The 143,605-nt window shown below is 47.7% G+C and overlaps 2 protein-coding genes across 3 annotated transcripts in view; both read right to left on the minus strand.

Annotated features, from left to right (window-relative positions):
- Window positions 1-22,006: 22,006 nt before the first annotated feature.
- SLC28A1 (solute carrier family 28 member 1) lies at window positions 22,007-82,800 on the minus strand. Its single transcript, XM_070478303.1, has 17 exons — window positions 81,863-82,800; window positions 80,366-80,454; window positions 77,747-77,841; window positions 72,366-72,549; window positions 64,223-64,364; window positions 63,497-63,610; window positions 61,612-61,689; window positions 47,503-47,583; window positions 45,271-45,351; window positions 42,570-42,695; window positions 31,757-31,887; window positions 30,041-30,209; window positions 29,736-29,933; window positions 26,223-26,304; window positions 25,114-25,212; window positions 24,865-24,976; window positions 22,007-24,591 (listed from the first exon to the last, which is right to left on the minus strand). Exons 1-17 carry the CDS (start codon window positions 82,235-82,237, stop codon window positions 24,519-24,521), a joined length of 2,229 nt encoding a protein of 742 aa, XP_070334404.1. The 5' UTR covers window positions 82,238-82,800; the 3' UTR covers window positions 22,007-24,518.
- Window positions 82,801-91,819: 9,019 nt separating this feature from the next.
- Window positions 91,820-143,605, minus strand: part of ALPK3 (alpha kinase 3) — a 56,763-nt gene continuing 4,977 nt past the window's right edge. The window contains exons 2-14 of one of the 2 annotated variants that reach the window (XM_020911246.2): window positions 143,247-143,285; window positions 139,637-139,758; window positions 127,977-128,094; window positions 126,245-127,484; window positions 106,978-109,057; window positions 106,159-106,306; window positions 105,653-105,780; window positions 105,476-105,511; window positions 101,448-101,728; window positions 100,809-100,897; window positions 99,917-100,140; window positions 98,315-98,363; window positions 91,820-97,715 (exon numbers count right to left, since the gene is read on the minus strand). In XM_020911246.2, coding sequence (XP_020766905.2) covers window positions 97,370-97,715; window positions 98,315-98,363; window positions 99,917-100,140; window positions 100,809-100,897; window positions 101,448-101,728; window positions 105,476-105,511; window positions 105,653-105,780; window positions 106,159-106,306; window positions 106,978-109,057; window positions 126,245-127,484; window positions 127,977-128,094; window positions 139,637-139,758; window positions 143,247-143,285 — 4,900 coding nt within the window. In that variant the 3' untranslated portion in view covers window positions 91,820-97,369. The remainder of the gene's footprint in view (window positions 97,716-98,314; window positions 98,364-99,916; window positions 100,141-100,808; window positions 100,898-101,447; window positions 101,729-105,475; window positions 105,512-105,652; window positions 105,781-106,158; window positions 106,307-106,977; window positions 109,058-126,244; window positions 127,485-127,976; window positions 128,095-139,636; window positions 139,759-143,246; window positions 143,286-143,605) is intronic. The other variant, XM_070478302.1, reaches the window with a different exon arrangement.

Consider the following 143,605-nt stretch of genomic DNA (forward strand, 5'->3'; position numbering starts at 1 on the left):
CGGCCACTGCTAAACACTCCACAAAGGTTAAATGCTGCCGACGCTGTGGAGGAAGGGAGCCCTCCTCTGCTGCTGGAAACACAAATTGGTGACAGCCAGTCTGGAGGACAGTGCGCCGGTCATTTCCGATGTGCCCAGCAGTAAGCGGCAGCCAGGAGTACCTGCAAACAGGGTCTGAGTTTCCCAGACCAGGAGTCCTAACCACTGGACCACAGAGCCAGCAGTCAGGGCTAAGGTCCCTAGTCTTTGCCTGCCTAGTCAAGAACGAATTCAGGTGAGGAGTCAGAAGGTGAAGAGTAAAGTAAAAAGTTTACTGAAAAGAAAAGTATCTGTGTAAAGGGGCAGGGGGGTGCTCAGAGACGGAGTCGTGCCTTTATAAGGGGCCTGTCTCCAGGTCTTTGTCTTCCCTCTGGCCAGTCATCTTGCTTTGTCTTCCCCGCCGCCCCCACCCACCCAGATACTGTGTCTCTGGACCCTCCCTTGGGGTGCACACAAACCTTAGCCAAGATGGATCTCAAAGTGAAGGCTTCTGGGAGGAGCAAGACTCATTATGGCCTGGAATTATCCTCTGACTTTTGACTCCAAGGAGCCTTTCTGCGCATGTGCAGTGTTCTCCCTAATCCTTTACTCAGACAGGGTTTTGCCTCTCTTTGTCCTTGCCAGGATTATTCCCTGGAGGTGTTTACAAGAGACAAAGACTGGTTATTCCCCCGTTTCTGCTGTTACTTCAATTTCTGAGTGCAAACGGGATTGGTTGTATATTTCTCAACTGGAACCTACCTATATTGCCTCAGGAAATGAAAAGAAGAGGCTGGCTGATTGTGAATTTCCAACGTGGAGCTCATCTACCTCCTACCTCACTGGTTCCTTCAACAGTGGAAACGAGAATGAAATTAGAATATTCCCAAACACCACACACAAGAATAAACTCCAAATGAGATAAAGAATTCCAGAAAAACATCTACTTCTGCTTCACTGACTATGCTAAAGCCTTTGACTGTGTAGATCACAATAAACTGTGGAAAATTCTTAACGAGATGGGAATACCAGACCACCTTATCTGCCTCCTGCGAAACCTGTATGTAGGTCAAGAAGCAACTATTAGAATGGGACATGGAACAACAGACTGGTTCAAAATTGGGAAAGGAGTATGTCAAGGCTGTATATTGTCACTCTGCTTATTTAACTTATATGCAGAATATATCATGCAAAATATTGGACTGGGATGAAGCACAAACTGGAACCAAGACTGCTGGGAGAAATATCAATAACCTCAGATAAGCAGATGACACCACCCATTACGGCAGAAAGGAAAGAGGAACTCAAGAGCCTCTTGATGAAAGTGAGAGGAGAGTGAAAAAGCTGGCTTAAAACTCAACTTTCAAAAACCTAAGATCATGGAATCCAGTCCCATCACTTCAAGACAAATAGATGGGGAAACAATGGAAACAGTGAGACTTTATTTTCTTGGGGCTCCAAAATCACTGTGGATTGTGACTGCAGCCATGAAATTAAAAGATGCTTGCTCTTTGGAAGAAAAGCAATTGTATACATCATATTAAATTGTAGGCATCGTATTAAAAAGTAGAGACATTACTATACCTATAAAGGTCCACCTAGTCAAAGCTATGGGTTTTCTAGTAGTCATGTACAGATGTGAGAGCTGGACAATAAAAAAGGCTGAGCACTGAAGAGTTGATGCCTTTAAACTGTGGTGCTGCAGAAGACTCTTTAGAGTCCCTGGGACAGCAAGGAAATCAAACCAGTCAATCCTAAAGGAAATCAACCCTGAATATTCATTGGAAAGACTGATGCTGAAGCTGAAGCTCCAATACTATGGCTACCCAATGCGAAGAGCCAACTCATTGGAAAAGACCCTGATGCTGGGAAAGATTGAAGGCAGGAGGAGAAGGGGGCAACAGAGGACGAGAAGGTTGGTCAGCATCACCAACTCAGTGGACATGAGTTTGAGCAAACTCTGGGAGATGGTGAAGGACAGAGAAGCCGACGTGCTGCAGTCCCTGGGTTGGCAGAGTCAGACATCACTGAGTGACTGAACAACAAAGATAATGATCCCACCTTAGTGTGGCTCAGTGGTAAATAGCCTGCCCGCCAATGCAACAGACTCAGGTTTGGATCCTTGGGTCGGGAGGATTTCCTGGAGAAGGGAATGGCAATCTACTTCAGTATTCTTGCCTGAGAAATCCTATGGACAGAGGAACCTGGAGGCCTACAGTTCATGGCATTGCAAAAGAGTCGGACACAACTTAGTGACAGACTTTCAAGATAAAGATCTAAATATCAGGTTGAACGCTATGAAATTCTTGAGGAAAAAAAATAGGCAGGAGAAGCTGTGACATTCATTGCAGCAAGTTCTTTTGGGATCCCACCTCTTAGAACAATGAAAAATAAACGAAAAATAAGAAATCAGCCCACAAGGTGTGGCCCCTCACCACTTGTCACCAGCCCAGCTGTGCTCCCGAGGGGCAGAGGAGATGGTGTCAGGTGCAGCTGCAGGCACTCTTGCTGCCTGGAGGGGATGGTGGTGGTGGTTTAGTCACCAAGTCGTGTCTGACTCTTGCGACCCCATGAACTGTAGCCCACCAGGCTCCTCTGTCCATGGGATTTCTCAGGCAAGAATACTGGAGTAGATTGCCATTCCCTTCTCCAGGGGATCTTCCTGACCCAGGGGTCGAGCCTGCGTCTCCTGCATTGCAGGTAGATTCATTTACCACCTGAGCCCCCAGGGAAGCCCTGCTACATGGAGGGGGCTTGTTTATAAAGACCTCAACCCAGGCGTTGTTGGGAAGGGCTGGCCAACTCATCCAGGGCAGCCAATCCTCACCCATCAGGGGCTCACAGTTGCAGAAAATGGGCCTTGTTGTGCCGGCCAGGTGCAAGGAACAAGTGTGGGTCTGAGGGTTGGGATAGACATGGGGCTGCAGCTCTGACTTAATTTCTAATCATTGTATCTGGCCCAGGAGTGGGAGAAAATTTTAAGAAGACCTTCTCCTAAGGAGAGGAACCCAGGAGTCAGGGAGAGAAGGGGTGGTAGGTGCAGACAGGCTGCAGGGGAAGCCCCTGAAGACCCGCTGGAAGGAGGGCGCACAGAGTGAAGTCCAGGGTTACTGACCTGCCCAGGAGCAGCTGGCTGTTTGGTGGTCCGTGTCCTGCTCTGAGGTGCTCAGGGCCAGCTCTTCCTGACCTCAGGAAGAGGGCTGGGAGATGCTCTGCAACTGTGCTCTGAACAGCTCCTGCGCGCTGAGCCCTGCCCAGACGGGCCCCTGCCCTGGGAGGGCTCTGCCCTCCTTAGCAGAGGGGCCCCCTGCCTGCCCTGGGAGGGGCGTGTGAACAGGCTCCCGCTCTTTGCAGCTGGCACAGAGCTGCTTAGGATATAGACTAAAATCAGCCAAGGACAGAGGTCAGGGGCAGGGGCAGGAGTCCCTCGGGTGTGGACACGCAGAAGTCCAAGCTTGCTATGCTCCCTGCATGACACGGGGTGTTGAGGCAAGGAATACAACTGTATTCTAAGGACCAGCTGACAAAGTAGGCCAATTAATGTCTCCAAATAACCATCTTGTCAGGGTCTGGATGCCAGGTTCTTTTATAAATAGAGAAGGAGGAGGTGAAGAAACAAACTAAAAAGGCCATTAATCTTGCAGATATCTTGTAGACCAGCAAGCCTCAGGGGATGTGTTAATTTCTCCCTTCCTGCCATCTACAGGCTGACAGGGTTCTGAATCAAGGCACTTGAGCTTAGCAGCCAGGCAGAGGCAGGATTCCCTGTGATTATAGTAACAAAAGTAACAGAGAGCAAGTCAAAGACAGTTCTAACAGTTCTGAAGTCAGAACTGGCTTATTCCTGAACATCCTAAGGTGCAGGGTTTATTCAGGTCCTCCCATTGCCCTTCCCCTCCCCCGGCCCCTGGCACCACTCACCAACTTCCTATCTCTGGATTTGCCTGTTCTGGACGTTTCTTGTAAATGGAACCATATAGTTTGTGATTATTCTGGGCTGGATGTTGGTGTCCTCCCTGCAAACTCACATGTTGAAACCTAACCCCCAAGGTGATGGTGTGAGGAGGAGGGCCTTGAGGAGGTGACGAGGTCATGAGAGCAGAGACCTCATGAATGGAATTAGTGCTCTCATAAAAGAGAACCCCAAGGAGTCCTCTCAGCCCTTCCTCCATGTGAGGATGCAGTGAAGACTCTGGCCCCCACCAAGAATAGAGCTTCACCAGAACCTGACCATCCTGACACCCTGATCTCAGATGTCTGGGCTCCAGAGCTGTAGGAAATGCATTCCTGTTGCTGAAGCTCCCAGCATTCTGTTTTGCCATGGCAGCCCAAGCAGACTAAGACAGTGAGTCCTTCTCACTGAGTATCGTGTGTTCAAGGTGCATCCACATTGTAGCCCCTGTCAGAGCTTCACTCCTTTTCATGGCTGCGTCATATGACGCTGTGCTGGGAAGTGCTGGAGATGGAATGACGGGGGGTCATCAGGAGGTGGATCACAACAGTCTTCGTGAGCCACAGTGAGGAGCTGACGCTGCCTGAAAGGATACCTGGACCTCCTGCCTCTTAACCAGCCAGTCACCTGTGTACCGCTCAGCTGTCGTCCACGGCTTGTCCTGAGTCAAGATGAGATGTAGCAGGACCGCCAGGAAGGTATCCAGGCCAGGCCAGTGTTGAAGATGAACCAGCCCTGTCCGCTGCCACTCACAGGGTGACGGGTGTCCCAGCCCCTGCCCACCATTGGGCGCGGTGGCCTCTCCCCTGCTTCCAGAGCTGGGCCCTGCTTCCCCCGGTCCCTCTGGTCAGGAGGTGTTCTGACAGGCCATTCTAGCAGGACCTCAGGATGGAGGCTTTGGGGGGCCCTGCTCAGGAGCACACAATCGGTAGGCATCTGCTCCTGCACGGAGGGACACAAGGGAGCCACTTGCTTGCTGGTGGGCGTGAGAGCAAGCACCAGGGTTAGGGACTGCAAACCTGCAGTGGTCTGGCCTGTTTCTTTTTTTTTCTAATTCAATTTAAATCTGACTCAAAGTCACTATCCCACTGAACTGGTAGGACATTCAGTCTCGGGCAGCACACTCCACAGTCCTGAGAATCCATCTCTTGCTTCAACAGGGTTTGGATGAGACAAACCCAGGGATGCCCCTTGCTGTTCCTGCACCAGGGGACCCTCCTCTCTTTCTTCCAGTGGCCGTCTTCGGAATCAGCCACTCAGCTATCCTCGGTGCCGTGAAGCGAGTGAGTCCGTGCAGGGACAACCACTGCGCCTGGGCTCTAGGGCCCCCATTTGCCGGAGCAGTTGAGCCCGCATGCTGCGACTAGGGAAGCCGCATGCTAGAGCCCTGCTCCACCACAGCAGAAGCACTGCAATGAGAAGCCAGCGCACCTGTAACTCGAGAGTAGCCCCCGGCAGCTGCGACCAGAGGAAGCCCCCTTTTTTTTTAAATGCTAACTAAACACATTTTTAACCCGTTAGTTGTTACCATGACACATAGTGTGAACGGAAGGTTTATATGGGATTTGGCATTGCTGAGAACTCTCTAACAAACGTGCAATTTGGAGCAATAATAGATTAACTTTGTCATTTCAATTTGTTAAAGAACTTTTTTTCTTATATAGGCCTTTCACAATTAAAAAAATATTTTTCTCTCACTTAACAGTGTTAAGTCAGCTTGAGGGTTGTTCTGTTCCATGTGTCTTTATCCCGGAGCCCTGGCTGGCCAAGAAGCCCATCTCAGACTTGTGCCATTCTCTAGGGAAGCAGGCCGCTGTGATGGCTCAGAGTGTGGCCTTGCGCTCCAACAGGCCTGGGGTGAAAATCCGGCCTCATCAGAGCTACTGCTCACAACACCTCTGTGAGTTAACAGGTCATTTTTGGCTCATTTTACTGGTAAGCAATCCAAGGCTCAGAGGCTCATCACCTTGCCCAAGGTCACACAGGGGTACGGAGACGTGAAGCTAGAACTCAGCCATAGACGTGCCTGGCTCTGGAGCCCACCCTCTCACTTCACCCTGCCCTTCTGCTCCCGCACGGTAGACTCTGGTCTGCCAGCGAAACATGGAGGATGGAGCACATGCATTCAGCTGTTTGTTCTCAAAGCCCTGCTGAAAAGACAGGAGAGAAATAAGATGTTGATGAAATAGGAAGGACAAAGAGAACGGGAGCAGCAACAACGGAGGGAAGAGAAGTTGACGTTTTGGAAGATGAGATGCAGACGAAGGAGGTGGCAGAGCTGAGAAAGCAGGGCCACGAGGACTCAGAGGCCCCTGTTCCGGCAGAAGGTAGGAGTGGAGGTGGGGCCGAAGGCAGGGTTGGAAGTGGGGTCCCCCACCCACTGGCCCGCTCTACGCAGCCCCAAGGATGCCCCAGCCTCTGACACACACACAGGAAACGGCTTTTATTCTGAGCAGAGGTTGAATCGGGGAAACAGGTACAGTGGAGGGGATGTGGCTCTGTATTTTACTATATTTATTTAAAAGATTTTTTTTTAACGTGTACCATGTTTAAAGTCTTCACTGAATTTGTTACAATAGTGCTTCTGTTTTATGCTTTGGCTTTTTGGCCTCGAGTCATGTGGGATCTTAGCCCCTGACCAGGGAACCTGCACCCCCTGCATTGGAATGTGTACTCTTAGCCACTGTACTGCCAGGGAAATCCCAAGGCTCTGTATTTTAAAAGAGGGATTAAGTGAGAGATTAAGTCCTCCCACTTTGTGCCACCCCATTCTCAGAATTCTCTCTGCCCGATGGATACACCTCAGGCAGGACACTGGAACATTCTTCCCTAGAGAAACACAAGGACCCCAGGACAGTGATCTGTAAGTACTGACATATAAGTACTGTTAGGTCTCTGCACTTCCACTGCGGAAGGCATGGGTTTGATCCCTGGTTGGGGAACTAAGATCCTGCAAGCTGCATTAGCACGGCGAAGAAAGGAAAAAAGGAAAAGAAAAGAAATATAAGACTGAACAAAGGATTACCAGATATCTGAAGAAAGCATCCAATATAGAAGACAGAAGTTAAAAAACAAAAAGAAAAAAAGGAGTGGAGAGCTCAGAGACAACACAGATGGACAGAGAAAAATGCCTTAAAATGATTAATATCCTCAGACACATAGGGGATGGTATTACACCCATGAAACAGAAAAAAGATGCTAAAAACAAATAAAACTCTATTATAAGGAAGAAGCATTTGAAAATTAAAATTATGGCAGCAGGAAAAATATGGAAAGAGAAGTTGGAAGATAAGTTTAAGGGACAATTCCAAGAAAGCAAACAAAAATCACAAAGAGACCACAGTAGTAAAGTAGAAGATAAATCCAGAGAGTCCAACAGTCAAATAATAGTTCCAGAAAGAAATAATAGTGGAATCATAACAAAAGGAATCCCTGGAGAAGGGAATGGCTACCCACTCCAGTATTCTTGCTTAGAGAATTCCATGATTCTTCCCAGAGTTCAATGACACAAATTCACAGATTGAATGGCCCACCTTGGAAAGCTACATGCACCCTCAGAGTTCATAGCAGCATTACTTACAATTGACAAGATATGGAAACAACCATATCAATAGATGAATGGATAAAGAAAAGGTGGTATATGTATATATACAATGGAATACTACTCAGCCATAAACAAGAATGTGATTTTTCCAATTGCAGCAAAATGGATGGACTTGGAGGGCATTATGCTGAGTAAAATAAGTCAGACAGAGAATAACAAATATTGTATGATTTCACTTATATGTGGAATCTAAAAAATAAAATATACTAGTGAACAACAACAAAAAAAGCAGACTAACAGATACACAGAACAAACTAGTGGTTACCAGTGGAGAGAGGAAAGGGAAATAAGAGGTAGAAACTATTAGGTATAAAATGAGCTACAAGGGGCTTCCAGTGATAGAGTCTGCCGGCCAGTGCAGGAGACACAAATTCCATCCCTGATCTGGGAAGACCCCACATGCCTTGGAGCAACTAATTCCATGCGCCACAACTACTGAGCCCAAGCCCTGAAGTCCACGCCCTAGAGTCTGTGCCCGACAACAAGAGAAGCCACCACAATGAGAAGTCTGTGCACTGCAATTTAAAAGTAGCCCCCACTCACCACAACTAGAGAAGAGCCCACACGGCAATTAAGACCCAGAATAGCCAAAAATAAAATAAGCTACAAGGATATATTGTACAGTGCAGTAAATATAGCATTTTATAATAACTATAAATGGAGTATAGAGTATAGCCTTTAAAAATTGTGAATCACTATATTATACACTGTAACTTATATAATATTAAAAGTCAATCATATATCAATTAAAAAAAAAAAAGACCCACCTAATTCCCAGCACAAAGAATGCAAAAAGATCCATTATGATGTTAGAATACCAAGGATAAGGAAATTACTCTAAAAGCTTCCAGAAAGGAGAAAGTCATTAATATACAATGATCAAAAATGAGAATAAATGGGATCAGCTTTCTCAGCCAGAACACAGCTGGATAAAGTCTTCAAAACTGTAAGAGAAAACGATTTCCAAACTTAAATCCTATGCCCTGTCAACTAGTAACCTAATGTAATGATAGAATAGAGACATTTTCAGGTATGCAATGCCTCAGAAAATTTTTATCTCCTGTGTTTGCATTCTCCACCAAAATCAGAAAGACAAGAAAATAATTGACCCACACAGGCAGGAGGTATACTCTTTTTCTGGTACTGTTAGACTTGTTAGATCATGTGTATGGAGTACTCTGGTTTGGATGGAATGAAAAGAAGTGAGAAAAGGAAGCAGTAAATCCAGGATTCTCTGGCTTTTCATCAGGAGGGCTGAGGACGATGCCCCTTGATGAAATCCTATTGATAGGGGAAATTGAGCCATTTGAAGGGGCTCCCAGTGAGGAGATTGATCCCTCCTGTAGTGGGATGGTGGATCCCGCCAGGAAAATTTTGTATTCAGGTCTACCCTCCTTTGGAGGCTCTGAAAGTGAAAGTGAAGTCGCTCAGTCGTATCTGACTCTTTGCGACCCCATGGACTGTAGCCTACCAGGCTCCTCCATCCATGGAATTTTCCAGGCAAGAGTACTGGAGTGGGTTGCCGTTTCCTTCTCCAGGGTATCCTCCCAAACCAGGGATCGAGCTTTACTGTCTGAGTCACCGGGGAAGCCGCCCTGCCTTCTCCAGTATCGCATAACCCACCGGTTCTTTCAACTCGCTGTGGGGACCGGCCGAGGAGGGAGCGGCCGATGCACCTACGCCACCTGGTGGAGGAAGGGAGATTGCAGCCTGGAGCCAAAGATTTTTGCAACAGCTTCCCTATTGGGAAAAACGACTACTTTGCTACTTGGTTTGTTCCGGACTAGTCCTCAATTTCATCCTTTTATTTCAAACACTCTGAGACCACGCATCTTTGATTCCTACCCTGGAGCCGCTCCACCCATTCACTGCTGTCTAATAAATCCTCCCAAAGCTAGTCACATCAAACAACCACCATCTGTTACGCACTAGGATTCATTGAATCAGAAATTTGCATGGGGTACCATGAGTAAGGGCTTCCCTGATAGCTCAGTGGGTAAAGAATCTGCCTACAATGCAGGAGACCCCCGTTTGATTCCTGGATAGGGAAGATCTGCTGGAGAAGGGATAGGCTACCCACTCCAGTATTCTGGCCTAGACAATTCCATGGACTGTATAGTCTATGGGGTGGCAAAGAGTCGAACACCACTGAGCAACTTTCACTTTCACTTTCGTCATGAATAAGGGCTTCCCTGGTAGCTCAGCAATAAAAAAACCACCTGCTAGAAGGAAATGGCAGTCCATTCCAGTATTCTTGCCTATAGAATCCCATGAACAGTGGAGCCTGGAGGGCTGAAGTCCATGGGGGTTGGACACGACTAAACACCACAACCACCTTAGAAACGGCTTGTCTCTGTTCCGTGATGTCTGAGGCCTCAGCTGGGAGGACTCAAACGGCTTTCTCTCTCTTGGTCAAGGGAGGACAGAGCCAAAATGTGGCCATCTGTAAACCAGGAAGAGGGTTCTCCCCAGACACCAAATCTGCCAGCTTCTTGATTTTGAACCTCCCAGCCTGCAGGATTGTGAGAAATAAATGTTTGTTGATTAAGCCACCCAGGCTAACACAATAGTGTTACAGCAGTAACCAAAGGCTGACCGACTCAGCCTCAGAAGTCCTACAGCATCGTCTCCCCAGACTCTACTGATCAGAGTGGTCACAAGCCTGCCTGGATGAAAGGAGAGGGGACATGAACTGGCCTCTCAAAGGGAGTTCACAGCCACCGTTTTAAACTACTGAAGAAGTCCAATACTATTAATCAGAACAAGAATAGGGTATTAATGTTTTTACACATGTATTGGTTCATTGGGTAGATTCATGAGGAAGCCAAGTATTATGATGGTTAAGAGTCTGGGGTTAAAATCAAACAGAACTGAGTTCAAAGACTGGCTCAGTCATGGAGCAGTGTGTCTTGGAGCAAGCCACTCCTTTGTGCTGTTTCCTCACGGTAAAATGAGGGTAATAATATCTGCTTCACAGAGTTTTAGGGGTTTTTGTTTTTGTTTTGTTTTTAAGGACTATACAGGATGGCATATGCAAATAATTTGTACCACAATAAGCATTCAGAAAATTAGTCCCTTTTATCTGAGTTTTTTCAAAATTTCCATTAGTTCTATTATCTCATACATTTTTAAGTGTTTGATTTAGTGATTTATGGCTGCACTGGGTCTTCATTGCTGCATGAGGCTTTCTCTAGTTGCAGCAGGCAGGGGCCACTCTCTAGCTGCGGTGGGCCGGCTTCTCATTGTGGTGGCTTCTCTTGTTGTGGAGCATGGGATCTAGGGCGCGTGGGCTCAGTAGTTGTGGCACACAGGCCTAGTTGCCCCTTGGCATATGGGAACTCCCTGGAGCCAGGATCAAACCCATGCCCCCTGCACTGATAGGCAGATTCTTCACCACTGGGCCACCAAGGAAGTCATCTCAGACTTTTTAAAGATTGTAAACACTAGCATTGCTAGTGTTTACAGATATATGGAAAGAATAGCTGCCTTTCTTCAGGGGAAAACACTCCCCATTCTTTGGGGGAATTGTTCAACCCCCTGCCTCCAACCATGCTGTCTGAACAGAAGCTGCCATCTTCTGCCTTCTGGGTCACAGTGATAGATTTGGGAGTAGGGAAAAGTGCCAGACTAGATCAACGAGCACATCCCACCTTCCAGCCCTTAGTGACTGGCCTGGAGGAGGGTACATGACCACACCTCAATCACAGGATCAATCACACTCTTGGAGATTTGCCCACTTTTTATTCCTCCAACAAGCTGTCAGGGAGGGAAGTAAGCTTCCATGTGAATCCATGATTTTCCAACGGCCAGGACCCCAGCCTTATGGAGAAAGCCAGTTCTACAGCAGGAAGCCACCGTGTACACAGGAAGATACAAGCACAATGGAAAGCAGGGGCCGAGAGCACAGAGAGAGTCCTGGACCATCCCTGGGTCCCGCTGCCTGGGGCTGTCCTCCTGCAACTTCCTGGTGAGAGTCCATCCTCTCCTTTTCTCTGGAACTGTTTGTTTTCTGTGGCTTGCAACCAAATGAACTCTGAGTAAAATACTGCTTTGACTTATATATTTTCTATTAAAAGGGTAAATTTTTCATAAACTCCAGTACTTTCACTATTATAAGAAAACCAATAAATGACTAGTCTGGAGAAAACTCTTGAGAGTCCTTTGGGTAGCACGGAGATCCAACCAGTGAATCCTAAAGGAAATCAACCCTGAATATCGATGCTGAAATGGACTGATGCTGAAACGGAAGCTCCAATACTTTGGTTACCTGATACAAAGAGCCAACTCATTGGAAAAGACCCTGATGCTGGGAAAGACTGAGGGCAGGAGGAGAAGGGGAAGCAGAGGATGAGATCATCAGATGGCATCATCGACTCAATGGACATGAGTTTGAACAAACTCTGGGAGATAGTGAAGGACAAGGAAGCCTGGCGTGCTGCTGTCCATGGGGTTGCAAAGTGTTGGACATGACTTAGCGACTGAACAACAACAGTAAATGGCTGTGACACACCTCACAAAGGATAAAACCCACAGGTGTGTTGAGAGTTGCTGACTTGAGCTTCCTGGAATTCATTCTAGCTTAGGTAAATGACATTGATTCACTGAATGATGAGACGTTTCAGCAGACAGGTCATGTCCTTTCCCCTACCAGCCACAAAATTTTCTCACTTGGGGTTCTGTTCTTAGCAAGATGACCCTGGACCCAGCCTCCAGCATTTGGCCACATTCTGGCTCAAAACAGCTGACACTGCAAAACCCAGCCTGCCCCAGATCCCAACAAAGGAGATTAGAGATACTTGTCTCTGGTCACTGTGGAAGAAAAGATCCTTTGAAAGTTGTATGCTTTGATACAGTTCATTTCTCCTCTAATGGAGGCACTGGCTTTGAAAAAAGTAGATTGGTTAGAATATAAACAAGCAATGCCTCTAAAAGTAGAAAATAATCTTACTGAGAAACCAAGTTTCAGGAGATAAAAGCAATCTTTAGTTCACAAAGCAAGTTTCCCATCTCATCCCTAAATAACTTATCTTTTTTTCTTGGAAAGGAAAACAAAAATTTTTCTTGGGAAAGCAAACTTTGTCCTTTGTCAGCTGGCGCTGAATAGCAGAAACAGCCCACGTGTAGTAGGTGGGCTGTTAGTAGTAGCTTCAAAAGCCTTCCCTGGCAGCTCAGATGGTAAAGAATCCACCTGCAAAGCAGGAGACCAAGACTCCATCTTTGGGTGGGGAAGATCTCCTGGAGAAGGGGATGGCTACCCACTCCAGTATTCTTGCCTGGGAAATCCCACGGACAGAGGAGCCGGGCAGGCTGCAGTCCATGGGATCGCAAAGAGTCGGACATACAAGCTCTGTTTATTGCCTATCTTGTGTCTGCTCCATCGCTCAGTTGTGTACAACACGCTGTACCTCCATGGACTGTAACCCAGGAGGCTTCTCTGTCCATGGGATTTCCCAGGCAAGAAGACTGCAGGGGGGGTGCCATCTCCTTCTCCAATTGCCTATCTTCATTTATTTGAAAAATGAGTCCCATCTTGGGAATTCCCTGGTGGACCTGTGCTTAGGACTCGGTTCCTTTAACGCCAGGCCAGGTCTGATCCCTGGTTGGGGAATGAAGATCCTGCAAGCCATAAGGTATAGTTGAAAAGAAAAAAAAATGGAAAAGAAAAATGAGACCCATCTTGAAAAGATATGGAAGGTGACTGTTTGGAGAGAAGTCAAATAGCACATAAACTCATAGGAGAATTTGAAATCTGTTCCAAACAGTCCTTATAAGGTTACCTCTTCCTTGTTCTTTCATTTTTATTTAAAAAAACAAAACAAAACATTTTTGGCTGCACTGGGCAGCCTGTAGGATCTTAGTTCCCTGAACAGGGATTGAACTTTTTCCCCCAGTGAAAGCCTACTGGACCACCAGGGAAGTTCCTCCGGTTTGGTCTCGTTTCCCGTTTGTTCATCAAGAACCCCACAGGGAAAAGGCAAAGCTGCTCTTCCTTCCTGCCTGTCTTGCTCTTCTTGTCCAGTGGCAGGGTGTGTATGACAGAGATCTCAAATAAGCCATGTACAAGATACATATTCTTCTTCAATCACATAAAGTTTGCACTGTAATGGCCATCTTGCTCTTCAAAGACCTCTGGGGCTCAGGCTCCTTCTAACTTGTGGCTGCCCCATCCCTGGATTGTTGCTTTTGTCTCCACGACCTAAGGGGGCTCACCTTCGGATCTGTGTTCCAGCAGGCTTGGAGCAACATTGTGAAATGTTTCAGGGACATGGAGGGTGTGTCCCTTTATCTAAGGCAGTGGTCAGCAAGCTAGAGACTGCAGGGAGGCCATCTTTCCCACACTGGGTCACGTGTTCTTTGGTCAGATTTTGATGACCATTATTTTTAAATTCTTATAAGCCAGGTTCCTGATATTAATTTATGTTGCTGTTGTTCAGTCCCCAAGTATTGCCCAACTCTTTGCGACCCCATGGACTGCAGCACACCAGGCCTCCCTGTCCCTCACCATCTCCCGTAGTTTGCCCAAATATTCATTTATAACCATGCTGATTTCTTTTGTCCTCTCTGCCTTCCTTTTCTCATTGGGATATTTTACTACAGCAGAACCAGCATTCCATTTTGACTTCTTCCTGAATGGCTGTCTTTTCAAGTGTGGAATCAACACCTGGCTAAGCCAGCTTCTCCTTCGCTTCCACTCACAAAGTCTCTGTGGGCAGTTACTCCCATGTTACCATTCCATGTCTTTGTCAGAACCTGGTCCAAAAGAGCAATTCCCCTCCCCCTCTGGAATGGAAATCACTCCCCAGGCAAGTTAGGAACTTGTTGTACCCTGGATGGAGGGTAGGTAGGAATCCTAATAGATGTCCCAGTAGAAAAGGTCCCATCCACTCCATTCCTATCCTAGCTCTGGTCTGCTTTGTGATTTGGGTCAGGACTTCCTTCCATTCTCTCCCTGCATGACAATTCCTCCTGGCGTTTTACTCTCAACACACAAGCTTCCAGCTTTGTGGATTTCTGAAGCAGGCATGTAGCTTCTTAACACTCCTCCATCCTAAGAGGTCTGCCTCTTTCAAACACCCTCCCAAGGCTATATTCACTCTTTTGCCCCAACACATCATCTTGGTTACACCCATGAGATCTTATTTATCACCCCGTATTCTGCTTCAATATTGAACTTGCTCATGACTAATGAACTGTCTGTACATCAGTGAAGAACAACTGTGAATCAAGTCTGGGGCAACTTCTGAAACTATTATGTCCTATGTGAGTAACAACTGAAAGAGCTCAAGGTTCCCAGCTCAGAAAAGAAGACTGGATGGTTGCCATCTTTGAACAGTTGGAGGGCTGTCTTGTGGAGAGAGAGTAGAACATTTCCATAAGACTTCTATAAAATGTGATTTTTTAAAAACCAATGAACAAGTATTACTTTGGTTTTGGCAGGAGGGAAGAACAATAAAGACACACACGATTGGACTTGTTCTGAGTAGCCCAGAATGGCATAACTGGGATCAAAAAGGAACACTTTTTGATGTAGTATCAAAACAAACCTTCAAAGAAGTGGAGCTGTCCAATATGAGACGGGTTGCCTGGAGAAGTAGTGAGATTCTTGTTTGGATGGTGTGGAAGAAGATGACGACGAACACCTGATTTCAAGTGGAATGAGGGGCTGAACAATGTGGTACTCCTAGGCGGCATCCTCTTAACTGAAAAGTAAATGGAACCTTCTTGTTTAGCTCAGGTTAGAGGGGATTTGGGAAAGAGTTCAGCTCTCACTGAATCCAAGGAAAAATTGAGCAACGAGGCTGCAGGAAGGGTGGAAACAAAATCAGCGCCAAGCCAGGCCTGCTGTGATGACTCAGCTCTGAGCTCGCTTTCTTTTTTTTTCTTTTTTTTTTCTTTAGTTTGATCTCTTTCCCCCAAATCTGAGAGACCATTGACATAACCATAGATTTGCTTCTCTTGAGTCCGGTGTTCAGTCCTGATTCAGTCTACAGTGGTCATGGGGGTGGAGTCTTGTGATTCAAATGTAAAATCTCTCTGATGACAGAGACCATCCACGCTGTGGGTATAACAATTCTCAGGAAAGTTGGGAGGGGCAGACAGCCTCAAAATTATATACAGAGTCCTGTCCAAACTCAGGGCTCACCAATTCTGAGTCATTAGTAATTTCAAGCAGATGATGTTCTCCATGTGGTTGTAAAGAGGCCAGGACTAATTCACATTCAGCCTAAGACACACGCTTGAATTAAAGTGAGGGGTCAACAGAGGTGAGAGCAGGATGAATCAATGGAAAGAGTAAATGGGGCCCATTGACTGACTCACAGATCTTGATCGGTTGCCGGCTGGAACAAGCATTGTCTAGGACAGAGCTACCCCTGGGCTGAATTACAAGTTACAAAAAATCTGTGTCCATGCAGGGTTTTTCCCATGCAGTTGTTTATTTGGCTGTGCTGGGTCTTCATTGCTTTGTGGCCTTTTCTCTAGTTGCAGCAAGAGGGGGCTACTCTCTAGTTGCAAGGGTTTCTCATTGTGGTGGCTGCTCTTATTGCAGAGCACGGGGTCTAGGATGAGGGGGCTTCAGTAGCTGCGGTTCCCAGGCTCTGGAGTTCCGGTTTGTATTTGTGGCACATGGGCTTAGCTGCTCTGTGGCATGTGGGATCTTCCCAGACCAGGGATCTCATGTTCCTTGCACTGGTCGGTGGCTTCTTTACCACTGAGCCACCAGGGAAGCCCATCCCATGCAGTTTAAAATTTTTTTAATTTTAAAATAGTTTTAGATTTACAGAAAGGCTGTATAAATAATAGAGTTCCCATGTATCCTATAGATCTCCCCACCCAGTTTCCTCTCCCAGTTACTATGATCTATTATCATAACTAATAGAGAAATATCAATGTTTTTAACTTATACTCCACACTATATTTGGATTTCATGAGTTTTTCCCTAATGTAATTTTTCCATTCCAGAATCCCATGCAAGATACCTGGATCAGTTTCTTAGTGTTTCTGGAACAAATCACCACAAATTTAGTGGCTGAAAACAACAGAAATGTATTCTCTGGAGTTCCAGAGGCTAGCAGTCCTAAGTGTGCAGAGTACCGTCCCTCCAAAGTCTCTAGGGGAGAACCCTTCCTGCCTCTTTCAGCTTCTGGTGGGCCCAGGTGCTCCTTGGCTTGGGGTGGGCTATATCTTGGAGCACGATGCTGATCTCTGTGGCCTTCTTTATATGACCTTCTTTGTGCATCTTTGGGCCTGTGTGCTTCAAACTCCCCTCTCGTTTCTCTTATAAAGACACCCAGTCATTGAATTTAGGGCTCACACGAAATCCAGGATAATCTCATCTTGAGGTCTTTAACCTAATTACATCTGTAAAATCCTACTTCCAATGAAGGTCAGATTCACAGGTAGTGAGGGCTGGCATTTGGACATAGCTTTTGAGGGGGGACAAAATTCAATGTACTGTGATACACATTGAGTCATTGTGTCTCCTTTGGCTTCTTGGGGTTGTGACAGTTTCTCAGAGCTTCCCTGCTTCTAATTGACCCCCCTTTTGAGGATGATTGAGGATCAATATTCTGTAGGCTGTGTCTCAATTTGAGTTTGTCTGATGTTTTTCTCATGGTTAGACTGGGGTTGGACCGTGAAAGCTGGACCATAAAGAAGGCTGAGTGCTGAAGAATTGATACTTTCAAATTGTGGTGCTAGAGAAGACTCTTGAGAGTCCCTTGGACAGCAATGTCAAACCACTCAATCCTAAAGGAAATCAACCCTGAATATTCATTGGAGGGAATGATGGTAAGCTGAAGCTCCAATATTTGGCCACCTGATTCGAAGAGCCGACTCATTGGAAAAGATCCTGATGCTGGGAAAGATTGAAAGCAAAAGCAGAAGGGGGCGACAGAGGATGAGATGGTTGGATGGCATCACCGACTCAATGGACATGAGTTTGGGCAAACTCAGGACGACAGTGAAGGACAGGGAAGCCTGGCATGCTGCAGTTCATGGGGTCACAAAGCATTGGACACAACTTAGCGACTGAGGTTATGAGCTTTTTAGGGAGGAGCACCACAGAGGTGAATTGCCCTTCTCAACACAACATATCAAATGTACGGGTTCTCAACTGAACTTACCACTGAAGAGGTTAACTGTGACCACCTGGCTAAGGCAGTGTTTACCAGGCTTCTCTGCGGTAAAGTTTCTTTCCTGTTTCCCTGCTTCCATACTGTACCCTTTGGAAGAACATCACTAAGCATAGTCCATCCTTAAGAGGTGGGGAGTAACGCTTCACTGCTTGAGTGGGGAGCATTTGCATACATTGTTTGGAATTCTTCTATTGTCCTTACAATTTTACATGCATGCTATCATACGAAAGGCAGGTTTCATGGATACCAACCAGAGTCCCATGGCCCTTTCCCCAGTTCCCCTTAGTGAGTCTGAAATGCAGGACAAATCATCTGAGGAGACAGTGCTCTGAAGAGTTTTCATTAAGAACAGAAAATGCTATAGGACAGTTATTCACAGCATGGACTGTTGTGGTCCACATCTGCTTTGGGGTCTGCAGTAACATACATACAGATGTTGAAAGTGACATTCAGAAGCTGCATAGCAGTTGACAGAGTACTCTTATGTTCATTGAATTAAATAATAAAGATGACTTTATTATTATTATTTTCCCAGTAATTCACTTATATTGTCCTTTATACAAGGACTGGTCCAGGATGAAATGGGGGGGCAGAAAATGGTCTCCAGCACAGAGTGAACCCCACTATGTGGGGCCTCACACAGCCTCTGGTGTTCCAGGCTGCCCCCTTCTCCTTACCCACCCTGCATTTGCCCCTTGATCCCAGATGTGAGTGAGGCCTGGACACCTCCACAGTGGGCAGCTGTCTGGGCCCCACCCCCCAACCTCGTGGCAGTGACCTTCCCTACAGGGCATGCCGTTCTCACTGCCCTCCCCCCACAGGCAGGACAGTCCCTCTGTGGTGCCCCCACGGGCAGCACTCTGCTGCTCTGAGCCTGGCTGTGGTCAACTCCTATCTGCAGTCAGCTCCACGGGCAGCCACAGCCAGCCCCGTCTGGGAAAGGCCTGCTCTCACCACGCTCTGGGCATCCAGGCCTTTCCATGAGCAAAGCCCTTTCAATTCCTTTCACTCGTGGTCAGGCACATGCAGGGAGCAGCAGGAGGGGAGCAGGAGCCTCGAATCCTGAAAGGGCTTCCGATGTCGACCCTTACTGCTTTCTCCAAATGCAGCCATTCATATAGTCATGTGACTAAGAGGAGTCCCTGACCAGGCCATCCCACCAGAGCTGAATTTAAAATGATAAATACAGATGGCCCACAGGCAAGTGAAAAGACGCCCAGTATCACCAATTGTTAAGAGAAATGCAAATCAAAACTACAATGAAGTACCACCATGCACCAGTCAGCATGGCCATCATTAAAAAGCCTACAAACGGCAAATTCTGGAGAGGGTCTGGAGAAAAGGGAACCCTCTTACATTGTTGGTGGGGATATAAATTGGTGCAGCTGCTATGGAAAACAGTATGGCGGTCTCTCAAAAGAACTAAAACAAAAAGCAAAACACTAAAAATAGAGCTACCATATGACCTTGCAATTCTACTCCTGGGTGTATACCCAGACAAAACTATAATGGAAAAGATACACGTACCCACCATGCTCATGAAAGTGTTAGTCACTCAGTCGTGTCCGACTCTTTGCAACCCCATGGACTGTAGCCCACCAGGTTCCTCTGGCCATGGAATTCTCCAGGCAAGAATACTGGAGTGGGTAGCCATTCCCTTTTCCAGAGGATCTTCCCAATCTAGGGATTGAACCTCTATCTCCTGCATTGCAGACGGATTCTTTACTGTCTGAAGTGAAAGAAAGTGGAGTTGCTCAGTTGTGTCCAACTCTTTGTGACCCCATGGGCTGTAGCCTACCAGGCTTCTCCATCCATGGAATTTTCCAGGCAAGGGTACTGGAGTGGGTTGCTATTTCCTTCTCCAGAGGATCTTCCTGACCCAGGAATCAAACCCGGGTTTCCTGCATTGTAGACAGACGCTTTACCCTCTTAGCCACCAGGGAAGCCCTGTCTGAACCACCTATGTAATAGCAGCGCTATTTACAATAGCCAAGACGTGGAAACAACATAAATTTACACCAATAGTTTAGTGGACAAAGAAAATGTGGCTTATATACGTACATATATATATGATAGAATACTGCTCAGCCATAAAAAACAAATAATGCCATTTGCAGCAACGTGGATGGACCTAGAGATTATCATACTCAGCAAAGACAGTCAGAAAGACGAATACCACATGATATCACTTATATATGAAATCTAAAATATGACACAAATGAACTTATCTATGAAACAGAAACAGACTCACAGACACAGAGAACTCTGGTGGTTGCCAAGGGGGAAAAGTAATAGGGAAGGGATGGATTGGGAGTCTGGGATTAGCAGATGTAAACTATATACACACACACATATATATAAAAAACTGAATCACTTTGCTATACATGGGAAACTAACACAATATTTCAAATCAATTATACTTCAATAAAATAAATTTAAAAAAATTATAAATATTTCTTGTATGTGGATTGATATCACACCAAGTATAGAAGAACACAGAATCTGCATATTTCAAGAAACCTAATTTATGTAAAAACACACAAGCATGTTCAAATATTTGATATATCCCTGGTGGTCTAGTGACTAGGATTCAGTGCTTTCAAATATTTGGTATAAATAGAAATGGTTGTTTAAATTATTGACTTGGGCTTTAGTTGGGAAAAAAAAAAAAAGAGTCCTGTTATTATCTTGTAGATAACCTGATACTACAGTGTATTGTGTTAAAATACATAAAAATTTAAGTGGCAATTTGTATAATCCTATTCTGGCATTATTTTCACTTTATAATATACTAAGAGCCTCAAAAATTGCCATTGGCCAGGCCATGATGGGTACCCACCCCACCAGCCCCACTGGAGTCACTTTCCCCTTCCCTCCTCTCAAGGGCTCCTCCCCAGAGGCCATCTCCACCCAGCCTCTGCTGGGGCTTCCCTTCCCAGTGGATCCTCTTCTTGCAGGAATTTTCCAGCTCTTTAGCTCATTAAACAGTCTGGTTCACCACTGTCCCCCTACCTAGCTCACAGTCCAGCCCATAGTAGGTGTTACAGACTGAACTGTGTGTCCCTAGATTCCTATGTTGGAGCCTTAACCCCCAGTGTGACAGTATTTGGAGATGGGGACCTTTGCAAGTAAGCCATGTTAGATGAAGTCATGACAGTGGTGTACCCATGATGGGCGAGATTAGGGCCTTTATTAAAAGAAACCGGGGAGCTGCTGTCTCTCTTTGCTGTATGAGGACACGGCAATAGGGTGGTGTCTATAAATCAGGAAAAGAGACCTCACCAGAAGCCAACCATGCAGGCACCCTAACCTTGGACTTCTAACCTCCAAAACTTTGACAAAATTAATTTCTGTTTTCAGCTATGCAGTCTGCAGTACTGGGAAATCAAGCCAAGTAAGATCTTAGGTACTTGACTGAATAAACAAGCAATATACAAACCTGGAGAGGACAAAGTACTTTCACAGGATTCACTCTTTGCAAGGATCCCTCTCTGCTTCAACTCCCCTTGATTTCCTAGCAAAAGTGTTAGTTGCTCAGCTGTCTCTGACTCTTTTTGACCCCGTGGACTATAGCCTCTGTCCATGGGATTTCCAAGGTAAGAATACTGGAGTGGGTTGCTATTTCCTCCTCCAGGGGATCTTCCTGACCCAGGGATTGAACCCCGGTCTCCTGAGTTGCAGGTAGATTCTTTACCATCTGGTCACCAGGGAAGCCCCAAAGCACACATCTGATGAAGGTGGGATTTGAACTCATGTATATAGAGCACAGTGAACTAGCAGCTTAACCCCTTGGCCTTAACCACTAGGCAACCCTGTCCTCATTGATTTCTAGAGTGTTTCACAAAACCTGAGATGTTTCCAGGCCAGTGACACAAAATCAGTTTGGGTCCTTGGGGTCTGGTAAACGCACCCTGAATCACTTGGTGGTGGGCTTGTCCAGTACTGAGCTCATCCGGATTCTGGAGCCCCTTTTGGATTCACTGCAAGGAATGCTGTGATTGATTAGCAATGCCTGTCATGACTGTGGGTGGGCTAAGTGGAGGCATCCAGGCCAATCCTGACCCAGAAGCTATTGCTTAGGGTGCAATTAGGCACAGGCACTAAAAAGCAGAGACATTACTTTGCCAACAAAGGTCTGTCTAGTCAAAGCTATGGTTTTTCCAGTAGTCATGTATGGATGTGAGAGTTGGACTATAAAGAAAGCTGAGTGCTGAAGAATTGATGTTTTTGAACTATGGTGTTGGAGAAGACTCTTGAGAGTCCCTTGGACTGCAAGGAGATCCAGCCAGTCAATCCTAAAGGAGATCAGTCCTGAATATTTATTGGAAGGACTGACGCTGAAGCTGAAACTCCCATACTTTGACCACCTGATGCAAAGACCCTGATGTTGGGAAAAATTGAAGGCAGGAGGAGAAGGGGATGACAGAGGATGAGTTGGTTGGATGCCATCACCAACTCAATGGACATGAGTTTGAGTAAGCTCCAGGAGTTGGTGATGGACAGGGAAGCCTGGCATGCTGCAGTCCATGGGATTGCAAAGAATAGGACACGACTGAGTGACTGAGACTGAACTGAACTGAATGAGGTGCAGGCAGCTGGTACCAGCACAGGCACCTCCTCTAAGCACTGTATTTTTGCGGTCTCACCCTCAAGGGACTCCCAGCTTCTGCAGGTGCAAGAAGAGGAAGAAGGAGCATGGTGGGTGGAGGAGAGAGTAACAGTCTGCTGCTCGGATGACCAAGGAGTCCCCTGGGTCAGAACAGCCTTGAGCTGGAAGCAGTCCATACAGGTATAGCATGGCATGCATGCTGGTGCCTCTGACAGAAGGTGAATTCCATTCCATAAATACTCATTTAACACCTTTCACAATATGTGCTCAATACATGCTAAGTCAGTTCAGTCATGTCCAACTGTTGGTGATGTCATGGACTGTAGCCTGCCAGGCTCCTCTGTCCATGGGATTCTCCAGGCAACAATACTGGAATGGGTTGCCATACCGTGCTCCAGGGAGATTTTCCCGACCCAGGGATCAAACTTGCGTCTCTTTAAGTCTCTTGCATGGGTAGGCAGGTTCTTTACCACTGGTGCCACCTGGGAAACCACCACTTTTCACAGGCCCAGCATTGTACTGAGCACCATGAGGACCCAGAAACATCTGAGTCCTGTCTTTGAGGGGCCAACAGTCCTCCCGGGAATGTGACTGGCCAGGTGATGTGTACAGGTGGTCCAGGAAAGGAGGTTGGGGAAGGGATGGCACCCAGATACTAAAAGACAGCTGTGATGTCCAGTCAGGAGGGCCTCCTGTGACAGCTCAAGGGGAGCTGGGGCTGCAGGGAGCAAGGAAGAGGCTTGCCCTGGGGCCTGGGAGTGAGGCCACTGACTCTGCTATGCAGAGCTAAGGGCAAGAACACGGGCCCTGCAGAAGGGACCCAGGGCCAGCCCGTGGGGGTCACAAGGAGCAAGACCAGTGCCCAGTAGAGCCCAGATCCTTGACAGAGCAGGGTAACTGCTGACCAGCTGGGCCTCTGCCTCAAGCCCCGGCTGGGGAGCCTTATCCAACAGAGGTGGGTGAGGGGACAGGTGCCCCATGGCCAATGGGGGGACAGGCACCCTGCAGGCCCCAGTAGCCAAAGCTGCTAGGGAAATGAGGACAGAGTGCAAGGAGCATAGGGCAGGACATGCTGGGTGACAGGAACTCCAGAAACCAAAGCTCAGAGGCACAGAAAACACATCAGATGCCTGACCTGCTGGAGCAGAGGGACGGGGCTGGGGAGAAGAGGCAAGCAGAGGGCGGAGGGCAAGTTACGCGACCGAGCTCTTAGCAGCCTAGCGGAGAGACCAGACACCACAGCTGGTGGAACTGGATGGCTGGGGGTCAAGTCCTGCCTCTTCCTCTTCCCAGCTGTGCCACTTCAGGCAAGTGACTTAACCTCTCTGACTCTGGTCCCTCAACTAGGGATGACAACAGTCCCCGCCTCACAGGCTTGTTGTAAGGATTGAGTTACACAGTATGCAGCACAGAGAGCAGCTCACTGACACGCAGCGCGAGGTAAACGTCTACAAAGGTTACAGTTATGGAGAGTAACGCAGTCTGAACATCAGCCAGTGTTTCCCAGATTGCTTCCCACGGGATCCTCAACTAAAAGGTACTTCCATCAGAAGATTCTTACAGCCCCATTTGGAAAACGTCTCCTCTCATATCCACATCAAGCTCTGACAAGTCCACAGTGAGAAAAACAAACAAAACAAAAAAAAACCCCTAACTTTATTTAGCCCAGTGTTTCCCAAACCTAGTGGATCATGGAAACCTCTGCATACCTTGGAGGACAGTGCTACACAGCCCACCAATCTGGAAAGTGCTGTGTGGGAGGGCAGTAGGGGAGTCTATGAAAGTGGAGGAAAGCATCTCCAGGAGAAGCCATGTGGCAGGGGTTAAGCCAGAGCGAGATTTGCGTGCCCAGAGAGAAGGGAAGGAGGCGGCTGAAATGCCAGGGCCGAGGGCCCCGGAGCAGAAGGGGAGCGCAAACAGGGGAGACCCAGGGCACGGGGGACAGAGAAGACAGAGGAGGCAGAGGCGACTCTGAGCATTCACATTTGAGGAGGGAGGAAACGCGAGAGCAGAAAGGGGGTGAAGGGTGGGGGGCACCCATCATTCCACCCAGTCCCTGGTCACCCTTCCCGATTTGTGCCTGAGGTGGTCTAAGCCCTGTGGCTTCCCCCAGGAGAGGGGGCCCTGGAGAGAGAAGGGTGGCGGCAGCTGCTTCCTGGGAGAGAATAACACCCAGAAGACAGAGATGTGCTGTCCCCGCTACGCACATATCGTGTGATTATAGAACCGACAGCAGTTGTCCAGGGCCTCTAGGCTGAACTCCGGGCTGGTGCTGAAAAGAAGCAGAATCTGTAGTCTGCACTCCAGGCCTGGGCTCTGCTGACCACTAAAGGCTGAGCAACTTCAGGGAAGTTGCTCCATGTCTCTGGTCCTAACTTCTTCTAAGTTTGGTCCTCAGGCCCCACTTCCTCTTCCGTTGGTTACATCAGCCACAGCCATAACATTTCTACCCCCTTGCTCTAATACCAAAGGCCTCCCCCACCCCAGTACTCGGGCCTCTGCACCCCATCACTGTCAGCACCCCACCCCTGGCCCAGGCACTCACCTCTGGAAGGCCTGGTGGCAGCACTGGTACACCTCAAAGCTGCTGCTGTTGAGGGTCGTGTTCAGGAGGGACACACAGTCCACCGCAGGGCCCCTGGGCATGTAGAGGATCCCTGTGCGGAGAAAGCAGCTAGTGGGCAGGGTCCAGCCCCTTACTATCCCCGCAACCCCACCCAAGGACTGCCGGAGAGGTTGGGGCCCCAGTGCCTGGCCCTGGACTGAGTCCTGAGCCCACCAGGCCTGCACTCACCGGCCACACAGGCATTCACCAGAGACACACAGGCCCCCGTGCAGAGCGCGCGGAGCACGATCTGGGAGAAGTCGCTCTTCCGCTGGGGAGCCATGGAAGCTGCAGGGGGACGGGAGGGCTCAGGGCCAGGACTCCGCAGGCCCCTCTTCCCTGCTCTCTGCGTCTCTGGCTGCGTCTGCTGACCCCCCTTCCTCTTCTGGGGGGCCAGAGGAGCAGACGCTGTCCTCCTGAGGCTTGTTGAGTCTGAGAGTCCTCCTTGGCCTGACTAGGTAGTGTCCCACACCTCCCCACGTGCCATCAGCGGCAGGTGTAGGGAAAGAACATTGAGTTTGGAGTCAGGCAGACCCGGGATTAAACACAGGTTCAGCCACTTATTAGGCTTCCCTGGTGGCTCAGATGGTAAAGAAATCTCCTGCCTGCAATGCAGGAGACCCGGGTTGTATCCCTGGGTTGGGAAGATCCCCTGGAAAGGGAATGGCAACCCACTCCAGTATTCTTGCCAGGAGAATTCCATGGCAAGAGGAGCCCGACGGGTTGCAGTCCATGGGGTTGCAAAGAGTCGGGCACGACTGCACGACTAACACAGTGACAGGTAACAGCCACTTAATAGCTGAGTGACTCGGGTCACATTTCACCTTTGCACGACTCAGTTTCCTTGTTCAATAAAACGGGATGGTTGCACCACCAGGCAGGGGACTGTGAAGGGTGGAAAGGTTTTTTGTAAAAAGCTGATAGCTCTATAGAGCCTTCATCCCCAGGCCTCACTGGACCTGTCTGTCCACTGGGGAAATAGGAACTGGCAGGTCAAAGCTTCAGCCAGGCAGCCAACACGGTACCTCCAGACCCTCCCTAGGGCCCGGAGCCAGGTTTGCCCTACGAGGCCAAGGTGCTGACCTCCTGGGACAACTGAGCAGCAGAGAAGTCATGAAATTCCAGGGCTGGGAGGAAGTTCCATGACCTCCTTGTTCACACTCTGCCTTAGACCAAGAGGAGAACTGAGGCATACAGATCCCTAGGAAGTTGTAGGTATCTGAGAGCCAGAACTGGAGACCAACCCCCCTCAAGACCCGCCCTTTATAGGAGGCCAGGGAGGCCCCTCTAGGACTCACTCAGGCCTCCCAGCATGATCCCAATGGAGCTGAAGTTGGCGAATCCACAGAGAGCATACGTTGTGAGGATTTCTGCTCTGACCTGAGGAGGCAGAAGATGAGAGGTGATGGGCTTCCCACAGGGATGTGCTCAAACCACCCCAGGCATGCTAAGTCGCTTCAGTCGTGTCCAACTCTTTGTGACCCATGGACTGTGGCCCCTCCAGGCTCCTCTGTTCCAGGCAAGAATACTGGAGTGGGTTGCCATGCCCTCCTCCAGGGGATCTTCCTGACCCAGGGTGGAACCTAAATTCAGCTTCTCCATCAGGAATGTGGGAATAACAGTAGCTGACTGAGGATTGTCATAGAGATCATATCATGTATAGGAAGAACTAGGCATAGAGTAGGTATTTATTTCTTTTTCTATATTAATTTCAGATTTTATTTAATTTTTAACTTTTTGACCAGGCCACACAGCTTGTGTTAGTTCCCCAACCAGGGATTGAACCCGTGCCCCTGCATTGGAAGTATGGAGTCTTAACTGCTGCACCACCAGGGAAGTCCCTAGAGTAGGTATTTAAGCAACATAACTCTCTTTCCCTTTTGCTCTGAACAGTTGTGTAATTTCCTAGAAGTACTAAGAGCCGAAATGGAACAATTTGGGGAAAAAAAAAGATAGGCTTAGACCCATACCTCACACCATATAAAAAATTTAATTCTAGATCATTAAAGCAGATAAATATTAACATTTTAAAACATTAAATATTAGAAAATATAGGATAATAATATTATTGTTACAGAATAGCCTTATTGCTCTCATCCTGGAGAGGAGCAAACTTCTAGGAGTAGAAGTGACTGAAGAAGTTCACACAGCAAAAAGGCAGCTGTGTCACAATTTGAACTCAGTTTGGTCTGACTCCCAAGAGTGCCCCATTTTAACTACTTCATCATACTGTTTCAGGAACCTAAACCTTACCAGGTTTCTGGAATGGAGGTAAGTCTCTAAATTTAGAAATAATATAAGAAATGCAAAGATTTGGTATAAATTTGTATTTTAAAAAATATTCCAGAATGGAATGAATGGAAAGGAAATAAAAAAGACAAGGAAAAATATATGTAGAAAATGTGGGACTTCCCTGGTGGTTAAGATTCCATGCTTCCAATGCAAGCAGTCCAAGTTTGATTCCTGATTGGGGGGCTAAGATCCTACATGATGCGTGGCGTGGCCAAAAAAATTTAAAATAGAAAATGGAAAAGAGTTAATGTCTTTATAACGTACAGAGTTTTTATAAATCAACTTAAAAATATTAGGGTACTTGCATTCTGCTTACTCACCTACAATCACCCTCCAAACAGCAGCCCAAGTAATGCTAAAATGTCAGAAGTCAAATCTTCAGTAACTTCCAACTGCTCTTTGGCCTGGGCCACCCTGTTACAATTTCCACTTGTTCCAAGTGGACTTTTCTCACTTCTCCAAACCAGTGCTTTGGGCAACCTCAGAGCCTTTGCATGTACCTCTTTCTTTGCCTGAAATGCTAATCCCCATTTCTTCTGGCCTCTGCTCCTCCCTCCAAGTCTTGGTCTAAGGATCCATCTCAGGGGGCGGGGCTTTCTTTGGCCGCAATGTGTGGCACGTGGAATCTTCGTTCCCTCTCCGTGGATAGAACCTGAGCCCCCTTCAGTGGAAGCGAAGAGTCTTAATCACTGAACCACCAGGAACTCACTAGGGAGGCCTTCCCTGTCCAGTCAGTCCTGTCTAGTCAAGGATAGACCCCCTCCCTGATTCCTCTTATTGTTTCCATCATAGAACTTACCACAGATTGTGGTTTAAATTTTTTTATTCCTTTGTTTTCTTGTGTCTTTCACTAAATGTAAGTTCCATGTCACCAGGGACCATGTCTGTCTAATCCCCCTTTTTATTCCTGGCACCCAGCAGAGGGCCTGGCACCTCAGAGGTCTCAACAAATACTTGCTAAAGGAATGAAGCTCATTGAAAAAGATCCTGAAGGCACATGTGTATGTGTGTGCTCAATCACTTTAGTCATGTCTGACTCTGAGACCCCATGGACTGTAGCCTGTCAGGCTTCTCTGTCCATGGGATTTCCCAGGCAAGAATACTGAAATGGGTTGCCATTTCCTCCTCCAGGTGATCTTTCCAATCCAGGGATCAAACCTGTGTCTCCTGAATTGCAGGTGGATTCTTTACCGCTGAACCACCAGGGAAGCCCCAAGGTACATATCGCCACTGTCTCTAGAGAAGACAGTGAAACTGGAGCTGAAACTTAGGAGTGAGGGGAAACCTGAGCTTTTTACTCCATATAAACCTTCTTTAAAAAAAAAAAAAGCTAAAGAGCACATTTCTTTATCATTAAAAAAATAATTTAAAAGACAAGAAAAAATATTTTATGTTAAAAATTCCTAGTAACCCAGGAAACACACATTAAAACAATGAGCTATTATTTGCCCATTAAAGCAGCAAGACTTCTTTTTTTTAAAAGAGTCTGCTCTGCCCTGTTCAGTGTGTGGTGAAATCAATGCTCACAGGCACATCTGGGGTAGTTTAGGTTGCTATAACCCTTTGCAAAAGTTACTGGCAGCACCCACACAAGGATTCATGCCATACGATTCAGTCATCCCACATCTGGCAAAGCTCCCGAGGAAACCATCAGAGAAGAGGGAAAAGTTCAGTGCAAAAGCTACTCATTTCAGCATTGGGTATAAGAGCCAAACAGTGGAATTAGATATTATATTGTTATGTTTAGATTTATTATCATATAATTAGATGTAATTGATTATATATTATAATAGCTGTCATTTGAAGATGATGATATGATGGGTATTTTTTTTATTCTTAATCATGTTACATTGGCTGTTATTCTTTTAGAGAGTTTCATTTTAGAAAGCTTTTTATAGTTTTTTTTTTTTAACCCTTAACTGAACAAACCAACCCCTGAGCTGAATCCCATATATTGGAGATTAATGTGGTGAGGTCTTTCTGTTTTACTCTCTTAGCTCCTTATTGGAGTCTCACACCCATTCCTTTGGAGTAGGGGTGGCAGGTATGATACTGGTTTTCCAACAGAAGAGGCAAGATGCAGCGGCTGGCCCAAGGCCACAGGATGGTAGCCCGTCTACAGCTGAAGTTCAGGTATCTTCAAGAGATAGAGAAGTGAAGTGAAGTGAAAGTCACTCACTCATGTCCGAGTCTTTGCGACCTCATGGACTATACAGTTCATGGAATTCTCCAGGCCAGAATACTGGAGTGGGTAACCTTTCCCTTCTCCAGGGGCTCTTCCCAACCCAAGGATAGAACCCAGGTCTTCTGCACTCAGGCAGATTCTTTACCAACTGAGCTATCAGGGAAGACAAGAGATAGAGAGACCTTGAGAAAGATGGCCGTGAAGCCTGAAGCTGTCTTGTTGCCCAGTGCAACGGGATGTGGGAGGTTGAGGACCACCTCCGTGTGTCTCAGCCAGGCCTGCAGGGGGACAGCTGCATCATGCCCTGACGCAGTGAGGGGACGGGGACACTCACGGAGATCCACTGCTTTTTAGAGCCGACCCACTCCTCAGTGCCCGCCAGGCGGCGCTGCTTGTACTCGGAGAGCCCCTGATAGGCCACGAACTCGTTCAGAAACAGCTTCATCCCCAGCAGCTCCGCCACCACCGAGCAATCCTCCCAGGCCACGCCCATCAGGAAGGCCACTGGCCGCAGGATGTAGGAGCAGATGAGCTGAGGTGCAAGGCAAGAGGAGCCGCTGGGACTGGGGTTGACCTGGGCTCTGTGGGTCAGTCACCCTGGCCAGGACCACCCCCTCCGCAGGTCAAGGGGGACTGTACCTGGAAGCTGAGCCCCTGGATGTCCACCATGTTTCCCAGCCAGGAAAGGGCAGCGTTGATGAAGTCCAGCACAGCCAGAAAGGCAATCAGGTTGGCTGCGATGTTAGTCACGACCTTCACGGACAAGGCAGCGCCACTGCTAGCTGCTTCTAAGAGGTTTTGAGCATCTCTGTCAATGGAACAAAGAGATGTCATTATTGGCCTGTCTCCACAAGTTCAGGGCTCCCTGTCCTACAGACTCAAACTTGGACAGAGCATGTCAGAGCCAGGGGTCCTTGATTACACTCAAGACCAGAAAGACGCTGGTCCAAGCATTAGGATAAGACCCAGACTCCTATACACACATCATCTAAGACAAACCATGAGTTGCATGTGACTTAACAAGTACTTAGAAGGAGGCAGATCTGAATAGAGATGTGTTACAAATATACACACCAGGTTTCAGAGATTTAGTACCAGAAAATATGAAATACCTCTAAAATTGAAAAAAAAAGAATTAAAAAAAAAATTTATTTGGCTATCCCAAGTCTTAGTTGTGACACACAGGATCTTTACTGCAGCATTTGGGATTTTTAGTTGCATCATGAGGGGGCTAGTTCCCTTCACACATGCATGCTCAGTCATTCAGTCATGTCCAACTCTTTGCGACCCCATGCACCATAGCCCATCAGGCTCCTCTATCCAAGGAATTCTCCAGTCAAGAATACTAGAGTGGGTTGATATTTCCTTCTCCAGGGGATCTTCCCAACCTAGGGATCGAACCCGTGTCTTCTGCATTGGGAGGCAGATTCATTAGCACTGAGCCACCGGGGAAGCCCTTATTCCCTGACCAGGGATCAAACCCACACCCCCTGCATTGGGAGCATGAAGTCTTAACCACTGGACCACCAGGGAAGTCCCTAAAATATTAATAATTTTTACATCAAATACACAGTAAAATGACAATATTTTGGATATATTGAGTCAAAACATCTCACTAAAATCATCTTATTAAAAAATCACCATTTTACTTTTTAAAGATGATCACTGCTACTGCTGAGTCGCTTCAGTCGTGTCTGACTCTGTGTGACCCCATAGACAGCAGTCCACCAGGCTCCCCCGTCCCTGGGATTCTCCAGGCAAGAACACTGGAGTGGGTTGCCATTGCCTTCTCCAATAAAGATGATCACTAGGAAATGTTAATTATACATGTGACTCATGTAATATTCTTCTAGGGCAATGCTGCCCCAGACCTTCAGGAAGTTATGAGGTTGGGGCCGCCCATTGTATCCAAGTGCACTTGTCCAAAGTGGTGTCTTTCAATATTTTTTTAGGATTAAATGTTACACAAAGGTTGCTAAGACTGTGATGAAGAGACATTAGGAGGTGAGTGATGTCAAGGACAGTGCTCACTATGTCAATGTGATTGATGCTGGGGTCATGTAGGGAGGTGGGGTGGTTTTCATGCCATCCTCAGCACATATATACACACATACACACACACACACACCAGGCACATTCCACTGGTCAGAGACTGGAAAATAAGATTCGAGACCTGGATCTTGCATTTTCTCAAGGTAAGCCATAGGTAGGGCAGTGGCTGAGAGGGGAGATGGGCTGGGCTTGGTGAAAGACAGTGAAGGGCAGAGAACACAGGACCTGCTGCGGCCCTGACTCTGCTCCTGGCCCTGCCCACCCCCCAGCGTCCTTCTGCGCAGGCCCTCTTGCTGAGCTCACCCGTAGGTCAGTTTCACGCCTTCCTTACTTCTGAACTTGGACTCCTCTACCTCTGGGTAGACCAGCTTGGAGAGGGCTAAAGCGCAAGGAGCAGCCATCACGGAGGCCGCAATCAAGGAGGCAGCATCGATCTGCAAGAGGGAGCACAGCCAGGGTTACAGAGAGAAGTCAGAGGAAACACGGAGTCCAGGAAGTGGAGCCCCAGGGAAGCAGGGGAACATGGGACTCCACCCCACTGGTGTGTCACCATCATCGGTCCTGCTGTCACTGATACTGATGATATTAATGCATTTTATGTGTAGAGGGTCACAGTGCACTCACAGCCTGATGGGCAGGACTTCAGGAAGTTAGGCAGGGCGAGTATTGTCATCCCACTTGACAGACAGGGAAACTGAGGCCCCCAAAGGGTTAAATATGACTTTCCCAAAATAAAGGAAGAGAAGGAATTAGACCTATTGTGTCTTTTGGCTCCAAGTTCAAGGTTCTTCCTTCTCTTCTAGGCTGTCTCTCTTTGACCACTGATCTGAGGGCTGCTTCATCACTGGCTGAGGGGCTTATGATGATTTCTGACACAGCTCACAGAGCCCAAGAGTTGGAATTTATCCAAGATGTGACCTAATGTGACCTGAGAGTAAAGGGATGTCTTCCCTCTATAGGATCCCTCCTGTCACTTACTGTGACAGGTAACTCACCACTTCAAAATAATTCATTATCTCTACTCCTGTGGTCAGAGAACTGTTTCTTAGGAAATCTCCTACAACAGCCACCCTTTTGGCCCTGCTTCTTGTCTCCTGAAGCCAGGCTATAGAAGCGATTTGCAGCAAGATGATGGAGCAAACAGAGCCCCTGGGAGTCTTCCTTCCTGAATTGTATCCTTACTGTGGTCTCAAACCCTTTGCTTCCTTCTTCTCTTCACAGAGATGGGACACTTTTTCTCCACTGTGTTATTTACCAAGTGGGAAAGTTAGAATCAACCCAAACACATAATAAGGGATTCCCAGGTGGCTCGGTGGCAGAGAATTCACCTGCCAATCAAAGAGACACAGGAGGCTTGATCCCTGGGTTGGGAAGATCCCCTGGATCTTCAACCCAGGAAATGACAACCCACGCCAGTATTCTTGCCTGAGAAATCTCATGGACAAAGGAGCCTGGAGGGCTACAGTCCGTGGGGTCACGGAAAGTGGGACAGAACTGAGCACCGAGCACGCAAACATATAACAATGAGGGAATAGCTAAGCATTGTCAAGCTGCCATCAAAAACAATGGTTACCAAGGCTTCACAATAACATGGAGAAATGCCCACAAACTTGCATATAGAGCGTAACCACAATGATGGGGGTGAAAACAAACTCCACAACTCTGCATAAAAAGAAGATTGGAAAGAAATACACCAAAATGCCAACCAATTATCTGTCCCTGGCTAGTAGGGCCAGAACAATTTTCTTGTTTTTCAGCTTTTTTGCATATCTCCTAAATGTCCACAATGATATATCTTGCTTTTATAGACAGAAAAATAAAACAGACTTCTCCTTAAAGTTGATAATAAATCAACTGCAGTTCTTAAATTTTAAATAAAGAGTAACAAAAAGACGGGAGGTGAGATTAAGCTACATGCTTAGGTTAACAAAAACAGAAGGCCAAAAAGGCCCATGGGGGACTTCCCTGGTGGTCCAGTGGCTAAGGTCCAGTGGCTTCCCAATGCAGGGGGCTCAGGTTCAATCCCTGGTCGGGGAACTGGATCCCACGTGCTGCAACTAAGAGTTCGAATGCCACAACTAAAGACTGAAGATCCTGCGTGCCACAATGAAAATCAAAGAGCCCGTGTGCTGCAACTAAGAACTGGCACAGTCAAATAAATAAATAAAATAAATAAATAGTTTTAAAAAAGAAGCCCATGAAGTACCAGGAACTGCTGACAGGGAACCAGCCCTGGGAGACCCTCTGAGGCTCTGAAACCCCTGTGATATCCTTCTTCTTCTAAAGCCCCTTGTTTCCTTTCAGTGGTAAGATAGTGTATCGGCTCCAGCACCCACCCCCAAACACCCATCACGGGCACTGGATGTGCCAGCCCTGCTGATCCTGTGGGAATAGCCAGCCTCAGGCAGGTGTCCTCTCTGGACTTTACAGGCTGACCTTTGGGACTTGGCTGGTCTCCTCTTCCTGGGCTGTCCAGCTGTAGCGGGCACAATGCCACCACCGGAATCTTGGGATTTTACCTCCAGCCGCCGGGACCCTCCTGTTTCCTCCAGCTTGGAGGCTGCATCTGGTTTGCCAGTTCGCGTCTCAGTGGGGAGCACACCCTGCAGGTGTCACATTCCTGGACGCTGCCCTTTGAGTGGGTCAGTTGTGGTCACTGCCTCAAACGCCCTAGGCCGTCATTTCCTGCTCATCTTGGAAAGGGCTAAGTCCTGCACCAGCAGAACTCTCTGGGGCACTGGGCCAGCCCACACACTCCTCCTGCCAGCTACTCCTCAGGACCATGACATACCCCACCCCTGCTTCCAGACCCTGGCTCAGGAATGCCTTCTGCCCCAGCATCCCGCGGCCCACTCCTGTCCAAGGCCCTCCCTTCTCTACCCAAAGCTCTCCAATGTGAAGAGGGATAGAGGGTAGGAACCCTCCATTTGAACTTTCAAAAAGATCTTTACTGAGAAAGGCAGTAAATCCAGCCACTACAGAGCATAAGGGCTTCCCTCGTGGCTCAGCAGTAAAGAATCCATCTGCAACACCGGAGGTGGTGCAAGAGACGCAGGTTCAATCCCTGGGTCAGGAAGATCCCCTGGAGGGGGCATGGCAATCCATTCCAGTATTCTTGCCGGGAAAATCTCATGGATAGAGGAACCTGGCAGGCTACAGTCCATGGGGTCATAAAGAGTCGGACACAATTGATCAACAGAGCATGCCCAGAGCATAAAAGAGACCAGTTTCAGAAGGACTGACTTCTGACCCTAACATGTCAGAGAAAGGACAAACACTTCTTCAATACTGTGCAGGTGTTTTCTGCCTATTGTTGCATTTGATTCTTAGACTGCCATGAGGTGGGCAGAATTCTGCCCATTTTACACATGGGGAGACTCAGGATGTGGCTGACTCTTACTTGGCCCCGTTCAGAAGCCCCAGACCCTGTCCCAGGAGCTCTTACTCTTGTACAATTGATCGAGGAACATCAGTGGCCGCCCCCTCAACCCATGATGTGTCCACAGCCTGAGGCACACATCTGGATCTCCTCTCACAGTGGTCCTGAACCAGAGGAGTAGGTAAGGAAACCAGTTTCTGGGGCTAGAGAGAGAGCTCGCAGCTACTTTAGTTTTTTTGGGAAACATGCTAAAAAGGGACATGTGTGTAGAGGTCACAATTAAAGGGTTCATTGAGGTCCCTTGGGACTTCAGACCAAGTCTAGACCAGTGTCATTTGATAGAAATATAATGGAAACCACACCTGTGATTTAAGTTTTCTAGCAAGTGGTCTAGTGGTTAAGAATACACCTGTCAATGCTGGGGACACGGGTTTGATCCCCGGTCATGGCAGATCCCACATGATTCAGGGCACCAAGTCAGAGCACCACAACTATTGAGCCTGTGCTCTAGAGCCCATGATCTGAAACAAGAGAAGCCCCAACATTGCAACAACAAGTAGCCCCGGCTCTCCACAACTAGAGAAAGCCCTTGCTCAGCAATAAAGATCCAGCACAGTCAAAAATAAATATGTTTAAATAAATCTTTTCTTAAAGGTAAAAAGAAATAGATGAAATTAATTTTGATGATGTATTTAATTTAACCCAATATATCTAACACATTATCATTTACCCATGTAGTCAATGTAAAACTTATCAATGAAGTAAAAAAAAAAGTATAAAAACAAAACAAAACAAAAAAACTTATCAATGAAGTAAAGTGGAGTATTAGTCCTACAGTTGTGTCCAACTCTGTGTGACCCCATGGACTGTAGCCCGCCAGGCTCCTCTGTCCATGGGATTCTCCAGGCAAGAATACTGGAGTGGGCTGCCATTCCCTTCTCCAGGGGATCTTCCCAACCCAGGGATCAAACCCAGGTCTCTTGCATTGCAGGCAGATTCTTTACCTTCTGAGCCACAAGGAAAGCCCTAGGAGTTATCAATAGAATATATTAATTGATTTTTTCACACCAAGTCTCACAGCAGACCTCATTTCAGACCTGCTACAGTTCAAGGTTCCACAGCCTTGTGCAGTTCGTGGCTACTGACTATGCTGACAGTGCAGGTCTAGAAATATCCAGCTTTTAGCAATAGGAAGATGCAGGAAGAGGGACCCAGAAGTTGAGCATCAAAGAGAAAGGAAGAGAGAGAGGCGAGATCTCTCTGGAATCCAGGGGCTAAGGGCAGAGCCAAAGACTCCATGAGGAACTTCCCGGAGGAGAGAGTAATAATGCAGGGCTGTGGGAAGAAGCCCCCCGGTTGCTGCAGTGGCAGCCAAGAGCCAGTTGGGGGCAGAAGAGAGCTTCTCTGTGGCCAGACTGGAGGCAGATCCAGAAGTCAGGGGAAGAGAAAGGGATGTGGACTAGGAGCCTTTCAGCAGGCCAGCTAGGGTGCTAGTCTGGGGCTTCCAAACCAGAGGCTGTGGATGGAGACCCGCAGCCACATGCCTGATCCAGGCGGCCTCTGCACCTTCAGTGGAGTTAAAAGGGAGTGGGGCCCCGGGCCTCTTCATTAGGGAGGCCTGCCTGCCTGGGGCTGGGCCTGGACTCTGGCCCAAGCAAGGGAAAGAAAAGAGGCTGAGTTGTAAGACAATTGTGGGAAAGCGATAAGAGTTTTTCCAGTACTTTAGCCTTAAGTAATAGCAGCAACGCTGGTGTGGTAGAAAGAACACCATTCTTTCAACTGTCTGTGGGACCCAGGACAAAGTTAAGACATTTAAAGGCTCTAAGTCTCTAACTGCCCTGGGGGTTCAGTGGTTTAGTCTGCCTGCCAATGCAGAGGACACAAATTTGATTCCAGGTTCAGGAAAATTCCACATGCCATGGGGCAACTGAGCCCATCTGCCTCAACTACTGAAGCCCACAGACCTTAGAGCCTGTGCTCCACGGCAAGAGAAGTCACTGCAATGAGAAGTCTCCACACTGAAATGAAGAGGGGCCCCAATGCTAGCCACAACTAGAGAAAGCTGCTGCCCAACAACAAAGACCCAGCATGGCCAAAAATAAATTATTTTAAAAATTAGAAAGTCTTTAAGTCCTGAAGATAGTAGGGCAGCCCCTCCCCAGTAGCCACCATGAAGAGAGTTTTAGGACCAAAGTCTTTAGATTTCATTTTTGAAATATCAAATTCCTTCCAAAATCAATTCATGGTGAGTTTTAGGGGAGGAGGGGGCATGCACCACCTCTGATGGCCCTTTCCTAGGCTCAGGTGAAACAAGCCGTAAATCAGATGCTTTTTAACATTCTTGCTGAGAGGAGAAGACAAAGCCCCAGAGAGCAAAGGGCCTTCTTGAAAATCACGTGGCAGCAGCCATCCTGCCCAGACAGCTCTGTGAGTATGTGGAGCTGAGCCTCCCAGTGTGGCCCAGGTGTTCTGAGGGAAGGGAGCACAGAGGAGTGGGTTTCCCCATCCCCAAGGACAGAGGTGAGAAAGACATGTGGAATCTGGGACCAAAGAAAGGGACAGCACAGGTCATTCTGTCACCCCTCACCCATCAGGCACAGCATCAGGAGAGCCTGGGTGCTGGGAAGGGTAAGCTGTTGTTCAGTCATTCAGTCGTGTCCTAGTCTTTGCGACCCCATGAACTGCAGCACACTAAGCTTCCCTGTCCTTCACTATCTCCCAGAGTTTTTTCAAACTCATGTCCATCAAGTCAGTGATGCCATCCAACCATCTCATCCTCTGTCATCCTCTTCTCCTCCTGTCTTCAATCTATCCCAGCATCAGGGTCTTTGCCAATGAGTCAGTTCTTTGCATCAGGTGGCCAAAGTATTGGAGTTTCAGCTTCAGCATCAGTCCTTCCAAAGGATATTCAAGACTGATCTTCTTTAGGATGGACTGGTTGGATTTCCTTGCTGTCCAAGGGATTCTCAAGAGTCTTCTCCAACACAACAGCTCAAAAGCATTAATTCTTTGTCACTCAGCCTTCTTTATGGTCCAACTGTCACATCCGTACATGACTACTGGAAAAACCATAGCTGTGACTACACAGACCTTTGTTGGCAAAGTAATGTCTCTGCTATTTAATACACTGTCTAGGTTTGCCATGGCTTTTCTTCCAAGGAGCAAGTGTCTTTTAATTTCATGGCTGCAGTATCCATCCACGGTGATTTTGGAGCCCAAGAAAATAAAATCTGTCGCTGTTTCCACTTTTTCCCTATCTATTTGCCATGAAGTGATGGGACCAGATGCCATGATCTTAGTTTTCAGAATGTTGAGTTTTAAACCAGCTTTTTCACTCTCTTTCACCCTTGTCAAGAGGCTTTTTAATTCCTCTTTGCTTCTGCCATTAGAGTAGTATCATTCTGCCTATCTGAGGTTGTTGATATTTCTCCCTGCAATCTTGATTCCAGCTTGTGAATCATTCAGCCCAGCATTTCATATGACAGACTCTGCATATAACTTAAATAAGCAGGGTTCAGTTCAATTCAGTCGTGTCCAACTCTTTGTGACCCCATGAACCTTAGCACGCCAGGCTTCCCTGTCCATCACCAACTCCCAGAGTCTAGCCAAACCCATGTCCATTGAGTCGGTGATGCCATCCAACCATCTCATCCTCTGTTGCCCTCTTCTCCTCCTGCCCTCAATCTTTCCCAGCATCAGGGTCTTTTCAAATGAGTCAGCTCTTCGCATTAGGTGGCCAAAGTATTGGAGCTGCAGCTTCAACATAGTCATACCAATGAACACCCAGGACTGATCTCCTTTAGGATGGACTGGTTGGATCTCCTTGCAGTCCAAGGGACTCTCAAGAGTCTTCTTCAACACGGTTGGCAATATAAAATACACAGCCTCCTTTCCTGATTTTGAACCAGTCCCTTTTCCATGTCCAGTTCTAACTGTTACTTCTTGTCCAACACAAGGCAGACTGCTCTTCTCCAAATCAGCAACATGGAGGCTCAACTTCACCCTAAGGGCTGAGCAACAATGCACTGCATGGATGAACTTAGCCAGCTCATTCCCTTACTGTAACACATTGATGTTTTTGCTATTACAAATGATGCTAGAATTTCGCATCTTTTGACCATTTGTGAAAATATTTTTGTATCATAATATTGCTAACTGGATCAACGGGAAGGAATTTTTTTTGGGGGGGAAGGAATATTTTTAAACTGACGGATAGGTGTTCTCCAAAAAGGTTAGAACAAATTACACTCCCATAAAGAGTATATGGGCTTCCCTTGGGAAGAGGCTCCAGAAGCCTCCTTGCTCAGCCCCCCGCCCACACCTCGGTCTCTACCAGCCGCTGAGAAGGGAGCGATTCTAGCCTGGGGATCCCAGAGCATAGCCCTGGCTGCTTCCAACCCCTCACTCCCTTTTCTAGCCGCAGGAGCCGCTCGGTGCCGGACGACTCCGAGGGCTGCTGGTCTGGGTAGAGGAGCCCTGCCCTCAGCCTCGCCCGCCGTCGGGCCTGCAGGGGCCGCCGGAGCTCGGCGCCCACCCTTCCCCGAGCCTCTCTGTCGGCGGGCGGGAGCAGCCTCGGCGCGGGAGCCCTCGGGGTTGAGGCGGCGGCAGCTCCGCCGGCTGCCTCCCATCCGCCGGCACAGAGCCGGTAGAGAGCTCCGGACTCCGCTGAGGATATTCCAACCCGCATTCTTCGGGGCCCAGAGCGGACTCTCGATTCTATTTGATTGGTCTACATGTCTATCGCCATATGGGCTTCCCTCATATGGGGTTTCCTCATAGCTCAGTTGATAAAGAATCCGGCCGCAGTACCGGAGACCCTGGTTCGTTCCCTGGGTCGGGAAGATCCCCTGGAGAAGGGATAGGCTACCCACTCCAATATTCTTGTGCTTCCCTTGTGGCTCAGCTGGTAAAGAAGCTGCCCCCAACGCGGGAGACCTGGTTTGATCCCTGGGTTGGGAAGATCTCCTGGAGAAAGGAGGGAAAGGGGACCCACTCCAGTATTCTGGCCTGGAGAATTTCATGGATTATACAGTCCTTGGGGTTGCAAAGAATTCCTCATGACTGAGCAACTTTCACTTTCGCATGTCTATCCATATACCAGTGCCACACTGTTCTGATTACTGTAGCTTTGTGGCCTCTGCAACAGCTGGTAGAAGCTATGATGAGCTTCATGTGTTAGCCTTGCCACAGAGAGTTCATGTAATGCGAGCAAAAGTGAAAACATCTGAGAGCTCCGTGGATCAGCACAGCCCCATCTGACGTCGCTGTAGAGTCCACTGCCTCAAATGGGGACCCCAGGAACAGCTGTTCTCTACACTACATCCAACCCTAGCAGCCCAGCGAGTACCTGAAGGCCTTGGTGGCTGAGGGGGAGATTTGCAGGACTCTGCCAGGGGATGTTTTATTTGAGGGGATGGCTGAGTACTGCCACATTTGGACCAGAGCATAGAAGGGAGCTTGGCACTCCCTGAGGTCAGCATGATGGCAGGAGCAGTGATAAACAAGAAATCGCCACAGGTTGTTCTGGAGGAAATCTAAGTTGGCTGTGGATTTCATCACACCTAAGGTTTGGGCTTCCCTGTGACTCACATGGTAAAGAATCTTCTTGCACTGCAGGAGACACAGGTTTGATCCCTGGGTCAGGAAGATCCCTTGGAGAAGGGAATGGCTACCCACTCCAGGATTCCTGCCTGGAGAGTTCCATGGACAGAGGAACCTGGCAGGCTACAGTCCATGGGCTCACAAAGAGTTGAACCCAACTGAGCAACTAACACTTTCATTTTCAAAGAGTATATGAGGCACTTCCTTGATGGTCCAGTGGTTAAAATTCCACCTTCCAATGCAGGGGATTTGGGTTCCAACCCTGGTTGGGAAACTGAGATCCCACATGCCATGGAGCACCTAAGCTCACACTTCACAACTAGAAAGTCTGTGAGCTGTGATGAAAGATCTGCTTGATTCAGTGAAGATCTGGAGTGCTGCAACTAAGACTCAACACAGTCAAATAAATAAATAAATACAGGGTTTTTTAAAAAAGAATATATGAATACTCCACAACCTTGCTGTTTAAATTTCTTCAACTCTCAGTAAGCTTGAATATCTGTTTATAACTTATGAACTTTTTTTCCTGATCAATCATTAACATTTTAAAAAATTGTGACTTTCACCATTCAGAGGTTTCTCATTTTTATTAGTTAGCTCTGTCAATTTTTTCCTTTACACTTCTGGATTTCATGTCATGCTCAGAATTTTATAAGAAAAAGGCAAGTTGCAAGAAAATGTGAATAGAATTACCTCATCTTTAGTTTTTTTAAGAAAGAAAGAAAGCATATGTGTATTCAGGTATATATTCTTAAATGACTATTTACACAGAAATATCTGGAATGACGGACTTCCCTGGTGGCTCAGCTGTAAAGAATTTGCCTGCCAATGCAGGAGATGTGGGTTTGATCCCTGTGTCAGGAAGAGCCCCTGGAGAATGAAATGGCAACCCATTCCAATATTCTTGCCTGAAAAATCCCATGGACAGAGGAGCCTAGTGGGCTACAGTTCATGGAGCTGCAGAGTCAGACATGACTGAGCAACTAAACGGCACAAGCTGGAATGACATATTTTAAGTCAGTGGTTCTCAAACTGAGCGAGTATCAGAATCACCTGGAAGGCTTGTTCTAACACAGGATGCTGGGCCCGATTCAGTGTTTTTGATTCAGCAGGTCTGGGGAGGGACCTAAGAATTTGTGTTTCTAACAAGTTCCCAAGTGAATCTGGTGCTGGTAGCCCATGGACAACACTTTGAGCACTGCTGTTCTAATCCAGTAAAGGGAATTATCCATGGGAAGTGGCAGAAAGGACATTTGTTTTTTACTTTATTCACTTCTTTAAGAAGCAAGAATTTCTTTGATAGTTAAGCGAAAAAATGAGATTTTTAAAGACTTGCATGTAAAAGAACAGACAAGTATAGTGTTTTATCCAAATACAATTCTTGAGAAGGAAATGGCAACCCACTCCAGTATTCTTGCCTGAGAAATCCCATGGACAGAGGAGCCTGGCGGGCTGCAGTCACAAAGAGCCAGACACAACTGAAGCGACTTAGCACTCACACACACACATGACACATTATTACCAGGCACTTTGTCGGGACACACAAGGTTCACCTCAGGTTGCCATGCAGTAGTGTTGGATGAGTTTAAAGGCCAGATTCATACCATTGGAATTTGACCTAGAAATGCATTGTGCTCAGAAAGCTGCAAAGTAATTTAGGAGTAGAGGAAGGACATGTGCCGAGAGAGAATGTGGTGGAGAGGAGGCAGGGGTGCAAGACAAGTAGGACAAATCTCCAGGGATGACCTAGGTGGAGGACAGTATGTCTGTGTTTTGGAGTCAGACAGATCTGGGCTCAAATCCTGGCTTTGGACATCTCACTTACTCTCCGAGTCTCAATTTCCTCATCTATAAAATCAGGATATTAAACACCTCTCACTTTGCCTAGTATGCAGTTGGTGCTCAGTAAACAGAACACTGGGATGCTTTGGCCATGTGAGGAGCCCAAATGGCCCAGCCCACCCAGCCTGCCTTACTCAGGTGAAGCCTCTACCCCCACCATCACAGCAGCCCTGGTTCAGGATGCAGCCCACGAGAGAAGGCCCCAGATTGCTCTGGCTAGGAGCTGTGTGGGGCTTCCACAAAGGTGGGTTATAGGTTCTTGGTTTTCAGCAAGCAGAAGGGGGCTGTACGTACCCCAAAGGAGATGTAGGCGCCCAGCAGGCTGCCGGCAATGGTAGCGTAGCCTCCAGTCATGACAACGTGGATTTCAGAGAGTGTCATGTCTGCCAAGTAGGGTCTGATGAGTAGAGGAGCCTCGGTCTGCAAACAGGAAAGACGTCAGACAGGCAGAGCCGGCCAGGCCAGCACAGGGGGCATTAGAGATGTCCTCACCCCCTGGGAGTGAGAGGGACAGTGAGGACTGGGGGACCCCAGGGGAAGAGACAGCAGGGAGGGGTGAGGACCAGCATCTGAGCTTGGCCAAACCTCTCGGAACCGTGGCAAAAGCCAGGCTCTGTCAAAGGATCCCCAGTCCTTCCTTCTGACCTGATAATGCTCCCCCGCGTCCAGTGCCTCCCACGTGCAGGCACTCAGCTAAGCAGCTCACACTTGTCACTTCCAACCTCCTGGGAAGGAAATGATCATCCCCATGTTCCAGGAGAGCAGAAGATCAGAGAGGTTCAAAGAATTGCCTCTGTTCATGCAAAGGACCAGAAGCAGATATAACTCCAAGTCTGAACTTCTAATAAAGATGAGGGGGTTGCCAGAAAGAAAGGAACCGGAGCACTAGATGGCGCGTTTACTGCAGAGCACATGGGGAACCCAGAGTCATTCATTTACTCATTCAATAAATAATTCCAGCACACACTGTGTTCCAGACTGTGCTATGGAAGAGGGAGAGGGATGGGGGGGAGGGGGACGAGGGCGGGTAAGCAGTGGACCTCAGTAGGGAGCGGCATGATCTGACTTGTGTTTTTTTTCTTTTTGCTACGTCCCACGGCATGTGGGATCTTAGTTCCCCAACCAGGGATCAAACTTGCACCATGCACCAAATGCATCAAACCTCCATTGGAAGTGCAGTCTTAACCACTGGACCACCAGGGAAGTCCTGACTTGTGTTTTTAAAGGGCCACTCCAATGTGTGTGTGTGAAGGATGGACAGTAGGGGCAGGGGTGGTGGCAGGGAGAGCAGAGAGGAGGCGACTGCAGTGTCCCAGTGAGAGACAAGGGTGGTTTATAGCAAAGGAGAAGAAGGGCAATGGGGCAGGTCTGGGATGTGGTGTGGGGCAGAGCTGGGAGGATTTGCTGATGGACTGGGAGCAGCTGGGAGCAAGAGAAGCAGAGGGAGGAAGGATGACACCTCGATTTTTGTCTGAGAAACCTCATGGAAGATGCCGCCATTTACTGTGAAGGGAGAGATTCGAAAACAAAGGAAATGGCAATCCACTCCAGTAATTCTTGCCAGGAGAATCCCATGCACATGGGGTCGCAAAGAGTCAGACACAACTGAGCGACTCTCTCCCTCACACACACACGCACACACACATACACACGTGTGTGTTGAGGGAGGAACTCAAGTGTTCCGCTTGTTTGGACTTAGCCTAGTGAATTATCTGGGCTTCCCAGGCGGCTCATCGGTAAAGAATCCACCTGTAATGCAGGAGACACAGGTTCAAGCCCTGGGTTGGGAAGATCCCTTGGAGAAGGAAATGGCAACCCATTCCAGTATCCTTGCCTGGAGAATCCCGTGGACAGAGGAGCTTGGTGGGCTACAGTCAATGGTGTTACGGAGTCAGATATGACTTAGCAACTAAGCTCTAATGAATTACCTAAGGATATCCAAGTGGAGGGTCAAGGGAGCAGTGGGATGTATACCAGACTGGAGTTTTGGGAGAAGTATTTAAGCCATGGGTGGGGGCAGGGGGGAGTCCTCTAGGGACACAAGCAGACAAAGAAGAGGGCCCAGGCCCACCAACGTTGAGTTTGAAATGATACTGCTAATTCTTGAAGGCTCCCTACCCCCACCCAAGTTAATTCACCTTCAGAACTCTTCACAATCTAAGATTTGTATTTCTCAACAAAAACCACTGATTATATTTGCAACATCTCATATAAAGTAAATGCTGATACTGAAGTATCTTTTCCTCTTTGACTCATTTTGAACATCTAAGGGACCCTGGACAATTTATCTGAGGGCACATCTGTCTTTTAAAGAAAAAAACACAAACAAACCCTTGAAATCAATACACTTGAATCAAAGCAAAAAAAAAAAAAAAAATTGCAGATATTCTCCGAAGTTTCCTCAACTGCCCATAGTTGCCATACTTTGGCAAGTATGTCTTTTTGGTGACATACATGTTGGGCAGGTGGGCCAGGATTCTGCAATGGTCACCATGTCACACCCTTAGGAGGGCCAGGCCTTCTGAAAGGGACTCAGGACTGATAGTCCCTTCAGAATCAAAGTTATATTGGAAAATATTCTTTCAGAAAGAGACAGGGGAAAAAAAGACAGACTAATGATGTGGAAGGAACCCCAACCAGGAAGAAGACGTGGATTCTAAGTCCTGGCTTATATTGTGGGATCTTGGCAAGGCATCCCCAACCCTGGACCCCAGTTTTCGCAGGTATAAAAGGAGAACTCCAGGCTCCATCTGTAGGATTCATGAGCCTCTAAGTTGAAGACAGCTTTCACCTAGGATAGAAGGTGGTGGGAGGTGCCAGGTAGACATCATCCTCTTTGGCTTGACCCAGGCACAGAGTGTATTCCCCAAAGGAGCATCTCTAGGACCCTGGTGACCCTGGTAGGAGGTTTGATCGGCTCTTCTGATGATGGAAGCAGGGCTCTGGGGATGCAGGGCCCCCACCTTCCTTGGGGACAGGAGGCTGCAATACCCACCTGGCTCACAAAGATGTTCCCAGCCACACTCAGGGTCTCTGTGGCCGTGGTGCCCATGGTGATCTGCATCAGCCAGGAGATCTGGAAGGAAGCAGGGTGTTTTTTGTGAATTGACATCAGCAAGCCCCAGAGGCAGAGATAGTCAAGGTGGAAGTACCATAAAAGCCTTCCTTCTAACCCCGTTAGGACCTCCTCATCTACATTTCCCCAAAGATCCATTCATCTTCTCCTTCCATACCTCCATTGATGAGGGCTTACCGCCCGTGAAAAAAGGATTCCCTGGTCAAGTACAGGGCTTCCCCGGTGGTTCATACAATAAAGAATCTGCCCGCAATGCAGGGGACCCAGGTTCTGTCCCCGGGTCAGGAAGATCCCCTGGAGAAGGGAATGGCAGTCCACTCCAGTGTTCTTGCCTGGAGAATCCCATGGATAGAGGATCCTGGAGGGCTGCAGTCCATGGGGTCACAAAGAGCTAGACACGACTGAGTGACTAAACACACACATTGGTCAAATATATTTCAGAATTGCTGTATACACACATACCTTGGAGATGGCCAACACTTGTCAGCTTAGCAAAGGCTCTGAGAACTCCTGCATGAAACTTGTTTAAATTTGTTTAGTCCAATGTCTAGGTTAACTTCACAAAATTATTTGACCAAGGGACTTCCCTGGTGGTCCAGTAATTAAAGCTCTGCACTTCCACTGCAGGGGATGTGGGTTTGATTCCTGGTCAGGGAACTAAGACCCCACATGCCATGCAGCGTGGCCAAAAATTTTTTAAAAAACAAATTATTTGACTATGGACTTCCTTTACCTAGTAGCATTTACTAATCTGCTGTGAAACTAGAGTTTTTGGAGAAAGGCTTTGGGAAACACTGTATTAAAAAGTTCTTTCTTTAAAAAACAAAAACAAAACAAAAACAAAAAATAAAAATTAAAAATTTTAAAAATTAAAAAAAAAAGTTCTTTCTTGGGAACTCCCTGGTCAAATATAGGGCCATAGAGTCCGGTGGTTAGGACTCTGTTCTCACTGCTGAGGGCCCGGGTTCAATCCCTGGTTGGGGAACTGAGATCCTGCATGCTGTGTGGTATGGCAAAAGAAAAAAAAAAAAGTCCTTTCTTTCAATCAACATGGAATCTGCTTCCTTGGAATTTCTCTCCACTGCAAGTACCTCTCAGGCTACTTTCCCCTAATCTTTCTTCTCTAAGTGTTTAGAATCCTACCCCTAACCTCCTTCACCCTGGCCTTCTCTTTCTGACCCTTCATCCCCACTTCCTTCAGCCATTCTATGGAAGGTGTGATCTCAGGCTCTCTCTCACATTGACAGTTTGTCAGAGCCCCTTGGTTGAACACATTTTCCAGATTTGGGGATAACTGCCACACTCATGGGCTTCTCAGGTGGGCTAGTGGTAAAGAACCCGCCTGCCAATGTAGGAGATGTAAGAAACACAGGTTCGATCCCTGGGTCAGGAAGATTTTCTGGCGGAGGGCATGGCAACCCACTCTAGTATTCTTGCTTGGAGAATCCCATAAATAGAGGAGCCTGGTGGGCTATGATCCAAAGGGTCGCAAAAAGTTGGACACAATTGAAGCAACTTAGCACACATGCCACCCTCATGCCTGCCATGAACTCATAACATAATCACAGGCTCCATTTCTGGCAGCTGCCTAATGTACTGGTTTATTCTGAGCTCAATCAGCTAAAACCCTCAGCATCTCTTGCCAGGTCCAATGCCATCCAATGCTGTCTCCTGCATCCTGGTTTCGTGCGGCAGATTTTATGAACATAAGCACGGGATTTGACATTTATATCAGCTGTGTCTGGCCCAGGTGGCCCACTGCTCTTAAGATCTTTTTGGTATAAATTATTTTTTCCCCCGCATGCGGGCGTGCTGTCATTCCAGTCGTGTCTAACTCCTTACGACCCTATAGACTGTAGCCTTCCAGGCTCCCCTAACACTTCTAACACTTCTAATGCAGCCTCAATTCTATAAACTACCCCCTCCAAAGACCCCATTGGATTGTGGCGCCAAGTTTCCTTAGTAGCATGACAAGAGACCCTGTGATAAGGCGTTTGGTTAGTAGTAGACTCTGACAGGGTGTTGACCCTGGGAGCAGGGGATGCTGGGAGGTCCAGTCTCTCAGAGCAGGGGGTCTGGGAAGAGTTTGGGCTTAGGAAAGCAAGGCATTCTGGGAGAGTGTGGGCCTGGACCAGGACCTTGGGAACTCACCTTCATAATCACCCACTGCATGAGGCCCACATAGTAGAGAACTGACATGGCACAGCTGAAGAAAACAATGATGGGCAAAACCTGCCAGGAAAGAGCACAGATCTCTGGGTTAAAGCAGATAGGCGGCAGGATACCACGCAGGACCCCGGTCGGCCTACTTCCTCCAAGAGCCTGCAACTCAGAGGACCGACAGGGTCAGGGGAGCAGCTCTGAATCCAGTGCGTGGAATTCCATATGGGACCACTCTGGAGGCAGCTGTCCTCTCTGCTCCTCTCTGAACATTAGCCATCTAGGCATCTGTCCCTGTGGTGGAGGGGGAGGACTTAAGTTCACCACTTTTTAAGATAAATATAGATTTATTTATTTGACTGTGCTGAGTCTCAGTTGTGGCATGCAGGGTCTTCAGTCGCGGCATGTGGGATCTAGTGCCCTGACCAGGGATGGAACCCTGGCCCCCTGCATTGGGAGCAGGGAGTCTTAGCCACTGGACCACCAAGGAAGTTCTGAGCCCACCACTTTTTATCACCTGCTGATGGGGAGGAAGGGACCACCTCACAGGTTGTTGTAAAGGTTTAAGGAGCTGGCTCAGGGCCCAGCACTTTGCGCAGGGTCTGTCCTCCACCCCGGGTTCAATCCCTGGCCCATGACGCTGGCCTTAACCTCTTGCTGTGCTTCGGGCTTCAATCAGAGGCCCTCATCTCTCTAGTGTTCTACTTCTGCTTGGTGCCGGTGAGCTCCAAATGACTCATTGTGGACCAGTCACCCGCATTTCCTCCTGTCACCCCATTTCCTATTTCCAGGCTTGCCACTGCTTTTCACTGACTCCAAGTCTCTACAATTCTTCTTTCAAAGCTTCCTCACATCCACTCCTTCCTCCCCGGAGCCATGTGTTCCCCACTCCCAGTGCTTCCTCACTGCAGACTGACTTAGAATAGCAAGGACTGGCAACAATGTGAACATCCTTCAGTGAAGACAAGTGTGATGACCTATGGTGTGGCTGTGCACTCAGGTCAGGAATCCAGAGTGAGGAAGCCGGTTCTGAGCAGTGTGGGATGATTTTGAAGATAGGTTGTGAAAGGGGAAAAGGGAAGGTGTAGAACAGGAAGCATGGTGTGCTACTTTATGAGTGAGAAAGTGGGGGTGGCATTGTGGGTGCTCTTGTAGGCACAGATATCATTAGATGAATATGCAAATGATCAGGAATGGCAGCTACCTTGGGGATGGAAGTGGGTGACTTGGGGATCGGGGTGGGAGGGATACTTGCGTGCATGCTCAGTCTCTTCAGTCATGTCCCGCTCTTTGTGACCCCATGGACTGTAGCCAGCCAGGGTCCTCTGTCCATGGGATTTCCCAGTCAAGAATACTGAAGTGAGTTGCCATTACCTCCTCCAGGGGATCTTCCTGACCCAGGGATCAAATCCGTGTCTCCTGATTCTCCTGCATTGACAGGTGGATTCTTTACTACTGGGTCACTGGGGATGCCTGGGAGGGAGACTTACATTTTACCAAATCCCCATTTGTACAGTTGGAACGTGCTATCTGTTCCAAACAGCTTTAAAATAATAAGTTATACAGAATTAGTAGCCCACCAGGCTCATCTGTCCATGGAATTCTCCAGGCAAGAATACTGGAGTGGGTTGCCATTTTCTTCTCCAAGGGATCTTCCCAGCCCAGGGATCGAACCTGTGTCTCCTGCATTGCATGCAGATTCTTTACCATCTGAGCCACCAGGGAAAGCCAATAATGTGGTAAGCTAAAATGTAAAGTGGGGAAAGTGGAAAATTAAAAGTACTGGTGGTCCAGTGGTTAAGAAACCACCTTCCAGTGCAGAGGATGGGGGTTTGATCCCTGGCTGGGGAACTAAGATCCCACCTATCTTGGGGCAACTAAGCTAGCAAGTTGCAACTACTGAGCCCATGCATTCTGGAACCAAGCTACAACTGGAAAGAAGCCCTAGTGCTGTGATGACGAGCAGGGGTGCCAAGATGAAAGATCCCACGTGCCACAACTAAGACCCAGCACAGCCAAAAATAATAAACAAACAAATATTTTAAAATAATTTTAAAAAATAAAAGCATAGAAATAAGGCTTGGAGGCACACACCCAAATAGTCAAAGTAGTTGCTCCCATGTGCTAGGACTGTGAACATTTTGTTTTCTTCTTTCTGCATTTCTAGTTTCTCACCTGCTTTTCTGGTAAGAGGCAGACCCTTCTCAAGGGAGGGCAGCACAGGCAGAGGAGGGCTTTGGGGGAGGTCCATTTGCACTCACTGGGTTCAAGATACCTAGGGAGCATGCACGTGGAAGGAGGGTTGCAAGGGCCAGGAGCTCAGAGGAGGGTCCAGGCCAGGCCTTGGCTGAATGCATGTTGAGGCCATGGGTCAGATGGAAACTTCCCTGGGTGACAAGAGTAGTGACTGAGGACAGGGCCCTGGTGTCAGCGTTCCTGGAGGGTGAGGGGAGAAGGAGGGGTGCGTGGTGGAGACAGAGAAGAAACAGAGAGGTCCGAGAACTTCCAAGACAGGGTGCGATGGAAATTGAGGGCAGCTTTCCTAGAAGAGACCGTCCAGCAATAAGTGCCAGACGCATGCATCTGAGAACTCTGGAAAAGGTAAGGACTGCGAGGGACGCTTGGCAGCTGGCAATTCCAGGGTCCCTGGTGACCTAGGTGAGAGCAGTGTCAGGGGGATGAGCACAGAGGCCGGGTATCAGTGAGCCCAGGAGTGAGGAGGACACGAGGAGGTAGAGACCACAGGACAAGCAACTCTTTTGAGAAGCTTAGCTATGAGGGAAGGAAGAGGGGCTGAGCAGACTTCCCTGGCAGTCCAGTGGCTAAGGCTCTGCGCCCCCAGCGCAGGAGGTGTGGGGTGAATCCCTGGTCAGGGAACTAGATCCCACATGCCACAACCAAGGGTTCACATGCCACAACTGAAGATGGTGCGTGCAGCATGCTGCAATGAAGAGGGAAGGTTCCATGCGCCTCAACTAAGACCCAGCATGGCCAAATAAATAAATAACTTCTTTTTTTTTTAACAGAGGGCTGTAGAGAGGGGTGAGGGGTGGAGGAAGAATCATTTTCATTTTTCAGAAGAGAGAGTGTTGAGCAATCAAGTTCAAGCTCCAGTTCAAGATGAACTGGGACCACAGTGCAGTCCCTGATGAGAGCAGAAACTCTGCCCAAGCAGCTCTCCTGGAGAAGAGAAACAAGACTGGCCAAGGCAGTTTTCCCTCTCCCTTCCCAAATGAATGCCACGGGTTTTATCTGGACCTGCTCCCCTCACGTCTCTGTCACCAGCTTTGCTGCCCAGGAGATGTCACCTGACAGGAGACCCAGGCATTGAGTGGTGAAGCCCTCTTCCCGCCCCATGACTCCCCTGGCTGCCTGCTGCTGGACACGCCCCCAACACCAGATGTGGTGACGGCATTCTCCTCTCCCCTGGAGTGAGACGCAGGGAGGATCACGTACTGTCTAGGACCGCCTCTCCAGTCCATCATGCGAGGGGCCACTAGGCAGCCTGGCGGGTTTGGATGGCCCAGGCCAGGGAGAAGAGGCCCCCGGGGGCAGTGGGACCTGACTGCAGAACTGGGATTTCTCCAGGCAGTGACCTAGAGACATTTTCTAGCTCTGAGATGGGGATCTTTGGTGGAAAGGCAGCTGTGACCGTATGGGGAGGGATGATGTGTGAAGGAGAAGAGAGGTGATTTCTAAGGTGGGACATTCAATACTAAGTGAGGTCCCTGGGGACTTCCCTGGTGGTCCAGTGGTTAAGAATCTGCCTTCCAATGCAGTGGAATACAGGTTTGATCCCTGGCCAGAGAACTAAGATCCCTCATGCCACGGGGCAACTAAGCCCGTGAGTCACAACTACTGAGCCCATGCTCTAGAACATGTGCTCCCCAACAAGAGAAGCCACTGCAGTGAGAAGCCTGAGCACTGCAACTAGAGAGTAGCCCCCGCTTATTGCAACTAGAGAAAGACAGCACGCAGCAACAAACACCCAGTGCAGCCAAAAATAAGTTAATTAATTAAATAAGGTCCCTGAGTCCAATACGATCTCCCAGTCCAGGAAATAGCCCTGGGCCCTGTAGTATGTGAGATGGCTGAAGACAGGGCAGGCAGCTGGGCCGTGCTGCTGTGTGAAGGAGGAACGTGCCATTAAGCCCCACTGCTTGTGAACTGTGCAGTCCTGCCATGAGCCATGTCCCCAAGGTGTGGTGACTCAAGGATCCTCAAAGCAACTGAAAAGTGAAAGCATTAGTCTCTCAGTTGTGTCTGAGTCTTTGTGACCTCCATGGACCATAGCCTGTCAGGCTCCTCTGTCCATGAGATTCTCCAGCCAAGAATACTGTAGTGGGTTGCCATTCCCTTCGCCAGGGATCTTCCCAACCAAGGGATCGAACCTAGGTCTCCTGCATAACAGGCGGATTCTGAGCCATCTGAGCCATGAGGGAAGCCCCAAAGCAACTAAGTTCAACGTAAATTCACTTCACGGTGGAAACAGTGAGGCCGTGAGGTATTGGTTATCTATCCAAGGTTACACAGCTGCAGAGACAGGTACCTCCTGGCCACTAAGCAGATTGCCAAGGACCTTCCATGATCCTAAGGAACTATTCCCTGGGGCCAGTCCTGGAGCCTCATTTCTCTGTCTTAAGGAGAGGCATTCTCTTTAAGGGAGAGCCAGAGTCTGCAGTAGCCTCGAGTTTGTCCTGATCACTGCTTCATGGGCCCACTAGTACCAGTGCTTACCCTTACTTAAGGGAGAAGGAAATTACAGCACCTCTAAGCCAGTGGTTCTCAAGGTGTGGTCCTTGGACCAGCAGCATCTCCTGAAAATTTGTCAGAAATGCAGATTTTTGAACCCCACCCCAACAGTTTCAGAGTCAGTCAGTCTGGGGTGGCCCCGAGAGTCTGGCCTTTCCAGATGCTGCTGGTCTGGACACCATACTCTAAGAACCACTGCTCTAGAGTCTAGACCAGACCCTCTGAGCAGACGCCACCTCCTTCCCCAGAAACAGGCTTTGAAGGCAGGACTAAACCCACTGGGGACCTGGCCCTGCTGCTTTCTCTCCATGAAGGGAGCTGAGCCAAGGCTTCTGATGACTTCCCAAGGCTGTCTCCACAGCCCTCCTACACCCAGCTCCCAAAGCCTAAGCCTATGGACAGAGCCCAGTCACCAGCCCCAGGCCATGACAAACCACAAAAGCCCAAAGCTTGAAAATTCCTCAGGGGAGACTGCTGGCATGTCCACCTCACCACCAACATTACAGAAAGGCACAAGGGACCTGCTCCAAGGCCAGAAAACCAGGGCAGGCCTCCTGATATCCTGCTCATGCAGACACCACCACCACTACCACACTGCCTTTCCATTCCCTCCTCTGGAAATGGCCCTCACTATGGTTACCAGTGGAGCCTTAATGACTCAATCCAACGGCACCTTTCAGTCCGTGTGTGTGTGTGTCTTAGTCGTGTCCGACTCTTTGAGACCCCATGGACTGTAGCCCGTGAGGCTCCTCTCTCCATAGGATTCTCCAGGCAAGCATACTGGAGTGGGCTGCCATCTCCTTCTCCAGGGATCAAACCCAGAACTCTTGCATTGTAGGCAGATCCTTTACCGTTTGAGCTACCAGGGTAGCCCAGGTCTTAACTTTTTGGGTTAGATTTGGCATTGATGACTACTGGGCACTGCAGAGACTGCATCAGGCAGACACCCCAAAACCCTGGGGAGATGAAGATGTTTTCTTTCTCCCCAGGGGTTCCTCAGGGAGAACATTTCAGCAGCACCACTGAGCTTAGTGAGTGTATGCATGTTCCAGAGGCTGGAGGGACAATAAAGAAAGGATGGAGGGAGTGCTCCTGACTGGCCAGGCCCAGGCAGGGTGCAGGAGCCTGGCGGGGAGAGGTGATCGTGTGGGTGGAAAGTTACTAGAAGGGGGATGGAGCCAAGGAGGAATGACTAATCATGATGCTACTGCCAGGAGGTGGCTGCCACGTCAACCGGGCTGGGGGAGATGGAGGGTTGAAGGAGTCCTGGGCAGACCTGGCTTCCTGGAGAAGTGACAAGCTGAACCCTGGCCCAGCAGGAAGCAGCTTGAAGTCTGAAAATCTGAGTGAGCTTGGAGACTTCCCCAGGCTGACACGGGCCAGTAGCCCTGGACTAGGGCCACATGATTCATGGGAAGGATGGAAAGAAAGCCCTTGAGTCTTCCGCTCAACTCAGCACTAATAAAGCCATCTCCCAGCCGGAGGACAAACCCCACACTCAGCAAGTGTGTGTGTGTGTGTGTGTGTGTGTGTGTGAGAGAGAGAGAGAGAGAGAGAGAGAGAGGGCGATGCAGGAGTGCAAGGTGTGAGTGAGATTCTGTGATTAGGAAATCTGGTTGAGAAAGGGAGTCCTATTGCCATGAAGCATCTATCTGAATTCGTCCCTCCTTCTGGCCTGCCTTCACTAAGGAGGCCGCTGGCTAATACACTGGCCAGGAGTTTGGGTGGAGGACAGGGCATCCTGGGGGCCAGGGAACAGTTAGTGTTTGACTAGCAAGTGCTGAGCCTCATTAATGATAAACCCACCTCTCTTTGTTTTTTCTCTCTTGACTGAACATCCAATCTCAAAGTCTTTAGCAACTGTGAATAGGTTTTAACTTTATCACTATTGTTGTTAAGGATGCTTTTTGTATTTAAAAGGGAGACCTGATGTCACTGACTTTTACTTAGTGTGAGGAAGAAAACAGCACTTAATTAGAAATCCAACAACCCGGTTCTAGCCCTGCCTCCCTCTTAACCCACTAGGTAGTTGTGCCCAGGTCACTGCTCCTCTCTGTGGTGTGGTCTGACCATCTGTGATATAAAGGGGATGCCTGAAATCCCAGCACTCCCTCTTAGCCCAGTGGTCTAGGAACCCCTGGTTCTAAAGTGTAATTCAGGGAGAGATGCAAGTAGCAGGTATGTGCAAATTCTTCTAGAAAAGGAGGAAAGTAACAGTCAAAGTGTTAGTCACTCAGTCGTGTCCGGCTCTTTGCGATCCCATGAACTGTTAGGCTTCTCTGTCCATGGGATTCTCCAGACAAGAATACTGGAGTGGGTTGCCATTCCCTTCCCCAGGGGATCTTCCCAACCCAGGGATCAAACCTAAGTCTCTTGCATTGCCGGTGGATTCCTTACCATCTGAGCCCCCAGGGAAGCCCCAGAAAGGGAGGAAAGATGCACAACTAGCCCTGGCGAGGGGGTGGGCCCACAGCAGGCTGGGAAGGTGACACCTTCAGGGCTGACATGGGAGAGAACAAGGGGGCAGGGGCCCTGGTGGACAGCGCAAGACCTCCTCCCTCACTTCTTTTGGTAACAAAGTTTTACTTTCCTTTGGGAAACCACCCTAACTCCACTCTCAGCCCAGAGGCTCCAGGTTTGGTGCATCACACTGAGGTATCTTCCCTGGCTACAGTTCAAGGATGGCATACACCCACAAGCCAGCCTAAAAAGAGCCCACTCTTAGATTTCCTGCTGGGTTAGTGGAAAACAGGCTCTCTCTCTCTCTGCTAAGGTTGCTAAGCTGGTTGGATATAAGCCTGGTATCTCTCTGCCACGATCTCAAGAGTGCTTCTCCGAGACTAAAACTAAAGCCAGTGCTAACAGCATAGAACCTGGGGACTTCCCTGGCAGTCCAGTGGTTAAGAACCCACCTGCAAGTCAGGGGACACGGGCTCGATTTCTAGTACGGGATGATCCCATATGCCCAAAAGTGACTAAGCCCGTGCTGTGCTGTGCTTAGTCGCTCTGTTGTGTCTGACTTCTTGCAACCCGGTGGACCACCAGGCTCCACAGTCCATGGAATTCTCCAGGCAAGAATACTGGAGTGGGTTGCCATTTCCTCCTCCAGGGGATCTTCCAGACCCAGGAATTGAACCCTGGTCTCCTGCATTGCAGGCAGACTCTTTACCCACTGAGCAATGAGGGAAGCCCCACAACTAGTGAGCCTGTGCTCTGGAGCAGGACTTGCAACTACTGAAGCCTGAGAGACTATAGCCTGTGCTTCTGTAATGCAGTGAACCTCAACAAAGAGTAGCCCCTGCTCTCTGCAGCTAGACAAAGCCCATGCACAGCAACAAAGACCCAGCGCAGTCAAAAGTAAATGAATAATTTTAAAAAGAGAGAGGAAAAAAATAAAAAAAGAGAGAGAGACATTTTCTATTAAAAAAAAGAAAAGAAGAACACAGAACCAGGATATAAGCAGGGCAAATCCCAGGTGATGTTGGATACTTGGATCCAACAGGACATGAAGTCTCTGGACTTCTCAATTATCAGAATTAATCTTGCTTTTTTGTTGTTTGTTTTTGCTTCATTTAATCAGTCCATTTGAGTGGTATTTCTGTTTTTTACAACTGATCCAGTCAGGAGCTGAGCATCCCACTCAGGAAGTACAGCCTAGACTCCCAGATGTGGCCCCACCTTACAGCTGGGAGGGACTACAGATCAAAGGGTCCGTGTCTTTGCTGTTGCTCCCAGGCAGGTATGGTATCTGCCATCTTCACCCTTCTATCCTAGAGAAGAGACACTTATTTGGAATATAAGGGCACCCTGTAAATTGAATTGCTGCAGGTCCTACAGGGAGCTATCTGCCTGGTTTCTATAAGGAGGGAGTTAATAGTACCTGCTTGTCCTCGGCAATAATCCTTCAAATGATGAGTTTTGGAGGGTGGCTTTCACTCAGTCAGAGCACCTGACTCCCCAGCTTTGGGTGGGAACAGGAGATTCCAGCCCTTCCAATTCCTGTATCCCATGCCCTGCCTTAGTGACTGGGCCAAGAACGGTCACATGACCCAAGGCAGATCAATCTGAAGCCTACCCTGGAATTTTTTAACTGGAGCAGGCAGAGAAGAACTGGCCTAGCTCTGGGTGACATGCTGTAAGCATGAGTATCTGGTGTTGCTGGGAGCCAGGAGGAGATCTGGTATGAAAGAGTGAAGCTGACACTCTGGGATGAGCAGAGATTGGAGGCTGAGGGCCGTGAGCCTGGCCACTCCGGGGCCCTGGCTTCAGCTGGCACCAGCTCTATCTTGCTTCAGTTAGTGAGCCAAGAAACAGTCTTCCCTTTCTCCTCCCTTTAAAGCAAATTTCAAGTGAGTTTCTGTCACTTGCAACAAAATAGGCCTGAGAAATACTGTTTTCTTCTAAACCAAGGGAAAAACAAAGACCCAAGGTGTGGGGCCCCTTCATTTCCACTGTCTACCAAGGAAAGGGCCCTGATATCAAGGCACAGGAGCTAATAAGCAAGAGCATCACACCTGTTCCAATCTTGATTCTAATACTAGCTTTATGAACTTCCACAAGCAAAAACCCCTCTGAACCTCAGTATCATCATCTGTAAAAAAGGGATAATGATATTATTTCCCCCATTGTTGCTTTGCAGTCACTAAGCCAGGTCTAACTTTTCAACCCCATGGACTGCAGCATGCTGGGCTTCCCTGTCCATCACTATCTCTTGCAGTTTGCTCAGACTCATGTCCATTGAGTTGATGATGCCATCCAACCATCTCATCCACTGTTGCCCCCTTCTCCTCCTGCCCTCAATCTTTCCCAGCATCAGGGTCTTTTCCAGTGAGTCGGCTCTTCACATCAGGTAGCCAAAGTATTACTTCCAAAGAATATTCAGGGTTGATTTCCTTTAGGGTTGACTGTTTTGATCTCCTTGCAATCCAAGGGATTCTCAAGAATCTTCTCCAGCTATTTTGAAGTGAGTGCCTGACACGCAGTCCTCACTCCATAACTAGTAGCTGTTCCTATGACTTCCTTTCCCTAAGCTTTTCTGCTCTGTTCCACCAGAATCTCAGGTCAGAGTGGTACAATCTCAGATTTCTAGGGGCCCTGGAGCTTGCTGCAAAGCCTGTGTGTAGTTATTGGCTCCAGGGATTTGGGAAGCTCTGGCCTCTGCTGAGGAGGTTTGAGGAAAGAAAAGCTCAGCCCTGGTCTTGGGCCAAAGGACATGCTGCTCAGGAACACACAATCATGGGAATGGTGGCCCAGCCAGAGGGAGACTGGCTGTGTGGGAGTCCAACTCTCTGCCAAGGGCTCACAGAGCCAGTCATTCTCAGCAGGCAGAGAGACTTCCCACGTGCGCAGAAGAATCATCATTTATTCATCTCATCATTCAGCAAAAAAAAGTGTCCCAGGCACTGGGCAGGGTTTTTTCAGGGCTTGAGGTCAGTTAACCAACACTAGTGTAAAAACCAGGCTGAGTCAAAGAATTGATGCTTTTGAATTGTGGTGTGGGATTCTTGAGAGTCCCTTGAACAGCAAGGAGATCAAACCAGTCAATTCTAAAGGAAATCAACCCTGAACATTCATTGGAAGGACTGATGCTGTAGCTGAAGCTCCAATACTTTGGCCAGCTGAAGGCAAAGAACTGACTCACTGGTGAAGACCCTGATGCTGGGAAAGATGGAGGGCAGGAGGAGAAGGGGGCAACAGAGGATGAGATGGTTGGACTGCATCCCCAAACTCAACAGACTTGAGCCTGAGCAAACTCCAGGAGATAGTGAAGGACAGGGAAGCCTAGTGTGCTGCACTCCATAGGGTTGCAAAGAGTCAAACAAGACTTAGTGAGAAAGGCTTTGTCCTCAAATAGTTAAACGTAAAACACAGGTGGCACTAATGGTAAAGAATCCGAGTGCCAATGCAGGAGATGCAAGAGACATGGGTTTGATCCCTAGGTCAGGAAGATCCCCGGAGAAGAGAAAAAGCAACCCACTCCAGTATTCTTGCCTGAAAAATCCCATGGACAGAGGAGCCTGTTGGGCTACAGTCCATGGAGTTACAAAGAGTTGGATATGACTGAGTGACTAAGCATGCAAGAGCAAACACAGCTGCAGCATGTGGAGCTTAAGCGATGAGCTTCATACAGCTGGTCTCTCAGCTACATCCCCCTCCGCCGCCTTTGTTCCCCAGGGTGACCTCTCTTCTGGATAGTGGCGGTCTGGTGGTCCCTGAGTCCTCACTTGGTTGTGAGGCGGCCTCCTCGCTGGCCCCCTATTCCAAGCATCCCAGCTACAACCCTCCCTCCCTACTATTGAAATCACAACCACCCCAAAGCTCCAGTCAAGTCCTTCCCTGCTAAAAAATCTTCAATAACTCCTCATCTCCTGGGGGACAAAATCCAGGTGCCTCAGCCTGGCATTTAAGACTTTTTTTTTTTTTTTTTTTTGCATTTAAGACTCTTAAAGGCCTTCCTGGGTGGCAAAATGGATGCGAATCTGCCTGCCAATGCATGGGACACAGGTTCGATCCCCTAGCCTGGGAATGTTCCGCATGCGGCAGGGAAACTAATCCTGTGCATCGCATCTACTGAGCCTGTGTGCCGCAACTACTGGGCCTGCATGCTGCAACTGCTGAAACCCATGTGCCTAGAGCCCATGCTCTGCAACAGAGAAGCCACCTCAATGAGAAGCTGTGCACTGCTACAAGAGAGACGCTCCCACTCTCCGACAGAGAAAGCCTGCTTGTAGCGATGAGGACCCAGCACAACCAACAGACAAATAAATAAAAATTTTAAAAGATATGGCCCCACCACACTTGCAGTTTATCCCCTAATCCATCCTTTCCTTCAAATAGCTTGTACACCCACTGAACTGAATTATGCCCTATTACGTCACACGGCCCAGCACTTTCTCACCTCCACGCCGTTGCCCAGGCATCGCTTCTTCCCACTTATCTCTGTGTGTCCAATTTTTATCCTGCCCTGAGGCTCCAATTCAAACACCACCTCCTTCAGGAGGCATTCTCACTGTCCTTATTTTTAAACCTCTCTCCCTAAACGGGCACCCCAGGCACTTTCCTTTGAGCCAGTTACACTTGAACCTGGCTGCCTGGGGAGGTCGAATTGCAGGGTGTTGTATGTTTGCCTTGAAAAGTGTGAGAAGCCACCAACTGCCATTTCTCTGTTCGGTGGACATGACAAGTCACCCTGGAGCAGGACTTCACTGCTCCTCCCTGAAATCCTGAGTGGCCCCTACTTGGAGATGCAGATGTGAAGGGAGTCGTCCCTCCCAGCCTCAGCCCTAGGAGGATGGTGTTAGGGGACCCTTGGAGGGGCTGCCAGAGGCTGCCCCTCTGATCATCTCCCTGCACAGAAGTGATCTCAGAAAAACATGATGGACAAATTTGTCCTGAGAGGACGGGAACCTGGTCCCTCTTGCTTTCCTCCTAAGGCTGACATTACTAGAACCCTTGGATGGAGTGGACGTTTCCCAGAGAGCTGCTGGGGCCAACAGACACTGAAGCTCCCAGAAGACCTCACACTGAGTCAGGGCTGGGGGCGGCTGGAGGTGTCTGGACTCACGAACTGGCTTGACACCAGCTCAGAAGGCGATGCCAAGTCGATGACTTGTGCTAGAAGCTTCTGAGACCCAACACCCCCAGCAGGATGGGGAGGCTCTGGGAACAACGGCTGAGTGATGGCAAAAAGCAAAAATCTCTGGAACTGATCCTTCATGGTAGCCCCACGGTGACAGTGGTCCAGGACATGCTAGAGTGGGCGGCACCAATTCCCATCTGTGCTGCTATGGCAACAGGGCAGAAACTGGGGCCAGCTAGTGGGGAAGCGGGGCCCAGGGCTCGCTCTCTCTCTCCACCTGGCATTCAGAAGTGAAACGCAAGCCTAAAGCAGCCTCAGGGTCCTGAGACAATCTGGGTGTGAGGCAGGTAGAGAAGCTACACTTGAGATCTTACTAGAGACACATGGGTGCCTGGGCAGTCAATTGGACAAAGAAGAAATATAACCACAGTTCCACCCAGAAACAATGACGCAGTCCCACCATCAAATGCTCAGCACAGGCTTCCCTGTTTTATTTTTTTTATTTTTTTGGCTTCCCTGTTTTAAATTAGGGCTGGGAACATCCTGGCGGTCCAGTGGATAAGAACCCGCCTGCCAATGCAGGGAACATGGTTTCGATCCCTGGTTTGGGAAAATTCCACATGCCATGGAGCAACTAAGTTGATGTGCCACAGCTACTGAGCCTGAGCTCTAGAGCCTGGGAACCACAACTACCGAGCCTACATGCTGCAGCTACTGAAGCCCTCACAGGTCAGACAAGTCCCAGCGTGACCAAAAATAAATAAATAAAAATTAGGGTTGGGGCTCTACAATTACACAATAGTCTTTGAGTCTTTATCTCAATTTCCTCTGTAATATTTTGCCCTGCAGTAAGTCAGAAAAACAAATATCACATATTAATGCATATATGTGGAATCTAGCAAAATGGTACAGATGAAACTATTTACAAGGTAGAAAGAGAGATGGAGATGTAGAGAACAAAAAATGCACAGATACCAAGGAGGTATAGGAGGGGTGAGATGACTGGGGAGACTGGGATTGCCACATATACACTACTATGGATGAAATAGATAACTAATGAGAACATACTGTATAGCACAGGGAACTCTACTTAGCACTCTGTTGTGACCTAAATGGGAAGGAAATACACAAAAGAGGGGATATATGTATACATATAGCTGATTCACTTTGCTATACAGTGGAAACTAACATAATACTGTAAAGCAACTAGACTGTAGTAAAAATTTTTTTAAAAATATATTTTTCACTGTGGAAGACACATTATACACATTTGCTGAAAGGAGGGAGGCAAGGACTGTAGTTCTAGGAGAATCCAGAGGAAAGACTTGGAGCTTGCAACTTATCAGGGCAGGCTTCCTGGCAGAGGTGGCTTGGGAGGGGCCTGGAAGGAGGAGCATGCGAGAGGATCATATGTCCCTGTCGCATGTCAGGGGCTAAGGTCACAGCAGATGCCATCCACATGTCCCCACCTGCTTTTCTCATCCTCAACCTCCCAACAATTCTGCTATTGGGGGATTCATTTTTTAGGAAAATAATACAGATATATCTTACTTTTGCAAGTTTTCCAAAGTATACTGAAAACATACCCCCAGGTAAGCACATTGCCAGGCCCCCCCAGGACCCCAAGGTTTAAGCCTCATTAGCTTCCAGTAGCTGGGCTCCACCAGCAGGAGCCCTCCCCCTCCACTGGGCCAGGCTTGGACGCCCCATTAGCTGGAGGCACCCGGCAGAGGCTGCTAAATGCTTTGTGAGCCAAGAGTCAAGCTGACCTGAAAGGCAAAGACATCCTTGACCAGAGCCTCCCCAAACACGAAGCTGGAGCCGGACTCAGTGTAGCTCAGGAAGACCTGAAAGGAGAAAACAAACAAATCCAAACCCGGGAGTGAGGCCAAGAAGGGCAGAAGGAGGAAGCAGCAGCAAGGGAACCAGGTTGGGGTGACCTGGAGGAGCTTTGCCTGCTCCCCATGCCTTCCCAGCAGCCCAGGAGAAGAGAAGGTCTTGGAGGCTGCAAGATGAGCCCTCAGGCCGTGGCCTTAGAGCGGGGGCAACACGTGTGTCAGTAAAGCCACACTTGCTCCTTCTGAGCACATCTTCCAGAAGAGACAATTGTAAAGAAATACTCTGAGGAAAAAAAAAAAGAAATACTCTGAGATGAGAGTTGTTGGGACAAGAACACTGAAGAAGAGACAGAGGAAGAAGCAAACAGTGAACTGCCTGGAGAAGGCGGTCAAAGGTGGTGCCCCCGTGCCTCCCTGCCGAGGAAACAGCCCCAGCCTGTCCCACCCCGGGCTCCTGGCCTTGGTGTTGCAATCTGGCCACCCTTCTATAAGAGCCCTGTATTTATTTAGGACCAGAACATGCACTGTGACTGCAGGCCAAGTCACTTCTGTTGCCTGGGCCTCAATGCTCCCGTTTATAAAATGAGGGGTGTGCCCAAAGCAGCAATCTTCCCAGGTGGCGCTGGTGGTAAAGAACCCACCTGCCAATGCAGGAGACAGAGAAATGTCAGTTCTATCTCAGGTAGGGAAGATCCCCTGGAGGAGGGTGTGGAAACCCATTCCAATATTCTTGCCTGGAAAATCCCCATGGACAGAGGAGCCTGGAGGGCTACAGTCTGCTGGTTGCAAAGAGTTGGACGTGACTGAGTAACTGGGCACGCACGCCCAGAGCAGCGTTTTTTTGCATCACAACACCCATGCAGGTATCCTTGGTGTGGCCAGAGGGCGGGCCTGGGCAGAGCCTGGACATGTGGGTTCTCCCTGCCCCCGCCCCCTGGAAGCCCTCCCTGTAGAGAGTGCATGGAAATTCGAGATAGTGAGAGAGAGATGAGTATAGTATCAACCTCGTGTCCTCCATAACTTATATTTTAAGAAGTAAATCAATGACTGTCCAATGATGTGAAGGAACTTAATGATACTCAAAAATGATTAAATGAAAAAAACAAGGTTAAAATGATAAATTTTGTGTTATGTGGTTTCATCACAATAAAGGAAAATTTAAAAGTTTAACTTCAACAAACTGAATATTATTTTTAAACACACATACACTCCAATACTTTGGCCACCTGATGCAAAGAGCTGACTTGTTGGAAAAGACCCTGATGCTGGGAAAGATTGAGGGAAGGAAGAGAGGGGGGCGACAGAGGATAAGATGGTTGGAAGGCATCATGGACTCAGTGGATGAGTTTGAGCAAACTCTGGGAGATAGTGAAGGACAGGGAAGTCTGGCGTTCTGCAGTCCATGGGGTTGCAAAGAGTAGAACATAACTGAGTGACTGAACAACAACAGCACATATATAAACTAAATCACTTTCCATTTTTAAAGCACTTTTAACTATTATAAGTTCCTTTCCTGATGAGGACCGAGGGCAACAAGCCTTGGGCCTGGGTATCCTAGGAACCTTCCTGTTTTGAGATTCTCTTCCACATCAGGCCACCCTCTGAAAGGACTGCTTGTTTGGGCAGGTGGGACCAGGCCTGAGGGAAGCAGTGGCTGTGCTGCCCAGCCTCCCACTGCCCAGGGGTCAGGGGCCCCACACACACCCACCATCCTGGCCACAGTCCCTCTGTATGGCCACCTCCCTCCAGCGCAGAGGGTTCTCCTCCATCCCCTGGCAATCCAAGACGCCCGGGCAGCTACACCCCATGTACACACCTGGATCTGGTCGCCCAGCCACTGAAATGCAATAAACCCTGGTTCTGTTCTGATGACGATGAGTCCGAGTACAAACTGCAGTCCAAGACCCCAGAACACAGCCCGCCAGGACACCTGCCACCCGAGAGAAAGGCCCAGGTGAGCTCGGCGCCTGGGGAGGTCCGCAGGGAGGAGGTGGGTGAGGGCAGAGGGCACAGCACTGCTGAGGGGCTCTGGGAGCTTCGGTCAGCCTGTAGGGTGAGGGCTGGACCCAGAGGAGCTGTGGGCCTGTTGCCGATGGTTACATCCCCCATGGAGTGCAGAACAGGCCACAAGGCAGCAGTGGGCCTGGGCAGTGGGCAGGGGCGGGGTCAGATCTAACCAAGGACCAGCCGGGAGCCACGGCACTTGGTCCTGGGGCATCGCTGGGTGGGTGGAACCCTGGCCTCAGAGCCTGGCCTCAGCGTAACCTTTGTCTGTCTGGACCTTCCCCATCTCTCCCACATAGTCAGGGCTTTGACCCCACTCCCTCCAAGCACTTCCTCCTCCCCAGCAGAAGGGAGCTGGACACCTAACGGCTGGATAACCTCTTGGCATTGAGTGACTTCTTAGCAGTGACCCCTTTGCCCATGTGTGGCTCTGGAGTCTGGGAGGAGGTGTTAACCACCCTGTGAAACAGGGAGGTGACCTGACACTGGACAGAGAAGAGGCTGAAGCCCCTTCTTGGCCTGAAAGCTAAGCACTCACTGCGCGGTGATGCTTTGAGAAGGCAAAGAGGAGGCCAACGAACACGCAGATTCCGCCAAAGGACACCAGCTGCTCAGGCCGCCGAGAGGTGTCCAGGGCCAGCCATAAGACCAGGCCCAGGAAAGCAGCAAGGGCTAGACCCCTGCAGGGGAGGGGCAGAGAGTCATTACTGTCAGTATCTCCCCACCCCCACACAACAGCACCCAGGGCCCCAGGAAAGGGTACTCAGGGCTGGTGGGAGGAGAAGAGGGAGAGTGCTGTGTGGCCTCGGACAGACCACCTAGCCTCTCTGAGTCTAGTTTCCTCATCAGGTAAATGAAGCCAAAGACCCTTCCCACCCCCAATTCTCAAGATTGCTGAGAGAACTAAATCAGAGGATGTGGGTACTCAGCTTAACATGGTGCCAAGCACATGGCAGGAATTCTCATAGCTGCAGTGATGCTCCGCTCAGCCAGCATCTGGCCTTTCCAGGGTAAGGTGGGGTCTGTGTGGGCTGGAACTCAGCGCCACGGGCCATGGGCTCAGCTCCCCTAAAGCCCAGAAGTGGTGGTGTCAATCAGGGAGGCAGAGCTGAGTACCTGAGACCAATGACCGAAAGTGACTTTTACAGCCATGTCTCCTTCCCTGGGGCTGGGATCTGCTTGTTCAGGACTATGTCTGTCTTCCCATATTAGTAGCTCAGTCATATCCAACTCTTTGCAATCCTATGAACTATAGCCCGCCAGGCTCCTCTGTCCATGGGACTCTCCAGGCAAGAATATTGGACCGGGTACCTATTCCCTTCTCCAGGGAATCTTCCCAACTCAGCGATAGAACCTGGGTCTCCCACATTACAGATGGATTCTTTACCATCTGAGCTACCAGGGAAGCCCTGAATGTCCAGGAGGCAGCCTAACAATTTAAGAGCCCAGGTTCAGGGTCTAACCCTGACCCAGTCTTCAACTCCCTGGGTACTACTAGCCACAGCTGAAGTTCACTGACCTCCTACTATGTGCCAGGAACCATGCTGAGTGCTGAGAGACCTATAGTAATTGTCCTCGTCCTAGAGACGTAAAAATTAATTTGCCCGTGGCCACCTGTCTAGAAAGCAGCAAAGCTGAGATTCAACCCAGGCACTCTAGCAGCAAGTTTGTTCTCTTAACTAGTTCTATGCATAGTCACCAGCTGGTAAGAGAAGGACCCAGGAGCTAAACTCAGGCAAGCTAACCTCAGAGTTCACTGTTTATTTCTAGTGTGTTTTCCAAACTCCTATTATGCCAGTTCCATTGGCGTAATTTCTGCCTTGTCTCTGAGACACCTGTATGCCTCTTTACTTACTGTTATCCTTGAGGTTAACTGGTGTTATAAAAACTTAAATGCATGTTTGGAGGTTTATTTTGGGGTGGAGAAGGTTTTTTCTTTTATTCTTACAGCTGTAGGTTTAATTAATTTTTCTAATTTTTTAACTGTATTTTTCTAATTTTTAAACATTTTTTAAATAAACTTTTTATTTTATATAGGAATATAGCCAGTTAACAATGCTATGATAGTTTCAGGTACATAGCAGAGTGACTCAGCAATATATATATACATATACATATACACGCATCCATTCTCCCCCAAACTCTCCTCCCACCCAGGCTGACACATAACATTGAGCAGAATTCTCTGTGCTATACAGTTGTTCTTTGTTGGTTACCCATTTTAAATATAGCAATGTGTATATGTCCATCCCAAACTCCCTAACTATCTTTCCCCCTGGCAATCATAAGTTCATTCTCTAAGTCTGAAGGCCACAAAGATTTTTCTGCTGTTTTCTTATAGTAGTTATATAGTTTCAGGCTTTACATTTAGGTTTATCATCTATTTTCAGTTAATTTTTTAATATAATGTGAGACATGGATCAAGTTCACTTGCTTCTCTCCTCCTTCCTCTTCCTCCTCCTTCTCTGCTTTCTTCTACCTATGGATATCCCATTGTTCTGGCAGAATTTGTTAAGCTGATTATTATTTCTTCATTGAATTGCCTCAGCACTCTTGTCAAAAAAATCAACTGGTTTTATATATGTAGGTCTATTTCTGTGCTCTGTTCTGTTCATTGACCTATTTGTCTGTCTTGATGGCAACAACACATTGTCTTAATTACTGTATCTTTATAATAAATGGAAAATTCTGAAAGAGATGGAAATACCTGATCTGCCTCTTGAGAAACCTGTATGCAGGTCAGGAAGCAACAGTTAGAACTGGACATGGAACAACAGACTGGTTCCAAATAGGGAAAGGAGTACGTCAAGGCTGTATATTGTCACCCTGCTAATTTAACTTATATGCAGAGTACATCATGAGAAACGCTGGGCTGGAAGAAGCACAAGCTGGAATCAAGATTACTGGGAGAAATATCAATAACCTCAGATATGTAGATGACACCCTTATGTCAGAAAGTGAAGAGGAACTAAAAAGACTCTTGATGAAAGTGAAAGAGGAGACTGAAAAAGTTGGCTTAAAGCTTAACATTCAGAAAACTAAGATCATGGCATCTGGTCCCATCACCTCATGGCAAACAGATGGGGAGACAGTGGAAACAGTGTTGGACTTTATTTTTAGGGGCTCCAAAATCACTGCAGATGGTGACTGCAGCCATGAAATTAAAAGACGCTTACTTCTTGGAAGGAAAGTTATGACCAACCTAGACAGCACATTAAAAAGCAGAGACATTACTTTGCCAACAAAGGTCCATCTGGTCAAGGCTATGGTTTTTCCAGTGGTCATGTATGGATATGGGAGTTGGACTGTGAAGAAAGCTGAGCGCTGAAAAATTGATGCTTTTGAACTGTGGTGTTAGAGAAGACTCTTGAGAGTCCCTTGGACTGCAAGGAAATCCAACAAGTCCATCCTAAAGGAGATGAGTCCTGGGTATTCATTGGAAGGACTGATGCTGAAGCTGAAACTCCAGTACTTTTGGCCACCTCATGTGAAGAGTTGACTCACTGGAAAAGACCCTGATGCTGGGAGGGATCGAGGGCAGGAGGAGAAGGGGACGACAGAGGATGAGATGGTTGGATGGCATCACCAACTCAATGAGCATGGGTTTGAGTAAACTCCAGGAGTTGGTGAAGGACAGGGAGGCCTAGTATGCTGCGATTCGTGGGGTCGAAAAAGAGTCGGACTGAACTGAACTGAACTGAGTGACTGAACTGAACTGATAATAAGTCTTAAGGACAGTTAGTGAAATGCATCAGCATTGTTCATCTTTTTCAAAATTGTCTAGGCTATTCTAGGCTCTTGGGATTTGTATATGAATTCTAGAATCATCTTATTATTTCTACCCCAAAAGTCTGCTAGAATTTTGATTGAGATACTATTAGAATCTATAGATTAACTTGAGGAGAATTGATATATTAATAATATTGATTCACTCAATCCATGAACTTGATATGTTGCTCCATTTATTTAAGTCTTTTTATTATATATTTCTCTCAGCAATGTTTCCTAGTTCTCCATGTACAGGTTTGGAGGTCTTTTGTCAGATTTATCCTTAAGTATTTCATATATTTTATGCTATTCTAAATGACATGATTTTAATTTATGATTGTTTGTAATTAGTATATGGAAATACTATTGTATTTTGCATGTTAAGCTTGTACCCTTCAACCTTACTAAACTCACTTAGTAGTTATACTATCTTTTTGTAGATACCATAGAATTTTCAAGCTTCCCAGGTGGTGCTAGTGGTAAAGAACCTGCCTGCCAATACCAGAAAAGAGATGAGGGTTCGATCCCTGGATCTCAAAGATCCCCTGGAGGAGGGCATGGCAACCCACTCCAGGATTCTTGTCTAGAAAATCTCATGGACAGAGGAGCCTGGTGGGCTACAGTCCATGGGCTCGCAAAGAGTGAGACACGACTGAAGTGACTTAGCACACAAGTACATGGGATTTTTTTTGTAGACAATCCTGTCTGTGAAAAAGGACTGCTTTACTTCCTTTCTAATCACCATGCCTTTTATTTCTTTTTCTTACCCAACTGCACAAGCTAGAACCTCCAGTACAATGTTGAAAAAAAATTAGTGAGAATAGGGGTTTCCCTGGTGGTCCAGTGGCTAAGACTTCATGCTTCCACTGCAGGGGCCCAGGGTTCAATCCCTGGTTGGGGAACTAAATCTCACAAGCTGCAACTAAAGATTCAATGTGACGAAACTAAGACCCAGCACAGCCAAATGGTGAGAGCAAACATTCCTGTATTGTTCTTGATCTCAATGGATCAGCGCTGTCTTTCACAATTAAGTATGAGGTTAACCATAGATCTTTGATAGGTGGTCTTTATCAGATTGAGGAAGTTCCCTCATATTCCTAGTTGGCTCAGAATTTTTTTTCAGAAATGAATATTGAATTTTGTCAAACGCTTTCTCTTATCTATAGGCATCATCATATTGTTTTTCTTCTTATAGTCTGTTAATACGATGACATTGATTGATTTTTTTAAATGTAAACCCAACTTTGGAGTCCTGGGATAAACCCTTCTTGTTAATGACATATTATCCCTTTGTGTATTATTGTATTTGGTTTTCTAAAATTTTTAAAATAATTTTTACATCTTTGTTCATGAGGGTTATTGGTCTGTACCTTTAATGTGAGTATTAGTATGGGAAAGGGTTAGATCTACCATCTTGCTATTTGTTTTCTATTTGTCCCATCTTTGTTCTTTGTTTCTCTTTTCCTGTTGCTCTACCTTCTTTCAGATTGTTTAAAAATTATTCATCTCTTTTTTTTACTTGTTAGCTATAATTCTTTGTTGTTATTTTAGTGATAGCTTTAGCATTTATGGTATACATCTTTATCACAATCTACTTTGAAGTGATATTATATCACTTAAAATGCAGTATAAAAATCTTACAGCAGTCTAATTTCATTTCTTTTCTCCTAGCCTTTGTGCTACAGTTGTTTACTTCTACATATAATATAAACTCCACCATACATTGTTCTATACTTGCTTTATAAGTTGATTTTAGAGAGATTTAAATAATAAGAAAAATAAGTCATTATATCCACCCACATAGTTACCCTTCCAACACTCTTGATTCCCTCATCTAGATCTAACTTCTCATCTGGCATCATTTTCCTTCAGTTTGAAGACTGTCCTTTAACATTTCTTATAGTGCATCTCTGGTTTTTAATGTCTGATTCTTTCAGCTTTTGTATATCTGCAAAAGTCCTATTTCTCCCTTCTTGAAGGATATTTCACTGGTGAAGAATTCTAGATTGACACACTTTTGTTTTCATTTCTGTTTTTTACAGTTTCACTGTTTCCTCATTTGTATTGTTTTTGAGAAGAAATCTGCCATCATCCATATCTTGTTCCTCTGAATATATGTTTTTTTTCCTCTAGCTGTTTTTAAGATTTTTCTCTTTATTGATGTTTTTAAGCAATTTGATTATGATGTGCTTTGGTGTGGTTTTCTTCGTGTTTCTTGTGCTGTAGGTTTGTAGAATTTCTTGGTGCTTGGGTTTATAATTTTCATCAAATTTGGAATTTCTTATCCACTGTACCACCAGGGAAGTCTGGGTATATGTTTCGATCTCTCTCAGATATAACCCAGAAGTAGAACTGCTGGTTATGGCAACTCCATAGATAATATTTTGAGGACCTGACTAATTGTTTTCTGTTGTAGTTACATCATATCATATTTCTATCAGGAGTATATGAGGGCTTCCAATTTTTCCACATCTTTGCCATCACTTGCTATAATCTGTCTTATTTCATTATATCCATCCTAATAGATGGGAAATGGTATCTTGTGATTGGTGGGGTTTTTTTGGCTATGCTGTATGGCTTGTAGGATCTTAGTTCCTTGACCAGAGATTGAGCTCATGGCCATTACAAGAAAAGCAGCAAATCCTAACTACCAGAAACTCCCTTATCTACATGTAATTTTTTTTTAAAGGAAACTTGATAACAATACCTCAAGTGGAAAACCAGTATCAGTGATTTGTCATAAACAGAAGATGACTATAAAAATAAATCCTCTTATAAATCTATTTAATAAACAGAAGGCAAATATAAAAACAAATCTATTTATAAAGAAAATGAAAATTTTGTTTATAGGCTGACTTAAAGCATTTTGCTGTGGTATGTAGATCTTACTTTGGGAAACACCCTTGTGCCTTGCACCTGCCTGGCTTAGTCACTGGGTATCTTTGGGCACCAGTTTCTTCATCAACAAAAAGAGTACCATTTTAAGCCATAGATCTTTTAAGCCATAGAAACATTTTTTTCCCCCAGCTAAAATATTTTCTGCAAGCTTGTTTATAAAACAGAGTTGCCTGGTGGAAATGGAAATTGGGAGGCAGGGTGTCTGATGTTCCCCTCTCCAATCTCCCTCACCTGCCCTCTAGCCTCCAGTTTCCAGAGCTCTAAGGAACCCAGTTTAAAAACCAGGGGATCCTGGTGAGACAGAGTGGGACCCTATGGTCTTTGCTCCTCGACCCCCAGGTCCTTTGCCTGCCTTTTGTCTGTGTAAAACTTTACTCAAAGAATAAATTTAACCAGAGAAATGAGAGATGCAGAAACAAAGGAAAGCAGTCAAAGGAGACCAAATAAAAATAATGTAGGAAAAAAACCAATAATGTTGTCATTAAGCAGAGTCAAGGACCTTTAGATCCCTCTCAAGGGCCATAGATAGTATTCTGAGCCATCACCTATGAACTGTGAGTGTCTTACAGATACTGAAACTACCCCCCACCACGTGGAAGAAGTAACTCCATGACGACAGACTACCCGTGACACAAGCTGCCACAGTTCCGAGAACCGGCCTAAAAGAAATGGAAGCAAACCGACCCTGGAACTGAAGATTAACTATACCTAAAACAATCAAGGTGATGTTGGTCAGACCACCAATGACCAATTTGAAGATGACTGTCCGAGATGACTGTGCTGTTTCTGCATGTAGCCCCCTCCCTTGGCCTATAAAAGCTCTCACTCACTGCTTGTCATGGGGGGAAATCAGCCTTTGGACAGATGTCCCCGAACAACTTGTCTTGCCCTCAAGTTGCTGGCATCTGAAATAAAGCAAACTTTCCTTTCCACCAACCTGGCCTGTTTACTGGCTTTGGGGCAGCAAGCAGCCAGACCCCACAGCTTTTGGTAACCCAAGGGCTTCCCCTGGTGGTCCAGTGACTAAAGCTCCTTTCTCCCAATGCAGGGGGCCCAGGTTCAATTCCTGATCAAGGAACCAGATACCACATGTCATAACTAAGACCTGGCACGGCCTAAATAAATAAATAAATATTTAAAACAAAACAAAGAACAAAAGGATCTCAAACTGTTGCTCAGGAAAGTGGCTGGCTACATGAGAGTCCCTTGTAGCTAACTAAAAATATTAACTAATGGGAAAAGAATTTGAAAAAGAATAGATACATATTGAAGTGGTAGAGAATTTGCCTGCAATATAGGAAACCTGGGTTCGATCCCTAGGTTGGGAAGACCCCCTGGAGAAGGAAATGGCAACCCACTCCACTATTCTTGCCTGGAGAATCCCATGGACAGAGGAGCCTGGCAGGCTACAGTCCATGGAGTTGCCAAGAGTCAGACACCACCGAATGACTACCACTTTCACTTTCACTTAGGTAAAACTGAATCACTCTGCTGTTCACTCGAAACTATCACAACATTGTTAATCAACTATACTCCAATATAATATAAAAAATTGAAAAAAACATATTGACTCCTGGACCCCAATTCAGATTGCTGAATCAGACTACAGGGGTGGTCCCCAGCAGCTGGACGTCTCACTCAGGCTCTGGGTGTTCTGATCATTGCATTGATATGGCCCTCCCAGCTTGAATGGGCTGGGATCTCTGAATTTAGGAAACTGTTTATTCCTGTCCTCAGGTGTGAGAGCCACCTACTGTAACTGGAGCAGAGAATCAGACGGGAAGTGGCAAAATACCACAAAGATGCCACAAAGCTGCCTCTGAAGCTACCCAGCAAGACCTGCCCAGGGCTCCCAAGAGGCAAGCAAGGGAGTGGGCTCCCCATGACCCAGGAGCCTCAGGTGGGACAAGGACCAAAGTCCTCCTCACCCAGCCCTGGCCGTGCCACAGGAGCTGACTCAGAGGCCCTCTGCCCATGTGCCTGCCCACTCCCATACCCCCTGGGGACACACTTACCTCTTAAACCAGAGTTTCAGGCAGGGATGCCCTAGAGGTTTGACACACCTCAGCAGTTTTGGCCCCAGCAGCCGCTTGAGTAGGCTGTGGGCCAGGAAGACGAGGACCACACAGGTGAGGACGAACAGTGCCAGGGCCCTCTGGAAATTCAGGATGCAGGCTGCCAGCAGGAAGGCAGTATATGCTGGGAGTAGGTGGAGGATGAAACAGAGAAGGGATTATGGGTAACGACAGTGGCCTCTTTGGGACCCTGCTGCCCTACCCGCAGCTCCACCTAATCCAGCCAGAGCTCTCAGAACCTTAGTTTCTTCATCTGGTAATGAGCACAGTTGTCTCGGCTTAGAATGTGTGTGAAAGGGCTTTGCAGACTCTAAAGTGCTGACCAAATGTGAGGGAGGTGTTTAAGGAGGAGGTAAGACAGCATGAGGCTTCCCAGCTGGCTCTGTGCTAAAGAATTCACCTGCCAGTGCAGGAGACGCAGGAGACTCGGGTTTTGATCCCTGGGTCAGGAAGATCCCCTGGAGTAGGAAATGGCAACCCACTCCAGTATTCTTGCTGGGATAATCACAGCAAGAGGAGCCTGGCAGGCTACAGTCTGTAGGGTCATAAAGAGTTGGACACCAGTGAGTGATAGCATGCGCGCATACACACACACACACACACACACACACACACACACACACACACACACAAAAGACAGCATGAATCTCTGAGCATCAGTGGAATGCCTGCCATATTCTAGAGCCTTGGTAGGTTCCTAGGTGGACAGAGACAGATAAGTCAGCTACTCCAGAAAACCATTGACTTCTGTGTGCCAGGATCCCGTTCTGAATATTAATCAATGATCATTTTTCTTCCTGGAATTTCCTTTTCCCCCTTTGCCCTTCTCCCCATTTGAGCAGCTAGGCCCATCTGTGCTCTACTTCAAGAAAGGAATGTGATAGTGGAGAGCAGAGGAGAAATATCTCCCCCTGGCTTATGAATTTCAAGAGCCAGGACCCTTGAGGGGAAAGAGGTGGGATGGAATTGGGAGATTGGGGTTGACGCATATGCAGTACTGATAACGTGTATAAAATAGACAACCGGAGGGAACATACTGTACAGCACAGGGAACTCTACTCAACTCACTGGTGACCTGGATGGAGGGAAATCCAGAAGGGAGGGAAGGCAGGTACCTGAATGGGTGACTCATTTTGCCATGCAGTAGAAGCACAGCAGGGCTTGCCCAGTGGCTCAGCAGTAAGTAATCTGCTTGCAATGCGGGAGCTATAGGAGATGTGGGTTTGATCCCTGGGTCAAAGGGCATGGCAACGCACTCCAGTATTCTTGCCTGGAGAATCCCATGGGCAGAGGAGCTTGGCAGGCTACAGTCTGTAGCGTCACAAAGAGTCGGACACAACTGAAGCGACATAGCGCTCATGCACAAGAAACATAGCAACACTGTGAAGCAGCTACATTGTAATAAAATTTAATTAATAAAAATAAAATAAAGACCTAGTGATTTAAAAAAAAAGAATCAGGGCCCTTGAAGAATGGGAAAGACTTATAGCCTTCCCAGCAGATAAAAAGTTTTGAGGGTCATCCCTACATACTCTGCTGCCAGACTAGTTAGAGGATGCCGCTGGGTCCCAGAGAAATGGGCTCTGAGCCTGGGGAGGTGGCAATGGCCTGGGTGTGTTTGTGGCACTTTGAATAAAAGAGCCCTGCCCCAGGGAGGCAGCAACATTTCACAGATAGGAATGCCATGGGGGTGTGGATGAGAAGAGCCAGAGAAGGTTTCTGAGGTTGTGCACACCTCAGCAGGCATGAAGCAGGCACAGAAGTGATCTCTATGAGAGGCTCAGAGAGGAAGGCCCACTTCCTGGGAGGGTCTCCATGGCTACCTGCAGTGGCAGAGAACGGAGGACCAGTTGGGGAAATGGACAGGCTAGCAGATACTTGAAAACTGATAGTGTATAAGCACCCCCAGATGGCCCAGTGGTAAAAAATCTGCCTGCCAGTGCAGGAGATGCAGGAGACATGGGTTCGATCCCTGGGTCAGGAAGATCCCCTGGAGGAGGAAATGGCAACCCACTCCAGTATTCTTGCCTGGAGAATCCCATGGACAGAGGAGCTTGGCAGGCTGCAGTCCATGGAGTTGCAAAGAGTTGGACACGACTGAGCAACTCAGCACACACTCAACTACCCACTGGGGACTCCTGTGGAAAGGGATAAAGGAGGTTTCAACTGATAGATAATTCAGTTCCTCCCCTCACTTGGAACAAGGAAATTGAAATAGAAAATAAGTTGAGTTATGGAAAATGAAGTTACCTTTCTCTCACATAGAAAGATGGGGACACCTGCACAGGTGTCAGTTAGAAACATACAGGTGAGGCTCTGTAGGGCAGGGCAGGGATGCAGGCGCAGGGCTGTGGGAGGTCAGAGGAGGGGGAGCTGGCGGGAGAGAGGCGCCAATCTTGGCACTCTATAGCACTGCCAGGTTTACTCCTCACAACCAAACCCTGGGTCAGTACTGTGTGATCCCCCTCCAGAGATGAGAAGCAAACTGATTCACGCAGGGAGGAAATCGGGCTGGGATATCAATCCAAGTCTGCCTGCGGCCAGCAGGGACTGACACCGCATGTAGGAGATGGGGCTGTGTAGACAGGTCTTCCAGGCAGGACAGGGCAGAAAAGCATCTTAAGAAGTATTTTCATCCTTCTAAGATCCCTGTAATCTCCGGAGACAGGACTTTGTTCCTTTGGGGTGCCCCTACACACTCTTAGCCCATGTGGTCCAGCAGAGCCTGACCCTCTTCATGGGAGGAGGACCCAGGGAGGAGCACATGGCCCGAGGTATGCCAACCACAGACCTCCAGAAATACGGGCAAGAGGTGCACTCTTCTGAGACCGGGGACAGTGAGGCCCTCCACGTCAGTCAGCCGCCAATATTATCTTGGCATCTGTGGAGAAAGCCCGCCTAAGGTGAGCAGGCCACTGCTTGGAATCAAAGCAAGTGCTGAGAACACGAGCTTGTACCGTGCCTGCTTCAGAAAGTCCATGATGAGCCTCATCATAGAAGACATGATACAATAAAGACAGCAGAGAGCTGGAGGAAATCAAAATCACCCAAACATGGAGAAAGGAAGGGAGCTCCTGACAGCCAAGACAGAAGGGGAAGTAGGAAGGGGAGGGTCATTTCCATGACCTGCTAGATGGAATTCAACCATTTCTTCGAAAAAAACAAATCTGAATCTGAGTGAAGGAGGACACAAGGGGAGCCAGAAGGCCCTGCTCAGCTTCTGCCACAGGAAGCCTTCACCGCATCCGACATCCATCGGAGGAAGCTGCCAGGGCCACGAGCCAGCCCCATCTCAGCAGGGGACCCCACTTTGACTTAATCACAAAGACTGGGGCCACCGCTGACATGTCTCCCCGTCCTCTCCCCGTGTGGCCCCCATGAAGGTCTGGGCAACCACACCACCTCCCCGTTTTATTTTCCGCCTTCCACGCCGAGGCAAGCCTGCAGCCATGAAGACATGCCCGTGCCTGGGCCCTGGAACCCTGCTTCCCTTGCCCAGGGAATCTTGCTCCATTGGTCACCTCTGCCACCCCGCTTCTGCCCTTCTTTCCCCAAACTCCCTGCCTCAGTTCAGAAAGCCGGTCAAAGTGTCTCCCTTCACAAACACACCCTCTTCCTGGAAACTGCCACACCCTTCTATTAATATTCCTGTCCAGGACTTCCCTGGTGGCGCAGTGGATAAGAATCTGCCTGCCAATGATCCGGGAATATTCCACATGCCGCGGAGCAACGAATCCCGTGCACCGAAACTACAGAACCTTCGCCCTAGGGCCGTCGAGCCACAGCTAAGAAGCCCTTGGGCCACAACTACTGAAGCCCACACGCCTAAAGCCTGTGCTTCACAAGAGAAGCCACCACAGTGAGAAGCTCCCGCACAGCAATGAAGAGTAGCCCCCACTCACCGCAACTAGAGAGAGCCTGTGCGCAGTAACGAAAACCTATCACAGCCAAAAATGAATACATAAATAAATGCGTATTCGCACCCAGCGCTCATAAAAAAGTTTCTCAGAAGAGCAGTGTAGACACAGCTTACCATCTACACTGCCTCTCCTCCTGTTCTCCAATCCAGCTGTTGCACCTCTGCCCTAAGTCACCATGATCTCCTTGTCCCTAAAGTCCACAGGCACCGCTCCATCCTTGTCCTGCTGGTCTCCTCACTGCAGAGATGCTGGCCATCTTTCCCTCCCTCTTGCAACCCTTTGCTCCTGGTCTCATGCTTGCTGTCCCACCTATACCCCTTCTCAGGCTGTCTCAGGGCCCCTCGTCTTCTCTACCTCCTTCTGTGTGACCGGTCTCCACGTTTCCAAACATGAGCCACCTCTCAATTCATTCTCCAAGCACCCCTGGGAAGCTTCTTCTCCACCTGGAGGGCCTGGCAGCAGTTCCTTCCACACATTGTCCAAAACAATTTGCCATCCCCCTCCCGGCCGAGACCCCCTCCTCCAACTGTGGTCCCTGGCTCTAGTGAGCAGCATCACCCACCCTGTGCCCCAAGCAGAACTCCTCCAGGGCCCACTTCGTCCCGCATGGTGATCAGCACAGTGATCAGCTCCCAGGTCTGACTGGTGTGGCTTCCTGAGGATTTCTCAGATCCACTCCCTCCATCCTCTCCACCCCTTCATCTTCTCCCACGTGTATAGTGGCTCTCAATTGTCTCCTTTTCCCGTCTTTCCTGTCTGCCTCCTCTGGGTTTCCACAATGTGAATCCAAGCTTGCCACTTCCCTGTTTAAATCCTTTGATGGCTCTCTCTGGCCTTGAGAGTAAAATCCAAGTCTCTCCAACCCCCCTTCCCAATACCTGGCCTCCTCCTCTGGCACTCCTGGTCTAGAACTTTACCCTCCAGCCACTCGACTCTTTATCGGCTGCCTGCCCACATGCTACAGGTTTCCACCTTTACTCATGTGTCCCTCTACCTCCTCACTTCTCTTCTTTCCCCTTTTACCTGGCTAATTGCTGTTCACCCTGAGAGATCAGAATGTTACCTCCTCCTGGAAGACCCCCAACCACCCCCACGATCCCTCCCTGGTGCTCCCAGATGGCCTGTGAATTATGTGGAAATATATGTTCCCCTCTCCCTTACTGATCAGAGAGTTACCTTGAGAATAAGATCTGGTCTGGCCTAATTCATATGTCCCAGCTTCTGGAACAAGAGCTGGCCCTGAGTCGGTGCTCAAAACCCTTGTTGAGTTGTTGGGTAAGTGAATGACCCTACCCTGAGACATGGTTAGCTGGGTTGGAGGTGGCTGAAACCTGGGTGGTGGGGGCAGGGGGCTGGGCAGGAGTGACTGTCTCCCTGGAAGGGGCTGGGCCCAGAGCTCACCGGTACAGAGCAGGCCTATGCAGATCCAGCGGAACAGCTGTGCGTGCTCCCTGCAGAAGTGTCTCACTCTCAGGGCTGGTTGCAGCCTCCTTCTCCTGGGGAGAAGACCAGCAGGGTCTAAGAGAGGCTTCCCCACCAGACTCCCACACCTGTGAGGATCCTCAACACTTCCAGGCAGAAGCCACTCAGCTTCATCCCCAGTAAAATGGCAACCCTGGCCTTGACATCCCACAGGGCCAAAGGTCAACCCTATAGGAGGAAGCTGAAGAATGCCTTGACTGCAGCCATGAAATTGAAAGATGCTTGCTCCTTGGAAGAAAAGCTGTGACAAACCTAGATAGTGTATTAAAAAGCAGAGACATCACTTTGCTGACAAGGTCCATATAGCCAAAGCTGTGATTTTTCCAGTAGTCATGTATGGATGTGACGGTTGGACCACAATGGAGGTTGAGCACTGAAGAATTGATGCTTCCAAATTGTGGTGCTGGAAAAGACTCTTGAGAGTCACTTAGACTGCAAGGAGATCAAACCACTCAATCCTAAAGGAAATCAATCCTGAGTGTTCATTGGAAGGACTGATGCTGAAGCTGAAGCCCATTACTTTGGCCACCTGAGGTGAAGAGTGACTCATTGGAAAAGACCCTGATGCTGTGGAAGATTGAAGGCAGGAGGAGAAGGGGACAACAGAGGATGAGATGGTTGGATGGCATCATCATCTCAATGGACATGAGTTTGAGCAAACTCCGGGAGATGGTGAAGGACAGGGAAGCCTGGTGTGTTGCAGTCCATGGGGTCACAAAGAGTCAGACATGACTCAGCCCTTCACTGTTTCCGGCCTCTGTCTGTCCGAACCAGCTGTTCCTCAGCCTGGAGCAGCACCACTAATTACCACAGTGATGCTCCAGGCTCCAGGGCTTTGGAAAGAATGAACTGAGACAATAAGGAAGAACATCACCCACATAAAGAAATGCACCAACCACGATGGCTGCCTCCCCTTGCCCGTCCCATTTCCACCTGTCTGAGGAGCAAGGAGGAGCCTTTGGAGGCACTCAGCTCTGTACTTATTATACCTGTGGAACCTTATCCTCTGAGTAACAGCTCCTCCCAGAAAAAGGGAGGAATCAACAGCCCACCAGCAGCCATTTGGCACCTCCACTGCCTTCTGAATCTGGAGCAAATGTCAGTTCTTGTCTGGTCACTTGGTCACCTGACTGCCCCCAGAGGAAAGACTGAATAGGTCCCTGGGGACCTGAATAGCCTCTGAGGTCCCCCAGCCTGAGCATGTAAGAGATGATCACTCACACTCATTCAGTCACCACTGTTTAAAGGAAACTCTCTGCTCTCTGTCCCCACCTCCCACTGCTGTTCAGTTGCTCAGTCATGTTCGGCTCTTTGCAGCCCCATGAGACCCACCAGGCTTCCCTGTCCTTCACTACCTCCCCACCTCCTAAGTGAGACATTTTTCTTCAGTCTCACCCCAAGGCAGACAGACAGACTCTGCCGCATTCCATGCTTGAAAACTGCAGGACTCTATGGGGCTCCTGGGCTCGGAAACCTTCCAGCATCCATGACCTTCCCTGAGTCCCAAAGGGCAGGTTCAAGCAGTTGCTAATCAGGGAAGGGAGTGGAGGCAAAGACAAGGGAGGAGCAGCCAAGAAACAATAATGCAGCCTTGGGTCAGGTCCTGGCTCAGCCTCAAGGAACACAGGTAACAGTATTTTTGAGCTTTTACCAAACTAAAACCCAACAAATGGAAAACGTCAGCATTCTTCATTCCAGAAAAGACCACCCGAGGCCAGATTAAAGAAACCAGATAAGTTCATCAAGAGATCACCTGAGACTCGATTAAAGGTGTGCAGGCCCTGCACACACCCTAATCTTGTCAGCGCCCCACCCTTGAACCTTTGCTATAAAACCTCACCAAATCCACCTGGGTGGGGACACACAGTTTTGAGGGCCTGAACCCACTGTATCCCCCTTTGGCTGGCAAAGCAACCAAGCTACTCTTTTCTGCTTCACTCAGAACTCTATCTCTGAGATTCGATTTGGGACCAGTGCACAGAGGCTGTGTTTGTGGCTTCACATTCTCATCAGCTCAGGGTCTGGCCAGTGAGGACCTCACAGTAGGCCTGGGTGTCAGCAGGCCGAGCCCTAGGCTCCATTTGCTGCCTGTGTGACCTGGGCCCACTTCTCTCCCTCCCTGGGCTTCAGCCTCCCCATGTGAAACAAGGGGCCTGGGCCAGTCTAGGGGGTTTCAAACTAAGCCTCAGGATTCCCTGAGGAGCCCTAGAAACCAGATAGGGTAGAAGGCAGCTGGTGAGTTGAGAGGGGGCCAGATTGGTTCAGGGCCCCCATCCAGCTTCAACCAAAGCAGCCCCCCAGTATAAATTGAGGTTCCCAATGGGAACCTGCTTTAAAGCAGGTTGGGAAACTGGCCTGGCTCACCACTGAGGCGGAGGCCAACAGAACTCACTTGTTTCTAAAACACCTTTACTCCTTCCTTCAACAAAGGTTCAGGGAGCCCCCTCCCCATCAGGGGGCCAGATTCCCCACCTCTGCTCCCCACGGGGGTCTCCTTCCCAAGCCAACCAGCCCATGCCCCTCCCGGAGATCACCTACCATCCTGAGGAGGGCTCTGGGCCAGCCTTGCTCCAGCTGTCCCCAACTTCCAAAGGGCTTGCGTTGCTGCCAGGGTCTTGGCCTTCCTCCTAAAGCCACCAGAGAAGGAGCGGATTATGCTCCCACCTCGAGGGAGAACTATGGCTGGGGGCCCGGAGTGTGGAGAGACTCAGGCTGCCACCAGTGTGCCCAAGGGCACCTCAGGAGTGTGCTGGGGTGGGGGCTAAGCACAGTGAACAACCAGAGGGAACTTAAGTAAATTCCAGAGTGTGCCCTGAGTACCTACAGTGTACTGTGTTCTGTGCTAGGCTCATCCTGCCCTTGGGAGCTCGTGGTCTGTGTTGGAGGGTGGGGAATGGGTGGGGGGGGGGGTGTTGGTGTTGTGAGAAGAAGCCAATTCTGACCCTACGATGGAACTGTTTCTTTGACTTGCTTTTCGTTGTTTTTTTTATTATAACCGTACATATGATGGCCCGCCTCAGGGGACTCTGCCCCTGGGCTTGACTGTTAAACTAAAGTGCCTTTGTTCAGGACCCTGTTCACCTGTAGATGGCAGGAAGGAAGAAATTAACACATCCCCTACCTGAGGCTTGCCATTCTAGGAAATGTTTGCAAGATCAATGGCTTTTTTCTTGGCTCCCTCACCTCCCCACATCTCTGATCTATAAAAGAACCTGGCATCCAGACCCCATAAGATGGTTATTTTGAGGCGCTAGCCCACCGTCTTCTCAGCTCCCTGAATAAAGTCTTTCCTTTGCCTCAACCCTTTGTCCGAAGGATTCATTGGCCTGTGTGCAGCGAGCAGAGTGAGCTTGGACTTGGTAACAGAAGGTAAACTCAGACGATAAAGAATTTCCCTGCAATGCAAGAGACCAGGGTTCGATCCCTGGGTCGGGAAGATCCCTTGGAGAATGGAATGGCTACCTGCTCCACTATTCTTGCCTGGCGAATTCTATGGACAGAAAAACCTAGCTGGCTATAGCCCATGGGGTCACAGAGTCAGACAAGACTGAGTGATTATCACTTTCACTTTCAACAGGAGGTTGGGAAGGAAGAGGGTGTCACGCTAGACTCCAGAGTACTAGGTGGTGGGCCTCAACCTGGCCATTCCAGAGCCAGGACAAGATTGCTGGCTCCTCAGAGGCGGAGGCTTCCCCAGAGATACCCCCACGCCCTCTTTGTGAGGCTTCTCCTTACGTTTTAGATCACAGCTCAAATGTCATTTCCTGGTGGAGCCATTCCCTGACCTTTCCAACAAGGACAGGCAGTACTGGCTCGCGGTGGGTGTGCACAGATGTTCCCCAAGGGATGAAGGAGACTGCTCTGTGCAGAGGGTGGGGAGGGGAGGTCAAAACCCTGGGGGGGTTCGGGAGGGGCGGTTCCCAAGTGTTCACCAAAGAGGTGAGGAGGAGAGAGGGGTGGGAGGAAGATGGTGAACAAAGGACCCTCCCACCAGGTGGGGGTGGGGGGCAAACCAGGATGAGGGAGGGGACAGACCAGACTTTCCAAGAGCTCAGCCCCCCTGTTGTCCAAACCGTTGGCCACTGAGGCGAGAGAGATGGACTCTCTTCCTATAGGTGTGTCGTCCTCCATGAGCCAGACCTTGCAGCTGAAAGACAAAGTCAGGGCCCAGAGCTGAAAGGAGGCCAGGCAAGACCTGGCACAGTCTCTCCCATCCCAGAGCTCAACCCTCGTTAAGTCAGGGTCCCCAGGGACAGAGGAAGGGCCGCTTCCTGCTCTCCTGAACCTGTGAGGGGCAACTCCTTGTAAGTCTGGGAAGTCAGGCAAAAACTGGGCAAGTTCCACCCACTTCACAGAGAAGGAAAGGGAGGAATTCTGTATAGCATGTCTATGTGTCTGATATAGAGGCATTTTTCTGAACACATGCCCTAGCTTTCATCACTCCCTCCAACAGGTTAAAACCATTGCTATCAGGTGATATTTTCATTGCTATTATGTGATATTTTCATTGTATCATGTGCTCCCATCTCTGAAAGACAGAAATATCCTGAAGACATCATTCTAGTCCCTGAATCCAACTGTATCTGAAATCAGTACTCCCTCCTGGACTTTTCAATTACAAGAGCCAATGTAATTGGTATTTTTTTTTCTTTCTTTCTTTTTTCTTAGTGGGTGCTGAAGTTCAGTTTGTAGGCCTAAACTCATCTATATATAAGAGCCCTAACTAACACCCTATCTCTCTCCACTCCTGCCCCCTCTCTTTTTCTCCCTTTTGGGTAGTACCCTACCCTGTCCAAATGCCAGCCTGACTAATCTCACATACCCGGGGGCAAGCACAGAGGGCCACACACAGGTGCACACAGGACCCCCAGGGACATGTAGGGAAGTAGACACACAGGCAGAGCCTGGGAAAGCCCAGCCACCCACGCACACAGGCAAAAGCAGACACACAGCTGCACAGAGCGGGGACAAGCTCCGCTTCCTACTCACATATTTGTGGTCAACACGTCCCTCTGGGGGACAGACGCAAGTGCGTGTTTCCACGGGGATGGGCTGGATCCAACCTGCTTGGGCCTTGGCCGGCCTTCTCATTTCACTGGAAATCCCTGGGCAGAGTCCAGAGTTGAAGGAGGCTGGGCCTCCCACCTGGCTCTGTCCAGCACCAACTCGGGAGCCCTGGGCCACGGCCGAGGCAGGGACTCTAGCCTCTGTCAGAGAAAAGAGGAAATGGGGCAAGTGGGCCCCATTCTGGACCTGGCCCTTGGAACTCCTGCCTAATGACTAAATCTGCCTTCCTCATCTATGATGCCCTCCTCTCCACTCTTCTTCCAAACAGGCCCATCTCTTCCAAGAAGCCCCCCTTTATTACTATCACTCTCCCATGTCCCCTCCTGGGGCCTCCTTTTCCACTTGTCATCAGGGCTTTTCAGTTTTCTAGATCATGTATTTTATCTTTCATTCTGTAATTTTCCCAGTCTCCCTTTTCTCACTACATCCGTAATTATAACAGCAACCTATTTTCCTGAGCTTGAAGATAAGAAAAGCAGTGTAGTACCACAAACAGTAAAAGTGTTTCCGGTCTAAGAGGTCTTGAAAACAAAATAAAATCACACAGTTTGCCTCTTTGTTTCACTGCTTTTTAACTGACACCTAAGCAACGGCATGCAAAGTCAATGGACAAACCCTTTAATGTTTTAATGCTGGAACTAAATATTAAACTTATCTGACAGGACTGACAACATCTCTTTAATAATTAATCAGACACACTCGTGACAGAATCCTTTGTGATGCATAAACACTTCCTGGTAACACAGAGAGGGAATTACCAGCACAGGCTGGTTGTTTTGGAAATCTGAGAACCAGGATGGGTGAAGGGCGGGGGTACCTCTTCTCTTAACAACATTTTTTTGGCCACTTTGATTACCAAATTTACACATGCATCATTGAACATTTAAACATTATAGAAACAGACAGAATGCAGAAAGTTAAAAGTCCCTCTAATCTGAGCCTTCCAGAGATGACCACCGCTGAGCTTGTGGAATTTTTCTCCAGATTTTTTCATAAGTGAATACTCTTTAATGTTACTCATTTCACAAAAGAGGCTGGTAGTCTACCAGCTTTTTTTGCAATCTGTTCTTTCAGTTGGAGATCCACACTGAGCCCTGCTCACTCTGTTGGGGGCTCGTGGGCTGCCTTGATCACAAACTACATGCTTGTGGCACACTTCTGGTTTACCCTGAGCAGAACACTTGGCACCCTGGGCAGCCCCCACAGGGGTGGGCTTGCAGCTGCCCTGTGGGGTGGGTGGAAGGGCACATCAGGCCCCAGCAAAGGGCAGACTGGACTGTACCTGCTTCTCTGCCTCTGCCCCTTCAAACCTCTCCGTCCCTCCCCTCGCCTCTCCCCTCTCCGCATCCTCCTCCCTCTTCTCCCCTCCCCTCCTTGGTTGGTTTCTCTTGTGCCCAGAGAGAAGCCAGGAGACCTGACACATCTAGGAGTAACCAAAATTGTTTTGAAACATTCCCTACACTGTGTCCTAGAACCTTGACATCTCTGTGTGGCCTGATCTCTCCAACAAGGACTTAATAGGCTGTGCCTCTTGAAATGGGGCTTCCCTGGACCTCCTGCAATGCAGGAGACCCCAGTTCAATCCCTGGGTCGGGAAGATCCCCTGAAGAAGGATCTGGCAACCGGCTCCTATATTTAACAAACTGTGAGCTTAGAGCCCAAAAAACTAGATTCAGTCCTGGTTCTGCAAGGTAGCATGTTTCCTCATTTGTAAAACAGTGGGAGTGGGTAAGAGTGCCTTTCTCATAAAAAAATATTGACAGGGATTAAGTGAGCTAATGCAGGTGAGCTACTCGGCAGACAGGCTGGCACCACAGAGCTGGCGGGTGTCGTCGCTGCCGCAGGTCCCATCTCAGAGCCGCCTGGACATACTGCTCCCCTGCCCCAGGCCAGGAGACCCTGTGCTGGTCCCCTGCTCCTGCCCTGAAGGAGGGGCAGCCAACAGCAATCCTGGGCCCCCTGAAGCCTGACTCTCTTTCCAGGTAGAACTTGGCTGAGAGGCCCAGGTGGGACAGCTGGGAGGCTGGGTGGGTTAAGGTGAGTCCCCAGGGAAAGAGCAAGAACTGGAGGACCCTTTGGGTCCCAGCTGCACCCATCCAACTGTGTGACCTCCATGTGTCACTTGACCCTCTGTGGCCTGCTTCCTGAGGAGATGATCTCACTGGGGAGGTAGAGTGAGGCCAGTGACTGAGCAGGGCTGGGGTGCTGCGTCCAGGGCAGGGGGTGCAAGGAATATACATTTCTGGCAGTAAAGAACCCACCTGCCAATGCAGGAGGCATAAGAGATGCCAGTTTGATCCCTGGGACAGGAAGATCCCCTGGAGGAGGGCATGGCAACCTACTCCATTATTCTTGCCTGGAAAATCCCATGGACAGAGGAGCCTGGTGGGCTACAGTCCAGGGGGTCACAAAGAATTGGACACAATTGAAGTGACTGAGCACACACGCATGCATATATATGTGTGAATATATATATGTGTATATATATATATATATACACATCAGTTTAGTTCAGTCCCTCAGTCATGTCTGACTTTGCAACCCCACAGACTGTAGCACGCCAGGCCTCCCTGTCCATCACCAACTCCTGGAGCTTATTCAAACTCATGTCCGTTGAGTCGGTGATGCCATCCAACCATCTCATCCTCTGTTGAACCCTTCTCCTTCCACCTTCAATCTTTCCCAGCATCAGGGTCTTTTCCAGTGAGTCAGTTCTTCACATCAGGTGGCCAAACTATCAGAGCTTCAGCTTCAGTCCTTCCAGTGAATATTCAGGACTGATTTCCTCAGCATTGACTGGTATGATCTTCTTGCAGTCCAAGGGACTCTCGAGAGTCTTCTCCAACACTACAGTTCAAAAGCATCAATTCTTCTGCTCTCAGCTTTCTTTATAGTCCAACTCTCTCATTCATACATGACTACTGGAAAAACCATTGTTTTGACTAGATGGACCTTTGTTGGCAAAGTAATAATGTCTCTGCTTTTTAACATGCTGTCTAGGTTGGTCATAGCTTTTCTTCCAAGGAGCAAGCGTCTTTTAATTTCAAGGCTGCAGTCACCATCTGCAGTGATTTTGGAGCCCCCCAAAATAAAGTCTTTCACTGTTTCCATTATTTCCCCATCTATTTGCCATGAAGTGGTGGGACCAGATGCCATGATCTTAGCTTTCTGAATGTTCAGTTTTAAGCCAACTTTTTCACTCTCCTCTTTCACTTTCATCAAGAGGCTCTTTCTTCCAACCAAAACAAAACAGAAGCACTTGGAAAGATTTATAATGATGATGCTGCTCCGTCTCTCCCATCTCTGTCCCCTTCATCAGAGGCAAGCCCTTCCCTGTTTCTGGCTTCAGTTCTCTGGGGCCACTCCTATTTCAGAGGGGTTTTTGGTCAAAGTGGTAGAGAATCCCTTCTCCTTTCCAGGCTCTGATATAACGCAGAGGATATTTTTATAAGTGGTGAGACATTCAGAACTGTATGCAAACATCTTCAGAAAGGCTACAACAACCCCCTTATGTTCTTGTCCCAGTTTTGCCCACACTTCTTGGGTCTTCACCGATAAAGTCTATTTCATCACATCGATTCATGTGTCCAAACAGTGGCTAAAAACCAGAGGCTTTTCCTTAGCTAAGTTCATAAGCAGAACCATGTCATTCCTCTTTCCTAAACCTTCTTCTCTCTCTCTCTCTGGGAAGTTAGCAAAAGGGACATTGAATGTGATGTTTCTTTTCTCATTTGGGGCATTGAAAACTGGGGTTCCTATAGTCCTAGTAGGAATATTCTAAATTAGAAAGTATGTATGAATTCCGACGACACAGAGCAAAATACCAAAACTGAAGAAATATCTTAGACATCGATACCCTCTACTTGTAACTCTTATCCACTTTTCCTAGAAGGGGACCCTACCAAGACTGAGGGCAGAGTGCCCTTTCAGCACATCTACAGCAAGTCTGGGTGTTCACAGGGGAAGGAAATACTCCCAACACCGGAAAGGCCAAAGTTCCTTGCCCCCAACTTACTTGCCACAACCATCCCAGCATCTCCTGACAGAGTCCACCCCTTGACCCCTTCGAGTCATTGGAAACAGATGGGCAGAAATGGCCATTATCCACTACGAGGTGAAAGAATGGGTCTGGGGCCCATCTCTCTCAGCAACAGTAAAGGGCCAGTAAAGTAAGCACACCTTGATCTTTCCATAAGATCTTATAGAAAAGTCCACATGAATTTCTTGGCCAACCCAGTATTTAACTGACTGCTATTTTGTGATGCATGTTACCCTTGTTGCTGTGGTTTTACACACACACACATACGTGTGTGTGTGTATATAGTGATTTTTAAAAAATTATGTATCTATTTTTGGCTGCGCTGGGTCTTTATTGCTGCACGGGCTTTTCTCTGGTCGTGGAGAGTGCGGGCTACTCTTTGTGGCAGTGCGCCAGTTTCTCGTTGCGGTGGTTTCTCTTGTGGAGCACACGCTCTAGAGCACAGGCTCAGTAGCTGCGGCACATGGGCTTAGTTGCCCCATGGCATGTGGGATCTTCCTGGACCTGGGACTGAACATGTGTCCCCTGCATTAGCAGGCAGATTCTTACCCACTGAACCACCAGGGAAGACCCTGTTGCTGTTGTTGTTTTATCTTCTATCCCTCTTGCCTTTCCATCTCATATTAGCTTTTCATATGTGAGGTTGAGATGTTCCCTTTTTCAGTTTGAACTGGCTTAAAGTGTTCCACCAATGTGGGTGTTAATTCAGGTTATCCTGTTGGACCTGGGGATGCTACCCCTGGTTTTGGTTTTATACCAGAGCTTACATCCTCTTCTGGGAGGCACATCATTTTCTGCCAGCCATGGAGGGAGCGGGGGCATTAGTTTGGACCTCCGTAGCCTTGTTGGTCCAGAGCATGATACTGAGTGAGAGTTGATAAACTGGTTAATCGTACAGGCAAAGATCATCCCGTAATCATTCCATCTTCTCCCTCTGTCAGGGGAGTACCCTGATGTGGCACCCATGGGGCTTTACAGCAAAGCCAGCTATTTGTACGGAAGTTTCCATGAAGAGGACTGTACGCCTCCTGGGAAGATCTCATAAAATGAATCTACCGCTGGCCAGCAGAGTCATGGGGAAGATGCTGACAGATGGGGCATCTCAGTTAACTACAGTTGTTAGGAAGAACAAAAATGGGCATCTCTGAGTGTCATATCCAGACACTGAAACTCTCCAGGTCCTGTATCTTGCTTCCCTCCACCTGGGTGGAATTCCAGTAATAATATCAATCGTGCCACAGACCGCAAGTCACAGCCTCCACTGACTTTCCTCTGACTAGCACTGACTGTTCTTCCTGTGTGGACTTGCCAAGTCTACATCACGACTCACTTTGAAACTCTTTCCATGGCACTGTGCCTTAAAAGCAAGAGTCATTCTCCCAAAGATTTTGTCTAATGCCCTTCAGGTCTGTGACTACAGGGGTTTGTGGAGAACCTGACCCACCCCAGGAGCTAAGCACTGACCAGTTGTGGGTCAGGAGGCAGTGCTGGCTAAACAGGATGAGAGTTGGAAAGACAGTTTTCAGGGGTAGGGTAGGGATGTTTTTAGCCACCACCCTGAAGGAAGGGGGAAATACCAGGGTCTCCCAGCTTGGAGAGGAACAGCAGATGTGAGTGAGCCCTGAGATGGATCCCAAAATTCCAGATGATGACAACAATGGTACCAGCTGAGGTTGGCCTGTGCCAGATGGTGCTAAGAGCTTTCACTTCACTGTCTCAGTTAACCCTCAAGATAACTCCATGAGGTACGTACTGGTCACCATTTCCTCCCATCTGTTCTCCTTAGAGAGTATGATGGAGGAGCCAGCACTATAAATGGAGCGACTATTGAGAAGCTGAGCAGCCTGGGGTAGAACCATAAGCCACTCTACCACGTGTCTGTATCAGGGAGATCTGACCTGTTGTTTGAGGCGACCACCCTGTTTCTTTTTTTTTTTTTCACCCTGTGTTTCTACCTCACCTGCCACTCGATAGGCAGGATGGATTCTGGGCTCACACTTTGACCAAATGACTGTGAGCTGTATTCTCTGATCAGACTCCATGAAGTCAGGGATTGTTGCTTGTTGTTCAGTTGCTCAGTCGTGTCCAACTCTTTACAGTGCCATGAACTGTCGCCCGCCAGGCACCTCTGTCCATGGGATTTCCCAGGCAAGAATACTGGAGTGAGTTGCCATTTCCTTTTCCAGCGGATCTTCCCGACCCAGGGATTGAACCCGGGTCTCCTGCTTGGCAAGCAGACTCTTTACCACTGAGCCACTGGGGAGACCCAAAGTCAGGAAAACTGTGTCTCTAAACAACTTCCTGACGTATCAGAGAGACCCAGCACACATTCTGCAGGGGCTGGTTTACTGGGCACTCAGCCACATAACCTCAATCACTTGACACCAACTGCTCTGGGGATATACATTTTTATTCTGTTAGAAAACAAGAGCCCTAATGAAAATTTCTCTGCCAGTGACAGAGTCTACACCACAAGACACTTGATGTGTCTTAAGCAGATTCCTTAGCCTGAGATGGGGATTCTTGTTCTAGTGATTTACTTGTGTGTCTGTGTGTGGTGGGTGGGGTGGGGTGAAGAGGGTGGGGGCAGAGTACAGGATGCAAAATAAGACAGGGGTAGGAAAGGAGGGTGCGGTCTTGGCTAGAGTCTGATCTTGCTGTGAAACTCTGGACATCCCTAGGTTAGTCCACCTTGAGGCAGGACCAGGCCCATCAGTCAGGGGCTAAGAACTAGGAAAGGGTTTGGGACGGGGCATCACATCCCAGGTTGGGTGGCTTCCATTTGACTTATGGAATGGTAGCAGGAGGTGATTCCCACAGCAAGGGGATCTGAGCAGGGTGCCAGCGGCACCCACTACTGGCTGGTTTTATTGGCACCCCTCACCCCAGGCTACTGTGGGTTAGTTCAACCCATGACCAAGCAGAGTTGTTTCCCCATAGGTGATTAAGGGGTGTCAAGAGAGGACCCTGGGTTTGTCTACCACTTGGCTGTAGTGAGAATTCTCAAGGGGGGTTGGTGGACCCAAATTGGTTTAGTGAAACAAAGGTGTTTAATTTGGTCAGAAATGTCAGCTGGTTGAAACTAAAGGGATGTGTCCCAAATGGGGTCTGGGTGTAGCATTCAAATAATTAAAAAGCCAGCAGCCAGAGCAGCCGACTAGACCTTACCCCAGGCCAGGTATCCATATAATCATGTCCTGTTGTTACTCTACCATGTAGGCATATGCTGCAAGTCCCAGGGTGACTGTCTTTCATCTTCATGTGGGGTATATCCCTGAGGCTGAGTAGGTGGTAGCTGCTACCTTGAGCTGCCCTTTGGAAATAATAGGAAAGAGCCATCTCTGAACCACATTAGTTCTGAGGTCAAAGGACAGTTCCTCAGGGGTTCCAGGACCTCTAGTGTCAGTAGGGGTTATTATTGTTTAGTCACTAAGTCGTGTCCAACTCTTTGAGACCCCATGGACTGTGGCCCACCAGGCTCATCTGTCCATGGGATTTCCCAGGCAAGAATACTAGAGTGGGTTGCCATTGCCTTCTCCAGGGGATCTTCCCAACCCAGGGATTAAACCTGGGTCTCCTGCATTGGCAGGTGGATTCTTTACCACTGAGCCACATGGGAAGCCCTCAGTAGGGGATGTCTCTTTGGAAAAAAAAAAAAAAAAAAAGACATATCAGACCCAAAATGGAGTCAATTATCCCTAGGACAGCAAACCAAGACTCTACTATAGAGTCAACCACTCCCAGGAACTTGACCTTTAACCAGTCAATCTGGAATTACCTGGTCAGCACAGTGAGGTCACCTGCATGACAGAGTCCCCTTTCCTCCCAAAGGAAGGCGACCTTGCCTGAAATAATCCTTTCTTTCCTCTGACTTTATTGTCCCACCTACTTCCTGCCTTTAAAAACCTTCCACTTTGGGGCTTCCCTCAGGGTCTACCGATTAAGAATCTGCCTTGCAGTGCAAATGAAACCGTTTTGATCCCTGGTCCAGAAAGATCCCATATGCTGTGGGGCAACTGAGCCAGTGCGCCACAACTACTGAACCTGTGCTCTAGAGCCCAGAAGCCACAATTACTGAGCCCCTAGAGCCCGTGCTCTGCAACGAGAAAAACCACTGCAATGAGAAGTCTGTGCACCGTAAAGAAGAGTAGTCCCTGCTCACTGCAACTAGAGAAAGATCACACAAAGCAATGAAGACTCAGCTCAGCAAAAAATAAATTTAAAGAATGAGATAGCCTCCCTGAGTGTGAATAGCTCATGGGTACTGACAACATCAAGGTACAAAATTGGGACCCAGACTCTGCCCCATGCAACACTGTTGATCTGCCAGTAACCAGAATCCACTTTCGACATAATCCAAGGGACGAGAGATAGAATCAGATCAGGAAATAGAAGAGTTACTCTCAGAAGAAACTGTATGAGCGAGCTAAAGTGCATTCTTAGTTGCTTCAGTTGTATCATACTCTTTGCGACTGTAGCCCACTAGGCTCCTCTGTCCATGGGATTCTCCTGGCAAGAATACTGGAGTGGGTTGCCATGCCCTCCTCCAGGTAATCTTCCCGATCCAGGGGTTGAACCCACGTCTCCTGCTTCTCCTGCATTGCAGGCAGTTTCTATACTACTGAGTCACCAGGAAAGCCCTATGACCTAGCTAATATACCTTGTCAAAAAATATAGGGGAAATTTATGGAAACTTTAAGGCTGTTTGACCAAGATAGTACAACATAGTTTGTTGATTCAGGTTTTGTTTACTGATGTGTTCTCACTCACCAGAGATTCTGGAGAAGCTCAAACAGCCACAGTTCTTCCCAAGTGGGGTGGATGTGCTGACCCACGCTAAATTGTAACAAAGGACCAAAAAGCCAAGAAAGGCAGGAACTCACAGATTTCAGGAGACAACAGGGCTTTATTGGGTCCCTGGCAAGCATCCAGCCCAACTACGCTCTCACTGTTCTCTGACAGGACGGGCAAGATGGTCTCACTCTGTCGTGAGAAATTGGCGAGGGAGGCCTGGAATGCTGGTTGGAAGAGGTCCTGTGAAAATGAACTCCCTGATCTCAGCAGCAGAGATAGATAAATAGAAGGAACACAGTACAGGAGTCAGCATAGTGGACATGGGTGTAGAAACCAGACCCCTAGCTATGGTTAATCGATCATGGGGCCCCAGGAATGAAAAGACCAGACAGTGCCAAAGATATCACCCAGTTATGACCATAACTGAAGACTTCTGGTCAGGCAAAGAGGCCCATCTCAAACTGCCAAAGTAGAGTCAAAATCTCCCACTTAAATTTCCAGACTTTCAATGGAGAGGAAGTCAAATATTTTTTAAGAAAAGCCTTATTTTGCATATTGTGAACCTTCCTTGCAGTCTTCCCTCAAAGGGATCTACGTTCAATTATTTGGGAATGGAAAGGAAAAGAAAATACTCAGACTCGGGGAGGGGGTTCTATAGGACACTGCCTTCAAGCTAAGTCCAATGTCTGGGGACAACAGAAAAGTATGTGGTCTGCCCATCCAAGGAGACATTTAATAGACTAAATTTTGTGCCATAGTAGACTCGGTGGAAACTCAAAGCCAATGAAGGGTTAGTTATTTTGAGTGTACAGTTGAAATGGATATATTCTAGTGGGATAAGAGTGACAACAATTAAAAAAAAAAAAAAAGAGTGACAACAGTAGGATAGGATAAGCATGAGTGATTACAGTAGGACAGGATGAGCATAAGCCCTCAGAATACCCCCTCACTACCAAAATGGTAAAAGTGATACCATTTTTGTGCAGGAACTATAGATATCAGTGTTACTATCAGATTGGCGGGCGAAGTCATAATGACTTCTACCACAGCCCAGCTTGGTCAGTGCAAAATACCAGGAGGTCTTCGGCTCGTTGTAAACTTTTGTAAAATGTGGTGACTGCGATGACAGGTGCTCTCCCAGAAATGGTCTTCTTGCTAAAGGAAATTCACCCACCTCTTGGCATTTGGTATGAACGCTTTGGTCTAGCAAAATCATTTTTTCCCCTCCATTTTGATGAGCAAAGAACATCAGAAGCAATCCATCTTCAGGTGGCAGGGCCACAGGACTCCATTGCTGTCCTGCTTAAAGATATGTAACATCTTAGCTGTACATCTCCGTGCCACAACCCGCCTCATGGGGGACCTTGACCTCAGCACTACAATGTTCCATCATGTTGATAGGGCCTGGAGATCAGCAGTTTCCCTAGATGCTTTGTTAAGACATATGTATGAGTCAGAGGTGGGAGATAAAGCATGTGGAAATGCAAACTTTTCCCCTGATAAAGTTCCTGGGGATCAAGTGATCCATTGAGGTCAGAATAGTTTGTTAATGTAGAACAAATTCCTACATTGTGAATTCCTTACCACTAAGGCCCAATTTCAGGCAAAAATGTCAGGTGGGGGCATCTTCTTGCTCCAACCCACTTACTGACTGATCCAGAAGACTGCCAGCTTTGGGTTGGGCCTAGAGCGAGTGAAGGCTCTTGAGCAGGTCAAGCCAGTAACACAAATGATTCTGCCAACAGGCTGCCTGTGGCAGACCCAGGGTGCTTGAGGGATTTATCTGTGGCATACTGGGGAGCTACATGGAGCCTCGGCTGAGCAGAGTGCTGTGTGTAGCTTTTGGAAAGTCTTGATCTGGAAAATGAGGCAGGAGAATCCAGAGTGTGGAACCAAGAGATACGCTGGCCAACAAGTAACTATTAGCCTGTTGAGACACAGTCCTCTGACTTGTCACTGGGCTCTGGGGCAGTCTAAGGCTTGGCTACAGCATACTAGGTGGCCATGCTGGCCTTCAGGAAAAGGGGCTGTCAGACCCACCCAGCCACAGACAGGTGTGGCCACCATCACTAGGCAGACATGCCAGGATGGGGCTCTCAAGGCACAGGCAAGCATGTTGGTGGGGGAGGGGAGCGGTGTGGCTCACTCACTCTCTCCCACAATGCCTCCTCCTGACCTATGGCTGAGTTCATCTCAGTCTACACCTATGCTATGGCTTTAACGAGGGGGGAACCTGTCTTGACCATTACAGGCCCTTCTGGATTTGGTTTGCTCTCCTGACCTGTGACGCCTCTCCCATCAAAATCCACAGGAATATCAAATGTTCTAAATCTTCAACCAGAGAAGGCACTTCATAGCAAAGTGATGGGTTGATGCTAATGGCATCTGTTCATCTTGTCAGGATCCCAGAAGTCTAGAAGCGGTTAGCTTGAAAATACAGTGAAATAGTTTGCTGAAAACTCAGGTGTGGCACCAGCTGAAAACAATACCTTGAGAAACTGGGTAAGGCCTGCAAGATGGAGCACAAGCTCCAAACCGGCCAACAGTTCATGGTGCTATTTCTCCTACAGGTTGAAGCGTGAAGAGGGGCATGTTATTACTACATCTCAAAGCTCTTCTCATACCTGAGATTTAGGATTCGACTGGTGTAGAGGTTTTAGTCCCCAAGGAAGCATCTTCAAAAATTCATAGTAATGATTCAAGTGAATTAAAGGCCTAGGCATCTGGCCGTCTCAGGTTTTTTGTACCTCTGAGCAACACATAGCTAGGATAGGAGTGTATCTAGAATAGAAGCATACATAAAGACTACATGTAGGAGTAGCTAGGATGATTAACCCTATCAAGGGAAAATAAGATCTCGGCTATTTAAAAGGAGCAGGGTACAGATGGACGTGGGGTGTTTTCTAAAGTGCTTCCTGGTTCTCCATATCCAGTGGCTAATGTTTGCCACACAGGCAGGACCACTAAGGAACTGGACTTTGGGACTGAAGATTTATGTCACTCCAACAGGCAAAAAAAATCCATAGTCATAAATACTAGTTCTCATGACCAGTTATGGAAGTGTGCTGTATAGCCTTTACTCACACCTCCCTTCTTGCTGGGTTATATTCCTTCCACAGGTTGCGGAATTTCAAGATGAGATGATGATAAAAGAGGGAAGAGTATAATTTGTGACACTGGACTTCAGAGAATGGCAGCCCTAGTCACTATCCCTGGACTTGGTCATTGGCTATGACCTTGAATGGTCTCCCCAAGCAGAAAACGATTTGCTTTTGGCCACATGTGAGAATTGTAATAAGTCATATGGGAAGAAGGGTATGTTTTTATGTGTCAGGTTTTCTCCAGTGATTGCCTACCAAGCCCTTACCCTCCACCATTCTTCTGGTGAGAATCCCCATTCTTTGGAAAACTGCCTCTCCCCTACTGCATTGCCCTGAGCTCTGGGATGGGAATTTCAATCTTGAGTGGAAGGAGACCCACTGCAGCCAAGGCTAGCAGCTCCTGGGAGGCAAGCTCCAAGCTACTATGGCTCCTGCCCTTCTAGGTCCTGTGAACTACCCCACACCCTTCCCGAGTCCCTGCTCCTTGTTAGGTTGGTCCAAGTCCATCTCTGTTGCTCAAAACCTGAGAAACATAATGGCCAGTGTCTCTTTTGAGACCACCTCATACATTGCTGCCTCCCACCGGTGGTCAGCTCAGGGTCTGGCATAAAGGAAGTCTGCTCAGTATGTCTGAATGAACAGGTGGGTGAACAAACAAATCAACAACATTCAGCTCTCAGTTCACCAAGGCAGTCTGGATATGCAGGCTGGGAGCGTGGGGGGCACACTGGGGCAAGAGGAGAAAGAGGGGAGAATCACCTGAGCACAAGAGGAGGTAGAGAAGTCAGAAATGTCTAGTGGAGGGGGGAAATACGGGACAAAGAAAGGCCTGGGTAGTTGGGTGGGGCTGGGGCTGAGAAAGTTCTGCAGCTGGGAAAGCCAGAGACAGTCCGTGAGTAGCTAAGAGGACAACGGCACTGGTCATCCCTTCGGCTGGTCTTGCTGCAGTGGAGGCAGTCAGAGACACTGGGCGTCTCCCCAGCTCTACTCTTCTTTCCTGGGTTCCTTTCTTTGCATTCCTCTTCCAAATGAAGGAGCAGTTCCAAAGGCCTAAGCACCCTCATGCTCAGGGACCCAAGTCATCTTCCCAGTGGTACAAGAAGCACAGACTGGCTGGCTGTTGCCATGGAAGGCTGAGACTGTCAATCCAGGAGCCAAACCATGGATCTATCTTTCCAGTGGGTCCAGGGACTGGAGGATGTCCGCAGAAAACCCTGCCTGGGGAAAGGGGACCCTGACCCCGTACACCTACAACCACACTAGAGGAGGTGAGCTGGATGCACAGTGGCTGCCTTTATTGCATTCCAAGGGGACTGGGCTAGCTCTGGACTCCCCCTTCCCAGGCTTCAAGAAGGGCTCTCAGGAAGGACCCAGGGTGCTGGGCTGAGGACAAAAACTCCTCAGGAGCCCGCACTGAGGCCCAGAGCTGGAGGCCCAGGATTGAGAGCTGAAAGTTGGAGGCAGGGGTCCTAACCCCCAGACAGAGATGCTTGTCTACCCCATGCAGGGATGGGCTCCATTCCTCCCAGAACTCCCACGTGCACTCCCTCTGGAGAAGAGTCCAGCCCTCTGTCCCTGGTCAAGAGGGCAGTGTGGAATTCACTGTGACCCCCTCTCCTTTCAGTAAGGAGCACGAGGTCTCGCAAAGTCGACGCCTTCCCTCTGGCCACAGCTGCTGATGCAAACCTCACCTCATGGCAGAGGGCCTGGGAGGAGGGGACAGGTGTACTGGGGATGGCGGCTGAGAGGCCAGAGGGTGTGCTCCTTCCCGAGGGGTGGTGGGAGGGTGGGGGTCAGCTAGGAAGCCCTCGGGTAGAGGGACAGTCAGTGAAAGGCAGGCACAGGCTGCAATCGGGCTCAAAGCCAGGGATGGGGATGGGGAGCAAGGGGGCAGGGAAGGCAGGGGAGTGAGTGCCTGAGCAACAGGGAAAGGCTGAGCATGAACACGCATCACCAAAGACCACTGCACAAGGAGGGGCAGGCCCTGGAAGGGCCCTGAGCCCCACTCGGGCTCAGGGACAGGTTAGTGGCAAGATAAGCTGGGATAAATGAGGCAAAATGGCTGAAGGAAAAGACCCTGAGAGTCACCAGGTCAGACAGAGCAGAGGAAGTCTGGAGCCCTGAGGGCAAGGAGAGATCAGAGCGAAGTGAAGGGAGAAGGGAGATGCTGTCCCACATGCCCCAGATTGACTTTAACAGCAGGGTCTGGGCAGGACATTGGCTGCAGATCATGCAAAGGACTCAGGGCGGCCCCAGCAGTGGCCAGTGTAAACTTCAAGGACGGCCAGGCTGCCAGGCACTTGGAGGTGGGGCCTGGGAGCCCTGGTGACAACGGCATCAGAAGAGGCCATGGGGCTGGGTGCCCCCACGCCCAGTGTCTGAGGAGGAGCTGAGTGAGGAGTGGCGGCTCGGAAAGGCCCTGGGTGGAGCCTCCTGGGGCACACCTGCTCCGTTGGTTCTGTACTGGGAACATCTCTGGCGGTTTGAGCTGCTTCCTTGTTGGTCTGCTGCTGGAAGGAGGCCCCCAGCCTCCTGTGGGGGCTACCGCATGCCCTGGGTCTTGGAGCCCCCATCTTGGGTGGGAGGCTGTCCCAATAACTGGGTGGTGACCACCTCTGAGGCCTGAGGGGTGGCTTTGGAGCCCGAGGCACTCTTCCGGGTGCCCTGGGGACTTGGGGGGCCTTTCTTCTGGGGCTGAGGACTCAGCTGGGGGCCCTTCCTGCCGGCAGATGGACTCTTGGAGCCTTTGGCCTTGGCTTGAGGGTGGGTGGCCTCTGGGCCCTTGAGGGGTTTTAGCCCCAGCATCTCACAGAAGGTGTTGCACTGGTGGGAGGAGGCAAACTGGTCCAGCAGGGCGGGGAAACAGCTCTCCTTGAGACCTTGGTACCTGTGGCAGGACACAAGAGCTGAGTGGGGTCCCACCCAGAGAGGCAGTCCTCAGGGGCAGACCGTGGGGTGGCCATGGCATGGTGTCATGCCCAAGGTACCTCTCACCTCACCTCGGGGTGCTGGGGAGTCCACCTCAATGGGCAGCACCCTAAACCTCACTTTTAATCTGAGGCCTCATTTGGCCCTGGCCCACGGAACTCATCACGTGGGATGTTGCTTGGTATGAGGAGGCTCTGCTTTATCAACATACATTAGTGCAGACTCCAGGTCCCCATCCACTCACAGGCCCTGTTTCTCTGCCCCCTGATGAACCTCCACAAGGTTTCTCTGTGATAAAGCAGAGGAGCAGGTTCACTGCAACCCCAGAATGCCAGGTGGTCCTTTGTGGGTGGCAAGAGCTGCTGGTCGTGATCTGGGGTCAGGGTCGCAGCAGGTGGGGAGCAGAGGTCCTTGAGACATTAGGACATAGCCTTGGGCACAACTGGGGCTACTGAGTCACAAGGTCCAGCACCTTAGGGATGGAGAACCAGAAGAACTTTGACATTTTATACCCCAAGCAGCCTCTCAGAGGGCATTCTGTTGCCAAGAAGCACTCACCCTCGCAGTTTGGTAGCAATCTGCACATCGGTCATTTTCCAGTTAACCCCTGAAAAGAGAAAGACAGAGAGTTTTGGGAGCTGGTAGTAGCCTGGGGCAGTTCTAGGGGCCCCAGGTCTCCAAGATGCATACCATTTTAGATGGGAACAAGCCAAGCTCTAGGCACATCTTCGGGCTCCCTCTCACTGGGCATCACCTGGCCTGTCTCAGGGGCAGTGTGGGTATATTTGTATTATGAGTAGTAATAATAATTTCATTTTCACAGGTGAGGAAATTAAGTAACTTCAGCAGTCATTCATTCATTCATTTAGTAACTGGGCACAATCCGTGTGCAATGACCACTGTGAAATGAAGTATCATTCCTAGACCCACAAGTCTTCCAGCTAAGTTATTCTGTCTCTACTGGGTGAGATTAGGTCATCCTAAACTGGGCAAGTCTCTGGCTTTGAGCTAAAACTTTCTGCTCCTCCTTAACAGATTAGCTCATCTGGACAGAGAGAGAGAGGTGGAAATGGAAAGGTATAACAGGGCTGGGCTGGCAGAAGTGTAGCATGGATAAGACCAGCTTCCACATACTCATCAAGGCAGCAAGCAAGCATTGCAAGCAGCCAGACAGGCTCTAAGGTTAAGAGAGCCTTGAAGGACAGAGTTGGGCAAACAGTGATGGAAGAAACACATCTCACCCTGGCCAGGCTACCCCAGCACTTTAACATTGCGCGTCAGGCCTGTGACCACCCTTCCCTGTTTGCACTCTGTCCAGCTGCCTTCCTCCAGGAACCAAGCTCTCGCTAACAGGCCTGAGTGCCAGTAGATGACAGAGCAGCACAGATGTGGGCTTGAAACCAGGCAGATCCGGACTTCCATTTTGGCTCTGTCACTTTGGAGCCGTGTGTGGTTGGCCAGTCACTTCCTATCTCTAATCCTCGACAGTAAACCCAGTGATCATGCTGCCCATCTTGTAGGGGAATTAAGATGATCACGGTATGTGTCAGACCCTAACTTAGTATCTGAAGCACAGCAGTTAGGCAATAAATATTCATTTCTTTGTCTTTTCTCTTTCAGCATTTTTCACATTCCATTTTGCATGATAATACTCATGATCCCTCACTTGCACAGAACTCTGGTTTGCAGAGGGCATTCCCAAATACAGTCTCATGGAATCTTCATAATAAGTCTGAGAGAGAGGCAGGGAGGATACTATTATTCCTAGAGAGGAAAAGGAAAAAGCTCTGTGTGCAAGGGTAGAAGAGAGTTTAGGAAGTTGGAGAGGAAGAAAGTTCAGAGCAGAGCTGCAGGGAAGAAGGGTGATTTTGAAAACGTGGTCATGCAGCTTGAATTAGATCCATGAAATAGTCTTTGAAATAATATATTTTTTAAGTGGAGCCTGGAGTATACTCCTTTAAACACAACTGCAGTAAGAGACTAGGCTCCATGAGGGTCTGGTATGTACTAGGGTTGCACACAAAGTGGTTTCTGTCCAGTGCACTTTACAAGGTTACCGTGAAAGCAGAGGAGAACACACGTGGAAGTGTGCGGCACACCAGTGCCCTGCCCTCCGCATGCTTTCCTGCACATGCACACACCCACCTCACACCCTCATACCTGCCAGGTCTGTGACAAGGAAGCTGCCGTTCGTCCACAGATAGAGCCAGTGCTGGAAGGTCTGGCATTTCCACACGGCCTCAGAGCTGCTAGGCGCTGCAGGAGCCGCAGCACAGCCCCAGTCCCGGGAGCAGTAGGACTCTAGGGGCTGGCCCAGGTCCTCCTCCAGGGTGGCATAGGGGATGTTGTTGGCAGGACGGTAGATCAGATACAGTGGGATGATCCTAAACACAGTGCCACCCCACAGTAAGCAGGACTGACTGTGCCCCGAGAGTGCCTCCCTCCACCTCAACTCCACACTCTTGGAGACAAAAGGAAGGTCTTTCCAAAAAGGGAGCTCAGCTCTGAGCCTGAAGGGCAGCAAGGACAGGAGTTCCCCACTGGCTTCAGGGTCCTGTCCATCCTCTGAGGTCAGTGGAAATGAGAGCTGAACCCTACTCTGGCCCCAGGAGGCCTCTGTGCGTGAATGAGGGTGACAAACAGAAAGGAATACCTCTGAGAGGATTCAGCCAGACTGTGTCCATGCCCACTAGACCCTGGATGCTTTAGCCTCCCTGTCACCTTCAGAGAGGCCCAGAAGCTGCCATGCCTAAACTCCACAATCAGCAAAAACTGGAAGAAGGGGTAGAGAATTCGGGTGGGTGAGAGGAGACTGGAGACCAGAGCAGAAGCTTCTCTAAAGTGGGCCATGAAAAAAAATAAATAAATAAAGTGGGCCGTGAATCTTGAGGTCTTTGTTTCTAGATTCTGTGGAACCATTGAGCTGAGCATGGGGCTAGCTGGGAGCCCATTTGCACATGACCATTACTCAGGGGGTCCCCAGGAGGCTATGATTCATGGCTCTGTGCAGAAGCTCAAGTCAGACTGCATGGCCCCCTCCCTGTGTACTTACTCAGGCACCTCTCCAAAGCCAGGAGCAGCCCGGGCTTCAGCTGCAAAGATTTTGCAGTACTCCCGGCTCATGTTCTGGATCTTGCACCCCTGTGGATTGAAGAGAACCAACTCTGGTCAGCATGGAATCGCTCCTGTCCTCGGTCATACCTTGCTCTAAGTGGGAGGCTGTCTGCTAGAGGCTGCAGGGAGGATCCCAGCCCTGGGGAAGGTGGGGTTCACTCCTACCCACCTCCCTCATCTGCATCTCATTTTTCTCAATTGTAAAACAAGAGGCTTCGGACATGTTTTCAAAGTGGTTTCCAAACTGTGTTTGCTGGAGCCCTAGTGATAGGTGGCTGTGTCCCAGGGGCCATGCTGCAGAAAGTGGGGTACCCCCTCACAGTCACCGCTTGTCCCCTCACAAATAAGGCTTCTCTGTGCAAGATACAGTTAAGGGAAGTGAAAAAGGTTTCTGCTGAAAAATACAGTTTGAAGACTATGGTCCCAAAGATGTAGCCTGGACTACATCTCAGGCTCTCCTCAAGGTAAAGCAGAGACTGAGATGGCATCCACCTCCATATGGGGCTTTCCAACAGTACCAGGTTGGGAAGGGGAGGGACGAGAGGGTGGAAGCAGGGGCAGGGGCATGGGACAGTACCTGGATGGTGACATCATAGTTTCTGCCCAGGAGAGATGTCTCGCTGCTGGGCCCGAACACAAGCAGGCTGGACACCTTGATGATACACGTGCGGCCTGACTCGAAGATGGGTTCCAGCCCGTAGATGACCTTGGCCTGGGAGGCCTTCCTCAGGCTGCAACAGTGTCCACCCCCTCGAAGTTCCTCGCTCACCAGGCGCCCAAAGAGCTTGTCCCCCCAGCAGCCAGAGTCAGCCAGACCCTTAGCGAACACCATAGGGGTCATCTCAATCTCTTCTCCAACTGGAGGGAACAGGAAAAGTGTGAAAAACTAGAAACTCCCCCTCAGGACATACCTGGCTGTCCAGGGGTTAAGGTTACGCTTCCAGTGCAGGGGGCGTGGGTTCAATCCCTGGTCAGGGAACTAAGATTCCATATGCTGCAGGAAACAGTCAAACAAATACATAAATACACATTATAGAAACTCCCCCTGACTGATGCAGAGTTCACAGGGCAGGAAAACTGTGGAAGTGGTACACTCACTCTGTCCATTACTGCTTTTTGGGGGTGCACTGTGGGGTCCCTACTGGACTGTGAGCTCCTGATGGCAGACCCTGTAGCTATGCAACCCTTGGTCATTCAACAGTGCTTGTGTGTGAGGGCTCAGCACACACAAGTAAGGGCTCAGCCTGTGTCTGTGGAAGGCAGGGGTTTTTCTGAGGAAGCAGCAATCAATACAGACTATCAGGACTAATTTGTTTTAGAATTTGGTGTTTTGATCAAGTGAATAAGTGATTCCATCTCAATCAACATGTTTGACTGGAAAAAAAAGTTTGAGACTAATCTAATAGCAGTGAGTACTACTGGTGCTCAAATTGTGATCACTAAATACCATTTTCCACTAAAGTGAAAGTGAAAGTCGCTCAGTCGTGTCTGACTCTGCAACCCCATGGACTATACAGTTCATGGAATTCTCCAGGCCAGGGTACTGAAGTGGGTAGCCTTTCCCTTCTCCAGGGGATCTTCTCAACCCAGGGATCAAACCCAGGTCACCCACATTGCAGACAGATTCTGTAACAGCTGAGCTACAAGGGAAGCCCAAGAATACTGGAGTGGGTAGCCTATCCCTTCTCCAGGGAATCTTCCCAACCTCGGAATCAAATCGGGGTCTCCTGCATTGCAGGCAGACTCTTTACCAACTGAGCTATGAGGGAAGATTATTTTCCACTAAAAGGAACCAGAAATCCCTGAACAAATGGCAGGAAGTATCCTGGATTGGCCAGAAACATCTGTGGATCAGAAAGTAAGTGAAATATCAAAAACAACTGGTTGCTTGTCACAAGAACACAAGAGCCAACCTGAAGGGGCTTCCATTGGCCAAAAAAAAAAAAGAGAGAGAGAGAGAGAGAGACAATTTTACCAACAAAAAGATTAACTCTAAAGTATTGAATATTCAAATGTGTTAAAATCCATACTTTCATAATTATAAAAAAAAAAAAAACCTTTCTCCTAGAAAAAAACAAAAAACCCTCATTGGTGACCTGTGGAAGATGTTACAGCACTAATTCATTATTCTGAAAGCTTAGCAAGAGGGAAAAGAAAGTAATTTCCATTCATTTTTTTGCTGGACCTATATGTATCAGGATTACCAAATAAACATTTCCTCTTTACTGAAAAATTTTAGCTAGTGAATAAAGAAAAAATGACAGAACTAAAGTACTCCATGTTGTAAACCTTAAGGAAATAAAGGATTGAGGTAACAATCAGGGCTCCAAAATCACTGCAGATGGTGACTGCAGCCATGAAATTAAAAAACACTTGATCCTTGGAAGGAAAGTTATGACCAACCTAGACAGCATATTAAAAAGCAGAGACATTTCTTTGCCAACAAAGGTCTGTCTAGTCAAGGCTATGGTTTTTCCAGTGGTCATGTATGGATGTGAGAGTTGGACTATAAAGAAAGCTGAGCGCCAAAGAATTGATGCTTTTGAACTGTGGTGTTGGAGAAGACTCTTCAGAGTCTCTTGGACTGCAAGGAGATCCAACCAGTCCATCCTAAAGGAGATCAGTCCCGGGTGTTCATTGGAAGGACTGATGTTGAAGCTGAAAGTCCAATACTTTGGCCACCTGATGCGAAGAGCTGACTCATTGGAAAAGATCCTGATGCTGGGAAAGACTGAGGGCAGGAGGAGAAGGGGATGACAGAGGATGAGATGGTTGGATGGCATCATTGACTCAATGGACATTGGTTTGGGTGGACTCTAGGAGTTGGTGATGGACAGTAAGGCCTAGCGTGCTGCGGCTCGTGGGGTCGCAAAGAGTTGGACACGACTGAGCGACTGAACTGAACTGAATAATCAGTGACTGCTAAAACTCCTCAATAACGACAGGGGTGGTACCAGATAACAGTTTTAATTAATTTTTTTTAAACTGTGCCTTGCAGTAAGTGGGAATCTTAGTTCCCCTAACAGTGATTGAACCCAGGTGTGGTGGTGAAAGAGTCGAGTCCTAACTACTCAATTGCCAGAGAATTCCTGTTTTTTTTTTTTTTTTTTACTTTAAAGGGGATAGATCAGGCAGAAAACATGTGAATAAACTCAGTGATCATTCTTAGTATTACTAAAACAGATATCATGTGCCTGAAGATTAGAGGCAAAAGGAAACACACAGCTTACCTGTGAAATGTTCCCCCAAATTTGCACCTGAATTGGAGCACCTCAAGCTAATCACCAGTTTAGAAGAAGTCCATCAACGAAGGAACATGTTAAATGGTGATACAATCGACAAAATCCAAAATGGAAGAAATTCTACACGTCAAGTGACTTCAAGAAATATATGGTAAGGTCGGAAAACAAATGAGGGAGGAGGAACTATTATACACTTGACAGATTTAAGAGATATGTCAGGGACTTTCCTGGCAGTCCAGTGGCTAAGACTCCATGCTCCCAGTGCAGGGAGCCCAGGTTCAATCCCTGGTCAGGGAACTAGATCCCACAAGCCACAACTAAGACCTGGTGCAGCCAAATAAACAAATATTAAAAAGAAAAAAAAGAAGATATGTCAGCCAAAAGCACTGAGTGGTTTCTCATTCAAATAAACCAATGCTTACAAGATAGGAAAATCTGGTTTTATGAGAATAAAGTATTATTTGTTCTTAGGCATAAGGTTATATTTGACATTAACTTTGATAACTGAACAAAAGGTACTAATTGAATGAATGAGTAAAGGAATGAGTGAAGGAAGGAATTCATGAAGCTCTAGAAATCTTTCCATCACCAGCTGCCTTCGCAGTCCTAAAACCTTAATGTGTCTTTTGCAGGAGCAACACAAACTCTTCCTCTAATATTTGTGCCTTCAAACTGTTTGTCAAACTTCAGGGTGTATGACAATCACTAGGGTGTCTACTGACATGCAATAATGTTAGGTCCTTCCCCAGAGACTGTGATTAAGAGTGTCTGCAGCAGGGCTCAGGTAACTGCATTTTAGCATGCTCCCCAAGTGGGTCTCATGCTGGAATTCACAGACTGCTGTGAGAAACTCCAGGGAGGAAGCCGGCAGGGAGAAGTACCCTGGTAGCCAGTCCTGCTCTCGATCAAGTGCTCTGACGAGGGGAGAGGGCACAGGCTGACTGAACTCCTTGTGGGATAGCCCTCTAGCCCTTCCTACCCCCTCAACTTCTGAAACAGCTGTCCTCCCTCCACCTCCTCCACAAGCCACATGCTAAACTAGGAGGAAAGGGTAGCTGTATGTGGAGACGAATGTGGCATTTGGAGCAGATTCCAAGCTTCTCTTGTAGCTCAGTTGGTAAAGAATCTGCCTTCAATACAAGAGACCCGGGTTCGATTCCTGGGTTGGGAAGATTCCCTGGAGAAAGAAATGGCAACCCACTTCAGTATTCCTGCCTCGAGAATCCCATGAACAAAGGAGCCTGGGAGGCTACAGTCCATGGGGTCCCAAGAGTCGGACCACCACCAAGTCTTTAAAGAACCCCTGCAGAGGCAGGCCTAGGGACACAGGCCCATCCATTCCTCCCCCTGAGGGGCATCGTACCTTGCCCTTCTTCTCTGGAGATGAATCCTGACAGCACTGTGTGGAGAAAAAGCAGAGGAAGTCACTGTCCTCAGGTAGGCATGCCCACAGACAGCTCTACCTCTGCAAAGATGACTATTCCCTATCCCCGTCCTCCTTGGAGCAGAGACCAGGCGGAGGGGGCAGGGTCACACTCACCCTCAGGGCTGAGGCAGAAGTCGGTGGAGGCTGAGCCGTGCTCATTGTGGATGGTGCATCGATACACGCCACAGTCCACGGGGGACGCTTGCACGATGGCCAGGGCCGCAGGCCCCTCATCCCCGGCACTGCAGAGAGGAGACCCTCCCCCTGAGGCCATCACCATGGCACAGCCCAGGCCAGACTGTGTCCTGAGAGTCCTCAGACCCCACTGTCAGAGGCTGCTGTGGGCACAGGCTCCAGGAGCTCTGGGCAGAGCCAGGCCTGTATCACACAGGCCAGGTTTGTGATCCTGACCCTCACTGGCTGTGGGACTCTGGGCAAATGACTCAGTATCTCTGAGCCTCAATGTTCTCCTCTTAATGGTGGGAGTACTAGAGTATCCCTTATAGGGTTACTATGAGGATTAACTGAGAGGGTGGATCCAAAGTTGGGATGATGCCCCCACATGATCACTGCTGCCATGTCTTAGGGGGCCAGGTGGGGGTGGCACCCATCTGGCTTACCTCCTGCCCACTTCGCCCACTGGGCGCTGATCCTTGGCCCACGTCAGGACGGAGTCACTGAGAATGTTGAAGAACTGGCACCAGAGCTTCAGGCTGCCCGAGGCATCAGGAAACTGCTCCACCCGAATCTTCCGAATCACCTGTGGGGCTGGGATCAAGGGCACAGTGGGAAGGAGTGAGCCCCCTCCCCGCCGTCCTGTGCCCTCTATGCCTTGCCCCCGCTTCCCTGGGTGTCCTTGGTGCACAGGCTGAGAGAAAACAGGATTCAAGTCTCCACACACACCCATCACTTCACCCGCCCCTGCCACATCTGTGTCTCTGAGGCCTTTGCCCTGACTTCAGAGCATACAGCTTTGCTAGAAAGAACCCAGCTATGCGCCCCCACTCCAGGCCAGGCAGAGTCTCACAGCTGAGGCCAAAGACAGCAGTCAAGAGAGGACGTTCAGCCTGCAGCCTGGGCTCCTAACTCTAGGACCCTGCATTTGAGTCCTGTCTGCACCACTCTGTACTCATGGGACAAGTCTGCAAAGAGGGGATGATGGGGGTGACGACAATGATGATGAGGCTAGGGCTAGGATGCTATTGAAGCTGGGCCCCGGGCCGAGCCCTGGATTTATTCTATCCTGTTTAACCTCATAATGTTATGAAATTGGTCCTATTATCAGCTCCAAGCCACAGAGCCAGGACAAAAACTAAGCCTTTCTGATTCTACAGCCTGTGGGATTATTACATGGGAATACCTTTACAGAGGTGCACAGGTCTCCAGCAGGCAGGTGACCCAGCAGCATCCTCTCCTGGTAGCCCATACCCAGTACTCACCTTTCAGCAGGTCTTTGGCCTTCCTGGACTTGGCCGGAGTATCCTGATTGCCTTCCTCCAGGGTCAGCTCAGCATCTAGACTGCCGGCTTTGGGGCTGGGGCCTGGGTCTCCTGTTGCCAACTCCTCCTCTGCCCGCGGCACCTCCAACATGCCTGCTTTTCTGCCTTGAGTCGGGGAGCGTCTCTCCCGCCCAGGAGTCCCTGGGGACCCAGGTGCAAGGGCCTTCCTGGGCCCCCTGGGGGAGACCGAGGGGCTCTCCCTTTCTTCAGCCTTGGCAGCCTCTCCGTCTCCCGCGGCTTTTACCTTGGGGAGAAATCTCTTCCTCCGGGCCCCCAGAGCCAGCTCCTCAGGCGTCGCTGCGGGGAGCGTCTCTCCCGGGGCCTCCTCCTCTGGGGAGGGCTCCTGGGCTCTGCTCTCTGCTGACAGCAGGGCCTGCCTAGGGGCTGCCTGCCCACCACCCTCCTCCCTAAGCAGCCCACCCATGTTGCTTTCCCGGGAGGCCTCCAGGAGGACAGGCCCCTCAAGGGGAAGCTCTCCCTCACCCTCGCTGGATCCTCCTGAGGCCAGCCCAGGGCCCTCCTCCTCACCAACCACGATGGCAGGGACCGAGAGAGGGCTGGGGCCTGGGCGCCGGGCAGCAGCCAGGGCCTGCCGGCCAGCCTCCACCTCACGGTCCAGGAGGCCAGTGAGGCGGCGGGAGGTGCAGGGGCTCAGCAGGAGGGTCTGTGCACTCTGCACCAGGTGGTTGTTCTCCACGCGCTCCAGGATGCGCCGTGATGTTCGGGGACTCAGTCCGGCCACTTCTATGGTGGGGGCCAGGGTGGGCAGGGGTGCCGGATCCCCAGTGGCAGCTTTCCCCTGAGACTCCAGGCCCCCTCCACTTGTTTCCGAGCTGGACAGCTTTAGCAGCAGAAGCAAGTAGTTCTTCAGGGAGTCTATGAGGCCAGGGTCACAGGTCCGGGGACCTGAAGTCCTCCCGTCCGCATCTGGCACCTTGGCGCAGGCCCCCTCACTGTTTACCGCCACGGTTTCTGGAGGGTGACTCTGGCTGGATGGCCCTGGCCCCAGGTGCAGTGAGGGGGCAGAGCTCAGCAAGGTCTTGTCCTCAGAGGGCGGGAAGGCAGCTGCACTCCTGGGCTGAGAAGCTGGGGTGCTGGGCAGCCCCTCCTGGGAATGACGAGCCAGGCCAGCCTCAGGAGGAGAGGGCAGGGGGCACCCCTCGGGGCCTAAACTCCTTGGAGGACCGCCACCCAGAGCTGCAGGTGGTGCTCTTCCCAGCTCTTCCTCCCTCGGACGCTGGAACAGGCCCTCCCTTGGTTTGTCCCTCCCTGGAGCGGACCACTCCGGCCCTCCAGAGCGCTCTCCTCCCACCTGCTCCGAACGGCCCTCAGGAGGCAGTTGTGCCCTGGAAGCGAGGTCCCCCACCAGGGGACCCAGCACAGCTTCCTCCCGGCTCCCAGAGGCTGGTCCTGGTGTCTCGTCAGATGTGAGGATACAACCCAGTTTGTCTGGGACAGAGAACTCTTCCTGGCTCTGTCCAAAGCCTTCAGTAACCTGAGACCTAGGATTCTCTGAAGGTGGGCGTTTGGGGGCCCTGGAGTGTGGGCTGAGACTGGTCATGGACACCTTCTCTGAATGACCTTTCGTGGTCAAGGGAGTGCTCCCCTCTGACTGTGTCCCCTTGTCTTGCTGCACCCATCCGTCTTCCTGGGTCCTCTCTTCCGCCTGCATCCCCACCCTTCCTTGTGCCATCACATCCTCCTGGGAATTCCTGTCCGACTCTGACCTCTCACTTCTTTGCATCATAACATCCACTTGTGTCATCCTATCTGCCTGTGTCCGTTGGGAGGCTTCTGTTTGGTCTCCCTGCATCCTCCTGTCCACTTGCATCTTCCTGTCCACCTCTCTATTCTTTTTGCCTCCTGTTTTCTGGTCAGGAGACATTTTCCTGTCCTCCTGGGTTTCTGCATTCATGGGCTCAATGATGCCCTGACTTCTAAAGGTGCTGTGGCCAGCAGAGACTGGATCGGAGCTGCTGCTGGCCGATGCAGGAGCCATGGTTGCCTGGGATTCCTGGACCTGGGAACACACGGACAAAAGCAAGAACTTAACTACAGGTGCCTTAGGCTCTCTTTCCAATCTGATGTCCCAGTCTCCTCGGGCCTTAACCACAACTGCCGGGATGGGAATCTGGCCACCTGGTTTCTCAGGCCTGTTAGGGGTGACAAAGTCCCATGCCCACCCACCAAACCCCGTGAACCCAGAATCCAGATAAAGTAATATCCAGAATCGAGGTCTAGCTCTGGGCCTTCCCACGTCTCCCTGAAGAAATCCTGCCTTTCCTGATGGGCTCTGCTCATGTACTACTCCTCCCCTCACCCCCACCATTTGGAGGGGAGTGTCCTCTCTCAGGGCTTCTGAGCAATCAACCTTTCCCTCTCCTGTGGCATTACTGCTCGGGATAGAATGATGGGTGAGGTGGGAGAGTATTGAAGGGTCTCCTTGACAGCATCGGGGGCAACATCACCATTAATGCTGAGTGAGCGGTAATTACATAATGCTAGTCACAGAAGGTTAAAGTCGTTGTGAATGACACTTATGCCAGGAGATCCATGAAATGTTACAGTGTTACCCTTCTGAACACCCACTATTTGCAAAACATTATGCCAGGCCCCCACTTATTATATAGGTATTACCTCACTCCTCACAACAATATGAAATAGTTATAAGAATTATCTCTATTTTAGAGATAAGAACACTGATGGTCAAAGAAGAAATGTGGTTTGTCCATTATCAGATAGTAAACAGTAGCGTTTAGAAACCAGGTGTGTCTAACTTCAAATCGCAAGTTCTGTGCTTTTATACTATAATGTCACACATTTAAATATAATTAAAGGACCTCCTATCTAAACACAGTGGCCTAAACAGTAATTTGCCTCTTGCCTCTTGGATATGCTCAAAACCAGCTAAGTAAATAAGAAAAAATAAAGCAAATTCCACTGTTAGTGGAACTGGAGGCTGATAAAACCTATAGTCTCAAAAAAGTGTGGGGAGGTAAGGAATGCCAAAAGCAGACAGATGAAAGTCTGGGAGGCTGTAAGACTGTAGGACTGTGGAAGACTGGGTGGAAATCCAGCAGAAGACATATAAGGGAGATGTCTAATGGAGTCAGGGAAAGAAAAGTGGAACAGCCTACCAGAGGCAGATCTCAAAAAACATCAACAAAAAACACACTCTTGAAGAAACCTCCTGAAAATTGCTAAGAAAATTGTTTTTGAATATGCAAGGGCTTAAGGATAAGTGTTCCCAGGGCCCTGGAGGAAATTACTGGAGAACAAACTTTGGTCAACCAAGAAATGATTGGAAAACCACAGCAAGACAACTGACAGTGAACAGTGAATATGCAGTTAACCCTCTGGCTAACCAAGACTAAAGCCAAAAAAGTTTATAGAGTGGCAGATCAGAATGTCAATGCTTATGCCCTGACAATGCAGAAATGATACAACTAGCAGAGAAGGGGAAGGAGCAAGAAGATGAGTGGTGTGAGTGCCTTAATTGTATCACTTATACAAGCTAGGAATCAGAGGAATGATTCAAAGCTGAAAATCCAGGCAATAGAAATATGGGATATATAAATATATATAAAGATAGCCACTTAGAAATACAACTTTGGGCTAATAGGAGAGAGAAAATGAAAGGGAAAAAAGATAGGAAGGAAGTGGAAACACCACTCATAAAAAAAGTAAAACATTAATTAAACACAAAATTATAGACATATTATATAGAATTTATACATTATTACATACAAATATTTATAAGTATCAGAAGAACCACACACAAAACCAAAGCTAGAGGGAACCTGCTACATATAGCACAGGGAGCTCAGTTTGGTGCTCCGTGAAGACCTAGAGGGGTGGGATAGGGGGAGGTTGGGAGTGAGCTCAAGAGGGAGGAGATATATGTATACCTATAGCTGACTCACAATGTTGTACAGCAGAAATTAACACAACAGTGTAAAGCAGTTATATTCCAATTAAAAACAAGAGCAAAGAGAATACATAATGAAAGACTATACATAAACTATATTCAAGTCTAGAATTTAAAGCTACTTTACTGCATATGGAATGCTGTCCCTGGTGGCTCAGACAGTAAAGAATCTGTCTGCAATGCAGAAGACCTGGGTTCGATTCTTGGGTTGGAAAGATCCCCTGAAGAAGGGAATGGCAACTCACTCCAGTATTCTTGCCTGGGAAATCCCATGGACAGGGGAGACTGGCAGGCTACAATCCATGAAGTAGCAAAGAGTTGGACACTTTCAAGTGATCGACTAACACTTTCACTTCCACATGGGATGCTAAATGAATAGTATGAATAAAAAAAAAAAATAGAGCTTGGAGAATATTCTCCAAGTCTCTTCGTCGCTTCAGTCGTGTCCGACTCTGTGTGACCCCACAGACGGCAGCCCACCAGGCTCTGCCATCCCTGGGATTCTCCAGGCAAGAATACTGGAGTGGGTTGCCATTTCCTTCTCCAATTGTAGAATATTAGGAGCCATCAAATACTAAGTCCAACAGAAGAATGTTAGTATCTTTTTACTTCTGACATTCTAGGGTTCAGTTCAGTTCAGCTCAGTCGCTCAGTCGTGTCCGACTCTTTGAGACCCCATGAATCAAAGCACGCCAGGCCTCCCTGTCCATCACAAACTCCCAGGGTTTACTCAAACTCATGTCCATCGAGTCGGTGATGCCATCCAGCCATCTCATTCTCTGTCGTCCCCTTCTCCTCCTGCCCCCAATCCCTCCCAGCATCAGGGTCTTTTCCAATGAGTCAACTCTTCACATGAGGTGGCTAAAGGATTGGAGTTTCAGCTTCAGCATCAGTCTTTCCAATGAACACCCAGAACTGATCCCCTTTAGGATGGACTGGTTGGATCTCCTTGCAGTCCAAGGGACTCTGAAGAGTCTTCGCCAACACCACAGTTCAAAAGCATCAATTTTTCAGCGCTCAGCTTTCTTCACAGTCCAACTCTCACATCTATACATGACCACCGGAAAAACCATAGCCTTACTAACATAGCCATAGCCTTACTAGACGGGCCTTTGTTGGCAAAGTAATGTCTCTGCTCTTTAATATGCTATCTAGGTTGGTCATAACTTTCCTGATTAGGAAATATTAATATGGATATGAGAGCTTTAAATTTACAAAGAAAACGCTGACTTTGCACACATGGCTCATGTGAACAGAACTTTTTAATTTTTTTGGCCTTGCCTTGCAGCATGTGAGATCTTAGTTTCTGGACTAGGGATCAAACCTGCACCTGTTGCAGTGGAAGCAGTGTCTTAACCACTGGACCGCCAGCGAAGTCCCATGAATGGAATTGCTGATTAAAGCTCTTCACTCCCCCTCACCCCTAAACTGATCAGTCCTATAGAACCTACTGCTTCACTATCTCAATATCTATTCTCTTCTGTCTCCACAGCCAAGAGCCTAATCTAAGCTGCCAACAATTCTGTCTTGCCTAAGCCTCCTAATTGGTGTGTCTGACTCTAGTCTTTGCCTCTGCAAATTTGCAGCCCAACTGATCTTTCCAAAATATAAATCTGATTGTGACACTCCCCTGCTTAAAAGCTTCTCAGTGACTTATCATCACTTACAGGTTAAAGCCTAAAAGCCCCAACCTAATACAGCAAGAAGTTGAAGAATACTCTCTGCCCGCTAGGGTGTGGGGAAACAGGCATCAGCACAGCCTCCACGGATAGTAATCTGGCTTTACCTACTTAAACGGAAACCACTCACACTCTTTGACCCCAAAATCCCATTCCTTGGAGTTTATAGAAATACGTCCATGTTCAAACGGACATACATACAGGGATATTTGTTGCAGTATAGTTTACAATAGCAAAAGACTAGATATGATGCTGGGAAAGATTGAGAGAAGAGAAGGAGACGAGAGAGGATGAGATGGTTGAATGGCATCACTGATTCAATGGACATGAGCTTCAGCAAGCTCCAGGAGATGGTGAAGGACAGGGAAGCCTGACGTGCTGCAGTCCATGGGGTCGAAAAGAGTCAGACATGACTTAGTGACTGAACAACTACAAAATCAGCAAGAAATGATCTAACTTACCTCCATATGGGATTAACTCAATGAATTCTGGTACATCCACATCCCAAATAAGTAAAATAAATATCCAAATAAAAAAGCAAAGTATTGGGACAGAAAATATCATACACCACCCATGTGTAGGAAATACAGACACACATACTTGTAGATGCACAGAAAACAGATCTAGAAGGATGCCCAACATACCAGTTACAGCAACTGACTTCAGAAAGAGGAAGGGGGTGGGGGCAGTAGAGAAAGGGTGAAGGTTTTAGTTCAGTTCAGTTCATTTCAGTCACTTAATCGTGTCTGACTCTTTGAAACCCCATGAATCGCAGCACACTAGGCCTCCCTGTCCATCACAAACTCCCAGAGTTTACTCAAACTCATGTCCATCGAGTTGGTGATGCCATCCAGCTATTGCATCCTCTGCCATCCCCTTCTTCTCCTGCCCCCAATCCCTCCCAGCATCAGGGTCTTTTCCAATGAGTCAACTCTTCGCATGAGGTGGCCAAAGTATTGGACTTTCAGCTTCAGCATCAGTCCTCCCAATGAACACCCAGGACTGATCTTGCAGTCCAAGGGACTCTGAAGAGTCTTCTCCAACACCACAGTTCAAAAGCATCAATTTTTCGGCACTCAGCTTTCCTCACAGTCCAACTCTCACATCCATACATGACCACTGGAAAAACCATAGCCTTGACTAGACAGACCTTTGTTGGCAAAGTAATGTCTCTGCTCTTTAATATGCTGTCTAGGTTGGTCATAACTTTCCTTCCAAGAAGTAAGCGTTTTTTACTTTCATGGCTGCAATCACCATCTGCAGTGATTTTGGAGCCCCAAAAAATAAAGTCTGACACTGCTTCCACTGTTTCCCCATCTATTTCCCATGAGGCGATGGGACCAGGATAAAGGTTTAATATACTCTAAATACTTCTCATACTTCATGAATTTTATACCATGTGCCTATGACACATATTCCACAAAAGCTAATGAAGAATGAAAATGAATAAGTAAACAGGCCCTTGTGTGATCAGTGAGGCCTTTCAGCAGGAGAGCCAGGTCTCTCCTGGCTCATCTCTTGTGTTCCTCCATCCTATAGCACTGACACCATACTGACTACTGTGCTATTTTATAATCACTTTGTTTCTTCTCTGCTGGACATTCTCAGTCTTACTGCTCACCCGTAGGACTCCTTTTCCCTAAAGACTTCCCTCAAAATTTCTTTCTCTTCTCTGAAGACTTCTGTGTTCCCTTGTGCTGTGCTGTGCTTAGTCGCTCAGTTGTGTCTGACTCCTTGCGACCCCATGGACTATAGCCCACCAGGCTCCTCTGTCTATGGGGATTCCCCAGGCAAGAACATTGGAGTGGGTTGCCATGCCCTCCTCCAGGTGATCTTCCAACCCAGGGATTAAACCCAGGTCTCCCGCAGTGCAGGCAGATTCTTTACCATCTGAGCTACCTAGGAAGCCCAAGAATACTGGAGAGGGTAGCCTATCCCTTCTCCAGGGACCTTCCCGACCCAGGAATCAAACCAGGGTCTCCTGCATTGTAGGCAGATTGTTTACCAGATGAGCTACCAGGGAAGCCTTTGAACTCCCTTCTCCATCCCTAAAAATTTAAGTGGCTTCCTGTCCTATGTACCCTTGGCAAATGTACCTAATTCTATCATTATATCCTCACTCTCTGTGGCAGTTATTTGTTTTATGCACATGATTCATCTGCTAATCTTTGAACTCTTCTGAAGAGGGCCCAGCTCAAGGCCAGGGTTAGACTTGGTGCACAATAACTATAAAGGTTGATGTCTCTAAACACTATGGTATGTATGTGTCTGCATCTGGAACTGGGTAGAGATCTGAGGAGAAATGTCATGTACTTCTTAAAAATAACACTTGTGTGAGCTGGGGTGAAACTAGATGGTTCTCTGGGAGCTTTTTCATTACGAAGAACATTAGCAGTTTTAATTTGCTATCTTGTCTTTCTGTCTTCCCTATAAATTCTCAGAGATTAAGGAATCAGTTTGATTTACCTTTGCAATGTTCATAGGCCACGGCACATAGGAGGTTCACAGAAATGAACCACTGAATGACAAATACTATGGCTTGTCACCCTCTGAGAGGGCATGACCCTGGAGCGCTGGTTTTGGGAAGCAGGATTCAAAGCCAAGGGCTTAACAGGGATGGAGCTGGGGAGTGTCAAGGACCTGGAATCTATTTCTTGATGAAACCCAGACTCAGGGCTCATATTGAGGCTTCATCATCTTTAAATCTTTTATATAATTACCCAGTGAAACCATCTGGCCCTAAAGATTTTAGGGGAAAAACTTAAAAATTACAAATTAAATTTCTTTAGCAGTCATAGGGTTCTTCAAATTATCCTGTTTCATTTTTACATGAGTTTTGGTAGTTTCTGTTGTTGTTGTTTTTTTTTTTAAGAATTGTTCTATTTCATCTAAGTTGTTGAACTTGTGTGTGCATTTTTTTCATAATAGAACTTTATTATCCTTTTAATGCTTGCAGGGTCTCTGGTGATATCCCCTTTCATTCATTTTTTAAAAAGCTTTACTGAGGTATAATTAACAAAACAGTATGCATTTAATATATACAACTTGATGTTTTGATATACCTATATACTGTGAAATGATCACCACAATCAAGCTCCTCTTTCATTCTGAATACAGGTAATTTGTCCCTTTTTTTTTTTCCCCCCTTGTGAGACTTATTAGAGGTTTATCAATATTATAGATCTTCTCAAATAAGATTCTGGTTTATTTTTCCATAGTTTTAGTTTTCAATTTCATTGTTTTTTGCTCTTTTCATTACTATTTCCTTCCTTCTGATTGCTTTGGGTTAATTTTGTTCTTTCTTTTCTAGTTACTCAGTATGAGAGCTCAGAGTTTTGACCTCAGACCTTTCGTGTTTCTAAGATAAGTATTTAATGCTATAAATGTTTATCAGTACACTAATTTAGCAGCAGCAAAATTCTGAGATGTTGTATTTTCACTTTTATTCAGTTCAAAATACTTCCCAATTGATTTAAAGTCCTTCCTATTTGACCCATAACAGCGTGGTATTTAATTTTAAAGGGTTTGGAGACTTTCCTATTATCTTTCCATCACTAATTTCTACTTTTATTTCATTTTTGTCAGAGAACATGCTTTGTATGATTTCAATCATTTTATATTTGTTAACATTTATGACCCACCATATGATCTATTATAGTGAAGGTCTTATATATACCTGAAACTAGTAAGTATTCTGCTGTTGTTACACAGAGTATTCTATATGGCTATCAGATCCAGTTGGTTGGTAAGGCTATTCAACTCTACTCTTAAATAAAAAAATTATTTATGTTGTGCTGGGTCTTCATTGTTGCTCCTGGGTTTTCTCTAGTTTAGGAGAGTGGGGGCTACTCTTCATTGAGGTGCATGAACTTCTCACTGTGGTGTCTTCTCTTGTGAAGTACAGGCTCTAGGCACATGGGCTTCAGTAGTTGTGGTAGATGGGTTTAGTTGCTCCATGGCATGTGAAATCTTCCCAGACCAGGGATTGAACCTGTGTCCCCTACACTGGCAGGTAGATTCTTAACCGCTGTACTACCAGCGAAGTCCCCTGCTTCTTTTCTGTTCTTACTGTTTGCTAGTTCAATTGACTATTGAGAGGAGTGTTTAAATACAGTCTCCAATTATAACTGCCGATTTGTCTGTTTCTCCCTTTAGTTCTGCCAGCTTTTCTTCATGTATTTTGAAGCTCTGTTGTTAGGGGCAAACTCATTTTCATTTTCTTGAATTGACTCTTTTATCATTATGTAATTCATTATTTTTTCTTGGTAATTTTTCTTTCTTTTTTTTCTGGTAATTTTCTTTGCTCTGAAGTTGGCTTTGTCTGGGGGCTTCCCAGTGGTGCAGTGGTAAAGCAGCAGCTGCCTGCCGGTGCAGGAGAGGCAAAAGATGCAGGTGCAACCCCAGGTTGGGAAGATCCCCTAGAGGAGGGCATGACAGCCCACCTGGAATTCTCCAGGCAAGCAGGCACACACATGCTTTGTCTGATATTAATATGTGAAAGTCAAAGTGTTAGCTAGCTGCTCAGTCGTGTCTGACTCTTTGCCATCCCATGGACTGTTCCCCACCAGTCTCCTCTGTTCATGGAATTCTCCAGGCAAGAATACTGAGGTGGATAGCCTCGCCCTTTTCCAGAGGATCTTCCCAACCCAGGGATCCAAGCTGGGTCTCCCACATTTTAGGTAGATTCTTTACCATCTGAGCCATAGCCAGTCCAAATTTCCATTGATTAGTGTTTGTATTATATACATTTTCTATTACTCTACTTAAAATTTTTATTTATTTATTTATTTTTGGCTATGCTGGGTCTTCGTTGCTGCCCTAGGGCTACTCCCTAGTTGCAGTGTGCAGTGCAGTGTCCATTGCGGTGGCTTCTCTTGTTGCCGAGCACAGGCTCTAGTCATTGCAGCACGTGGGCTCAGTAGTTGCGGCTTCCGCGCTCTAGAGCAGAGGCACAATAGTTGTGGTGCACAGCACCACAGTTGCTCCACAGCATGTGGGATCTTCCTGGACCAGGGACTGAACCCATCCCCTGCACTGGCATGACAGATTCTTTACCACTGAGCCACCAGGGAAGCCTTGTTATTTTTATCACTGGAATTGAAGTTAATTTCTTGTAAAAATAGAGTTGGGAATGTGTTTTTGATCCAATCTCAAAATTTATGTCTTTTACTTCATGTATCTAGGTCATTTAACTTTAATATAATTATTTAGATATTTGGACTTAAATATCATTTTATTATTTGTTACTTCAGTTATTTCTTCCTGTTTCCCCTGTCCAGGTTTCTTGTAGATTATTTGACAATTCTTAGTATTCCACTTAAATTTACATGTTGTGATACTTACTATATTTCTTTGTATAGTATTTTAATTATTGCTCTAGGGCTTACAATATATACACTTAACTTCCCACAGTCTCCTCAAAAATCAACATTTTACCATGGCAAGTGAAATTAAGCAATCTTACCACCACATAGGTCCCTTTACCCTCTCCCTCTTTACATATTAATATTACATTCACATACATTAAAAACTATCAATGTTATAATTTTTTTGCCTTCAAACATATTTTAGAGAATTTAAGAGGAGAAAAATAATTATATTTATCCAAATATTTACAAGTTTCCTTCTGGTATCATGTCCCTTTTGTCTGAAAATTTTACTTTAGCAATTCTTTAAGAACAGGTCTGCTAGTGATGTAGTCCCTTAGTTTCCCTTTATCTTGGAATGTCTTTATTTCACCTTCAATGCTTAAAGATATATTTGCTGAATATAGAATTATTGATTGAAAAGTCTTTTCTTTCAGCAGTTAAAAAATATTATTTCACTTCCTTTTTAACCTCCACTGTTTCTGACAAGAAATTGCAGTCATTTGAGTTACAGTTCCCCTATAAACAGTGCATCATTTTTTTTTTCTACATTCAAGATTTCATTGTTTTTTTGTCCTTAGTTCTCAGCAATTTGACTATGCCGTTTCTTGGCATGGAATTATGTGGGTGTTTCTTATTTGGGGTTTGCTGAACTTCTTGATCTGTAAGTTTGTGGGGATTTGTTTTTATTTTTTGGCCAAATTTGGGACGTTTTCAGCCATTATTTCTTCATAAATTTTTTCTGCACCACACTCTTCTCTCTTTCTGGGTATCCAAGGACATGAATTTTAGACATTTTGCTATTGTACCACAGATGCCTGAGGTTCTGTTCATGTCTTTTTCTCTCTTACTCAAATTCAATAATTTCGACTATTTTCAAAGTACACTATTTTCTATTATCCTCGTTTTTCTGTTGTTCCTAACAAGCAAGTAATTTTATTTCAATTATTTTATTTTTTCAGTTCTAAAATTAATATTTAGTTCTTCACATCTTGTATTTCTTTGCCAAGACTTTCTATCTTTCAACTTATTTCCAGAGTGTGCACCCTTATTTTTTGTTATTGCTTTAAAGTCAGATAATTCCAACATATCTGCCATCTTGACATTGTCATTCTTTAACTGCCTTTTCCCATGAAAGTTGAGATTTCCCTTACTTTCTCATATGCCAAGCAATATTCATTATATCCTGGATATTTTGAGTATTATGAGATTCTGATTTCTTGAATAAACCCTATAGAGGAATCCTATAGCAGATGTTACTACTTTTGTCTCAGCAGACAATCCACTTGGTTGTGGTCAGGCTCCAAGTTCCATTCAACCTTCTGTGATTGTAGTTTCAATGTCAGTTCCATTTTCAGTCTTTGCAGTTATTCAGATCTGTGTGTGTGCCACCCAGTGGCCAGTCTGGGACTTGGCTGATGGTCTCTTAGTGGGTTTTTTTGGTTGCTCCCAGAGGCAAGTGGGATCTTAGTTCCCCAACGAGGGATTGAACCCATGTTCCCTCCATTGGAAGTGCAAAGTCTTAACCACTGAACCTTGAGGAAAGTCCCTCTTAGTTCTCCTTGATACAATGTTCAGAAACAGATCCACGCATGACTAGCTTGGAAATAAGCCCAGGAACTTATAAACAGCTTATGAAGTCACTTTCCCCAAACTTCCTCCCCATGATCTACCCTTTACTTCCTGGGTCCTTAGGGTTACCTTCTCCATTCCTCTGTCCATACAGTTAGGCTTCACTTAGCCTTCTCTGTTGCATACTTTCACACATGAGCCCCTGTCCTGGGCCAAGGAAGAAATCCAGAAGAGAAAAAAAAACATCAGAAATTGATCCCACCCTCTTGGGACCACAGCTCTTCCAAACAGAGAGAAAGATTCTCCTCCATTCTCTTCCCTCTTCTATTAGGCCTGTCTTAAAGGGCTTTTCCTATATCTCTCTCTATACTGGTGCTTACTTCTGAGTTTCTGACTGCATAGACCAGGCCAGGGAATAGTAGATTTGACAGATTTTATCTTCTTGGGCTCCAAAATCACTGTGGACAATGACTACAGCCATGAAATTAAAAAACGCTTGCTCCTTGGGAGAAAAGCTATGATAAACCTAGAAAGAGTATTAAAAAGCAGAGAAATCACTTTGCCGACAAAGGTCTATACAGTCAAAGCTATGGTTTTTCCAGCAGTCATGTATGGGTGCGAGAGATGAACCATAAAGAAGGCTGAGCACCAAAGAACTGATGCTTTCAAACTGTGGTGTTGCGAGAAGACTCTTGAGTCCCTTGGACAGAAAGGGGATCAAACCAGTCAATCCTAAAGGAAATCAACACTGAATATTCATTGGAAGAATTGATGCTGAAGCTGAAAGCTCCAACACTTTGGCCACCTGATTTGAAGAGCTGACTCATTGGGAAAAAATAAAATCCTGATGCTGGGAAAGAGTGAAGGCAAAAGGAGAAGAGGGCGGCAGAGAATGAGATGATTAGATAGTATCACTGACTCAATAGACATGAATTTGAGCAAACTCCAAGAGCTAGTGAAGGACAGAGAAGTGTGGTGTGCTGCAGTCCAAAGAGTCGCAAAAAGTTGGACAGGGCTGCTTGGCAACTGAACAACATTGCCAAATCAGTAGTACTGATCTTATTCCTGGTCTTACTGAATCCTGGTCTTATTCCTTATTCTGCTACTATTTGTTTATCAAAGTCATCAAATAGATGCACCAGGTGTTTTGCCCAAGTTTTTAGTTGCATTCAGTGGGAAATACCAGGGTGGAGGGTGTTCACTCCGTCTTGTCCAGAACTGGAACTACCATAACCACAATAGCTAACTTAACATTAGTTATTATATTTTCTAATTCTGGAATTCTAGTTTTCATCATTCTAAAGTCTTTGCTACTTTTTATAGTTTCTAGTTCTCTGCTGAAATTTTCAGTCTTAACCTTTTATCTTTTAGAATATAGGATGTACAGTTTCTAGTTCATGGCTGATCATTCCAAAAGTTGGAATACATTGTGTGGCTGTTTTTGCTGGTTCTTTTTTATGTTGTTTGTTTGTTTGTTTGCTAATTTTGTTTTGTTTCAGCTGTGCCACTAAACTTGCAGGATCTCAGTTTCCTGACCAGGGATTAGTTAGTACCCCGGGGTCATGAGAGGGAAAGCGTCAAGTCTTAACCATTGGACTGGCCAGGGAAGTCCCCATTTTCATGTGTTTTTTTTTTTTTTTTTTTTCTCTTTCTGTGCCTGCATATCATTTAGGTGCCAAGTATTACACTTGAAACATTTTTCAGAAATGGTTTGAGGCTTAACATGATGCTATCATCCTCCAGGTAATTTCTGTTTGTTTCTCCCAGGTGCTGCATGCACATCCAGGCACTGGGGGGTAAGGTATCTTGAATCACCTTAACCTAACTTCAGGGACTGAGATATTTCTTTGTCACCCAGGTAACTCAGAGTTAAGCCTCAATCCCTGTGAGGGTAATTTGCTTCTGGTCCCCTTAATCCTATGGTACAAACCTTCAGGGTTCCCCACTCAAAGACCAGACGGTTTACCAGGGCTACCACTCTTGAGACTGTGGGCTCCAATTGTGGTCTCCCAAGTCCCTTGAGGCTGTCTGCAACACTGCTGAGTGTTTCATTCGCCTCTTCTGGAGTGACAAACAACCCCAGGACAAAAGCTAAGCCAAGTGCTGGGGCTCACCATTATGGATTCCCATCTTCTCCCAGATCCTGCAGAGCGATTCTTTACTGTGTTAGCTCTCCAGTGCCTTCAAGCAGACATTTTTATATTTTGCTCTACTTTACTAGTTGCCCTCAGTAGGAGGGCATTATCTAACCCAGCATTACTGGAAGCTAATATTCAGTAAGTGTTAGTTCTCTCCCCTTTCTGTCTCACGCCCAAGCCTGAAGGATGTTACAGTTAATGCTAAACAAACTAAAGCAGAACACAAGACACAGAAGAGAAAAAGTGTTGACAGGCTTTAACTGCACCAAGGCATTAAGTTTAGGACAAGCAGGTGTGCGTTCCTTGCCTAGCCTACCACCTTCCCTTTGTTTCAGGCTATGTGTCCTTCCCAGAATGTGTTCCTTCCTCTCTTTCATCCATTACTTTATTCTTATCTGAGGATATTATGGGCATTATTTTATATTTAAAAAATTGTATTGGATATTTTTCTACTATGGTATTTCTAGTGATGAATCCTATACATGCTGCCAACCAGTCTGGCCTCTTTCCAGATGCCTTCCCTCGTGACTGCATACTGCCCCATGCTTCATCCCTGGAAACCTACAGTAGTAACACTCACCACAACCTCTTTGAGCTTATGGTTTGGAGCAAGTCTAATCCCCTTGAGTTATTAGATAATTCCTTAAGCAACGATCATGTCTCTCCCCAATCCCTCCTTCCTTTAACAGTTCTCAGAAAATACTTATATTCATGTAGTCTCTGAAAACCAAAGCTCCCTGATGGTGGGAGCGGAGTTTCCACGTACTGAGACGATCATCCTCAGGATGTGCAGGGCATAAGGTACTGTGAGGTCTAGAGGCATTCAGCAGAGCCTCCTCATGTCAATACTATCCCCTCAGAGGATGGTCTATACCCCGACACTCCTATACTTCAGCTCCAGAGTTCTGAGCCAATCTCAGAAAAGATCTCAGATTAGGGCACTTTTAGAAGGGGAACTAATATCCCACAAGCTGTAAGGGGTCACCAAAAAAATTTTTTTTTAATTAAAAAAGAAAAAAAAGTAAAAAAGAAGGCTTGAATGACAGAGAGAAATACCATGCTCCCAGATGAGAAAGCTAAATATTAAGATTTGACTTTTCCAAATTAATTTTTATATTTAATGCAATCTCAATCAGAATACCAATGGTAGAGAGACAGAAAGCAGATTAGTGGCTGCCTGGACCTCAGGGTAGGAACAAGGATTAACTGCAAAAAGAAACAAGAATCTTTTTAGGGTGATAAAATGTTTTAAAACTGGATTATGTGAGTGACTGCACAGCTCTGAATTGTGTGCACTGACCTGTACACTTTAAATAGATGACTGTTAATTGGTATAAAATCATAGCTCAATCAAGTTCTTTAAAAATATATGCCTAGCAAATTTTACTAAAAGACCATTCAAAATTCAAATCTGACTAGTTTTCCATAAAAAAATTTAATATATTTTTGATCTTGTTAAAAATAAGTCATCATTTTTTTTTTTTTAAATGTGTGGGATTTTTTTTAATGGTGAATATAAAGATACAAGGTAAAAAAAAACAATGATATCTGGGAGTTTGGAAAAATTCAAACAATGATTCTAAAGTTTTCCTAGAGGAATAAATAAGAGAGAATAACTTCAAAAATGTTTAAAAGAAGTATAAGAGGGTTGCTCTATCAGAAATTAAAGCTACAACAATTAAATGAAATCATTCTGTTGTAAGAATCAACAAATATATTAATGGATTATGATAGATGTATATATGGGAACTAAAATAGATTTTAGTGGGTATAAAGGTAGTTTATAAAGAAAGAATCACAAACTAATAGGAAAAGGTTGACTATTCAAGGTAGATATGAGGGGAAATTACTTATTATTGAGCTAGAAACTGATATTATGCTATACACCTAAATCAATTCCAGACTGATTTAAAAGTCAAATAAAAGAATTCAAACAATAAAAATTATAAAAATATAGATATATGCTTAACTAACCTTGGAATAAGGAAGAAAATCATAAAAACTATTCAAGAAACGGTTAAAATGTGTATATTGTGGCATCTTACATAACCACAAAAAGTGAACTTTTTCAGATAACTTTAAGGAACCATTAGAAAATGCTCATAAAATAATGAGAAGTAAAAGAAGCAGAATATAAAACTAATCAAAATAATGTAAATTAAATTTTAAAAACAATAAAATACATATGCAAAAAGATTGGTAGATACAGCAAGATATCTGGATGGCAGACTTATAGGTGGGTTTTTACTTTTTCCTTTTAGTTTTTAGAATTCCCCCCACATTTTTTACTATGGCCATGTTTTCCTTTCATTATCAAAAACTAAAATGATTTGGTAGAATGAGAGTATGATTCAATTCAATTCAATTCAATCAAATTCAGCTACTAAAAAGCAACATCTTCAGAATACATATGGCCATTATATGCATTTTTCACATGTATGATGATACATTCCACAATTTTTTCAAGTATTAAAATAAAATAAAAGCCACACAAGTTCTTTGCGGTCATAGCAGAACCTCTGCAGACAGCCTCTCCTGCCCTGTGCTGCCTGAGCCCATTCATCCCACCTCGGAGAAGGCCCTGCCAGGAGGATGCAGCCGTCTGGCTGTGGTACTCCCCACCGCTGCGGGTGGAGAAGCCAGACTCACTCACAGACTTGGCCACCAGCCTGATCTCTTCCCAAATGTGCTCCCCAGTGGCCCATGAGGGCCATCCCTACAGTAGGCCCTGCAGTCCAGCCTGTGGGCTGTCAGGCACACGGAGCGGCCCCACCTGGCCACTAGGAGCTCACCACTCCAGCTGCTGAGATCTCAGGAGACCAGGCATGAGGGGCTGAGAGTAATGAACAGATTCCAGAGTCTGGTTTGAGGTTCAACCCACTCCAAAGACCTCTGAACTACTGTCCCCACAGACTAACCTCAGCACCCACTGAAATAAAACCATCTCCCCTCATCACCCTAGAAACTGGCGCTCCCTCCTACCTCTTTGAAAGTCCTTTCAATGGGAGAGGTAGCTCCTCCCAGTTCTCCTTACCTTCCCCACTGCATCCTTGGAGGTCCTGCAGCAGTGTGTACCTTACATCTGTCCCTTCACCCTTCCATCTTCTGCCTCAACCCCTGTGAAATGCTGCTTTCAGCTCCTCCCCGTTCCCCCAGACCCATGCTCCTGCATTCCTGTGACCCAAGAAACAATTTCATCTTAGTTCCCCCAAAATGCTGTCTCTACTTAGGGTTGCCAGATTTAGCAAAGAGAAATATAGGACACCCAGTTACATTTGAATTTCAGACAACCAACCAACAATTTCTTAGTGTAAGTGTATCCCATCTATTTCACCCAACCCACCTCCAATCTTTTTTTTTCAAGTTGATATGTTGTGTTTTCATTTTTATTCAGTTTAGGAAATTTTCTTTCTTCTTTTTTTGGCCACGTGGCATGTGGGATCTTAGTTCCCTAACCGACCTGACTGGGGACCGAACCTGCACCCACGCAGTGGAAGTCTTAGCCACTAGGTGAGGGAGAAAGTCCCTCACCTCCAGTCTTGAAACACTTTTGCTTTCTGTCACTCATAAGAAATACTGTCTTCTTTCTGCCCCTCTATAAAACACTGCTTTCTCTATACAAACTCCTGGGAAATAGTACCTGCCCTCTGCTCTCTGAAACATGAAACAGTGACCAAACAGGACAAACAGTTTCCTTTCTGTTAATCCCTTCAATCCTGCTCCTCCCCTCCCTCTTCACCCTCCGCTCCCTTATCAAACTCCTTATGCTGTCACCCACCAGCCTCTTTCTTCCAAGAGTGCATGTCCCTTCCCTATCTCCACACAAGACTTCTTTCCTCAATTGGCTACCAGATCCCCAGGAAAACACCAGCACACCTGTTTCCAGGTAAAACAGTTGCCTCTACCTCCCTCCACAGGAACGTCTTAAACCTATTGCCATTTGTCTTGTTCTTAATATGCACCAAGCCCTGTGCCAAGCACTGATTCTCACAACAGCCCCATGAAGTAGGTGTTATTTTTATTACAGTTTTATGACTTGCTGAAGATCACACAACGTTGAGGATAGTCAGATTTGCACACAGGTATCCCTGACTCCAAAATCTCAGATAAAAACCCAGATTAAGCCAGAATTTTCTGGACGTTGGATATGTTTTAAGTCTTCTAATAAGCATCCAGGTGAAAACCCACTGCCCACCATAGGCTGCTCCTCAGTCTCCCCCTTCTTTTCCTCCCCAAAGAACATCCTCCTCCTCCACCTCGCTCTGGGACATCATCACCTGGCAGTGAATGTCCCTGCTATCTATCAGAGGAGATGGTCACAGTCAGGCTGTGCTGCCCACATGCCTGGCAGCTGGGGACTGCCTGGGGCGGGGGCCAGGCCTGTGGTCCCTGCTCCTGGCTAGCACCCCACCCCACCCCCTTCTATAAATATCCCACTGCTCACTGGCTGCCAAGCTGTTACAGCAACAGTTTCCATGAGGTCAGCGCCCCAAGCGGCCTCCAGGTCCCAACACCCACACGTACCTTGCCTGGAGTGCTGGGGCCTGCTCGCCCCTGCAGGGGGCTGTCCCGGGTGCTGTGTCTCCGACGCGCAGGGGGTGTGGGCGCTTGGGCAGAGGCCTGGGATGGAGTCTTCCCCGAGCTCTGAGCCACGGGTTCCGGATCTTGACTCGGGGAGGAATCAGGCTTGCTGCTGGCAGTGGGCTCTCCTTTGAGCTTCGGAGGGGCAAACCTCTTCCTGTTGAAGGGCCCGGTTGGCTGGGGGGCTGTGGGCACAGGCTGGCTAGGGGCAGCAGGCCCCCTCTCACCTCCAGCTTTGCTGGATTCTCGACATGAGGGCCTCTCTCCAGGTACCCTGCCCCGAGGGGTCTGGGCCTCTGCCTCCATCTGGGGCTGATCTGCTCGGGTGCTCTCCAGGTACATGTCCTTCAGGGAGAAATACACTTCCGGCTCTGGGCCTGGGACAGGGGCTGGGACCTGGGTCTTCTGGGCCTGGACTGGAGTGCCTGCACCAGAGGCTGGCTTCCTGGTGCCATCTGCTCCAGGGGATCCAGGCCCCCGGGCAGCCCTGCCTCTGGGCCGGGTCTGAACCTGCTCCATGTTCAGGGGCCCTTGTGTCCCACGGGAGTCAGGATTGTCTGAACTGGGGAAACGGTTTTCCGAGGCACGATGGCTTTGAGCTGCCTTCTCCACCTCTGGCTTCCGCACTCCTTGCTTAGGTTCCACATCTTTCTTCTTTTTCTTGGCCCCAGATTCCTTTTTGGGAGCTCTCTGAGGCCCCAGCTCCATGGCCTCACAGATGTAGGTCAACAGGCCATGCTCTCCATCCTCCCCATTCTCAGGGGCAGCCTCCCCATTGGTAGTCACCTCTCCAGAAGCAAAACTGTTGATCAGGCCCAAACCTGGGTGCTGACCAGGCTCGGTCTCTCCCTCCTGCCAAGCCACCAGGGGTCTGTCCTCGACTTCCCGGGCAGGGGCTGAGGGGACGGGCACTTCAGCCCCACTCAGCCGCCGCTTTCGCTGGAAGCGGTCAGGGCTGAGTTTGCGCAGGGCATCGGCCTCGCCCACAGCCTCCTTCCCATGCTTCCAGCTCTGCTCGATTTCCCGCATCTTTGCTGCAGCCTTGCGCTTCAGCTTTGCAAACCAGCGCTGGTGGATCTTGTATTCAGTCATGGTGCCCACCTCCAAGACCCCTGAGCAGGACACAATGCCCTTGGCATTCCGGGCAGAGGCCTGGTAGATGGCGGCATCTTCCTCTCGACACCTAGAGGCAGGAGCATGAGGTGGGAGGTGAAAGCCCCCCATCCCCTCACCCAGAGTCCTGCCCCTGCCAGCCCTGCCTCAAGTGCCCCTCCCCCCACTCCTCACCACGGCTGAGGACACTGAGGCTGGCAAGAGGGTGGGAGCTGACCGAGGCCATGCAGTTCTAGGAGGGATTAGACCTGGGGCCCAGGAGGCTCCCTTCATGAGCAGGTGACCCACACAGCCCGTGTAGGGTAAGGGTGACTTGGAAGCTTTTTTTGGCAGCTGACCTCATGGAAAATGTTTCTATGGGTCAGGACCTCCTCTGGCTGTGCTCAGCTCTCTGGCTGTCAGAAATACTCCCATCCTGGCCTTAGGAGATCCCAGACACTGGCAGCCAGACACGCTTCACCAGGTGGTTCAACTCTGCAGCAGAACCCTGCCCCCAACCCGGACTTGGGTCACAGGACTTGCAGGAGGGCAAACAGAGCAAAACGGGCCCTGGGCCCCTCACCTGTAGAGCTGCAGGGTGTGACGGTTGCCCTGATGCATGATCTCATACTTGGGCAAGCCACAGTAGCGGTCCAGCTCTGTGTCATCCTTGTACCAGGTCACCTCTGGCTCTGGGTACCCTAAGAAGGAAGCAGCAGATTGAGTTGCAGGGAAACCAGTTCCAAAATAGTGGGCAGAGAGAAGAGGATCCCATGGCTTTCCCAGACCACCTGAAGAGACTGGACTGGTCCACCTGCCCCAGGCTGGCAGGAGGAAGACGGCTACCCTATGGCTCAGCTTGTATTTAGAAGCTAGGCCCTATCAAGGCCAAAAACCGTTCCCCTTCAGCAACTGGAAGGCAAATATAGAGGAGAAATTTCCTGGCTGCTGATGAGAAAGGCAGCAAGGAGTTTCCAGAAAGCTTTAGCTGGGTAATAAGCTTCCTCTCTTCAGTGGCCTGTTGTACATCCTCATCTGTAATAACAGCTCTACTCTCAGAGGTCTTTCCTCAACACCCAACATCAGCACCAATGCCGAGCACCCTTCTTTCATTCCAGGTTCCTGAGCTATTAGTATTATTTGATGACACAGCTAAAACATCCATCCATCCATCCACCCACCCATTTGTCATCCATCTATCCACCCATCCACACCTACCTTCTCACCTACTCACTGCTGTGAAACTGATTGAGGTGTTTTTCCATCCCGTCCTCTCTCAACTTTCAGCCTTACTCACAAAGAAAGCTTCGCTGTGAGGGCCACATGTCCCTGCCTCCCTGACCACCTAGCTGATTGGTCCAGTAATGGACACATAACCACTTAACCTAATTCAATTCTTTGACCTAGTATTTGGAAACTAGAACATAGAGACAGTCTATCCTTGGGTCTGGAAATAACTTGGAAGGGGTGCAACCATATTCTGCCACATGGACTGAGAAGCAAACAAAGCTATAGTGAGATGGAAATGAAGTTGATGTTCAGGATAGAATGAAAAAAGGAGACAGAGAGGGTGGTTCTGATATCCTTCCAAATACTGGTTCCATTCCTTGCCTGGCCACAGCCACACTCCTACTTGTGAATTCAATAAGAAGTTCATCTAAGCCTTAACAAGGAGTTCTGTTTCATTTCTTAAGCTGACTTCAATTAATTTGCAATAGTTATTAGAAATTAGAGACTCCTAACATTGTTGCTGTTCAGTCACTACGTTATGTCCAACTCTTTGCAACCCCGTGGATTGCAACACACCAGGCTTTCCTGTCCTTCATTATCTCCCAGAGCTTGCTCAAACTCATGTCCATTGAGTCAGTAATGGCATCCAACCATCTCATCCTCTGTCACCCCCTTCTCCTCCTGCCCTCAATCTTTTCCAGCATCAGGGTCTTTGTCCCTTAAATATATGTATATATTAGGTGTGTGCTGACTGCCCAGCAAGGGTTATGAAGATACAGAAGCTTGGCAGCTCTCTGCTCTCAGGGAACCTACTGTACAATAGAAAAGACAGGTCTCCACACAAGGCAGGGATGCACCTTCAACTGGGCACCCATGTGCTCTGCCTTCCCTCCTGTCTCGATAAACTGCCCAAGTGTCTACCTAAGACACCCTCACTGGATCCCATCTCTTCCTGCCTCATCGAGGACATCTCTCCAGCAGCTGTTCCTCCTTTCCTGCATTTTCAGGCTTTTCCTCTCTTAGGTCATTCCCATCAGCATAGAAGCCTTTGTACTGTCTTCCTTCTTTTCTTTGACCTCACATCCTCCCCTGGCTCCTGCCCCCATTTCTCTCTTTTCTCCTTTACAGAGAAATTGTTTGAAAGAGCTTTCTGTACTCACTCTCTTTACCCTGTCTCCTCCGATCAGGCGTTTGTACCTACCACTGCACTGGAATTGCTCCTGTCAAGGTCACCTGTGACTCACATATCACCAAATCTCTTAGCATTGACCTTCCCTTCCTGAAACTTTTCTTTGCTTGCTCCTGGATGCCCCTCCTTCTGCGTGCCTGTGCTACTCTACTGGCCACTTTTTCTAATATCTCTTTCATCTGCCCTCTCCCCACCACCTAGGCCTATAAGTGTTAGATGGGCCAGGACTCAGGCCTCAGAACCATTTTCCATTCTCTCTATATATAACCAAGGGGATCTAATCCTGTCCTGCAGCCTTTAAATAACTATATCTTCCTAACTCCCAAATTTGTATCTCTAGCCCAGACCTCCCCTGAACTCCTGGTTCTTATTTTTGACTGCAAACCTGACATCTCCACTTGGAGGTCTCATGGGTATCACACTTACCTAGTCCCAAGCCAAGCTCCTTATTCCCCTCACCAAGCTGAGTCCCACTTACCTCAGTAAACGGCAACTTTATCGTTCTAATTTGGCACAAGCCAAAAACCTGGAGGTAATACTTTATTCTTTTATTTTCCTCAAATCCACTCTATCAGATGGTTCCACAGGCCCTCCCTCCAGAATACATTCAGAATGTGATCACTTCCTGCCACCAACCTGCTCCATCAGCATCATCTTACACCTCAATTTCTCAACAACCTCCTTGCTTATCTCACTAGTTCCACCCTGGCCTTTCTTCAGCCCATTCTCAGCACAGCAGCCAGAGTGAGCCTTTTAAGAGGAAGTAAATAAGGTCAGGTGATAGCACTTCTCTGCTCAAAACACTCCACTAGCTCCCATCTCATGAAAGCCCTCATGATCTAGGCCATATCGCCTCCTCCCACTCTCTACCTTGCTTGCAGTTCCCCAGTCATACGCCCCTGCTGGCTGGCCTCAAGCATCACATGAGCATCACATCTTGATTCCTCCGGCCTTTGTCCGCACATTACCTCCATGGAGAGACCTTCCCTACCACCTGTATACAATAATGACTCTCACTGCTGGGTGATTCTTATCTCTCTTACTGTTTCTTTTTCTTCATATTCTTCATAGAATAGTGGCCACAGGACTGGAAAAGGTCAGTTTTCATTCCAATCCCAAAGAAAGGCAATGCCAAAGAATGTTCCAACTACCGCACAATTGCACTCATTTCACATGCTAGCAAGGTAATGCTCAAAATACTTTAAACTAGGCTTCAACAGCACATGAGCCGAGAACTTCAAGATGTTCAAGCTGGATTTAGAAAAGGCAGAGGAACCAGAGATCAAATTGCCAACATCCACTGAATCATAGAAAAAGCAAGGGAATTAAAAAAAACCTATGTCTGTTTCACTGATTACACTAAAGCCTGCTGTGTGGATCACAACAGTGAAAAATTCTTAAAGAGATGGGAATACCAGACCACCTTATTTGTCCCCTGAGAAATCTGTATGCAGGACATGGAGCAACAGTTAGAACCAGATATGGAACAATGGACTGGTTCAAAGTTGGAAAAGGACATCGAGGCTGTATATTGCCACCCTGCTTATTTAACTTACATGCAGAGTACATCATGTGAAATGCTGGGCTGAATGAATCACAAGCTGGAATCAAGATTGCAGGGAGAAATATGAACAACCTTAGATATGCAGATGATACCACTCTAATGACAGAAAGCAAAGAGGAACTAAAGAGCCTCTTGATAAGGGAGAAAGAGGAGAGTGAAAAAGTTGGCTTAAAACTCAACATTCAAAAAACTAAGATCATGGCATCTGGTCCCATCACTTCATGGCAAATAGATGGAGGAAAGGTGGAAACAGTGACAGATTTTATTTTCTTGGGCTCCAAAATTACTGCAGATGGTGACTGCAGCCACAAAATTGAAAGATGCTTGCTCCTTGGAAGAAAAGCTATGACAAACATAAACAACATATTAAAAAGCAGAGACATCACTTTGCTGACAAAGGTCCATATAGTCAATGCTATGGTTTTTCCAGTAGTCATGTATGGTGTGAAAGTTGAACTATAAAGAAGGCTGAGCACCAAAGAACTGATGCTTTTGAATTGTGGTGCTGGAGAAGACTCTTAAGAGTCTGAGCAAACTCTGGGAGATAGTGAAGAACAGGGAAGCCTGGCGTGCTGCAGTCCATGGGGTCACAAAGAGTCAGACACAACTAAGCAACTGAACAACAATGCGTTGCTGCCTGAATGATTATACCCCAATGAGTTTCCATCCATCTACTCCAACTCCCTGGGGAAAGAAGAGCTCCATGACTTGTCTGTGTTATTCGCTGCTATGTCCCCAGTTCCTAGAATAGTGCCTGGTATGGAGTCAACACTCATTAAGTATTTATAGGTGAATGAATGAAGCAACATGCTAAGGGCTCAGGGTACAGAGAAGGGAACAGGCACCTCTGGCTGAGGATTCAGGGAAGGCTTTATGGCATGAGAGGGATTTGAAATGGCTGTGAGGGGGGTGGAATTTCAGAAAATGTGGGTTCAGTGTCTTCACTTCCCTTCCACAGCACAAATCCCAATACTGGAACCAACTGTTCCCTTCTCTGTCTCCCCTCCTCTGCTTATGCCCCATGTGCGTCATCATCTCTCCTTTACTTCTGTATCTCTACCACCTAAGACAGTGCCTGGCACATAGTAGGTACTTAATAAAAATCTGCTGGATGAGTAAGGGGACGAGTGAGCGAACAAACAAGAGGTGGGCGGGGAAGGCATGCTGACAAAGGAACCGCGACAGCAGAGTGTGGCGTGGAAAGCAGAGGGCACGCTGGGGAACTGTGACAAGAGCAGGGAGCAGAGGAGGCGAGGCTGCGGCCGCGCCAGCCAGGAACAGACTCCGGGCAGCCCTGACTGTAAAGCGAGCCCCATGTTTCCACTGTGAGCTAAAGTTCCTGGTTACATCACCATGCGTGTCCTCACCATCTCGAGCAGTGAGCTCATCCCTCCAAGGGCCCAGCTCAGAGCCTCCTTGCCCCATGATCTGCCCAGTTGGGCCTCAGCCTCCAGGGCATCTGAGTCCAGTCAGGCTGCAGCGAGGGCAAGGACAGGGCAAGAAGGGTATGTTGAGTGGACCCCACAGCCACAAGGCTGGGGGTTCCAACCCCCACGCCACCTTTTGGTGTCTCTTCACTAGGTGGGGGCCAACCTGAAAGTTTGGGCTCCCTGGCAACAATGGGTTATGGAAACAACTTTAGTTGAGCAGAAAACATTTCTTTGTCCCCTGGGTAATATGAACTGTATTTTGAAACACACAAAAGCAAGGGAGGCCCATTACTCCCAGCTGCACACACACATGTGCCCATGTGCATGCCCACAGGCTGGCATACACACACACACACACACACAGCCCTGGCCAGGAGACCCCACGGTGGTACTGATACCTGTGGCCTTCCTCTTTCCCTTCCTACCCTGACACCTCTGCTCCACAGCCAGCATGCCTCAGTCTAGAAGAAATCTAGCTCGGAGACTTACAGCTTCATCCCAACTACTCCCAGTTTGGAAAAGCTCAGATTCAGGAGAATAATACTGATGAATGTATATATTTAGAGTTTTCAAAGAGCTTTCAAAGATAGAATTTTATTTGGTCCTCATAATAACCCTGTGAAGACAACTGGGAACATTTATTGAAGACTTATGATAAGCCAGATACTGAGCTGGACATTTTTCCTGTATTACCTCATCTTCTCCTCTCAAAAGTCCTATGAGAAAGGTGCTGTTATACATCCTTGACTTAAAGGAGAGGAAACTAAGGCTTCTGTCCAAAGGTGTCCAGCTGGTACGTGGAAGAACCAAAATCCAAATCCCCCTCTTCTACAAAATAGGCAAGGCAGGTCTCTGAATCCGTCTTATACAAAAGGAACATGAGACTCAGAAATCAAGTAACTTACTCAGGGTCACATGGCTGGCATGTGAGAAAGTCCCTGGCTTCCTTTCCCTTATTCCTCTGTTCTTCCCACTACGAATTGTGGGGATAATATGTTAAGTTTCTGCCCCCGGCAGTCATCATCTTAGACTTATTTCTCTAATAAGAGTATCTTCAGGAACTTGGTTCTAAGTCTAAAGGCTAACTCCCTCTGTCCAGCTGGCCCCCCCCACACACAAGCTAACACAGAATTGACAACAGAGGTGAGGAGAGTAGGGGAAGGGGATCACCAAGCCAGACAGAGGTGGGCACCTCGAGAAGGACAGTAGCCCTGGCCAAGGGGCCCCTGGGGGAGACAGGAGCCAGAAGGCTCTGCCAAGGCCCAGTGTCCCCCATACGCCCACTGTGAGAGGGAAGAACCCCAGGGTCATTCGCCACTTCTTAAAGTCCCAAAGGACTTTCCGCAGAGTCAGCCAGCAGGGGCTCTGCCACAGACTATTCTTCCTCACCTGAACCAGGGTCTCACCCACCACGAAAGCATCACCTCCTCCTGGCAGGGCCCTGCTTAGCCTGACTCATCACAAATTTATCTAGGGAATGCTACCAGCAGGGTGGGAGGAAGAGAGTCAAATGTGGTCACTCTATCTCCATGGAATAAGCCAGGATCGCCACACCAGTCTCATGCGAAAGCCACCCCCCATCCTCCACTCCAGATAGGCGCGGAGCGGGATGGAGGGGAGTGGAGGGGAGACCCACTTTCTAGCTCTGTTTCCTTTGTTCTCTGATCTTTCTGTATAACCCTTTCCGTGGCCCTTCTCTTACAGTCTGCCTTTTCTCCCTGTTAATTGGGAAAGGCTTATTTACAGTGCACTATGGTAATCACAGAGACTTCGTTACTAATCTGTTACATGAAACTCAGGTAACCTAAGATCTCTGACACAGGTAGGAGTGAGGAGTGGGGAGGAGTAACTAGGTGCAACAGTGGATTAAGGTATGGATGGTAGAGACAGCGAGTGCCTGGGAACCTCACAGCCTTATTTGGTAGAGCTCTAGATCCCATCATGGCAGGTGTTCCTGAGCAGAAGCCCACCACCCTGGTGGGTCATCATGAGATAAGAGGATTATGGAAACTGAGGGGAGAAAAGCGTGTTCCTCTGAGTTGGGCTTGAGGCATGGAAAAGCTTATTTCCATGATGACACTGGGGGTATTCAGTAAAATACCCTAAGACTGTAAGTCAGACTCAGATCAGCTTCAGCACGTTGCTCTCAGAGTTCGTGGCTACAAAGGACAGAATGGAAGGAGGAGAGGTAGGAGGCTCCTACAGCAGCTGCTATTGTCAAGGCACTGAGGCTGCAGCTGCAGTGAACAGGCAACATGGAAGATGTTGTCAGCAGAGTCAGGGTCACCGCGGTCATACTTGCAAACATGTACTGAGCACCTTCTTCATGCCTGCTGCATGAGGTGTCAGGGGTATGCTCTGTCTCATGGTCTTTTTTTTTTTTTAGTTCTACCAGTTTATTGCTACCAACCCACCTCCCTCCACCCTCGTGCACACATGCTCAGTCATGTAACCCCATGGACTACAGCCCACCAGGCTTCTCTGTCCATGGACTTTTCCAGGCAAGAATACTGGAGTGGGTTGCCATTTCCTTCTCCTGCTCTGTCTCATGGTCTTACGGGGAGAAAAAGTAGGAACCAAGAAGCTGCACTGTGAAAGGCACAGCAAGAGCTCTCTGTGAAAATGCTGGAGGTGACCTCCTAGAGGATAAGTTGAGTTGACCTAGGCCTTGAAAGATGAAAAGGAATTTGCCAGGCTTCTAGGTAAAAAGCAGCATGAGCATACCATCTACTTTCACTCTCTCACCCAAACCCACTAAACTACATTAATGAGTTTTTTATTAAAAATATATGCGTGTATGTGTGTTAGTTGCTCAGTCATGTCTGACTCTTTGCAACCCCATGGATTGTAGCCATGACAGGTTCCTCTGTCCATGGAATTCTCCAGGCAAAAATCCTGGGTGGGTTGTCATTCCCTTTTCCAGGGGATCTTCCCAACCCAGGGACTTGAACCCATGTCTCCTGCATTGAAGGTAGACTCTTTACCATCTAAACCACCAGGAAAGCATGTGTGTGTGTGTGTGTGTGTGTGTGTGTGTGTGTGTGTGTGTACATATATATCTCCACCAAAATAAATGGGATAATAGAAATGAAAGCAACAGGAAAAACAATATTTTGAAAGCTGGAAAGCAGATGGACAAGTAGAAACTGACTTAACAGACTCAGCAGCTTAACCCTAAGACAAGAAACTGAGAACTATCCTTTGAACACCAGAAAATCCCCGAAGGGCACAGGAACTGGCCACCAGATAACTCTGAGACTGGGTATAAAGGGAAAGAAGGAGAAGTTAAAAAGGGTGTGGAAAACAATTAGGTCTCTGGATCTTCTCAACATTCCATATCACTCCTTCTCCAACATATCCAAAGATGAGGTTTAGTATCTGGAAAAGTAAAACTTTGTCCTGAGAGTAAACCAGCACTGTTGAGGGCATGAATTTAAGACGTATCTATGAAATACACACTCTATCCTGGAAGCCCACCCAACCCTCTAATCTGCAGAGCTTCCAGAAAACTCAGCAAGACACAAGAAGAGTACTCACTGCGGATTCTAGCTAGTCCAAGAGAAAGTAACTAAATAAATTCATTTTGTCAGTTCCCAATTCTAGTGGTGGCCAGGCCACCCTAGAGTGAGGACCCAAGGTTTCAGGCTCCTCCTACTTGCTCAGAACTTCCAATCAGCTTTTAGTCTCCTACTCGTAATCATTATCTGACAACCAAAGATTCCTAGATATCTGAGGAAGCCCTATAAATAGGAGATGAAGAACCAAAACAATTAAATAGAAAAAAAGCAAACTGGAAGAAACACAAATTACATAGGAAACTTTTAGAAAACTACCATTACTAGTCTCAGAGAGTTTAGAGAAAATATTACACTCATGAGAAGAACAGAATGCTTTAGAAAACAATTTTTAAAAAACTCTTAGAAATTAAAAACCCAACAAAAGAGTTGAAAGATAATACTGAGGAAATCTCTCAGGAAGAACAAAAAGACAAACAGGTGAAAGAGAAGAAAAGGTAAGAAAATGAGTCTGCGGAGGAGATATGCACAGGTGTTCCAGAAAGAAAGGACAGAGAAAGCAGGAGGAGGAAATCGAGATCAAAATAATCTCAAATTTCTTGAACTAAAGGCTGTCAGTTTCCATACTGAAAGCGTCCAAGCATGCCCCTGGATGAAGACACTCGTATCAAGATACACCATTATGAAATATCAAAACACTCTTAAAAGATTCCAGAGAGGAAAACTGGCCTCCTATACAGAATCAGGAATCAAAATGCCCTCCTGCTCTAAATAATAACACTGGAAGCAAGAGGGCAACCTGCAGCAAAGTCTTCAAAATTCTGAAGGAAAATTATTTTCAACTTAGAATTCTATACCTAGCCAAACTTTCCATCAAGAGTAAAGCAAATAAATAAATAAAGACATTTTCAGACATAAATTGTCTAACATTTATTTACCATATACTCCTCCTAGGAAGCTACCAAAATAAGAATGTAAGTCAAGAAAGGGACAAATGTAGAATACAGATAAACAGGAAGTCCATTACAGGTGAGGTAAAGGGAACCTGCAGGATGATGATGAAGGGAGATCTTAAGATGACAACTGTGTACCAGACACACAGAGCAACCAAGTCACACTGGAACAGGATGACCCAAAGAAGAGAGAGGCTGAGAGCTTGTCATCATAATGCCTCCTGCTGTTGTACCATCTTTGGGACCTGAAGAAGCCACTAGATGTAGCTCAATAAAGCCAGAGAGTAAACCAAGAAAAAGGAAGACATGAGACCCAGGAAACTGAATCAAGCTCAGGAGAAGGGCAAAGGGAAGACCCAGTATAACAGCTGTGTATTAGGCCTCAAAGGCCACCAGTTCAAATAGAATACGGATGTCTCTAAGGAAAGAAGCTGACAGAGGACTGATGGTATCAATCTTGTGGAAAGTTGTTTCAAAAGGCTATTAGAAAGTATAAGAAAAATTAGTCATAGACACCAAATAGCTAATTAAAAGAAAAATTGAAGAACTAACCTTATGAAAAATAGAAGAAAGAAAGAAATATAATCATAGTATACTACAATGTTCAGTTATGACTAATATTGCAGACATAATAAACAGTAAATATTTATTAAACAAAAATTATGATATAACTATTATTAGAAGGTAAGTGAGATGAAGCAGAGAAAATAACTGTAAAAGAGCTAATTTCCTCTCTACTACAACAGGAAGACTGGGTAGCATCTAAACTTGAAGACTCAAAAGTTAGCAATATTCACATACTACACCAGCATTACAGAAATGTGTACACACCATAAGAAAGTGCTAAAGGCTGAACACAGTTGCTTCTGAGAAGGCAAATTGATGACAGGGGTGAATGGCTGTATTTTGATAACTGCATTTTTAGTTCAATTTGAAATCTTAAACTATTCATAATATACTAATTTGATGAAATAAAAATTAAGTTTCGTTAAAAAGGATTAAGGACGTTCTATAAGGAGAAAATAACAGATGCAACAGCATGGTGTCCTGAAAGAGCTGAGTTTTCCTAGAAAATGGCTACTGCCAGAGTAACGCAGCAGATGCAGGCATAAGCAAGCAGCATCAGATACTGCAGAGGGCAACAGCAGCATCTCCTCTTTGCCAACTTCATGGGCTTTGGCAAGTCACCTAACCTATTCTAGTATCCTTCTCTGTAAAATCTGACTAATAATAGCACTGACTTCACTGGGTTTTGTAAGAATTCAACAACAATGGAACCAGATCAATTTTGCAAAATGTGTTGCTCTGTACCAAGGTAAGGGAGGCAAGTGCACCTCTGTGTCCCTGGGAAGTGTTCTCAGTTGGGAGCTCAGAAGGTTCTGAGCAAGGTGAAAACTGCCCAGGGAACCCAATCCTAGAGAAGCTGTTCAGCTGGCTGGGGCAGACATGCTCCCTAGAATCAGGGCATGTCACTGCTAGCATGTCATCAAGGGCATCAATGCTCTTGATTTACTGGAAAAAAAAAGGGGGGGCGTCTCTTGGAGAGAACCTTGATGTGATGGCCGCAGAGCTGGGAGAGGTAGGCACCCGTAGGTGAGTCCTACCGCCCTGGTGGCGTTAGTGCCATGGAAGCCAGTGCTGGGAGGTGTGGGAGAGGGGCAGTGCCCAGAGCCAGCTTCCCAGCCCTCACCCCTTTACCCTCCCCTTCCAAGGAGTATCTCTCTCTTCCTATTCTGCCCACCTGTTGCTTCAAATTCCACTATGGAATTCGGTGAAATGCACATAATGATAACTAATTGCTAACACTTATATGGTACTTACTATATGCCAGGTATTATTCCAAATGTTTTGCATTCATACCATTACAGTCCCCACTTTGCAGATGAGGTACTCAATATCATATAACTGGAAAGGGGACAAGCCAGCATCCTAAGTCAGGCAGCCTGACTTCGGCCAGGGTCTGCATTCAGAATCACTATATATTACTGTTTATCAGGCTTGAGACTCCAAAGTCTCAAACTACTCAACTGTAAAATGGGAATATTTGAGAAGATGGCCTTGAAAACCTCTTTCAGCTAGACAGCTTCTTTCCTTGGAATAAGATTCATCAGTCACATATGCATATCTGAGTGTGAGGGACCTATATGGAAGACAGGCTTTGAAGAACAGCAGGTGTATGTGTGGCTTCAGAGTGGGAGGAGAAAGGGCCCCCGCCCGCATGGAGGAGCTAAACTGGAGAGGAAGCTAAGAAGGCCAAAGCCAACTGGCACAGCCAGCCCCTCTCCAGGCCTGTACCCACAGGCCCCCCAGACCCTGACCTGCGCAGCAGCCCTGGCACAGATCACACAGGCGGCCTCATTACCTGTGACGATGCAGGTGAATCTGACGTCGCTGTCCTCGGACACAGCCCGGGACTTGAGTGTGGTCTCAAATAGCGGCTGGGTCTCCTCTGTTAGTTGAGCAATGATGGAGCAGAAGGTGCTCCTAGGAAAGGCAAAAAACTGTTCAGAGCAGCGTTTCTCCTATCTCCACTGCACGATGCCATGGCCTGGAGTGGTCCAAGGTGGCTTATATCTTACCATGTCCATCCAGCATCCTGTGGCCATGGCTCCAGCACCTGGGCATGTCTTTCTTCAAGAGAGCTAGATCTCATGGCCAGAATGGGGGCAGGGAAGTGACCAGGGGCTGAATGGAATCCTGACCCAGACCCATTAAAATGGGTCCCTTCTGACCAGGGACCAGGCTCCTACCCATGCCTGGTCCTGGCATTCCCATTCCATCCTTATTGGGGCGCCTTGCTTCACACTCCACCTTTCATCTCCAGGTAAGCTCGTGCATGGGGGAGACATACACATGGACAGGCCCAGCTTCAGAGATGGAGGTCCCAGCACCACAGAACCTCCATTCATGCCATGGAGGGAAAGCCGGCTGACCCCAAGGATAACAGGTCCCAGGAACTCAGGGGTCAGAAGAAAAGCCCCTGCATTTGTGAGGATAGACCCATAGCAGACAAAGAACAAGCTGGCCAATGCCAGGGGTCTAGACCCAATGGCAGCCTCTAGTTCCTAGGAGTATCAGAAAAGAAAGATTCAAATGAATCCTGACCCTACACAGGGCTATGGACCTCCAGTGGAAAGCCAGCCATGGCTCCCTTGCTCCCCAGTGGGTACCACATGCTCAAGTGAATACTGGCAGCTGCAGGACCTACCAGCAGGACTGCCAATCACAAAGAGATCCACCCATGCGAGAGTCAGGGCTTTTGGTTCCCTCGTGAAAGTCCATCTCCAAGAACTCAGAGGCATTTGTGGGCTCACTGAGTTGATCACAGACTCACCAGCATTGCTCAGCATTGACAGTCCTCTCCTGACTGCCCACACGCAGCAAACCACCATGCCAAACCCCTCATGGGCCAGCAGAGACACAATGCATCCCTAGGCGTGACGTGTAACCACATAGCCAGGTTGTGCGGTGCACAAGCCGTGCCCAGCCCGTCCTCTTCCCGCCCCCAACCCACACACCCTCTGGTGAGCAGCAGGGAGGACTGTGAGGGATGACGTGAGGAGAAGCAGGAAGAACTGTTGGGGGGCAGACAGATCAAAGCTGCTTTGCTCTGTGCCTCAGAAGAAGGGGTGGTTGCCCAAGGGCAGTGTGTGTCTGCCTGTGACCTCTCCACAGGGGCAGGTAAGAGTCTGTGGGAACACAAGCAGACAGGAGCTACAGCCCTACTTTGTTGGGAGGGCATCCCCATTCAGCTGACCATCTCTGTGGATGTCATTCCGGACTTGAGTTTGAGGAGAAAGCTTGCATCCCAGGAGGAAGGCCTAGAATCAAGTAAGACTTCTGGACTGAGAGGGGTCCAGCCGTCTCTGCACAGGATCGAAGATGCCTGGGCCTCTGGGGAGCTGACAGGAGTCCTCCCCCAGAAAGACTACCCAGAAAGAGGATCCCAACTAGGGACTGTGGTGAAGGCTGCCATAACACTCCCTGCCACACTCCCATCTGGAACCTAAGTAACTTACTGGACAGTTTTAAGAACTGTCTTCTTGTAGCTTACTATTGGAAGAAACTACTGTCCTTTCCTTTCTCTTTTAATCCACTCGAAAATAGAGGGTCCTTCAGGATCTAGACCGTCAACTCTCTGACACTTGGGAGTTACAACATCTGAAAACATTTCTCACTGCTCTCATACTACCAGCAATTTCTGACTTTGGGGAATACCAACTCCCAACCAGCAGTCTCTAGAGGAAACTGCCCTGCCAAAAGTCATTGGACTTCTGTGATTTTGCAACTAATTCAAAACATCCCTAATTATGTCCTCCCTACCTAATTTGAATCCTAACCTACTCATGAATATGAACCTGGCTCTCATACTCAGCCTAGGCTCTTAGGGATGAAGCTGCTTGGGCAACTCTAAGAAAATAAGCAACTGGATAAGTGAGGAAAACAGGGAAATCAGGCTTCAAGAAAATTTGCAGAGACAAATGCTCATGCTAGATATTTAACAACAAGGTAGTTATTTCATTATTTTTGTTTTATAAGAAAGAATGCTTATCTTTTCAAAGTTCCAGACTAGGTCCTAACTATATTATAACATTCTTATAATGGAAAACCCTAAGTAACTGCTGAAAAGTATAGCTAGGAAAACACCCTCTAGGAAAGTGGATCCAGGGTGCATTTGGTGGGGACAGAGTCACTGCATATACTATCATATTCTAATAAATTGTCACCAGCTTTCTGTTCCTATTTTCCAAACCACTCAGACGTGAGAGGGACTCCAAGTCTGCTGCTTCCAGTCTCCTGGGAAGCCAGGAAGTCCACACACCTGGAAATGGTCTAGTCCTACCCTGACACCTCCAAGTCCTTCCAACTCCGTGAATTCATAAGAATATAGCCTAATCATGTGTCTCTATAGAACTCCAAAATCATCACTGGTTTTCGACATCTTCAAAGGAACCTAATCCTGCCCATAGGTTTGGTATTTACCTTACTTTAAATAAACTTCCAAACTCTCTTTTAGCACTTACTACACTCCGCTTTGAATGAGCTGGAAACCCTGTCTTCTGCCCCTTCAGTATCCACCCCTATCACAGGAAACAACATAGTAGCTACTGACCATCCCTGTAAACATTATCAGCTATTCAGAAACCAGTTAGTTATGCAGAAATCTTTCTCTGTGTGAAGAAACTATGGCCAACTTTTTCCTAGATCTACCAGAGTCTGGGAGGAGGCCCAAGTGTGGGAAGTAGCCAGGAAATGTTCCCATTTTGATCACAATTGTCAGTTCAGTGAGGAGTGGAGAGCTGTCTCCAGTTAAGGAGGTAAGAGGACAGTCGTTCAACAGGCAAACTCTGACTGCAGGCCTCCTGGGGCCCTGCTCTGTCTCTGAAGTGGATTCGGAGAACAAGTTAATACAGAAAGACACTCATGATAGCCCTGACCTCACAGAGCTCACAGTTTGCAGGGTAGAGAGAAGTAAAAGGAGAGGGAAATTCAGAGAAGGAGATAACAGAAGGAGAACTTAAGGGACTGAGGAAAAAGAAATTTTTTTTAAGAAAGCAGCCATGGTTAGAAGACAGACAATAAGATGTCAAACCTAGATATGTGGTTACAAAAACCATGAAAACCTAGGCTGAGGGGGAAACAGGTCACGTAACTGGAGGCTCTCTGCTCTGGTCCCACAGTGCCTATCCCAGGGGCACAGAGATAGGGTTGCAGGCATCTTGGGAACCCCTGCCTATCTCTGGGTCCCAGCACCCCTTTCCAATGGTCCATGCAAGCATCACCTCTGGCCCCCGTGAGATCCATGCTCACTGAGTGCCCGCTCACACCCTCCCCAACCACCCTCTCTGCTCCCCTCACCCCATGCAGCTTGGTTATTAGTGCACAAGCAGTCACCCAGAGGCCCCTCAGTGCCCAGACCCAAGAGAGAAAAAAAAAACAGTCAGAGAAATGTAATGCAACGGTGCGTTTACCTTCCAGAGCTGGGGTGAGACAACCGGTTGCTTGATAAGCTAAGCAAAAACAGCAAACGGAATCATTAGGCCAAAAAAGCAAAGAGAGGAGGAGGTGAAATCAACAACAGTAGGCAAAGTATTAATCGGCCACCATCTGGGGCCCAAGAGCCTTTCTATTAAAAGGGACCAGCTGTCTTACTTGGCCGGCTCCAGTTAGCAAGTGGCCTCACCACCGGACACCCATGTATCTGAAACCAAGAACTTGTTAAGTGTAGCAGGGTCCAGGGAAATGGTTAGGCAGGAGGGAGGCCCCTCGGGGCTGAGCTTTAAGAAAGGTGTGTCCTGGGTCCTTGAGTTACTCATAGCTGCCTGGCTAT

Source organism: Odocoileus virginianus, chromosome 16 (genome assembly GCF_023699985.2).
Source record: "Odocoileus virginianus isolate 20LAN1187 ecotype Illinois chromosome 16, Ovbor_1.2, whole genome shotgun sequence".
Taxonomy (NCBI): Eukaryota; Metazoa; Chordata; class Mammalia; order Artiodactyla; family Cervidae; genus Odocoileus; species Odocoileus virginianus.

Bases quoted from the DNA above. Each gene is read 5' to 3' on its own strand.
- SLC28A1 (XM_070478303.1), bottom strand. From the start codon at position 82,237: ATGCCTCTATATCAGACACATAGACATGCTATACAGAATTCCTCCCTT. The intron at 47,584-61,611 runs GTCAGCTTGACT...CTTTCCTGGCAG, and splicing joins AGGATGTCTTTGCCTTTCAG to GTTTTGCCCATCATTGTTTT. The intron at 24,977-25,113 runs GTGAGTGCAGGC...TTCTCCGCACAG, and splicing joins GGTGAATGCCTGTGTGGCCG to GGATCCTCTACATGCCCAGG.